Source organism: Octopus sinensis, unplaced genomic scaffold, assembly GCF_006345805.1.
Source record: "Octopus sinensis unplaced genomic scaffold, ASM634580v1 Contig02465, whole genome shotgun sequence".
Lineage (NCBI taxonomy): Eukaryota > Metazoa > Mollusca > Cephalopoda > Octopoda > Octopodidae > Octopus > Octopus sinensis.
The window spans coordinates 200,912-332,500 of record NW_021825710.1 but is presented as its reverse complement, the minus strand read 5'-3'; the positions used below and the strand labels follow the sequence as shown (position 1 = coordinate 332,500).

General features: G+C 34.8%; 1 protein-coding gene across 1 annotated transcript; it reads left to right on the top strand.

Annotated features, from left to right (window-relative positions):
- The first annotated feature begins 18,193 nt into the window (after window positions 1-18,193).
- LOC118760951 (heparan sulfate 2-O-sulfotransferase 1-like) lies at window positions 18,194-77,858 on the top strand. Its single transcript, XM_036498581.1, has 8 exons — window positions 18,194-18,215; window positions 20,482-20,613; window positions 21,665-21,735; window positions 23,631-23,650; window positions 29,198-29,336; window positions 66,053-66,150; window positions 74,935-75,092; window positions 76,320-77,858. The coding sequence occupies exons 1-8, from the start codon at window positions 18,194-18,196 to the stop codon at window positions 76,538-76,540; spliced, it is 861 nt and encodes a 286-aa protein (XP_036354474.1). The 3' UTR covers window positions 76,541-77,858.
- The last annotated feature ends 53,731 nt before the right edge of the window (window positions 77,859-131,589 follow it).

The window sequence follows — 131,589 nt, the reverse complement described above, 5'->3', positions numbered from 1 at the left end:
CTCTTTCTTCTGTTGGCCTGCTCACTTAGCCATTCGAAGGCTAAAACAATGCGAACGCATCGTGACCAGCGATGTGTAACAACATCTGATGTCTGGTCGGTCACGTGATCACGTGATATACATATATATATATATATATATATATATATATATATATATAGATATATACACACACATATATATATATATATATATTTATATACATATATATTTATATACATGTATATATATACACATATATGTATATATATATATACATGTATGTATACATATATACGTATATTTATACATATATGTATATATATGTTCATATGTAAATATATATATATATATATATATATATATATACATATATATATATATATGTATGTATGTATGTATATACACGTGTGTGGGTATGCATTTATATATGTGAGATAATAGATTCAGTATTAATAGTGAAAGTATTAGACTGAAACTATTATCTCACAGTACAATAGAGATGTTGTTGTTTCACTTTCGACATGTAGTACTGTCAATTCAGATAGCTGGTCCCTCTGTTGGGTTGGCATTTGGCAGACTCTCTTTCTCCCATTCATTCTCTTTTTTTTGCAACCTTTCATATAACATCAAAAGCAATTTATAGAAAGAGAAGGAGGAGCAAGAAAGAAATTAGCAGAAAATTGCAAGTGGAGAAATATAGTGTGATAAATGAATAGGAATGAAGGTTAAAGGCATGGAAATAGATATATTCAGTGGAAGTGAAATGTAAGAAGACAGTTAAAATTCGAATTTTACAGTGTTAATAAGAGGATTCTCTAAGAACAGGATGAAATAAAGTTCATCGTTACAGAGTGAGCAAAAAGATTTACCTTTATCATACAGAAATGATTTAGATAGAATATTCCATTCTAAATCAAATTGTTTATTATGTTTTTTTAGAAACCAAATTTATTTTCTAAGCCCAGTAGTGTTACATTTATTGATATATCTTTATGTAGAGTAATGATTAGATATTCTTTTGGACAACTGAGATGAAGAACTATCTATATAAAAAGACGTCAGAATCGGAAGTAATTTTACATTGATAAATAGTTTCTTGTTTTAGAATTACTGCTAAGGAAATGAATGCAATTGGAATTTATATCAGAAATACTAATATTGTTGCTATTATTATTTAAAGAATGGTTAATGTTAATAACATCATTGTTATTATTTTCATTAGGTTGATTTGTATTTAACAACTTATTATACAAAGAGATGCTTTGTGAAAGGTTTTTGGTGTTAGAAAACGCTATCCTGATTTGCTGTAAATTAATAATCAAATAGTATCTTTAATTTTGGAGGGAAATTCTTATCTATAGCTTCACAAAACTGGTAAGGGAGGTCAGATTTGATCTGCTCACCATATGGAATTATCAACCAAACAGTTTTGCTATGACATACCTCATTATTAGGGTAATTATCTTTAAAAGTCCTTGACGTACCTTTATAATGAAGAAAGGGTCTTAAAGAACGGTTATCTCCCTAATGCTGCAGGATTACATTACTCGATTTAGTGTTGTTATTCGAACTAAAATTAATTTTTTAATATCGTTATGACTTGATTTCATGTCCTGATTAATAGTGGTAGAATTAATGTCAATAGGGCTAATATAGGTAATTTTTTCTTTATAGCCTGCTTTAAGTTAGGCAGAGTTATAAAATTCAGCTTTATCATTGAAGATATCAACATTAGCAGATAATCTAGAAAGTCTAAGTAAAATATTCCTAACTAAATTCCTTGTAATAGCCTTACAGTGATTACTGAAAGAGCTAATATATTTTAAATTAGTTGAGGGTTTATGGTATGGGAAATATGAATCATTATGTAAGTTAAGGGTAGTATCCAAAAAGTTCACTTTAGCTATATCATCATCGAAAACAATGCTTAAGCCCATGCTTCAAAAGAATTTAACCAACCTATTTTTAACCCTTTGTAATTTTTGGTTAGAGGTATTTTGAAGGTAGAGTAGACAGTCATTACGATATAGACCTCCATTGTTGTTTGGGAATTGGTCAGCCATCTCATAAAGGATATATATACCAAATCAGCAATTTGTGCTGAATCAGAACTTCGCATTGTGACATCAAAACTGTTGGGTATATCTTTACGGATCCACAGCTTATTATCAAATTTAATAATAGATTTTCTGGCAGCTAACACGACATCAATTTCATCCCTGGTGAGACCTGCTTTGTTGTGTGAAAACCAAAATGTCTTATTGAGTACAATTGAGTTGATAGAAGAATAGAAACTAGAAATGTCAAACTGGATAAACTTAGTGCACTTCTTGTTATTAATAGAATTAAACCAGTTGACCACTTGGAACGAATTAGAGCATATTATTAGGCTTTAATTTTTTAACTAAAGTAGAAATATATTTATCTGGAATATTTTTGATAAGTGCACCGATATTAACACTAACCATTCTTTAAATAATAATAGCAACAATATTAGTATTTCTGATATAAATTCCACTCGATTCGTTTCCTTAGCAGTAATTCTAAAACAAGAAACTATTTATCAATGTAAAATTACTTACGGTTCTGACGTCTTTTTTTTTTATATAGGTAGTTCTTCATCTCAGTTGTCCAAAAGAATATCTAATCATTACTCTACATTTAGATATAACAATACTGGGCTTAGTAAATTCATTTGGTCTCTAAAAGAACATAATAAACAATTTGATTTGAAATGGAATATTCTATCTAAATCATTTCCGTATGATAAAGGTAAATCTTTTTTGCTCACTCTGTAACAATGGTTTGTGCTCGGTCAGTGCCATGTCTTATGACACCTGATCAAAATGTATCAGGCTGGAAAGTCTGACATTGTCTGAGGCAGATCCAGCTGGTTTCCTTGAATGTTTCCAAAACCAGAATGAGTGTTGGCTTCATCACTTTGAGCCAGAGATAAAGATCAATCCATGCAGTGGAAATACCCTCCTCACCTGCTCCAAAGAAGGCCAAGGACATTTCATTTGTTTGACTGTGTGGTAAGGAGCTTGCTTCCCAGCCATATAGTTCCAGGTTCGGTCCCACTGCATAGCACTTTGGGCAAGTGTCTTCTTCTGTAGCCCTGGCCCAACCAAAGTCTTGTGAGGGGATTTGGTAGATGGAACCTGAAAGAAGCCTGTTATACGTCTGTGTGTATTTATGTGTGTCTTTGTGTCTGTGTTTGCTGCCCCCACCTCATCAGTTGACAACCAATGTTGGTGTATTTAGGTCCCCATAAGTTAGCAGTTCTTAAAAAGAATAAGTCCTGGGGTCAATTTCTTTGACTAAAACCTTTTGAGGTGGTGCTCCAGTGTGGCTACAGTGAAATAACAGAAACCTGTTAAAGAGATGGCCTCAGTTTTATTGGGATGCAAAAGAGATTGTGCATATTAACTATTTTCAAAAGGGCCAAACCATCAATTGAAAGTTCTATGTCAAAAAGCTATGAAGACCAAACACCCAGAAAAACTGATGAAAGGTGTCTTGTTTCACCAGGACAATGCTCCAGCATACAAGTCGTTGGTTTCAATCACTGCTGTGCATGACTGTAGCTTTGAACTGGTTGATCATCCTCCTTATTCTCCTGATTTGGCCCCATCTAACTATCATCTATTCACTAACATGATAGAACACTTGACTAGGGACCAGTATTGCAGTGATGATGACATCATATCAGCTACTGATGACTTGTTTGACCAACCGGATGAAAGCTTGTTCACCAATGGGATCCAAGTACTGCAACACTGATGGAAGAAGTATGTGAACTGCAAGGGGGATGAAAAAAAAACCTCATTTGGTCATATTCCATGAGAATGTCAGCCTGTGAACTTTTCAGCTGACCCTCACACACATTAAAAGAAATAAGTGGGCAAGAAATACACATATATAAATATATCCTCATGTAAACACACACACACACACACACACACACATACATACATATACCTATATTTACACAGGTAACAGAGAATTGAAGGAAACTGGCATTGGCAAGAATTGTAATGTTTTAATGTTAAAAGTATATATATATTTTTTACTTATCATTATTGGCACTTTCATTTGTTCTCTTATTTTTATCATTATTGGCACTTTCATTTGTTCTCTTATTTTTAGTTTCTTTTATGAAAAATTCATACAGCAGCCTACAATACATGTATTTATCGACCTTCTCTTCTTCACTGCTGATTGTCTATGTAACATGAAATTTTGATAATGTCGAAATCTGCTAATTAGAAATCTCCAAAAATATATATCTTCAACCAACTGTCAAAACCCTTGAAACACAGGGCTGCAAAATATATAATGTTTGTATGCTATGAAATATTGTGTAACAAATCACAATACCTACACAGAATAAACGCAGTGGAAAGTTCAATGCATACACTAACACAAGTTCAGTTGCTGAGTGCAGAAATACAATCTAAATGTATGTTTAAAAATTATAGTGGTTGTAAAAAGAGTTTACTTTGGTCAGGATAAGCAGATGGAGGAAGATTCATAGGTATTTAGTTCTTAATCAATAATCTTGTTGCTGATAATATCGAGCAGAAGCAGAAAAATAATCATGTCAAAAACATCAGAGTATGATTAAACCAATGGTATCTAACATCTCTTTCTCTCTCTCTCTCTCTCTCTCTCGTTCTCTCTCTCTCTCTCTCTCTCTCTCTCTCTCTCTCTCTCTCTCTCTCTCTCTCTATCTATCTATCTGAAATATTTCTTAATATTAAGGAGAGAGAGAGAGAATACTGATAAAAGTGTTTTGATGCTAAAACAGATTATAAATCTATCTAACAGATATTCTAGGAGATAAATATTAAGAGATTTTTTTTTTTACAGGCAGCCAGTGAGATATTCTGTATTTACTATGCATATGCCATGCAATCATGTATAGAATGTGACCCAAATTTTAATGCTAGAAAACAGAGTTAAAATGCTACCCTCATGCTTAACATGATTTTAACAGTAGCCCTCGAAGAAGCCTTTCTTTTACTTGCATTATAGATAATCCCTTACATTAAAATTGGTCCAGAATGGTTTTGCTATATTAATTGAACATACAGAACAAATAAATAATTTACATTGTCATGCCAAGTCTATTGTGCAAAATATTCTCAGCTCTCTCATGGGATATGCTAATAGCATTGGCTATTTGATTTATAATCCATCACCATGTGGTGAACATGGTCGATGTTTTCTTTGGTGGTGGCAGTTGCAAGATGTCCAGACCTTGGGTCATCATCAAAACTCTTCCTTCCAATTCAGCTGCCCACTTTTGCATTGTTGATAAAGCTGGAGTACCATCTCCTAATGTAGCAACCATACCAGCATGAATGTTCTTAGGGTCTAAACCATTTTTCTGCAGTTATTTGATAACATCATGGTGCCAAATTTTGTCAGTTTTCAAGAGAAGTCACTATTAGTTAGTTTTGAAGTCTTCTTTGAACAGTTAGATGCCAGTTTACCTGAAAGAAACAGTGTAGTTATTAATAAGAGTTGAAATTAATGCATGCAGGATTTCTCAGCTCTAGAACCATTCTTTCATAATCAGCCTATGGACTTTTCAGCCCATCCTTGTATTTAAATACACACACACACACACACACGTGTGCGTACCTTTATTTATACCTATTTCTGTGTGTGTGTGTGTGAGAGAGAGGGAGAGAGAGAGAGAGATTCTCCAGCATAAAAAGCATGCTGTTGAGAATTCAGTTCAAATAGACAGAACATGTTCGAATGCAAGATGGTCATATTCCAAAACGTTTTTTGTATGGCCAACAAGTAACGGAAGACTCCTGCCAATGTATAAGCATATGTTGAGGCAATCGCTAAAATCCCTACAACTTAATATAGTATCTGTGGTAAGTTTATTGCCTAGATTGATTTATAGTGTAAAATATGTCATGATGCATCTAAACAATTTGAGGTGAAGAAACAGAACAATAAAATAACTTTATCCTGCAGTCTACAGACACATATGTCCAATCCCTAGTAAAATGAAAATCATCATTGTTCCCATGGTGACTTAATAGGTACATTAAAATTATATCTGTCTGCTACCAGTATCTTAGTATCTATAACCAGTATATATATAATATATATATATATATATATATATTATATATATATAATATATATATATATATATCAGGACTATTTCTGCATGAATATATTTTATTCAATGCCACTGTGTTTTTTTGGTATTTGTATGAATATGTGTGTCTGAGACATTCTCACACATGTGTATTTCGATGTATAAATCACAGTTTTTTTTTTTCTGTACATAGTTTCAGGTAATTCTATCTTTATCACATCCAGTTGCTACTATAATAACTGCTAAACCATGTGAGTCCACATTACATATGGGTGCACCATCTTGAATATTTTATAATACATTTCCATTTATGAAAACTTAACTATAAATGTTGTTCTTGGTTTTGATATTTTGAGCCATTAACTGGTTGTTACAGAAGATTGTTGGGAGTGGATAGTGATGAGTTAAACAGATAATTGACAGAAGCCATAGTGAGTAATGATGCTAGCAAAATTTAAAAGAAATGGATTTGGAGAAATAAGAAAACACAAGAGCAAAGGTCAAGAGAGAACTGGAAAATGTTTTATTTGGGTTGTCTATTAGGCTGTAAATGTGTTAAAGAGATTTGTGTAAACAGGTAAATTTTTACCACATGTTAAATATTGTCACAATGGCTACTACTAGTGTAATCTAAAAAACATTTATTTGTCATGCATTGGTTACTCTTTTCTAAGAGTAGCTTATGACAGGAGACATTTGCAACGCTTCCTGGCCCTTGTAGTCATATCTTTCATGTAACATTTCATTATAAAAGTTTTGTAATAACCATTCCATGTAAGAGATGGAGTACAGCGTAAACAAAGTAAATATGGCATTATGTGTGTACCTGTGTGTATATATACACCTGATCATCATCATCATTTAACTTCCATCTTCCATGCATATCTAGGTAGGATGGTTGACAGGAGCCGGCCAGATAGAAAATCTACCATAGGCTACTGCATCAGTTTTGGCAGGCATTTTACAGTTGGATGCCCTTCCTAACACCAACCACTCCACAGAGTGTACTCAGTGCTTTTTACATGGCACTAGTACAGGTGAGGTTAGTTTTGGCATGATTTTTACAGCTGGATGCCCTTCCAAATGCCAACTATGTTACAGTGTGAACTGGATGCTTTTAATGTGGCACCAGCACTGGCAGGGTAACCAAGTAACTCACAAGACAAGGAATTATGAGAGGGCAGGGCATTTGAGGAGGGGAACTTATGTTAGAGATGAAAGGTTAGAGTGTGACAAAGAGACAGAAGCAGGTGTCTTACCACAATAGAGTGGGCATTAGAGGAGGTGATGCAGTATCAAATGATAAAAAGTTAGAATGTAACAGGGAAATAGAGAGGCAGAAATAGGTGTCTTGCTATAGACGAGGTACATGGTTACCCAGTGAGAGAGAGAGAGAAATAGAATGAGAGGCCAGTAACAAGTGTGCTGATGTAAAGGAGATACTTGGATACCTAGTCAGAGGGAAAACATGAGGAGAGAGAGAGAGTGACCAAAAGGAAATAGAGAGAGTAGAAAACATCAAAAGTGTAAGAGTGAGTAAAAGAGAGATGGTGTAGTGCTAGGATATACTCACAAGTAACAAGGATATGAACATGGAACCTGGTTAGAAAAATAGGGTAGGGGTGTGGGGAGCAGTGATACAGTGAGCAGCACAGTGAGGGCAAGAAAGGAGACTGGAAAACAATCATAATTTATGAAAAGGAAATATGAGGAAGAGACAGATGCAGTTAGAAGAGAAGTTGTTCAATTTCTTAGGGTAGAGAGGGTGGGACACAACTCTTCTAGCACTCAGTTTTATCCTTTACTTGTTTCAGTCATTGGACTGTGGTCATGCTTGGGCACTACCTTGCAGGGTTTAGTTGAACAAATTGAATCCTGTACATCTCTTTTGCCAAAATGTTAAGTTATGGGAGAAAACTAAACCATCACTGGTTGTCAAGCAGTGGTGGACAACAAACACATACATACATATGTATATACATACCTCAATACATATATATATAGAAAGAGTTTTAGTGGTGAACCTAAATGAGCACTTATAGTACATGCCTATTGTTTTGTCATCAGATGTAAACTCTTGATATATATATATATATATATATATCAGTCATATATATATATGACTGATTTCTTTCACTTTCTATCAACTAAATCCACTCAGAAATCTTTGGTCAGCCTGGGCCTATAGTAAAAGACCAAGGTGCATTGATTGGAGGGGTCATTGTGGTCTGAGTTAGTTCCTTTTCTGAGTTAATGCTCCATGTGACTGTTTGGAAGACCATGTCTTCCTTATTAATTTCATTTTTGGCTTGATTTTTGCAGTTGGATGCTCCCCCTGAGACTAACCACTTCACAGAATGGCGTCAGTAGTAATGAGATTGTCATGTTCTCAACAAGTCATTTTGACACTTTAGTTTCTCTGTTCATTCCACAATCACTTTATAAAATGAACTAGGTACATTTTATCATGGCACCAGCAACAGTAAGATTGCTTTGTACTTGCTAGATAAAATAGTTCTTGCTGCTCAGTGGTGTTATGATTTATTCCAGGCACCATGGCTAATAGAGTTGATAGAAATTAAAGTGATTACAGAAGATTAATTAGGGTGAAATGAGGAAATGAGTGACAATGTGGGAAAGGAGGGAGAAAAGGGACAAGACTTTAATGACAGAGGGTAATGAGAAAGAGGCAGTATTAAAAACTACATGTTTGCTGGCAAGAGAGTTACTTGGTAGATGATCATGGAAATGGTGAGAGGTAAGAGATTGTCATGTTTATCAGCAATGAGTGACTAGATTGAGAAGGGGGTGGGTAGTGTTGGCAAGATGTAGAGGAGGATGTTTGCTAAGAAAAGAGGGCACAAGTGGTAAATATAGTAGTATTAGTAAGAGAGATAATAAAGGCTGGACATGAATAATAACTAGTTGTAAGAAGTGGAGAATAGCAGAGCATAGTAGACCCAATAAATGTCACTTGCTTTGTTGCAATCCAAGGCAAAAGCATGTCTAGGCTTCTTGAAATATTTTGACATATTGCAAATGTTATAAAGATAATATGCAAATTTATGTGTGTAAATACATATACTGGTACATGATCCATTGTTTTCTAGAATGTAAGGTGTATAACTAAATGTAAACACTTTTTTTATTACATGTATGAATATAAACAAACTGACATTTGTTTTTACAAGCATTGGAATGTGTATTGGCCGATACAAATTAGATGATATTTTTTCAAACACAGAATTGCCATTAGAACATCAGAATGGCAAAAATACTGTGTAAATGAACCCTTACAAAGTGGAAAAATTTGTCAACAACCAGCCATGGAACTATTTTTTAAATAATCTTAACGTCACTCAGTCCAAGTCAACCTTGGTCCAACAAGTCTATAGTCAAAGGCATTTCAGTCATGACTATCTTGTCATTTTGTATATCTAGGACTACATTGTTCAATTGTTCTTTTTTCAAACATGCTTGAGTGTGATTTGGAGGATATTTAGCTGCTGTTTCTAGAAGATCAAATAACTATGTAAACATTTTTTTATGCCAATTCGGCTTAATTGCAGTCTATGACTATTTCACTTCACAACTTATTGAATATTTCTTTGATATTAGCTTAGGCTACTTCTTTAAGCATTTAAAGCAGCCAAAATATTCTTCTTGTTTTCTGTTCAAACCAATCAAATCTAGCTCTCATGCCTACCCCACTATGTCATTCTAAAAATAATCACATCATTGAAACGTTGAAATTATGAGATAATGCATGATTAATTCAAAATGTTTTCAATAAATAAGCGATACACTTCACAGAGTAATCTAAATGCTGAAGGGTTAATTGTGCCTAATCCCAGTAAGTCTAATTTTCTACTTACCTCTGCATTTCAGATCAATATTACTCTTTACTCTTTTATTTGTTTCACTCATTTGACTGTAGCCATGCTGGAGCACCGCCTTTAGTTGAGCAAATCGACCCCAGGACTTAATCTTTGTAAGCCTAGTACTTATTCTATCGGTCTCTTTTGCCGAGCTGCTAAGTTACGGGGATGTTAACAAACCAGCATTGGTTGTCAAGCGATGTTGGGGGGACAAACACAGACACACATACATATATATATATACATATACACAGCGGGCTTGTTTCAGTTTCCATCTACCAAATCCACTCACAAGGCTTTGGTCGGCCCGAGGCTATAGCAGAAGACACTTGCTCAAGGTGCCACGCAGTGGGACTGAACCTGGAACCATGTGGTTGGTAAGCAAGCTACTTACCACACAGCCACTCCTACGCCTATGTTTATAATTATTTATAATTATGTTGATGTTTATAATTATTATTTATAATTATAAAATTTAATCTGTCTGCAGCTACTAGCAATTTGTTTTACTATTTTTCTTAACTTCTTAGTAAACAGCCATTCTTTATATATGCATAAAATCTAATTTTAGTGACCAAGAAATGAAAATTTGTGCTGTTGAAGCATTCCTTGAGGGTGTCAGTGATAGATAAATTATTTTTTAATGATTTAATCAAACCAGGAAGAGCCATGTACATGACCTTTTTCAAGGCCTCTGAGACTTGTAGGAGAACATGCTATTTTTGAACCAGAGAACTCCTCTAAAGGTCAAATGGTGATGTTAAATCAGGTGGCAGATAAATTCAGTGAATGAAGTGGGTGCAGCAGGAATCAGATCTGTATTGTGAACTCAGTTTGGTAAGAATTTATCATGACATTAACCCTTTCCTTACCATATTTATTTTGAGATGCTCTCTATTTCTTTCAATTAATTTAAAATATAACAAAGAATTTAGTAAAATAACTTAGTTATTATTAAGCTAGTGTTAGGAACATAAATTGTGACTAAGGTTTGGTAGAGGATTTTAATTCGAAACTTATGAAAGCAAGACATTTGTACTACAGAGCCAGAGGTGGTTTCAGCTGGGTTAAAGTGAATTCCATTTAATAGATATGGATTTCTTATGTATACACAAGGAAATTATGGAAGAGTTATAGTAATCTGAATAAGCTTTAGAGAGACAAATGGCTAAATTATACCATGGAAATCAGAATAATAAATATTGTAAGACAAGTTGTAAAGCAATCTACTTTTTTTTTTCTATCAACTCAATACCCCCTCCTTCTCCTCTCTGTCCTCCTCCCCCTCTCTGTCCTCCTCCTCCTCTCTGTCCTCCTCCTCCTCTCTGTCCTCCTCCTCCTCTCTGTCCTCCTCCTCCTCTCTGTCCTCCCCCTCCTCATCATCCTACAACTGTTTTTTCATGTTTATAAGGATTGAATGGGTCTCTCCAAAACAGTGTCTTGCTACTTGTAGCCTGCTGTCTCCTTTTTAAAGTTCGACTTTCTGAGATCTGCCTTCACAATTACTTCCTTTGTCTTCCTTGGACCGTCATAATAAATGTTAATACCAGATCATTTATTATATATTTTTCCATTAAATAATCTTATTTAGGTTTCTTTCTGTCTCCAAATATACATACTTCCCTATGATTTAAATTTCTGAGAGAAATAATTTGCATAAAGAGTAATTATTGTCCCTCAATGAACTAAGTATTTAGATAGACAGAGAGAGAGAGAGAGAGGAAGGTTTTTTTTTTTACTTCATTTTCTTTCTATTTATTTTTATAAGATTAATTCCCACTAGATATCTTCTTTTTCATAATATTTTCTTGGAAAGGTTTCTCTTTTTCTCTTTCAAGAACATAGTTTAACCAAATTAGATGTCACTTAATTTGAATACCTATCTTATTCCCTCAGTGTTATTCTACATAATCCTGCATCATTAATTACCAGCTTTTAGGAAAATCTTTCATGCATCAGCACACCTATTCATCTTTGTCTTTCAAAAAATTTTCTTGTATCTGATAAAGGGTCTGTACTTAACTGCTTCATAATGAAGTGCCAGTAGAAAAGCAAAACCATTTCACTTTCTTAAACTACTTATCCTGACCAGGACCCCTCTTATATCTAATATTAACTTAAATGGCTGTATTCACATTCCTGCTTTGTTTTCTATAACTGTAACATTCACATTTATTGCTCTAAATATATATATATATATATATATATATAATATATATATATATATATATATATATATATATATATACACTGAGATTGGCTGCATTGGTGTGTTTTGCAAAGCTATAGCTTCCCTCCCTGGAGAAATTTTACACACACACATGCATGCATGTGTGTGAAGTTTAAAAGTGTTATTACTAGAACTAAAACCTTTTGCAAATTTAATATATATAGTTTTATTGATGAATTATTTATTGTATGAGCCATTCCAACCCATTATGTTCAAACGATCATAATCATTACTAACATTAAGAGTACCATCTTGTTAGGTGCTAGCTAGATAATTAATTGTGTTAATGACTTTATAGCTCTTTAACAGTTTAGCAACTATTGCTATATATTATGGATTATTTATAGAAGCCAGATAATGGTAATATACTTGAATTCTTTCAGACAAAGCACTATGGCTTGAATAAGTAAAAGTATTTTTCAAGTATATTATAAAAAAAGTCTTAGAGCCAAAATAATTAATAACTGATTTTCATTGGATATTCTTACATAACTTGGTGTATTGAAACAGTTTATTATCAGGTATGGTTGGCAAATGCTAGCCTATTTGTCCATGAGTTCACACTGTACAGAATTTTGATAGAGAAACTTTCTTGAGGTAACCAAGAAAATATAAACTAGGGTTTATCCCTTAGTAGGGTGACTTGTGGTAGTTATGGTGAATTGGAAGTTTCAGACAAAAAAGAAAAAGAACAATCCTTTCAATTCCTTGGGTGACGCAAAAGTGTCACCCAAGGAATTGAAATTTTTACCATTAAGACTATTCTGCAGAGACCTGAATAAATGGAAATCCGAAGGAGCAATATCTGGTGAATATGGAGGATGGGGTAACACATTCCAGCTGAGCTGCAGCAATTTTTGTCTGGTTCCCAAAGAAATGTGCAGTCTTGCATTATCATGTTGGAAAACAACACCCTTCCTGTTGGCCAATTCTGGACATTTCTCTTGAATTGCTGCTTTTAACTCATCCAGTTGTGTGCAATATTTCTCAGAATTAATTGTCAGGTAACTTGGGAGAAGCTTATAGTACAGAATTCCTTTCCAATCCCACCAGACACAAAGCAAGACATTTTTAGGGTGAAGACCTGCTTTTGGGGTGGCTAAGGGTGGCTCATGTCGCTTACTCCAGGATCGCTTTCTCTGAACATTTCGGTAGATAATCCATTTCTCATCACCTGTCACAATTTGCATTAAAAAATGCGCATTTTCATTCCGTTTATAAAGTGAATCACAAATGCAAATGTGATCCAAAAGATTCTTCTCACTCAACTCATGTGGTACCCAAACATCGTAGTGATTTGTGTACCCAAGCTTTACCAGGTACTCATGAATGATGAAATTTGATAGGTTGAGGCTTTCTGCGAATTCTCGAGTTGTGCAATGTGGGCTATTCTCAATTAATGACTTGATTTGGTCATCATCTGTAGTGGATGGTCTGCCTGATTGCTCTTTATCAATAAGGCTACAATCTCCAGCTCAGAACCTTGCGAACCACTTCCGTACAGTTCTTTTGGATAAAAAAACATCACCATAAACTGCGCATATTTCTTTTGTTGCTTGTGAAGCATTTTCCCTTTACGGTAAAAGAAAAGCATCAAGTGCCAAAAATGAACTTTCTTATCTTCCATTTTAAAGGGTTACAGAATTAACACAGCTTAAACTGTGCTCTAAATGGAGGTGTAGTCAAATCCAATTTTATGGATTCAACCATGTTCTAAAATAAGTCAAAAGGTAAGCTACTATAAATGGGCACGAACTTTCTGGACAACCCAATAATATAATTTTTCTGAATCTTCAGATTTTTAAATATGCACTGGTTTAAATTGATATTAATCAAATTAATATTCAATTTTTTTACCCTTATTATTTAAATTTTCATACACGCATACACACACATTCTTGTTTGCTCATGAGTACAAGGCTTATAGTTACAAAATAAAGCTCTCAGAACTTCAAGAAGTATAGTCTGTTTTTCTGTACTTAGTGACTAGTTAGCAATGAATTATGACTATTTTATGCCCATTTATTCTCTGTTTGCTCTTTCCCATCATAGCAGCTCACCACTTGTTGCATGTCATTCATGTTCATGAGGTTCAGCTGCCTGAGATCATTTTTCACTACTACTTCCTCTTCCATGATTTCCTTTCACTTGAATCATTTAGCACTTCTTTATCTAGTTGTTGTCCTCTCTTCTGATCCTTTCATACTCACTGTTTTCCTTAATCCATTTGTGCTCCATCATTCATGCACACTAACTTTATACATCCAGTGCTGTATGCTCACCACATTTCTTTCCAGCATTCACACATTCTCTCCTTAATGCCCATGTTTTACTACCATGCAACATTACTTTCTACATTATGTACACTATGTGGGATCCCTACTTAATCCTTTTGTTGCACATCAAGCAGGACTTCTTTCCAGATGGCAGTACAGTTCTTTCTTTTAGACTGCTATACGTCCAACTTCTTTAAGTTGTTTTGTACAACAATGTTAGGTATAATTAATACCTAATAATTTGTGAAATATTATATATATCTCAAAACTGATGATCTGATAAAGCAATTAAATAATCATGATTGCCAGAGTATTTGATTGAAGACTACTAGCTACAAATGACAGAACCTCCGTGAAAGTTGTCAAATTTTCACCAAATTTTTGCACAATGCATTGTATTCCATGGGTGAAAAACAGTTTTATTACATTTAATAATGATAGCTGGAAACAATATGTTGACCTTGCAAAGAGAGTTAAATTGTCACTAAGATTGCAAAACAATATCATAACCTTGGTATATATGTCATTCTGATCACTGCTGTACTCACTTGCCAGTGAATCAGTGTTGCAATGACAACTTTTAGCCACTTTAAATTGAGCTTGAACTGTGAAATTAGCTATCACTATAGTTGTTATCAGTGCTTCTGTGATTTCAACAAAATAAGAGGAAAAGACAGAAAAATTTCCGCTGGATCTGCAATTGAGCTTGAGCTGTGAAGTAGAAGAATTTTTTTTAAATGAACATATAATTACATAGTGATGTATAAAGAAGACCATCATCAAAATAACTAAACAAAAAAATATAATTTCAGTGTTTTGTGATTTGTTAGGAAAACAAGCCCAAGGTTTGATGCAATAAAAAATTTTATACAATATCCCAAGTATTACTTTATTTTAAATCTAGTTAATTTAAATTACTGATATGTAGGATTACATGTTCTAACCTCTCCTCCTTCCTGACAGAAATATTGTTTTCCTCATGATGTAGTGCTTTTTTGTAATATTTCTTTACAGTGATGCATTCTGTTGTTATTGTGCAGATGATAGGACAGGTAGCCAACTAGATGATAAATTAGTTATGACCCAGGATGTAGGGGAAAACCACCAAGAAAATGTGGGTTGCAACACGATATCAAGAATAAATGAAGAGAGTGATGGGAACATCAGATGTTCTCGGATGAATATATCTTCTGTCATCTATAATATATGACAGAAGATGTGTGTGTGTATATATGTGATTGACCATTAGGTTGATTCCACATAAAATCAATATTCTTCGTCTGATTTCATTCACACTTGTTAAATTCATCACTTACGTTTGACAGATGGTTCTACACTCTTTAAATGTTTCGCTTATGGAGTAATGGGGCTTCTAGAGAAAGGGTCAGAAAAGCCTCCATTTTTGGTGTATGGTGACTATTGTGTACAAGGGAGGTAACTATTTGCGAAGTAACATTCAAAAATTGATTGTATCTCCCCTCCCCCCGCTACACTTTTTTGGTTGACAGTCGGTGGTCGTACCCCACTACAAGATGCTCTACAAAACATTTCATGCACACATAAATGCAGAATTCTATAGTTCTGTCAAATCCATACATTATGTATGCAAGCACATTACCAAAAGACAGAGCCCTTTTTCAAATAAAATCTACATGAGCAGCAGATTTTTCAAATGATAAAGTGACTCTTTTCAAAATTGGACACTACATATCCAGCAATGTAGTCATATGCAGAACCTTAGGATCCCCAATTCAAGAACTATACCCTCTTATGAGTCATCTTAGCGTTCATTTGGAAAATAGGCAGCAAATTTACTTCACAGAAGACAGCCTCATTCAAGAAGCAGCTGCCCTGCCAAAGACCACTCTTATGGCCTTCTTTCACAGATGCAGAGTCGACCTCTTCGCAAAGTCTATTTTGTATGCTGAAGTGCGACACTATTATACATGGAATCAATTATCTTCCCAGTGGTAACGCCAGCCTACGCACTTGGAATACAGCCATGTAAAAAGGCAACACAATCAGACATGGCTACACAGTTCACCCCTTGAACATCTGCAGCTCATGTCATCAAGAGACCAACTTCTTTTGACAATCTTCACCACTTATGTGGCACTTTCAAAGATGCTTGCTCCAAATAGGGACTTTGGGATACAGATGATCAATACGATAATGCACTCAAAGAGGCCTCATTTTGTTGTTCTCTGCACAAGCCCCGACACCTTTTTGCAATAATACTGGTTTTCTGCAACCTGACAGATGCACATTCACTTTGGAATAAATAAAAGACTCAATGTGCCATGACATTTTGCTGCAGACTCGCCAAATCACAGGTAGTGTTGACACTCCCACTACCCCTGTCATTTACAACAGAGAGCTTCTTCTCTTGGAAGACTTGGTTATGGCAATTGGAGGTCAATGATTGGATGCTTATTCTTACAACACTCCAGACAGAAATGAAGATGCCAGCCCCAATCGCCTTATTCTCAGAGAAACATCCATAAACTCAAACAGTACATTGCTGGCAACAAGCCCCTTCTGAATTCTGATTAAGCTGACGTATATAATTTTGTCCTCGCAAACATCTACACACACACACTGGTGGAATCATCTTCTCAGATGCACCCAGTGGAACTGGAAAAACATTCCTCCTGAATCTTCTTCTTGTGAAGTTGTGGCATAATGGTGACCTTGCTATTGCTGTTGCCTCCTCAGGAATAGCCTTGACTCTTCTCGATGGCAGATGAACAGCACACTATACCTTCAAATTGCCTTTCAGTGTAGCACATCAAGAAAACCCAACATGCCACATAATGCATTCCTCGGATGAATCAATAATTTTGAAAAAGTGAAAGATTATTGTTTAGTATGAAGCAACTATGTCCCATAAATGTTCCCTACAAAGACTTGATACCACAATGAGAGACCTTAGCTCGAACAACAACATCTTTGGAGGTGGAACTCTACTTCTTGCAGGAGATTTTTGACAAACTCTGCCTATTATACCCAAAGGAACACCCACTGATGAACTTAATACCTGCCTTAAAAAATCCCTCTTTTGGTTACATGTCCAATCAAAACAACTCACCAGCAACGAGATCACTCATATAAACTGGTCAATCTACAACCCAGTTTTCAGAAATGCTCCTTAAAATTGGCAATAGACAAATTATGTCTGACAACTATGGATACATTGACACTACCACCATTGGCCACACTGTCTCCAGCCCTAATGACTTATGTTCTGCTGTTTACCTAAATCTTACAACAGAATACATAAAACCAGATTGGCTTCATGACAGGGCTGTTCTTGCACCTTCAAATGCAGCTGTGAACACTTAACTATGACTTACTCAGTCAGCTACCTTCTCAAGAACATTGTTACAGATCAGTTGACACTGTTACTGATCTCGATTGGTTACACAATATCCAACAGAATTTCTCAACTCTTAAGATTCTCCATGGACTTCACTTAAAAGTTGGTTGCCCTGTCATCCTCCTACACAGTCTAAATGCACCTACACTATGCAATGGAACTCACCTTGTAGTCAAACAAATGATGGACCATGTCATTGAAGCCTAAATTATCATGAGACACAGCAAAAACATTAACGTTCTGATTCCTAAAATTTCATTAAACCTAACAGACTGCTTCTACTCTGTGCAGAGACTTCAGTTCCCTCTCAATCTCAGCTTCGCCATGACAATTAGCAAAGCACAAGGTCAGTCACTGAAAGTTGTTGGATTGGACCTTCAAATGTTGTGCTTTTCACATGGACAGTTCTACGTCGGTTGTTCCAGAGTTGACCATTCAGACAACTTATTCATCTGTGCTCCTGAAGGGAAAAGATGTTGTCTACAAAGCAGCCCTACAGTAGTTATTCCTCTACTGCAATCTTCACACCTACACCAAACTGTAGCCGTTAACAATCAGACTTCCTGCAAGCATTTCATTGATATTTTGCTTCATTTCCCTGATTGTTGTTAACAGTACATTACCTTCAACGCACGCTGTTCACTCATAAGCATACTCTGGCATTTATTTTTGTACATGCCATTATTCTATTTGTGTGTTTGCTATAAATGTTTGCTTTTCTTTATCATACATGACTTTCATTGATAAAAAAGCTTCAATGCGGTTGTGTCAGGTATTACGAGAAGAATAAATACACGATACAAAACGTTTCAAGTAAGATATAGGATCCCTGATGCCTACTGCAATTGCAATCCCATTTCATGGACTTTCCTTTATTACTAACAGCCAAATTTGTACTCAAAAAAATTTATTCATTACCTAAGATTCTAAAAACCATATCATAGGCTGTTATCGAAAATGGTAATTATACATTTTACACCTATTGAGTTGAAACAACTTCTAACAACTTAAACCATCCACAGGAGTGCACCATAATAATAAATTACACTATCCAAGGACGGATGCATTTGCTAATTTAAATATAAGTAGAACAAATAATAACAGAAATTAGAGGATAAAGAAATACCAAGAAAATACAGAGTAAGTCTGGCTATCTAACTTGTGAATCTCCTATCGAAACTTCCTGTCTGTAGGCTCCATCCATCTTTCATCACTTGGATTAGTAGTTTCCTCGCAAATCATGCCATTGTAGCGCATATAAATGGAGCTCTTCCTGTCACATTCTCAATCAACTATGGTGTACTCCAAATTCAGTTGTATCCTTCACATCCCTTTCTACATCAATGACCTACTTGCCACCACATCTAACAACACACACTGTTATGCAAATGAAGCTACCCTTTCTTCTTCCATAATTTCTCAATCAGGCTTCATCCACATGCAACTTATATAATCTATACACCAAATTTGCATTGATTTCATAAAGAGACCATCAGAGCACCCCGCATTGGAGCCATGCCCATCTTGTCTCTTTTAATAGCAAAAACACTCAAGGATTACTCATATTAGAAAAGTACTTTCACACCACAATCCTCTAAACATGAGTGGCACTCAGTTAGAGCCCTCACAGATGCTGCAAATGTTGTGCTTCTCTATTAAGGTTCTCCTGTTGAAACACATCTTTAACACAGCTAGGACTCCATCCCAATGACTGGCCCTTCTTTTCAGGACTAGAAAATTAATTCCTCAACAATTGCTGACACACTCAACAAAGCTCAAGTGAAGCCCACAATGTTGTACTGCTTCTACGTCTAGAGTGGTGCTACTGATATGCACTCAGACATCCATGCTACATTCAAAGAAGTGCTACATGATTGGCATCAAATCACTCAAAGACTTCTTCCATCATCTCCTGCACAGGTGTGCTTCTCTCTCCATGTTCAGTCTTTTTAATCACTATTATAATGGTTTCTTATTCTTTGTAACTGGCTGTTTTGCACTCCTCCATTTAATCACACATGGCATACTCACCTCTCTACTCTTTGTTGCCCTTTTTGTGTTTAATCCTTTCCAGACACTACAGTCCTTCCTCACCTGAACATCATTCCTCTGGCATCTGCTCCCTACTCATTACTTCCCTGCAGCTGTTAACTTGCAACAGTTTAAACAGAGCATTAATGTCATTACTGTCATTAAGTCTTGTATGGTTTGAGTATTGCCTCTTCCTTCAGATTTTCAAGAGGGAGATGTAGTTACAAAGTATATGGATGCTGATGTCTACTAGCATGAAATGTGCACAGAAGTTTACAGCACTTCTCTTCTGTTGGTCTTCTATTCTACTGATGATAAAAGTCTGCATTCGATATCAAGTCCATTTGTAGTCAGCAGAGCTTTTATGTTGTATCAGCCTTGGTCTAATTCCATCATTTCAGTAAATAGATTCTTTGGGAAGAGAAAGAATAAACCCTTCCAGTTAACTATCATATATGAGCACTATATACATAACATTCAAGAGTTTGGTACATCTTTGTATGTCATATGTATGATCTAAGTGAAAGCATCAGATGTGAATGTTACTCTGTATTGTCTATTCTGATTTGATATATCTACAGAAGAGTTACATCCTTTAAATAAAGACTCTCTTATGAAACACATGATGCGTGCTAATTACCTGGCTGGTGTATTTCATCACTATTTGGAGCAAATACCAGAAATTTCTCCAAATGGAATGGAACTTAAAGAAAGTTAATGGTCCTATGGAACTTCATATTGATTCATGTGACCTCCCTCTAATTCTAACTCATCAGTTGCAGCTGCAAGAAAGATAATTGGAGGCATGTTCCAAATTTGTAAGTGAATACATCTTTACAAACATCATGCTGTAGTAAAATTGGTTTAAGGTGTACACAGTTGTGTAAATGCTCAGGAATCTGCTGTATCTGATGATGAGGATATGGGCTCTGAAGATGAAAGTTGAAAGCAATTTATTTTTTAAAGATTTTCACAGTATTTAAATGCAAGGACTAAAATAAACACATCTGGAAACAAAATGCATTTAAAAAGATACTATTTGTCCATGTTGATCATTTCAAATTATTGCCCATACAATAAAAAAACAGAGATATGTACTCTGACCAGTCATTAGAGTTGTCAACAGCTTGAGATTCTATATCCAATTAAGGATATAAAAACAGGGAGAGCTCCTGGAGCATCAAGAATCACTACTGAGGTACTTAAAATATCTGGTGGAGTAGGATATGCCCTAGTCACTTATAGTTTATCAGGTTATCCAGGAAGGTGTCACCCCAAGTGACTGGTGTAGTAGCATTATAATTAGCTGCTACAAGGGTAAATGTGATGCCTTAGATAGAAACTACTACAGAGGTATCAAACTGCCAGAATGAGTCAGGAAAGTTACAGAGAGAGGGTTATAACTCAATTGATTAGAAATAGAATTAAACTAGATATGATGCAATTTTGGAAGAGTACCACAGGAAGAGAGGTGCTTGGGAAGAGTACCACCATCTTCCTAGTGAGACAACTGCAGAAAAGGTATTTGGTCAATAGTAAGCCATTGTACTTGGCTTTTATCAACCTGGAGAAAGTTTTTGACTGAGTCCTTCACTCTATTATCTGGTAGTCTCTAAGGAAGTTAGGAATTGATGAGTGGTTTTTTATAACTGTACAAGCCATGTACAGCAGTGCTGTCAGTAGGGTGAGAGTCAACAGTGATGAATTTAGTGTACAAGTAGGGATTCACTAGAACTCAGTTCTCTTCATTCCTATTCATCATAGTCCTCCAGGCCTATGCTGATGACATTGCTCTTATTGCAGAACCTATAGTAGAATTGGAGAAGAAATTCCAGGTATGGAAATGGAAGCAAAACCTGGAATCAAAGGATCTTAACCTAGCAAAGATCAAAATTGTTAGCAACAAAGCAGATAAGACTCTCTTTCTGTCAGGTTAATGGCCCTGCTCAATATGTAGGAAAGAAGTTAGAAGAAATTCCATTTGTTGCACCCAGTGCAAGCTATGGGCAAATAAGAGGTACTGGAACAACAAGCACTAAGAATGCACGGGAATTAAACTCTTTCAAATGCCCTGAGGGCTCTCTTGAGGTTGTAGATTGTGTAACTTAAAATAGATTTCTGTAAATCATGAGGTTTATTTATCTATATCTTTATTATATGTATTTTGGGAGGTTAGGGTCAATGCCTTGGTGCACACTGCATCTAAGTTTCACTCTCACAAAGTTCAACTTTGTTTTTCATATTTCTCTATACCACTGGTAGTCAATTGCAAGTGAACACAGAATCCTAAAATATTGTGTCTACCTTTAATACATTCTTGTTGTCTTTTGAGTTGTAATGCTAGAGGGATATTGAGCTATATTTAATAACCAGTTGATCTAACAAGCAGGGCCTCATATCAGTGAGTGTGTATGGTGGGGCGGGGACACAGTAATGCCATTGAGAGGTAGGCTCCAAAATGGCCTACCTCTTAGGTATGTGTTTGGGGCCCTGAAATGGCGTGACCCTATACACTTGCTGACTTCCGATATGCGGAGTTCTTGACTGGTAGCACTTGCAGGTGCAAATTGTTTGCAAAACAATGGAAAATAAAGGAGAGTATTTTGGATGTAGCTAAACTTTTCGTTAGTCTTATATGTATATTTCATTGAAATATTTTTGGTTTATTTTATAAGATTATTTTTAACTGTTGAGTTAGAGGTTTCATTAGGATAGGGGAATATATTAGAAATGGGAAAAAGAAGTATACCATAATTATGCTGGCTGAAGAATATATGAAATTCAGAAATGCTCATTAATAACATAGATAACCTTGCCTGTCAAGCATGTTAATCATAGCTTCCTGTTTCCTGAGAAACTAGTAGCAATTAAAACATTTAATAAAGTTATTTGTTTGGTGAATTGAAATATTTAGTCTCCTACATAAAATAATTATTTTTAATCTACTTAAAGAGAAATATTAGATTAATTACTGAATATTCAGCTTTCCTACATCACTCATTCCACTGCACTTTCTATATTACTTATACTTTATTACTATAGTACTTAGGATCTTCATTTAATTTTGATTCTTACCGTTATTGCATAGTTATTATGTAATGTATTGGCAATGTTTTGCTCTTCATTATTTTAAAAATTTAATCTTGATTTCTTTGTTAAAAAATTTCTTTTAAATAATTTTGCTTGATTATATTTTATACAACCCAAATGTGGTAGGTTTAAGACATTTATTTACTGGATAAACTTGTACTAAGTCTAGTAACCTGTGTCTAGAATAATTGAAGTTGGGAATGTAATCTAGAGCAGCATTTGAAATAAAATTTTAATTGTGAGAGCTATTCGTAAATATTGTCCACGATATTTCATGGCATTTTTCGTAGCAATATATATTTTTTTCACACTTTTTATGGCTAAATTATTAATAATAATATACTGTATTTACTGGTTTATGGAAGTTCCCTCTGATTAGAATAGCTATGCATCACGTTGCTTGATTTTTTTTTAGATACAAGTACACTGTATCTTATTCCTGCTTTCAATTGAATCCTAGCGGCATCTATCTATATTTCACACATACACACACTCTTTCCCTCTCATGCTCTATTTGTCTCTCAACACCACCCTCTCATTGCAGTGAAAGTATATATGTGTGTGTGTATATATATATATACACACACACACAATGTATTGCACCTAGGCCTCGAAACCAGTTTTATATTATGATCAGTAAAACCGAAACGGATTTGCCAAGTCCGATTTTAATGCTTGCTGTTTCTATTTCTTTTATTTTCGCAAAACATTTCTCCATTTTTTTTTCTTTTGAAGAAATATCGTTGAAACTGAACTAACTGAACTGTTGTCGGTTGCCTTTAGTTGAGAGTGCTGTCTGTTTCATTGAAACATATCACAACATATCAATTCTCACCTTCTCTCCCCTTGAACCTGAGATCATCACCTTGTCATTTCCTTAGCTAATCCCTGGCTTACTCTTTGAATTTGGAGGTAACAGGGTTTATTTATAGCAAGTCAAGGGGATGCTGTTAGTTTTCAGTCAGGTGATCTTTCCCCATTGAGCATATGTAATAACCAGTTCCAGATTCATTTCAAGGAAGTAACACTAACTAAATTTTTTCTTAATTATTTTCATTAGCCCTAGCATGATAAAAAGAAAATCAACTGTTTGGAAATTTTTCGATAGGAAAAAACAAAGATGAAGCTCAATGCAATAAGTCTGATAAGATCATGAAGTCTTCTGGAGGATCTACTACGTCTCTGATCTTGCACTTGAAGAAAATTCATCAAATCGGCATAAATCAAGATGCAAACCAGCCTCCTGTGAAAATGACAAGAACAATGGAACACTTTTTGACAAAGAAATCAATGGAAGAAGAAGTTTCAAAGTTAGCTGCTATGGATGGATTCTCTTTCAATTCAATCACCAAAAGTGACTTTATACAGAGAAATCTTCATAGTCAGAGAGGCAAATATGATAAATTACAACCAACATCTGCAAACGGAGTCAGGAGTATGGTAATGAATTATTAGATAATCAAGAAAGAAGAACTTATTCATTATTTCGAAAATTAGTAGTGCTGGGGATTCGCTACTCATTGACATTGGATGAATACACATAAATTCAAAATAAACGATATATGAACATAAATGTTCATGGGAAAGACAATCATTGGTTGTTGGGTCTTATTGAGATCCATGGCTCCCTTAATAGCAGGAGAACAGAGCAATTTGAGAGAGGACATCTTCGTGAATTTGGATTGGATTTGGATATACACATTGTTGGCTGTACGATGGATGGTGCTTCTATGATGGTGAAATTCAGAAAAGAAATAAGACCTGATCACCAACAATGTCTCACACATTGCATACATCTGTCTGTGATTGACATTCTCTATCAAAAAAATATTGAAAATATTGCCTCAACCGATGAGACTGATAAAAAAAAAGTGAAGAGATCGCTATAACAGACGATAGTGATGATGAAGCTGATATAAGCAAACAAGACATACTTTTTCAAACAGATTTGGCTCACGAAAATGCTTGTTTTCTCCAGCTAAAACCTGAATTTAACAAAGTTTTAAATAAGGTAAGAAAAATTTCAAAACTTTTCCGTAAATCTCCTACAAAAAATGAAATTTTGCAAGATTTTGTACGAGCGAACTTTGATAACAGAGAATATAAACTTATACTGGATTGCAGAACTAGGTGGAATAGCACATTCCATATGATTGAGAGATTTTTAAAATTGAAAAACTGCATTCCAAATGCTCTATGAGCAGTACTTTCCACAGATGCCATAGCTGACGAAGAATGGAAATCTCTCGATTTACTACATGAAATTCTGCATCCAGTAGAAATTATTTTGAAGGCTATTTGCGCTGATGATACAGATTTACTGAAAGCGGAATATTCTATAAAATTTTTATTGAATAAACTTAATATCGTCGGCAACCCTTTGGCTCTAAATCTTCATGAAAGACTTATGCATAGATATAATAAGAGAAGAAATGTCGAAACCTTGACTCTCTTGAGGTATTTTCATAACCCAAGGAAGTTTAAAGGTGAATCAATATCTGGACCTTTCCTTTTTTTAACGAAACAACATTTAAGGAAGTATGCTGAACAAACATATAGAAGATTATTTCCTGAACATGACGCTGAGAACACAACAGAAAATGAAATAGGAGGGAACTTAAAAACAAGTGTTACTGTTGTTCCATCTACTTACGAAGTTAATGAACTAATGAATTCAAATATTTTGAAGCAACTTTGAACAGAAGTGAAAAGCTCAAGAAACCTTGTAGAGCATTGCTTAGAACTAAAGCAACTAGTGTCCAGTCGGAATTACTGGACATTTCAACACAAAATTTAGGACAAGTTTGTCAGGTAAAACACTGAATGCATTTTATTTTTAAAAGATTATTTTCGAAGGAAAGTGAATCATCAAGCAAGTCAAGAAACTTGATTGATTCTCAAAAATACAACTTGGAAGAACGTTGCATTCCTGATTAAATAAATATAATACCATTATTTTTTGTTATTGTTTGTACATAGATACAGATACAGGCACCATCAACATATTTGTGGATATCAGTCAACCTGTTACTTTCTCTCTTTCTCTGTGTAAGTATATAAACAAAATACAATATACGACAAACTTCTTCGTTATGGGGAAAACCGGCTCTAAATCCGCGAAAACCGGTTTTTAACTGGTTTTGAGAATTATACTTAAACTTGGTTTTGGGCATTGTCGGTTTTTTGCAAGCCCCAATTGCACTGGTATTACTTGATCTAGTGATGACAGATCAAAGATGTATACAACACGAGACTGAACGTTAATTTTATACCAGTGCTTTTTTTTTTAAGTCATCACTGCATTTGATCATACACGTTGTTTATTTCAACAGGATAATTTTTAAGGTCGTGAGCCAATATCCTCATTGAAATTAGGTTACTTGCTGGTCCCCCCCCCTCTCTCTCTCTCTCTCTCTCTCTCTTATTATTATAGAATAGATTACTGTATCTAGTGGTAATACAAACTAAATTTTTCAAAACCTTGATTATTTCTAATCTCTGCTCGATCTCCCATTGGTGGTATGCACATATTAGACACAATGAAAATTTTTTTGTAGGTTTTTCGTAAAACTGCATCCAGTAGCTATCTCCAGTATTTGGTTGAGTGCTGTGTTTTTCACATGTTATGAAGCCCTAAGATGCTGCCCAAATGCCCTATATCTTCTTAGGCTTCTGGCAGTGAGCCTAAGCGCCACAAAAAGGTTATGACACTCCATGACAAGGCACAACTGTTGGATATGTTCCGGGAAGGTAAAAGTTATGCTGCAGTTGGTCGCCATTATGTTGTCAATGAAAGCACCATATGCTACTTAAAGAAGAAAGAGGTGGCGATCAGGACTACCATAGCAGAAAGTTTCTGTGAAAGTGCCAAAAAGATAACGATAGTGAGAAATAAGCACTTTGTCAAGATGGAATCTGCCTTGGCATTGTGGATCAAAGACTGCAAGAAGAAAAACATCCTCTTGAGCAGTAACATCATCCATGAGAAAGCACAGAAATTATACCAGCAGTTTGACAAAGGAGATGAAGCAGAAAGCACTGAAGAACCACAACCAGCACCATTGACAGCACCGGAGCCTGAAGATTTTCAAACCAGCAAGGGATGGTTTGACCATTTCCAGAAACGGTTTAAAACAAAGTGTGTTTCCCTACATAGAGAGACAGAATCAGCCAACAAAGAAGCCACTGAGAAGTACCTCAAGACCTTCAGGTAGATCATCAAGGACAAGGGATACAAGCTGGAACAGGTTTTCAGTATTGATGAGACTGGCTTGTTCTGAAAGAGGATGCCTTTCAGAATGTATATCATGAAGGATGAATCCAGAGCCACAGGATTTAAGGTACAGAAGGACAGAGTGATGCTCATTATGTGTGGCTATGCTGCTGGCTTCATGATGAAACCAGGATTTGTCTACAAGTCCACGAACCTGAAGGCCTTCAAAAATAAGAATAAAACCTGCATTCTGGCATTGTTGTGTCTTAAAGTTATGCTCCACTTACTGCCTAAATATGCAGGATACAAGTTAAATGATAGTTTTCTTTACCTAGAAACCCTGGATATTTTGTGTTATTACTTAAACACTTAGTAAAATAAATAATGATAATGGATAAAGGTATAAATTTATAATCACATAAAAATATCTAAACCTTAAAGTAATTGAGTGTCAGTACTTTTTCTTCTCACTAATTTTAAATGACTGTTTATATCTACCAATCATCGGACTGCTCTATATCAGTATATAGTTTTTATTTTCTAAAACAACTATATTAGGCATGTTGTGTTTGCATTAAGTCGCAGTTTGATGAGAATATTCCATCAATATTCCTCATACTGGGATGTATATCTATTTCCATATTTCTCCTACAGCAGTCTCCTGTGGATACTATTGTGAATTGTTTAAGCAACAGTCATGACACATAGAAAAGCAATATCTTGACATTTTGGAGCAGCTACTGACCACATACATAGACTTCCACACTTATGATATGATTATCCTTTTTGGTTGATTTGGGGGATTTAAGGACTTCATTGTTTTCTCTTGTTCAATAGCTATTACACCTTACAAAGATGGCTATTCTTTTCTTTGGCTGATCTCAGTATCAATGGCCAACACATTTGTTATTAAATTGTAATAAACTGTGGAAGCAGGTTTGTGATTTTTCGGTATCAACTTCAAAATGATCTAACTCCTGCTTAACTGCATTCAAAACATTACTTTATCTTTAGTTTTTTGTTAGTTTTATTGACATTTGTTGGTTACAATATTTTATACATACATTTGCTATCAACTAATCCTTTAAACTGATTCTATTTAGATATTTGGAAGAAATACAGCATACTGCATTACTAGTGGTTTTGTTCTGCTTAATACTATTCTATATGTCAAGAATATTTTTCTTTATAAAAGAAAAGGCTTTCTTTTCAAAACTGAGACCTTCGGGTTATGTAGATATTTTCAATTATTTTAACTAGTCACATAAGTATTTCATTTTAGTAATATAGTGAAATGCAATATGTAACATATAATCTATTTCTATAGTTTAATGAAATTAGATTTATCTTTCCTGTGCACTTACATTTGTATGAACTAACATATTCAGTGAATTGTCTTTATATTTTACTCAAATAGCTTTGATTTCTTTTGCTAAATTTGTTTTCCAAATATTTACAGATCTATTCAGAATGTTATGCTATTTTTCTATAAACTAGCAACATTAAAATATGACCACTCTTGCAGTATTCTTTAACATTTGTCTTTCTTGTGACTTCTTTTCTTTATTCATAATTGTATAATTTATTCAACTTGCAATTGTCTTTTTGTATGTTAAAAGCTTTCCATTTACAACTTGATTGAACATTTTTATTCATTCATAAGAAGACTATTTCAGTATATTTGCATGGAAATTACTTATATGTAATTACCATAGAGAATATTCATAACATATTGCCTGGCGATTATCAGTTTTCATTTCCTCTTTGTTTTGGGCAATATCCAATCATTAAAAAATGTAAATCTATTCAATTATACAGAAAATTTTGTATCAGTTTTAGTGTCTTATATATATATTGAAAGCGTGAGAGATACACATACATGTATATTTGATGAGTGAATTTTAAATTACTTCAAAATTTCTTAAGTTATGAAGCATAATGAATTTCAGTATTTCATGACAACGCTTTCAACAGATATGCTTTTTTATTGTCAGATTTGGGGTCCTGAAAAAACCAATTTTTATCAATGTCATCAGAAAACCATTAGACCGATTGATATCTTACTATTATTTTGTGAGGAACGGCGATGACTTCCGGCCATACCTTAAACGGAAAAAAGCAGGAAATAAACAAGTAAGGGAGATTTTTTTTTTTTGAAGGGTTGAATTTTTAAATTTTAGCTTTCATTTTTTTTTTAATAATTATTCTTCAGGTAAATTATTTAAATCTTCAATTTTTAGTGTTATCTGTTAGGTTAAGAGGTTCTCTTTGTTACCATGAAGGTTTCCTACCTCTTCATGGCATCTTGGTCAGCTGGGTTTTTTTAACATAGAAATTTGGCTCATGGATATTGTATAAACATTCTTCAGAGCAACTACTTCTGTTCTTAGGTGATAAGTTTAATCTTTCACCTAGTTTCAAAACCTGCTATTTTCATGTTTTTATCCACTTTCAAAAATGTATGCAAAGTTAACTTCCACCAAAGTCAAATGTCCCGAGAAGAGTCGTAGACGCTATTCTTCCTCCTGATTAAAATAAATAAATTTTATAAGACTGACTATCATAGAACTTTTACTGATGCAATAACATTATTTGTGTGTATATTATATGTGTGCATGTGTTGATACATGTGTCTGTACTTTGATGATTTATTCTACCATTACTACTGCATGTAACTAATATACTGTTATTTATGGTGTACTATAAAAATTTAAAATATAAAATGCCATGGGCTGATCTTGCCTTAATATATGTCAGTGACAAATATTTGTATACAAACTTTTTGTTTTGCACAAGGTCTATATAATCTTACATCTTAAAATGTTGGTGAAATGTATGTTAAAAATTAATTGGACAGTTACGTTGAAATCAGCACTATATTTAGGATAGTGAGTGTTTTGTATCCTGTATTCAAATATAGTTTAAGTTATTTCTTTCATCATTTTAATCAATAAAAATAACATACTCCTGAAAGATATATATATATATATATATATATATATATATATATATATATATTATATATATATATATATATATTTTAATCATTTTAATTAATGTATATATATACAGACATGACAGAAGTAAATAGACACCCTTGTGATTCTTCAAATTTATCTAAGTCTGGAATTATACATTCAAATTATTTATTAATTATTATAATGTGAATATCTAATATTTAGTAGATATGCCCTTTGCATTTTTCAGCCCTTTGCATTTTTTAGGCATGCTACTGATCAGATGAATATTCTCGAGGAATTTCTTGCCAAGTTTCATGTAGTAATCTCAAAAGATCTGGCTTTGAAGATGCTTTCTAGTTCTTTTAATGAAGTGTCCTGTCCATTATGCTCCAGAGATGTTCAATAGGGTTCATATCTGATGACTGACATGATCATGGAAGCTTTTTAATGCCATTCTCTTCTAACCAATCTTGGGTCTTTTTTAGCTGTGTGGCAAGAATCTCATCTTCCAGAAATAAAAAGCCTTCTTTAATCGTTTCACCACTGAAGAAGATTGGAAGGAGTTCTTTCTGCAATATGGACACACATTTATCTGGGTTTATGTTTTCATCACTCTCCATCAGTTCTGATCAACCAGTGCTCCAAATTGCTCCCCAGACCATCACAGAATAGCTGCTGTATTTCATTGTTGGCTGCAACCTTTTCTCATCAAATTCTTGATCACAGAGTCTACAGAGTTGACCACTGTCAGAAAATACAGCGAATCTGTATTCCTCGGAGAATATGACAGTGTCCCAAAATGTTAGCCTTTCCACCATCTCACTGGCCCAATCTTTTCCTCTTTTGATATTGGCTGGTCGAAGATGTGATTTCTTTTTGCTGCTCTACCATAGTAGCTAAGTTTGTGGAGATACCTAACAGTTGTTCTGGGACTGACATCAACTTGTTCGGCTATGTCAGATACCTTGCAACAAAACGAAGGGTCCTGTCAGAGGGCCCTGGTCAACATGGGAGAGGTGATGTGGATTCCTTTCCTTCACTGGTGAATTGCACAATCACTCTATTAACTGTAGAAAGCAGGATTCCAAGGTTTTCTGCAGTTTTTTACACTGACTAAGTCCACCTTCAGATTGATGCACATGATCAAATAGCCACATATAGAACCTGAAACGTAAATATGTCAATTAATAAAAAATATTAACCTTTCAAGTTAAGATAAGCATAGAACAATATTTTATGGGGTGTCTATTTACCTCTGTCATGTCTCTGTATATATCCCTTTAATGATAAGGTCTACACAAGCTAAATATGTGATCTAGTTTTAATGACCATTTTCAGTAGCCATGACTGCTACAAAATTTTCCTTTCCTATAAATTCAAAGCGTATGACATAGGAGAAAGGATAAATAGCAGAAAACTTTACCTGGATTGCTAGAGAGAGAGCAGATCTTTTCAATCTCAGTCACAGATTTTAAAATTGATTTTTGTTAACTAAACAGTTTGAAACTTCGGACACTGGTTGAATGTGTCACATAGAACATGGTTTACCCTTAATGTTTTTGACAAAATTTTGTATTTTAGAAGTTATTTCATGTTAAAATTTGGGTAATTTTAACCAATCAGTGACATGTATTCAGCTGAAGAAAGTTATTGCTGTTATCCCCAGTTCTTCTATACAATAACAAACTGTAGTCAGTTCCTTGACCCAAGACTACAAAAAAATTACTACAGTCTGGAGAGTAAGTGCACTACCGTCCAGCCATATACCTTTTCTGACAGACACAGTCTCATTGCAACCTTTGCGACTGCACTGCCAGTAAAGATTCTCTCGGACCACTTTCTTTTTCATCAAGTGCCCATTTCTACACTTTTTAACTAAAGGTATTATAGCCTTCTCTGCGAAGTATGCTGCCGCATCCTCCTCAGTTTTAAATGTATCCATCAAATTGCAGAGGCTATATGATTTGGCTGCAGCCATACTTCCAAATACAAAAAATAAAATACAACAGGCAAGTAAACAAAAGTTGTTGAAAATTAAGCAAAAATAAAATAAAACAGTCATGAAAATAATTTTATGCAAAAATAAAACAGAGTGGTGAAAATAATTATAGGCAAAAATAAAACAGAGTGGTGAAAAATATCCAAAGACTTAGCAGCCAAGGTGAACAACATGGAATAAACCACACGCGATTGAAAAATGAATTTACTACAGATGACCCGGAAGTTTTTGCTTGATTACTTTCGCAAACAGCAATAACTTTCTTCAACTGAATACATGTCACTGATTGGTTAAAATTACCCAAACTTTAACATGAAATAACTTCTAAAATACAAAATTTTGTCAAAAACATTAAGGGTAAACCATGTTCTATGTGACACATTCAACCAGTATCCGAAGTTTCAAACTGTTTAGTTAAAAAAATTGATTAAAAAATCTGTGACTGAGATTGAAACTATCCAAGAGAGCCAGACATAACATAATTTAGCTACGAAGAATGAAAGGTGTCAACTATTCTGTTCCGTAAAGTTCTTGGAATTGCAAGATTTATCCAAACCCTCCAGAGATATCTCCTTTTTCTAACATTACACTAACATGCTGCATTTTGTACTTTTATTGCCGATTATATTTCCAATTCTAGTGATTATGTTTAATTCTAACACAAACATGCTGGACATATCTAGGTACATATTTTTAATCTTGAATATAGTTTTGTGGACAATTCACATCTTTCTTTCTGAAATACATTAAACCTTTTGCTTTCTACTTTTCTTTCTCTCTTCAGTTGTTAATAGCTTATTGCCTATAAAAATAAAAATTTCATGTAAAAAAAAGTATTGAAATTTCTCCTGCAAATTATCAGCCATTTCTATATTTGATGGAACATTGCACTGTTTAGCTACTGATTTTATTGTATACGCATGCATGTGTGAAAGTGGGAGAAGAGATTAGGCTATATAAAACTGAATTAATGAAAATAATTATGATAGAAAGTTATAATTTTCTTTAGTAAAGATCTTCATTTCTAATTGCTATATGCTGTTATATATTTTAATGCAATAGTGAGTTGTTCTCATTAAAATATCTTCCATGTTTATTTTCTCATGCTATCAATTAAATTTGTTTTATTATATTTTTTTTATGTTCTGTATTGGTGTTTTACCAATGTTCTGCTTCTAAGTAATGGTTAATAAACTTTTCAAAATAGAGATGTGAGAAAGGAAGGGAAGTATATCTTTATGCATATATCCAACTGTGACTATGTAGAGGTGTACTTAAAAGACTATTGTGCCAAAAAGCATGTAATATACTTTGAAAGTTATAACTCTGTAAACTCTTAAGATGTGAAGCTAACCAGAGCTTCTTAATGCTATTCACATAACTGTTATACTTCCATTTTTGTTCAATAGTCTAGGTGTTGTCATGTAAGGCTTTACTTCCACTACAATGATAGGTTGGCATAGCTGTCAAATTGCTTGTGTGTATTGTGTGTGTGTGTTTGAGAGAGAGAGGGAGAGCAAATAGATATATATTGTTTAGGTTCTGCTTTCTGATTGTTTTTTTCTTCATTCTTTGTCACTGGTTAAGATTACTACCATTAAACTTTAAATAATCTGAATAAATCATTTTTTATTTGACATAGTGGATAGCCACTGCTAAGAATATTATAGAAATGTACAATTCTGCATCTCATTGCATAAAACAAGTTTTTACTAAAGATTCTCCTTGGGTGGGATTGTGACCATTGCTTTTAAAAAAGTATGTCTATTTGTATAGGTGTCTACATATATTCACCTAATAAACTATAAGCACTTCATACACTTAACGGCATTTTTAGGGTTGAAATGTTAACTGAGTGTCTGAAGTACTTGACTCACAAAAGGATTAACATGAAATCAACAAAAAGAGAGAATAGGCAAATGAAATCAACTTTGCATTTGTCATCTGTTTGTCCTTTAGAGTTTCGCTTGAAAAAAGATAAAATAGCTGAATTTGGTTAATGGTTGTAAGGCTTACTTTCTTTCTTGTTCTACTTGTTGTGTGTGTTTTTATTAATAGAAAAAGGTATTGAAAAAAAGTAATAGCAAAATCTGGTCTGTCTAACTCCACTCTTTTCAGTTTTTATAAGCTCCAAAGAATGCATCAATTAACTTCACAACAATATTTTAACTGATTAGTATAGTAACTCTAATTAGCTAGTTTGAATTGTAATTATAAGCAAATTAATCACCAGAAGTATGCTTATTCTTGTCTTATCACCTTTAGATAATGAGACAGGTTTTTGTTGGTCAATATGGTAACACTGTTTTTTAATCTTTCCTTTTATGGTTGAGACAGTTTTCCTATAATAGTAAACAAAGTTAGCCGAATTTTTTTAAAATTATTTAAGTGGGCTTATTCATAGTGCTTTTGGTGTTGGATGTGTATATATTAGGAAAATAACATCATCCCCTTTCAACATAGAAAACTGTTATTGGCCTCCCTCACTTTCTGGCATTGTATATGCTTGTTTTTGTGTTTGTAATTATATTCTAAATATGGTCTCAGAAATTGGATATAAAAAGTAGGCTAAATAAACATGATAGCTAGTTGATAGGGGAAGCCATGTGTCCACTACAGGAGAATTTGGATATGTTTGAATCATAATTTACATGTTCATTATATATCCAGATGGATAAACATGTTTCTAGAAATTTGCAAATAAAAAATTAATTGAAGACATTGCATTTAGGACATCACTTTTACTTTTGTCCCTCTGAATTTAGTATCTTTTTCTTAGTTAGCTAGTGAGAAGTTTTTCATTTCTTTCTGGACTCATGTCTATTAGCATATTGGTTAAGCATCAGACTTTTATGATTAACCTTAATGATCTGATAGTTATGAGTTCAAGACCTTCTGCAGATGCATTATTAGGTAAAGGCAATTCCCCAGCATGACTGCAGTCCAAGACTGAAGCAAGTCAATGAAAAACATAGAAGACATACAAACATTTCCTGCCTGGTCTTTCTCTGAAAACATTTGATGATACCTAATATAAATTATATGTATTTATACTAGTTGTGAAAATGTGCAAGTTTTCCATTAACAAAGTATAAAAGACCTAATCAATGGATATTAAATGGAAAGATATATAATAGATATTTATGTTTATATAAGTGTAAAACTTAATTGAAAAGCATACAAAGATTAAATGAAAGCTTGATTAAATGAAAGAGTAAGAGTATATAAAGTAACCGAGAAAGAAATGGCAAAACACAGAGATTATATGATTATCCTTCTTATAATAGTAATTGGACATATGATATCACATTTTAGTGGTTTGGTACTGCACTATCACATACATATTTACACATGCACACACACACACATACTTGCATATGTGTATATTTGTGTGTACATATGTGTATGTTTATACAGAGAAAAAGAGAGAGATTTGTTCATACATATATATAGTCTTTATAGATACATACACATACATTTAAGCACAGGTGTAGCTGTGTGGTATGAAGTTTGTTTCCCAATCACATGGTTTCAGGTCCAGTCCCACTGCATGGCACTTTTGGCAAGCATCTTCAAATATAGCCCTGGGCCTACCAAAACCTTGTGAATGGATTTGGTTGACAGAAACTAAAAGAAGTTTGTGTGTATGTGTTTATCCTCCACCACTGCTTGTTGATTTTTTGTTGTTATCACTTAAAGCATGTGGAACCCATGCTCCATACTTCTGAACCTTTCCCATCGAGTGAAGATGCTTCTCTATAGCAGTGTGGGAGCATTCCATTTTCTCTGCCGGTTCCCTTGATGTTTGATGAGAATTTTCGTGCAAAAGTTGGTTTAATCGCTCTTCATCGAATTCAACTGGACGACCAGAATGAGGTGCATCTTTGAGGTCAAAATTTCCATTTTTAAACTTGGCATACCAATCACGAGCAGTTCTTTCAGCTATGGCACCCTCTCCATACACAGCACAAATGCTGTGAGCACCTTTTGCGGCCTTAGAACCTTGATTAAAATCAAAAAGGCGGTGTCGAAAATGCTTGTTTTTAGTAACTTGACATTCCATTTTAATGATTTGAAAATAAACAAAAATTAACTAAAATTAACTAGAAAAAAAAAATAAATAAATTCCAAATGATTCAAAAATAGAATTCTTGAAAAAAATAGATTGCAATATTTAAAAACACAATAAATTCCAAAATTTAAAAAACGTGGGAACTTAGTTACCAACCCAATAGTTGCCAAGATCACATGTAATTTCATTTCAATATCAGCCAGACCCCTCATATTGCTTATGCAATAAATTTAACAATTAAAATATACATGTATATTAATTTAGTATTAATATTTTAATGATAAGAATAATAATTATTATTAAACCCCATGGCATTTCTTCCGAACCAGACTAGCTATGTGGTGTGTAACACTTAGTTTGGCAAAAGGGCTGTGCTCTGAATGTCCATTTTGCACACCCAGCCATCAGAGTTGATAGCAGCATAATAGATAAAGCAATTAAGGACATGAAGACTGGGAAATCCCCTGGGCCATCAGGAATCCCTGCTGAGATGATTAAAACTTCCGGTGGCATAGGATATGGCTTAGTCATCCATATAGTTAATCAGTTTATTCAGGAAGGTACCATCCCCAACGATTGCTGTAGTAGCATTATAATTAGCTGCTACCAGGGTAAAGGTGATGCCTTAGATAGAAACAACTACAGAGGTATTAAACTGCTAGACCAAGTCATGAAAATTACCGAGAGGGTTATAGCTCAATTGATTAGGAATAGATTTAAACTAGATGAAATGCAGTTCAGTTTTGTACCTAGGAAGAGTACCACAGATGCCATCTTCCTAGTGACACAGCTGCAGGAAAAATACTTGGCCAAAAGTAAGCCATTGTACTTAGCCTTCATTGACCTGGAGAAAGCTTTCAACAAAGTTTCTCGCTCTGTTATATGGTGCTCTCTAAGGAAGTTAGGAGTAGAGGAGTGGCTTGTTAGAGCTGTCCAAGCCATGTACAGTGGTGTGGTCAGTAAAGTGCAAGTCGGCCATGAATACAGTGATACATGAATACTGTGGCTATGATAAAAATGAGAATTTCATTTTATTTTTCATTACTGAATTTTATTGTTCACTTACCAAAGAGCCAAAAACTAAAAGACAAAAAATGGATGTATTCATCAAAGTCAGGAAGCCAGATAAAATGTGACCTCGCTGGACTTAGCCAACACTTGACTTTTACAAATAGCTTCATTTGTTTAAAGATTTACCTATGATTGAAAATTTATCTTTCCATTTATTTTATATTTTTAATTTTTCATATTGGTTTTTCCTTTTCAATTTTATGAAGATGCCATCACTGAGAGGTGTATTGACTACTGGTTCATAAGTCACCAGTTTAAAGTTGACTTAGGAATTTGTTTCTTGCTGAAAATAATTATCTCTTCTACCAAATGTTTGAGTGATTTATGTTTAGCAGGGGATCCAGAATAACAAGACAGATTCTCAAGCTGAGATATCTGGTTGGAGACCTTAGGGTAGACTAATAATGAGATGGTTGTATAATATCCATAGTCTCAGTTGGTTATGCATGGGATTCCAGTCAGAGAGTCTAATGACAGTCAATTCTGATTGGACCCTGTGGAGGAGGTGCCTAAGGACTCTGCCCCCACAACCTTCTCAAGAATAGTGGGTAGAGAAGATGAGTGGATGAATAGTCAAAGAAAAACCCAAAGATGTTTATTTTGCATTTCACACTAATATTGAAATTTTTTTTGTAATATATACAGTATAAATAGAAAACAAACATAAATAATTTTGGCAGTTAAAAAAAATAAAGCCACTTAATTCCCAATTCTTTATCAGTTAGGAATTATGTAATCATTATCTTTCTATCTTTTATATTTTGCTTGTTTCACTCATTAGACTGCAGCCATACTAGGGCACTGCCTTGAATGTACTTCTTTTTTATAAGCTTGACACTTGTTCTATTGGTCTGAACTGTTAATTTAAGGGGATATAAACATACTAACACTGGTTGTCAAGCCGTTTCTGTGAACAAGCATAGCACATACTTATCATTAAGGTGGTGAGCTGGTAGAATCATCAGCATGCTGAGCAAAATGCTTAGTGGCATTTTGTCTGTCTTTATGTTCTGAGTTCAAATTCTGTTATGGTTGACTTTGCCTTTTATTCTTTCAGTTGCACACTGGGATTGATGAAATCGACTTAGCCTCTCCTCCAAATTTCAAACTTTGTGCTTATAGAAGAAAGGATTAATATTAGGCAGAGAGCTAGCATAATCATTACCACACCATGCTTAGCAGTATTTCATCTATTTTTATGTTCTGAGTTCAAATTCCACCATGGTTGACTTGGCCTTTCATCCTTTTGGGGTCATAAAATAAGTCTTAGCTGAGCAACGGGATCAACATAATTGGCTAGCCTCTTCTCCCAAAATTGCAGCCCTTGTGCCTATAGTAGAAAGGATTATTTTTATCATTATTAAGGTGGTGAACTGGCAGAATTGTTTGCATGCCAAGCAAACTGCTTGGTGGTATTTTGTCTGTTTTTATATTCTGAGTTCAAATTCTGCTGAGGTTGACTTTGCCTTTCATCCTTTTGAGGTCGATAAATTAACCTTTTCGCTACCAACCTGACTGAAATGGACTCTGGCTCTGAGTACAAATGTCTTGCTTTCATAAGTTTTGAATTAAAATCTTCCACCGAACCTTAGTTACAATTTATGTTCCTAACAACAGCTTAATGATAACTAAGTTATTTTACTAAATTCTTCGTTATATTTAAGGTAATTGAAAGAAACACAGTGCATTTCAAAATAAATACAGTAACGGAAGGGTTAAGTACCAAGGAAACACTGTAGTCGAGGTAATCCACTTGTCCCTTCCCCTAAAATGTGAGGCCTTGTGTCTTTTAGTACAAAGGATTATTATTACTAGGTAGTAAGCTGATTAAATCATTAGTATGCGGGACAAAATGCTCAGCAGCATTTCTTTTGGCTTTACATTCTGCTAAAGTTGACATTGGGTTTCGACCTTTCAGGGCCAGTAAAAATGGACCAGTTGAGCACTGGAGTCGATATAATGGACTAGCTCCTTTCTCCAAAATCTCTGGCCTTGTCCCTTTTGCAGAAAGGATTATTATTATCTTTATTAAAGCTGCAAGCTAGAAAATCATTGGCACAAAGGGGGCAAAATACTTAGTGGCATTTCGTCCATTTTTACATCCTGAGTTCAGATTCCACCATGGTCAGCTTTGCCTTTCATACTTTTGGGGTCAATGAAGTAAGTACCAGTCAAGCACTGGAGTTGATGCAATCAACTACTCCCTTCCCCTGAAGTTTCAGGCCTTGTGCCTATAGTAGATAGGATTATTATTATTAGAAGTAGTATAAGATGACACTCTGGCAGAATTGTTAGTGCATCAGTCAAAATGTTGAGTGGTATTTCCTATAGTTCTTTATGTTCTAATTTCAAAAGTAAACTTTACCTGCTATCCTTTCGGAGTTGATAGAATAAGTACCAGTTGAACACTGGAGTTGATGTAATCTACCTATGCCCACCCCTACAAAGGCGGGCATAAGTAGATTACTGTGCCAAAATTATTAAGTTTTATTATCATTATTATTATTTAAGACGTTGCACGGTATCCAATATTGTAATGTAGTTGATTCAAGATATTGTATCTACCAGAGGTTTTTATTGTCTGTCAAGTCACAACAATGCCCTCAGACTGACAGTACTTTATACAATATGCATGAAGTTCCAAGTAATGCCGATTTATGCAATACACCTAGATTGTAGGGTATTTCTAAAGTTTCCAGATGTTTCTTCAGGTTGGGTGGTATTGAACCCAATGCTTCGATGACAGTAGGGACAACCATTATATTTGACTCTTGTAGCTGCCACATCTTGACAATCTCAATTATCAGGTCTCCATATTTATCAATCTTTTCTCTTTCTTTCATGATATGTTGATCTCCTGGCACTGCCACGTTGATTATTAGGCACTCTTGTTTGTGCCTCCTAAAGGATTTGGTGCTCTAATATCTTGTCTGTCAAAGTCCCAGAGGATTTTTGCCTCTCCATTTTCATCCATTACCTTTTCTGGCATATGTTGGTACCAAGCACCCAATACCTCATATCCATACTTCTGGCATAGTAACCAGTGAAGGTTTGGGGACACCTTGTCATGTCTGCACTTGTACTCTTTCTGTGTAAGACTTTCACAAGTACTAACAATGTGAGTCACGCCTTCAACCCTCTTCTCACACATTCTGCAGTGGTTCATTACACTTATGTGGTATATATCTCTTTTCACAGAGTTGGTATTCAGTGCCTGATCCTGGACAGTGATAATTAGGTTTTCAGTCTTCTTTTTTAGGTCACCTTTGCTGAACCACCTCCATGATGCTTCCTGATGTTTTAAGTGGTTAGTTTCATGGTGGAACTGACCATGTAATTCCATGTGGAGTAAAGTTTCTTCTCTCTCATTGGCTATTTGTGATCGGAATTGATTAGCTCTCTCAAGTCCATATTTGGTAAATCCTTCTGCATTAGCAGCATACTGTAGCTGGTCTTGTTTGAAATTATTATTATTGTTTTTATTATTATTATTATTATTATTATTATTATTTAGTAAATCCTTCTACATTAGCAGCATACTGTGGCAGGTCTTGCTTGCTATTTACCAAATACTCCACCATGTTTTTTCTTTCACTGTTGATGCACTCCTGTATGGAATGTTTGAAGGATCGCTGCTGGAATAGGGAGTGGTTGGAGATCATATGGTCATTAGCCTCAAATCGCCAGGTCTGGTCGGCATTTGTGAGAGATGCAGCATTGAGGATGAATGAAGCCAGCTCAACCCACCCCGGGTGAATGCTGTCTCAAGACAAGAAAAAGAGCACTCCTGTATGCTAATCAGCCCACATTCACCTTTACATCTCTTCATATATCATCATCATTATCATCATTATTATTATTATTAAGGTAGTGAGTTAGCAGTATCATCAGCATGCCGGCAAAAGTGCTTAGTGGTATTTCATACGTTACTACATTCTGAGTTCAAATTCTGCTGAGGTTGACTTTTCATCCTTTAAGGGTTGATAAATTAAATGCCAGTCAAGTACTGGAGTTCACAAATTTCAGGTCTTGTGCTAATAATAGAAAGGATTATTATTATTGTTGTTGTTGTTGTATTCAGCATCTTCCAATTGCTGTGTTTAGAACAGTTGAAAATTTGTTTTGTTTTTGATTATTGGTGATTTTTTTTTACTGATACTTCCATCTTTTTTATAATTTCATTCTCCTTTATAGTTGTGTTTTGTTGGAGAGGTTGCTGAAGCTCTCAATTGAGTAAGAACTTTCATCATATCTAAGAGGATATACTCTAATAAAAAATGTTAACTACAGAACATTTTACAATCTTCCTCATCATTTTAATCTTTCATTTCCTTTTTGAGGTTTCAACAATTTGTCAGCTAATAGCTATCTTAAAGTCTTTTTTATCAAGAGTTTTTATACCATTAAAAATTTCTGTATCATATCCTATTGTTTTGAGCTCTTAAACTATTACTCTGCTTTTTATAAATGAGAATGTATGGTATTTAATGTTGTTATTGGTTAATCATTGTTACTTTTATGTAATTCACTCAAGTGACATTGAAATTTTTGTCTTTGCTAAAAATTAGGATGGTTGCTATGTATAAAACAAATTTGTTAACTCTTTTGAAAGTATCTAATTGTATGATTTTAATATCTTGTTTTCAAGATTGAAGATAAATTTGATATTGTTAATTTTGTGGTTAACAAGGATGTTATTTTAAGGAGTGCCATCCAAACTTTAGTGTTCTATGTATGGTGATGGTGAACTTAGAAATTTAAGTGCACCACTAAAGATAAAGCTAAAAGAACACATTCATCTTGAAAATATACTCATAAGAGTCAATGAAATATTTGTTGAATGATGCTGTGACTGCTGAAGTTTAGGCTGGTACATTGAGCATTTGTTCATTTCTATTACCTTCTTCAGGTACATCATTATAATTTATATTTTATTACTCTAAAATACTATCTAAAGTATTTTAGAATAATAAAATGCTCTGATTAGAATTCTAAAATTCTAATGACATGAAGCAGCTTAACTATTTATTATGTCTTGCTTAGGAATTTTGTGATTTTTTTTTCTTGTGGTGGTAGTGAGGGACCTTTTCAATTATTTTCTTAACTTTCAGTAATGGAAATAGCAAGTTTGAAGCAGATTAAATAAATTTGGTCATAAGTTAGTTTCTAATATTGGCAACAGCTTGGTTCTAAGAAATACTGGCAACATCAAAGTCTATAATCGAATATAAATATGTTATTGGCTACATGACCAGAGAATATCACATACGAAAAGTACTGTTTGGATGATCTCTATAGACAAAAGTGTTTTAATTAATCTTTCTTAGTCATTCACATATGATATCACTGAAGTCTGTTATCTGAAAAGTCTGATATATTCTTGGGAGCAAGCCATAAAACTTATTCAAGAAAAGTGGAAGCAATAAAGAAAATTGAAATATGGATTTACAAAGGTTACTTTAGTTTAAAATTTTCAGTTTAATGTCTGTTCCATGAAGTTTGATACTAAATTTGTTGCAATAAGTAGATACTAGTTGAAAAAGTCATTAGGTGAAGTTCTAGTCAACAAAAATTTTAATTCACTTTGAACAGTATTTTAGAGGAATATTTAAGACATTGTGTGTAAATATTTATAAGTTTAATGTAGACTGTTGAGATTAGATTAGATATATATCTCAAAGGTCTGTATTAAAAACCCACTAATGTTTTTCTAAAGCCGATAAAATTTGTCAAAAATATTATTGTGATAAATCATCAACCTAGTTTCCTGAACTTTGTAAAATATGTGTGATCACATATTGTCCTGTGCTAATTATTGTAGATAATTGGGTATATGTATTTTTTACCTGATCTTTAAGTTTCATTATTGGGAGTGTGCAGTTTTCCATCATTGTTTCCCTGTTAAGTGGGCTGGCATGATCAAGAACAACTTAACTTATATATAATGAAGAGTTAAAATAATGATGCACAACTCACTCATGAGTTCCATGAAACTACTATCATCAATGTGTTGTATAGAAGACCAAAATGTAATGCTTTCATTATCAAAAATATAAATACTTTTCTTATCTGATTATTTGAATGTGAACAGAGAATGAAATGCTTCTGTTTTGCAAGTACATTTTATTAGAATGTAAATACTTTTCACTTTACTTAATGTAGAAGATTAAATTTAATAAATAATCAATAAGGATAATAAATACCATTATGATCAAAATATGAACAACAACTGAAGGAAATAAATACTTCTGTTCCTGAAGTACTGTAATTTTTACAATGAATTGTAACTATTTGCATAAATAATGTAAGAAAGAAAGTATTTCATAATAAAAGTGGTTTAAAAATAAGCATTTGAGAATGAATGTGCTTACATTTTGTTTTAGGTTTTTTGTTTTTTTTTACATTCTTCCATATTGAAGGTTGGCAGCAGTAACTCCTAATTCTGTGTGTTTGTCAGCAAAGTTACAATGTCAATTTTAATCACTAATGTTTAGAGATCACTTTTGAATTTGCTTTTTATTTCATTTAAAATGCATGAATGTTTTCATTTCTAATAAATCTGACAAAGCACTTCCTTTTCTATACATTAAAATACTAAAGAAAATCAGTGTGTATTGTGCGGAAGATATTTCTTTCCAAATTTCATAGCCCTAAATTAGTAGTATGCATTATATACAAATGTATATTATACATGAATAAATGCTGTAAGTGTAGAAAGGAGTTGTTGACATAAATACAGATCTATCAAAATGTATGTTCACTCATAAGCTCCTCAAGGTACTTCAAGAAACTTGCCTCACATAGAAATTACATACCATGTTGCCCCATATTTGCCATTAAAAACTTATAGTTTATTCTTTATCTACATTTTTTCTTCACAAACTATATTTTAGAAGAGTGTTCATATCAAAACACAGAAATTCACTTGAGATGCAACTTTAAATTAATAACTGTACCTTATTATGTTGTGTGTATGTGTGTTTACACATGCATATAAACATATTAAGCATATACTTTATTGTTGTTATTTTACACATTTGCAATATATCTATTATTATAAATTTGTGTAGATTCTAATTGTTGAAGGCATTAGGAAACATACTGAAGAAATCAGGCTCCCTGCATGTCATATAATTAATGTTCTATATAATTTACTGTTAATTTAGTCTTTATTATGCCAGTCCTTATACACACACATATAGGTGCAACCATAGCTATGTGGTTAGAAGTTTGCTTCTCAATCACATAATTTTGGTTTCAGTCTTGGTGCATGGTACTTTGGGCAAATGTCTTCTACTATAGCTTCGAGCTCAATAAAGACTTGTAAGTAGATTTCATAGATGGAAACTGAAAGACACCCATCATATGTGTATATATGTGTGTATGTGTTACTATCTCCTTGCCTTGACTTCACATGATAATTGTAAATGAGTGTCACTGTCATGCAAGTGGAGTATTTGTTTCCAATCTTCTGTGGTCATGGGGGAAATATTACTTTACCTGGGAACAGATGAAGGTTTGTGACAAGAAGGGCATCCAGGTGTAGAAAATCTACCCCAAGAATTCTATCTAACCCTGGCTAGCATGGAAAAGTGACTTTAAAAGAATGATAATTTATATCTATATATATATATAACAAATTATTGATATTTCAGATACTTCATTACACAAAATTCAATAGTCAATAATTAAAATTTATTACCACTTATATCATTGATCACATGCATGCACAAGCATACATATGCACACACACATAAACTTGGCTTAGAACCAGTATTGCAGTGATGATGACGCTATAACTGCTGTTGATGACTTTTTTGATCAACTGGATGAAAGCACTACAACACTGACTGGAGGGATTATGTTGAAAATAAGCCTCATTTGGTCACATTCCAGGAGAGTATTTTGGTTAGCCTATGAACGTTTTAGCTGACCCTTGTATTAGCTATATTTATTGCCTTCTAAATGCATAAAGATGAGAAACTAGTTCAACTTCTTTTCAACAAGAGTCTTTTACAACTCTATTTTACTTTTATCATTTTTCTGTCTTTCAGAATTTTCCTGTTTCAAAATAGATTTTCACTCAGTTTTGAAAAACTAAATAACCTTACAAAATATTTTTTTTTACTTAAGTTCTCATATGAAATAAAGACGGGAATTCTTTTCATAGCCTTTATTATGTTAAGTCAACCAAATTGTTAATTATTGCTACAAATCTTTACTCAATTTGTAAGTTACTTTATTCAATCTGTATTATCATAATTTGTAAGTTACTGAATATTATTTTTCCCATCAACACAGCATCAGAAAATGAACTTAATTTCTTGGCAGTTGATCAGTTATAAACAAAAGTTTCTGTTATATTCCATTATTTTCTTTCACAGTCTGTTGTCACATTTTCAATAAACCTTCCACACAAACGATGACACTCTGTTTCATCTTTAACATCTCTGGCTCTTAATCTGCAGAATAGCCAGGCAGTGGTCAATGACATTGTATCATAAATCTGCTGCAATTATTAAGAAGTTTTCTATTAATGTTATTTTATAATTGCTTCTTGATTTCTCTTTTCTCTATTACTTATCTAACATACCAACACAATCTTGGTACAGTATTGCTTTCAGACCTATTCGTTCTTCACACAGAATTGCCTATAAATATACATATTCTGCACAAATTATTACTTGTTGTTATGTTGGTAATAATTAGTACAGTACTAAATTCATATACTAGTTACCACAGAGTGATTGATTTCAAGAATTGAAAGCTGATGGGTGTGTAGCATTTTTCTCAGGTCACATGATGTTAAATTGCTAAATAAAATATTAAAAACAAGCATTCTTGATGTTGCTAAAGTTTTTCTGTTGAGCGTTATCCATTAATGACATACCAGACACTTTTCTACCTTTTATCACCAATAATTTCAGAAGTTGTTGTTATTTAGGATAGTGGCTTGGCAAAATTGCAAATGCTTTGTGATATTTCTTCCAGCTTTATCTTCTGAGTTTAAATCCAAGAACAACTTTGCTTATCATTTCTTCATGGTTGATAAAATGAAGCACCAGTCAAGTGCTAGGGCCAATTTAATCTCATTTCCAACCAGGGCTTATATTAAAATTAATTATTAAGGCAGTTCATTGGCAGAAATGTTAAAGCATTTGCTCCAACTTTCTTTATCCGACAAATTCCCTTATCAAATTTTCAGGTTATAAGCTTATATTAGAAACAGTTTGTTGTTCTTGTCATAGTTAAAGGAGAGCTGGCAAAATCATTAGCATGCTGGACAAAATGCTTAGTGGTATTTCATCCATCTCTACATTCTGAGTTCAAATTCCACTGCGGTTGACTTTGCCTTACAGGGTCAATGAAATCCTTATGAGTCAATGAAATAAGTACCATCTAAGTACTGGTATTGATGCAGTCAACTTGCCCCTCCCCCAAAATTTCAGGCCTTGTGCCTATAGTAGAAAGAGTTACTATTATTGTTATAATTTATTTTGGTTTGGCTCAGGTTTTTTCACAGCTCTACCAAGCATTCTATTTCAATCTCCTTCAGCCATTTGTCTATATCTTTGCTTACTGTTCCCAACTTGCCAACTATTATAGGCACAACCTTTACTCTTCACATGCTCCAAATTTCAAGTTTTTCTTTCTCTTTCTTTATGCCCCTGGAATCAAATGTGCATGATGGGTCGATAAGTAACGAACTTTGCTTTTCCACATCTATAATTCTTGTGTCTGGTCTATTATTTTCTAACTTCTTGTCTGTTTGGATAGGAAAGTCCCACAAAATCTTACATTTCTCTAGCTCCAGTACTCTTTCAATTCGATGATTATTATTTAAGATGTCACACAGTATTCAATATCGTGATGTTAATTGAAGGTACTGTGTCTACTGGGGTTTTTTACTGTCTGTCAAGTCCTCAGACTGACAGTACTTTACGCAATATGTGTGAAGTTCCAAGTAATGCCGATTTATGCAATACACCTAGATTGTAGGGTATTTCTAAAGTTTCCAGATGTTTCTTCAGGTTGGGTGGTATTGAACCCAATGCTTCGATGACAGTAGGGACAACCATTATATTTGACTCTTGTAGCTGCCACATCTTGACAATCTCAATTATCAGGTCTCCATATTTATCAATCTTTTCTCTTTCTTTCATGATATGTTGATCTCCTGGCACTGCCACGTTGATTATTAGGCACTCTTGTTTGTGCCTCCTAAAGGATTTGGTGCTCTAATATCTTGTCTGTCAAAGTCCCAGAGGATTTTTGCCTCTCCATTTTCATCCATTACCTTTTCTGGCATATGTTGGTACCAAGCACCCAATACCTCATATCCATACTTCTGGCATAGTAACCAGTGAAGGTTTGGGGACACCTTGTCATGTCTGCACTTGTACTCTTTCTGTGTAAGACTTTCACAAGTACTAACAATGTGAGTCACGCCTTCAACCCTCTTCTCACACATTCTGCAGTGGTTCATTACACTTATGTGGTATATATCTCTTTTCACGGAGTTGGTATTCAGTGCCTGATCCTGGACAGTGATAATTAGGTTATCATGATGCTTCATGATGTTTTAAGTTGTTAATTTCATGGTAGAACTGACCGTTTAATTTCATGCGGAGGAAGTTTTCTCATTGGCTATTCAAGATCAGAGTTGATTAGCACTCTCAAGTCCATTTTTGGTAAATTCTTCTGCAGGTCTTTTTTTTTTTTTGCTGCTGCTGCTGCTGCTGCTGTTGTTGTTGTTGTACTCTACCAAACTCAATTTTGCCTCTCTTCTGGGTTGTTAGTAATATAAGTTGAGCACTGGGGTCAGTATAATTGATTTACCCCTCCCCTAAAATTGCTGGCCTTGTACTAAAATCGGAAAATATTAAGGCAACAAGCTGGAAGAATTGTTAGCATACCAGACAAAATGCTTCGTGCATTTTTTCAGCTTTGTTCTGAGTTCAAATTCTGCTGAGATTGACCTTGTCATTCATTCTTTTGGGGGTCAATAAAATAAGTACCAGCCAAGTACCGGAGATGATGTAATTAACTGGCCCCCTCCCCCAAAATATCAGACCTTGTGCCTATAGTAGAAAGAATTATTATTATTGCTGTTTTTATTTGGTGGTGAGCTGGCAGAATCATTATGTTGGACAAAATGCTTGGTAGCAATTCCTCTGGATCTTTATATTCTGAATTTTAATCCCACCAAGGTCTATGTTACTTTTCATCCTTGTGGTATCCATAAAATAAAGTACCAGTTGAGCACTGATGTCAATGTAATTGACTTGCCCCCTTTCTCAAAATTGTTGTTGTTGTTCTTTTTCTTAACTCAAATTTTGTTGGAACTCCTGGGTTCTTGCATGTGTAGCAGGCTTGCTACGTGCTGCCTATGGTACCATGCTATCTCTTCTTTTCAACTTTCTTGATGGTTCTGGTCATGCCAAGGAGGCAAACTTTTTTTGTTGTGGAAGGATTCTGACCACTTCCATGTCACTAAAAGTGGACTGAGACATCAGCTGTTCATGTTGGTAGCTGTTCACTGTGAGCCTTTGATATAGAGTGCTGAGTCTTGTGTATTGTGTGTATACTTTTTTACTCCCTGCTTCATTATATTATATATCCAAATACAAAGATATAAAGCTTTTATAACAGCTTTACTGAGTACTCTATTCCGATTTCCTCTATATTCCTTTTGGCGCCTTCTGACGCTGTCCCCAAGAAACCAACAATAATTGGGTACACTAAATGGAATTCCTTCCCGTGCCTTTCCTATATACTGATCAGGGCCATTTACTTGTTTTCCTGCCTGTTTTCTTACTTACTAGGACCTTGGTCTTTGCTAAGTTAACTTAGCAAAGGCACAGAAAGGAGGTGACGCCAACTTTGCCTTTCATCCCTCCAGAAAAGAAAGCATGAATCTAATTTTGGGATCAATGGTATGGACTAACACCTTCCTCTCAAAATTGTGCTTAAAATCAGAAACCTTTATCATTACTATTATTAGTGAGTTTCATAGTAAATGTGTTATGATATTTTGTTTCAGCCTTTTACATTCCAAATTTGAATCATGTCAAAATTAACTTTACTTTCTGCATTTCTATGGCCAGTAAATTAAGTGCCAGTTCTAAATTCAACTATGCCTCTCTCAAACAAATTTGTGGCTGATATAATATATTATTATTATTATTATTATTATTAGGAGCAGGTATGGCTGTCTTGTTTCACAACCATGTGCTTTTTGATTCAGTCTTACATGGTACTTTGGCAAGTGTCTTATACAATAAATATATCAGGTCATCCCATAAGTTCTGTCCGATTTTACCTTTTTTAAAATTGAGTGAAATTTAAAGTATTTTGGAATGTCTAATGGAATTAAAAATTATTTTTATGTATTTGTATACATTTAAACTAATTAAATATTATTTTACAAAATAATAGAATTAAAATTTCTTTGATTAAAACCATTTCTAACATGGAAACTCTACAGCCGAAGCAACTCGAAACATACACTCAGTTTATGAGAAAGAATGCTTGAATGAAAAAACTTGCAGAAGATGGTTTGCATAATTCAGCAGTGGAGATTCGAACAGAACATCCAGTTGAATTTGATGATAAACTCCTTGGGACATTACTTGAAGAAAATCCTGCATTGTCAGTTGAAGAATTGACAATAAAGCTTATTTCAAACCATACAACTGTTCATCGTCATCTTCAACAACTCGGAAAAGTTCCTAAACTTGGAAAATAGGTGCCTCATGAATTGTCCGAAAGCCACCGCAAATGCCGAGTTGACGTCTGCTCTTCTCTCCATTCTCGTGAAGAAAAATGGATCTTCTATCGAAATGTTAAACGTTGTAAACAGTGGCTCACCCACAACTGAGAAGGGAACTTCATGGGAAAAAGATTCTTCTTTCTATCTGGTGGAATTGCAAAGGAGTAATTCACTTTGAATTGTTACCACCTAATGCAACAATCAATGCTCAAGTCTGCTGTTAGCAATTAGAGCGCTTGAATCAAGCTTTGAAGAGAAAAAGATCCGCTTTAATGAATCAAAAAGGAGTGATGTTTCATCAGGACAATGTGTGACTCCATACTGCAATGTTCACATCACAGAAGATCGAAGAGCTTGGCTGGGAAAAAATTCTTCATCCACCTTATTCTCCTGACCTTGCTCCTTCAACCTACCATTTGTTTCGTAGTGTAAGAATCTTTTGGAGAACATAACTTTCACCAGCCAGGAGGCTTGACATTTCAGAGCTGTTCACTTTGAAACCAAAAGAGTTTTACATTGATGGGATTAAAAAGCTTGTAAATAGATGGAAGCAAGTTATAGATAATCAAGGAAAGTGCATTGATGATTAAATTTCAATTAAATATCACATTTGTTCACTTGCTTTCTTTATTCAAAATTCAGACAGAACTTATGGGATGACCTGATAACTAACTAACTCCTCAGATTAATCAGTGCTTTCTGAGTGAAGTTTGGAAAAACTGAAATTGTACAGAAACCTACTGTATGTGTACATATATGCCTGTCTCCATGTGTCTACACATTAATACCAGCAGCAGTGGTGATGTTTATGTCACACATAAACAAAAATTCAGCAACTTGGCAGTCTATGCTGAAATGTGGAATAAAGCAGCTTACTTGAAAGCAAGTAAAAGCTATCATGCTAGTTTGCAGAGTTGAATTTTTTTTTAAATTGTATTTGTGGTAGTGATGGTCATAGTGGCATTATCATCATTGTCATTTTGTCCTAAATTTTAACAGTTGTTTGTTACACTAATAATAGATAGAAAATGATATTTACAAGTTATGTAAAGCCATACAAGAACAATATATAATGTCTTCATAGAAGACAGTGATTTGTTAAGAGTTTATGTTGAACTGAACAAGATGAATAATGTACTAAGGAAATTCATTTAAACAACAGCTGTAAGAAAAGAAAATACAATATAGTGGTAGGTAAGGATATACAATGTAGTGTCATTCACTTTTTTCTCTGACTCTCCACTTAGTCATTTCTTTTTGTCTTCTTTTGTCATCTTCAAATTCAATGTCTTTCTCAACATTTTTCTTACATGGTAGCAGATGTTCTGCCTTGGATAATATCTTAATGCACAAAGAAACCAATGTTTAATAGACACTTTTCTTTATTCCTGTTTAATTGATATAATATTTCTGATACTTTTTTGGTTTGATATTTATATCAATGTAAGTTATAAGAATTGTCCTGTATCATGACTAATAGTTTAACTACATTTGCCAATTTTTAGAATTTAATCAACCTAAACAGATATTGACAATTTACTCCACCTAAGGCTACAGTCTAATTACTTAGTTAAATATTTACTTTTCTCTCTCTCTCTTTCTTTTATGTGACCACTAGGTCAACTTTAATTAAGCAGACCTATGATTAAAGACATTCTCACCAAGACCATCCCATTTTTAGGTAGTGGGTATCTAGAACTGTGTCTTACCATTTCTTATGATGTAAGGTGTAATTTGAGAGAGATGTGACATGCAATGTGATATGTTTAGTATCTTCCCACTGCTTGTGTTTATGTATGTCTTGACACAAATACACAAACACATGAACTAAAGTGGTAAGCTCTGCATGGTTACTCAACCATCTTTCTTTGAAGCCATACCCTCTCTATATCATTTTATTTCTTTACTACCCACAAGGGGCCAAACACAGAGAGAACGAACAAGGACAGACAAACGGATTAAGTCGATCATATCGACCCCAGTGCTTGACTGGTACTTATTTAATCGACCCCGAAAGGATGAAAGGCAAAGTCGACCTCGGCGGAATTTGAACTCAGAACTTAACGGCAGACGAAATACCGCTAAGCATTTCGCCCGGCGCGCTAACGTTTCTGCCAGCTCATATCATCTAAGGAAGGATACATTAGCCAATATAATCTTAGATCCACAATGTCTGCATAAAACTTTGATAAGAGAGTAATAATAATGATGTACTAAAAAAAAGTAGATGTGACTGACTGGATTTCTTCATAGTTCTGCTCCATAAGGGCTGAACTCCAGCTAAACAACAGTTACAAAGATTTCCAGTCAACTAGTAAATAACATGGAATACAGCAGGCAACATATAACTTGGTCATTTGTTGTGTGTGTGTGTGTTATGGTATTTGTCTTACACCAATTTTATTTTATTTTGAGCAGACTGATTATGATAAGTATTCCATTCATGAACATCCACTTATATTTGAAATAAGGGAATGTGGCACTACATTAATTTTTGTGTGCTTCCCTTTTTTTAAGGTATTGGAGCTGGATTTTAGGAAGGTGTAGTTATAGTGTGTTGAATGGCTTCATAGGGCTTCTTTGTTAGCTCTGAATATCATCAGTATTTTTTTTTTTTTTTTCAAATTACATGGGTTAGATAAATATATTTGTGGTAGTATTCTACTCATGGATACCCTTCTTGATAGCAGCTCATTATATATTTTCAAGCAAGGTACTTCTTTGTGGTTTTTGTGTGCTGAATCACTGAGCTACATTACATATTTCTGCAGAACATAAATAAACATCTCCACTACCGAACTAGAGGGAGTGTATACTCGTGCGCACTCACACACACGCACTCATGTATGTATACACACACACACACACATGATAATTTCTTGATTTATTGAAATAATGCCATTACTTCAATAAATCAATTCCAGAGAATTGTTGATTCTTGAGATTATGTTATTTGGAGTTGTTTGTGGTTCCCACAGGTGTTTGTTTACCTTCTCTCAAGGTGGAAATAATTTCACTATATCAAAATAAGGATAGAGGAACATCTCAAAGCTGTGACACGAGGAGATATTGGTAAATCGGGTATAGCTGATCATGTATGGAAAAACGGACACCACCTCCCCCTGTGGGATGAAGTTAAAATAATAGAATGAGAACACCGCTAGAAAATATGAAAACTAAAAGAGGCAGTACATATGCTAGAACATAATAACCTCCTAAGCAGACCTAGTACAGATATGAGTAGCATATGGGAACCAGTATTAAGGAAGGATAGAAAAATATTAGATTTATAAGCCCTAAAATTAACTCCATAATTGCCCATGGGCATATGGCATAGTGGTTAAGAGCGCAGGAACCACAAGATTCCAAGTTTGATTCCAGGCAATGGCCAGAATACTAATAATAATAATAATAATAACAACAACAACATCGAAAATACCTTAGGAATGAGAACCCTGGTTCAAAATTTCCCCAAGACACCTGATGAAGGCTGGAGAGTATATCAGCCGAAATGTTGTTAACAACAAACAAAATGAGGACAACAAACAAAATATCCGTCAAATGTAAATAATGTACATAATTCCTCATATAGAACTGCATTATCTAATTGGTACGGAGCTGACATTAGACTTCAGTGGAGACATACAGAGAAACTCTATCAAAAACTAGCTTGACTTTCAAACCATCCAACTTTCCTGTATAGACGTAGAGACTCAAAGCTAATACCACCTGGCTTGAATGTAATGACACCAGTGGATTCATATAAAGCTCGAAGATTAGCGGAAAGGGCAGGACATGCCTTCATCCATGAGAGGATCCATTATAACCATTGGAAAAAACATCAACTAAATAACAAAATCAGAGAGAGGTTATATTCATTACTTAGGAAAATAACCAGAGATGATGATAGAAAGAGAATCTACACAAGAAAAAATTTGAAAAGGTGAAGACACGCCAGATTAAGAAGTTTATGAATCTCAAAGGTCAGAGAATGAAGACTGAAGTCTGTCACCCACCTGTGAAAACAGTAATTAATGTAAATAGCTGACATTTAGAAAGCTCTGAAGGAGCAGTACTAAACAAATGTCTCAACTTTTGTGACAACCACCAAGTGCATTCTATACTTGGACATAACAGCCCCTATTGAAGAGATAGCCATAAAGATATCAAAAGCTCAGGGAGATGAACTTAGGTGGAAAATGTGACAGGTACTAGAAAAAGTGAAACTTTCCAAACCAAGCATCACTAAGGAAGAAAAGTTCGCTATCGAAAGACTACAGAGTGACATTTCCATCATAATATTTCCAGCGGACAAGGGAAATGCTACAGTGGTGATGAACAAGTCTGACTACTTTGAAAAATTGGCAAGTCTCATAAGTGATGGTAGCTACAGCAAAGTAAAGAAAGACCCAACTCTGAAAATAAAGAGGAAGTGTCACAGATCTTGATCAAGAACAAGGATCCCTTTATACCAATGAAGTACAGACAACTGGCTCAACACTATAGTAAACTACCATACATGTACAGTCTCCTTAAGATTCACAAGGATGGCATTCCATAAAGACCTATAGTGAGCATGTCATCCACTGAGCTGCTTCCTAGTGGATATAATCAGTTCATTAGCAGGAAAGTCAACATCGTACGTGAAGAATTTCATCCACTTCACAGAATTGATCCCCATTGGATCCAACCAGATGGTGAGTCTTGATATGATAAGTTTGTTCAACAAACTCCCAACTGATGAAGCACTCTTGGTGATTCAAGAAAAATACTAGTGACAAACACTCTTCTAAAAGAAGTAGTATGCCAATAGGAAACTTAATGGAAATGTTTCTGTGTAGAAACTACCTACTTCAGATTGGACACTGATATATATCAATAGAAAGAGGGTTTAGCTATGTGTTCACCATTATCACCGATAATAGCCAATATATATATGGATTACTTTGAGAATTTGGCTTTAGGATCAACATCACTAAAACCAACCCTATGGCTGTGATATGTTGATGACACCTTTATACTCTGGCCCCACCAGGAAGATGTCCAAGTACTGTTAGATCATGTGAACTCATTAAAGCCATCCATACAGTTCACAATGGAAAAGGAAAATGACAATCAGCTAGCATTCCTGGCTGTATTAATAACATGCACCAAGTATGGATCCAGGACATCCATACACCACAAGCCAAGCGTCACTGGATGATACCTCAACTTCAATTCCCACCATCCATACAGTGTAAAGAGAGGGATTGCTCAGTACTTAAAACATCAAGCAAAGAATATAAGTAGTGATCCTGATACACAGCATGAAGAATTGATCAAGCTAAGTAACACTCTATTAAGCAACAACTACCCCAAAACCATACTATCCACTCCAGTTATGAAGAAAAGGAGATGAAACCCATAAACTGACCACAATCTGTCTACTCTATGTGAAAGGCTTCTCTGAAAAGATATGCAGCCCATATGACATCAGGACAATATTCAAGAGTAATACAACACTTTGTAAATATCTCCTGTGAGTAAAACCACCAATAGAAGAGAATATAACCAAAGACTGCAAGCACTCCATCCCATGCAGCTGTGGTAGGTTATACAAAAGCAAAACATGTCGCCTTCTCAGTAGGATGAAGTTAAAATAATAGACAGAGAACACCACTAGAAATTTTGGAAACTAAAAGAAGCAGCACATATGCTAGGACATAACACCCTCCTAAGCAGACCAAGTGCAGATATGAGTAGTATATGGGAACCAGTATTAAGGAAGGATAGGAAAATATTAGATGTATAAGCCCTAAAATCCACTCCATAATTGCCCACAGGTATATGGTGTAGTGGTTAAGAGTGCAGGCTACTAACCACAAGATTTCGAGTTCAATTCGAGGCAATGACCTGAATAATAATAATAATAACAACATCGAAAATACCTTAGGAATGAGAACCCAAGTTCGAAATTTCCTCAAGACACCTGATGAAGAGTATATTAGCCAAAACATTGTGTTAACAACAAACAAGATGAGGACTAATATCTGTCAAATGTAAATAATCTCATATGGTATATTCCTTTTTTTTTTTTTTTTTTTACCAAATAAATGCCACTGGCTACTCTGACTTTTCTTTGAGCTCATTTTTGTGCAACATGCACACATTCACCTGCACAGGCATGAAAAGCAAGGTGGAGAAAATAGTGCTTGAATACCAAAGATCTGTATTGTATATATATATATAGATAGATAGTGAGAGAGAGAGAGAGAAGGCCCATCTTTTCTCTGAGGACGCTTACACTCTGTCCTACTTGCAAACTGACTTTACACATCCAGTGAAGCATACTAGCTTCATTTCTTACAAGCCTACACATGTCCTCAGCAGTCACAGCCATGTTTCACTGCCAGGTAGCATAACTGTTCACACACACAGGCATCATACAGTCTGCCTTTCACTCTAAGAGAGAGGCCCTTTGTTATCAGCAGAAGTAGGAGCTCTCTGAACTTTACCCAGCCCGTTATTTTTGTAGCAGCTACGCTCTTGGAACATCAATCCCCACTACTGACTTGGTCACCTAGCTAACAGAAGCTATTGACTACTTCTAGTTTTCTCCCTTGACATGTGATGGAATCTATTTTCTGTATATGAATAGCTTTAACACCATGATGTCAGTGGAAATTCACACAGGAAACCTGCTATTTCTTTAATGTAGAGATTGATTTATAGACTTATGTTACTGGCAAATAGTAAAACAGATTTTCAAGCTATTGTTTTCATTTTAAATCAAGTTCAGTGAGACAGAGAAAGAGAAGATAGTTTTACTTAGTTTATGGATGGAGAAAGTAAAAGACAGATAAGAATCTGTTTCCTTTTTCATATAAGAGAAGCAAGTGAAGAACTGATTTCTTTTCCTCAAGTGAATTGAAATGTGTTTAAACAATCAATTATATTTATTTAATATTTTTATATTTCTTCTATGTCTATAAACAGGCTGTTGTGCATATCTGTTCTTCATCAGTACATTGTAATATGTAGTCAGTCTTCTAAGTTAGGTAGAAAGAGATAGTGAAAGGAGAAAACAAAGGGGTAGAGTGGAGAGATAAGCTGGGTGTAAGGGAAATTAGATATAACATGCAAAAGTGGTGACTGTGATGATATGGGCATGTGATGCAGATGGAGGCTGACAGCTACATAAGCAAGCACCAAGCACTTACAATGAATAGTGCTTATGGAAGAGGGAAACTGAGAAAGACTTGGGATAAGGTTGTAAGGAATAATCTCAAGATGATATAACTGATGCAGGGAGTGAAAGAGGACTGTAGTGACTGGTAATATGCAGTGCTGCAGAAAACCTAATTTCCCATATAAGCTTGGTGCACTACTTGTTAAAATTAGTGGCAGAGGGCATGTATCCTTGCCCATTGCTTAGTGCATGCTTCCTCCACCCCTTTGCTGTTGCCTATTCTATACTCTCACATCCCTCCTATTTTCCTACTCTCTGTATCTTCTATTTCCTCTAATCTCTTCTACTCACTGTTCTATGCTCCCCAGTTCTGATTGAAAGGAAAGCATCTGATTTGTGCATACTGAATACCTCCATCTTCCTTTACAACCTATATCCTGCTACTCTTCTTCCTCTATCCTACATCATGAAGCATGAGTGGGGTCAGGTTACACTCTGACAACCTTTACCCAACTGTCCTCCCTGATTCACTCTGATTTCTCATTATCATCTTATCTTTCCCTCAGGTACCCTCATGTTCCACCCAACTACCCACCCCCATAACATTCTCTTACTCAACCCACCCTACAGAACCTTTCACTCTCTAACTCATTCTCACTAATCCCCTGACACAACTTTTCTCTCTTCATTCCTAATACCTTCTTCACTCTTACCTTTCTTTTACACACCCACCTATATGGAGTGGCACTGTATCTTCTCTTTCTCAATTCCCTCCTCCATCTTTTCACTCTATAATTCTCTCTTATTAACTCCACTAACACTTTTTTTTCATTTTTCCCTCCTGTTAACCCCTTACCTAATACTGTTTTTTTTTTCACAGCCATAAATCTGTTCCTTCCATCAATGGAGCTTTTTTTCACTTTGCAAGCTTCAAGGCAATGCTACTAGTGTTAGTGCTACGAAAAAAGCATCATGTATGCTCTGTAAGCAGTTACTAAACAAATTGAACAGCAACAATGCAAGGTTTGGAAGGGCTCTAGTTTTGCCAACAGTTAAGCAACATCTATAGTGCTAGTGCCATAAAAACATGCACCCAGTACACTCTGCAGTGTTTGGTATTAAGGAGGACATCTAACTATAGAAGTCATACTAAAACTGTGATACTGAAGCAGTTGTTCTCTGGCTCTTTGTGATTAATAGAGAAAAGGGAAAATAAAGGAGTAAGTCATGGTGACTTTGGCAACATCTGCTGAGATAGTCGTAAAGAGGTAGAGTCACTTAGACAACTTCTATTGATGTGTCCTTATCTGTCACCTGTTTTAAACTACTATGAAAAAAAAAGGATTGATCTATGTTGAACCACCTAACACGAAGTCTTTACCAATGGACCAGTTACCTTGTTTAATACCACAACCTGGGCTTTTGGGATCTTTAGCAAAGGCATCACTGTTGCAAACATTTAGATTTGGTCTCTATTCTAATGAAAGACCACTGCTTTGTACTGTAACAAGCCATGAATGAATCATAGTTTCTTCTAACCTTTCCTGACAAGATTCTTATCATGCAGCCATGCCAGTATCCCAACAAGGCTTTGCAAAGGTGTAACCTTTTCTCCTTTGACTTCATTCAATGAACATAGGAAAATAAAATATTGTTTTACTGGAATATGAAGGAAATTATTGATTATATTAGTAATTATAAGGCTTCCAGTAGGACTTATAACAGTGTATTTAAGTGCAGTGAAATGCTAAGCATATATAGGTACAGGCATGACTCTATGGTTAAGAAGTTTACTTTGCAACCACATGGTTCAGGTTCAGTCCTACCCCTACTGTACATTACCTTAACCCTTTCGTTACTATATTTCTGACCAAATTACACCCCTTATTTGTTTCAATTAATTTCTAACGTAATCATAAATTTAGTCTGGTTTCATTAAACAACTATAACTTTTTTATTTATCGATATATTAATCTGATTTTTGGAAGATAATTTAATGAAATATTCTCAACCAATTCTATACTATAATTTTTGTCACAAAGTGACTAATTGCAAGTAGATACTGGTAAATTCAACAAAATATAAAATTATTCAAATTTTGTTCGAACATCGCTATAGAAAATGGGTTATTAGCTAATATTCAATTGGGTATACAACAAAATTTTACGATAGAATTTGTTATTCTGGGTAACTTTCTGATACCCATAATAATATTTATGGCAAAATAGTCTTAATTTCATTTAAGGTTATGGGAAACCACAAAGTATCGTTTTGTTTACATTTAGCATAACGGTTTGTTTTCGCCATAATGATTTCAAATAGGCTCATTCGAAAAAGTAAAAAGAAATAGTTTAAGGCTTTACTCTTCTGGGAAAGTCTGTGGCTTGGTCCAGTTTCTTCAGGAAAATCACCGAAAGAAACAGTTTTTAAATTTTCACTCCATTCAGGTGCCAAATCATTTTCTTTATCGCTGTCGAAGATCTCGGATTCACAGTTTTCACTTTCGGAAAATGAAACATCAGATTCATTATCAAATACCACATGCTTTTTTTTTTCAGTCATAGAGTTAGATTTATGAAGGTCTTCAGTAGAAAATCCTTCGAATTCTGACTCGCTGCTTGATATAATGAAATTCGTATCCATTTTTTGTCAGAATTACAAATTTTGAAAACACAATAGGAACAAATTTCCGAAAAAAAATCTCCCAAAATTCACGGAATTAAAATTACACTTCGATTTTTGTACAAAACTGTAGTTGAACTGTTTACGAAGTATAATACGTGTTTTCACGAATGTACTAAAGAGGTTTGCTCTGATATTCTCATTTAAATATGAATAGGTAAATTCGGGCGGCTTTGGGCGGTTTTGTCTCATTAACCAAAATTTTTTTCAGGCGGTTTTGGGCGGTTTGGTAACGAAAGGGTTAATTGAGTGGTTTTTTACCTTAGTGTAGGACTGACCATAGACTTTAGTAGGTGGAAACAGTAAAAACTGACCGTGATTGTATGTGTATATGCACATATATATACTTCACCAATTTACCTCAGTTAAAGAAAATATCATCGGCAAAGGAAAAAGCTGAAAAGCCAATGTGTTCTGTATAAGGTGCCTTCCAATATTTGCTCTGCATTGAGGTAACAGATACTCTCTCTTCACTATCAATATGATTGGTGTTTGGAAATCTGTAACCAGTTGAGTGGCCAAAAATAAACCTCTGTATCTGGCTTTTGTTGACATGGAAAAATCCTTTCACAAGGTCCCCTACTCCCTTTTCTGTAGGGCAATATGGAAGCTAGGGATAGATGACTGGTTGGTGAGAGCTGTACAAGCCGTGTACAGGGATACTGTCAGGAAGGTGAGAGTCACCAATGAGTATAGCAAGGAGTTTAGTATACATGTAAAAGACCATCAGGGATTGAGTCTTAGCCACTTCTTGTTTATCATAGTTCTCAAAGCTATAGTTAAAGAATTTAAGAGTAGCTGCCCTTGGGAGCTTCTCTATGTTGATGACCTTGTTCTTATAGTTGAATCACTACCAGAACTAGAGAAGAAATTTCAGGTATGGAACCTCAGACTGGAATCAAAGGGCCTTACAGTTAATTTAGTAAAAAACCAAAGTCTTGATAAGTAGAAAAACAGACAAATTACAGATCCCTTCAGGGAGATGGCACTGCATGATATGTAGAAAAGGTGTCAGGAGAAACTCCATGTGGTGTATTTAGTGCAAACTATGAACACATGAGAGGTGCAGTGGTATCATGGTATCACATGAGAGGTGCAGTGGTATCAGAGAATGTACAAAAAATAGACTTCCTCAAATGTCAGGGAGATCTTTAGAAGTAGTAGACAGTTTCTGTTACTTAGGTGACCGAGTTAGTAGTGTGGGTAGGTTGTTCCGAAAGCATAGCTATAAGAATAGGCTGGGAGAAGTTCAGGGAGCTACTACCTCTTTTAGCAACAAAGGGTCTCTCCCTCAGAGTGACAGGCAGATTGTATGATGCCTGTGTAATGAACTGCTATGCTACATGGCAGTGAGATGTGGGCTGTGACTACTGAGGATATGTGAAGGCTTGAAAGAAATGAAGCCAGTATGCTCAGCTTAATGAGTAATATTAGTGTGCATATACAACAAAGTGTGAGTAATTTGAGAGAAAAACTGGGTATACAAGGCATCAGATGTAGTGTGCAAGAGAGAAAACTGAAATGGTACAGCCATGTAATAAGTAAGAATGATGACAGTTACATCAGGAGGTGCCAATCTCTAATTGCAAAGGAAGCATGTGGAATGGGTAGACCCAGGAAGATGTGGGACAAAGTGGTGAGAAAGGATCTACAGATGTTGGGACTCACAGAGGGGATGACAGGGGACTGAGAGTCCTGGCAGTCTGCTGTACTTGAGAAGACATGCCAAGCTAAGTAAAAGTGTGGTTGTCCTTGCATACTGGCTTGTTCTCTGCATCCTTCACCAGCTGAGCATTCCTAATCTTATGGGCTTGTAGGTGCTGGTGCCATATAAAAAACACCTATACCGGTGCTATGTAAATGCACCTGTGCCAGTGCTGCATGAGAGCACCCATTACACTCTGTAGAGTAGTTGGTGTTAGGAAGGGCATCCAGCCATAGAAACCAAGCCAAAACAGATATGGAACCTGGTCAGCTCCTGTCAAAATTCCCAACCCATGCCAGCATGGAAAACAGATGCTAAATGATGATGATGATGATGTAGGTGGATTTTTTTATTCATTAGGAAAGAAATAGTGAATTTAAAAGTATTTTGAATCTTCCAAGTAACTAAGTGCTTGTAAGCAGTTTTCAGGAAAATAAACTTTTACCTTAAAATTATAATCGTGGTGGCCTTATCAATGACAAACAGTAGTTTAATATAAAATTCTGAAGAGCCTCTATTTTTATTTCCAATCAATTTCCATTAAAAATATAATATATTCCACTACTGGGTGGATGGAAGAACATGTTGAGTACTGGACAAAATGCCTTGTCAATTTATATTAATTACTGTTGTCAATTTCTATCATTCACTTCCATCAGGGTTAACTTTGTCTTTCATCCTTCAAGGATCAATAAAATAACTCCTAAGTAATCAGGTCCATATGATTGACTACACTTGTCCTATAAATTTGGTGGCATTATACTTATGTTAAAGATATTTAATTTGATTGGAACTATAAACTTAGTAAAATATTCATAACATTCATATTGCTTTAATCCAAGACAGAGATCGACCAAATCATTTTCACTTTACAAATAAATTTTTTAATGAAATAGTTCAGCAAAATTCTCTGTTATTTCAAACACCTAAACATTATAGTAAAAGGAAATTTTCTTTATAACAGTTAATTATTTAAAGAACCTAAACATTTTGATATTCATACATTGTAACATCAGCATTTAATAATAAACAACGATTATCAAATCATCATCATCATTTAGCATCCATTTTCCATACTGGCATGCGTTAGATGATTTGACTGTTCTCCAGTAAACCGGAGAGCTGTACTTGGCCCCAGTTTTGTTTGGCTTGGTTTCTACAGCCGGAAGCCCTTTCTAACACCAACCACTCCAAGAGTATAGTGGGTGCCTTTTTTGTATCACTGGTATAGGTGCCTTTTACGTGTCACTGGTACTGACCACAACTACATATTCACTTGGCTTGACTTGTCTTCTTAAGGGTTCTTAAGCACAGCAAATTGCCAAAGGTCTCAATCACTTGTTATAGACTCCATGAGACTCAACATCTGAAGTTCATGTTTCACCACTTCATCCTTTGTCTTACTGAGTCTACCTCTTCCATAGGTTCTCGCCTCAGTTGGAGATCATGTGATATTTCCTTTATAGCAATTTCATGAATTCAGAAAACTTGTTTAGGCATTTAGGAAAAAGATTTTGTAAATTTTTGTGATCAGTGAGAAATAATATCTATTGAAGATTTAGATTGAATCTATCAGTTATTCATACTAAAAATACTGAAAATTTTCCAAGTTGAATGCCTAGCTTTTAAGAACATAGTTTTCATTTTCTATATCTATATTTCTAATATAACTTTTTATACAAGTTTCATCTGTAGCATAATGTAACTTGAAAGTACTTGATTAACAAATTAAACAAATTAATTTTTAATTTTCAACCATTTATAATTCTTTTACTGGTAAAATTCCAACAAATTCTTTTGTAGCCAAATCTTACTTAAGTAGTATATTGTTAATACTAAAGTCAACAAATTTTGAGAACTCTAATGAAACTTGGTTGGCATTTCCTCACAAACAAAAGAGAAATTACAAGATATCCTTATTATATTGGTTAACCTAACCTCTAGTTAAATTGGTATAAATGATGTGATTAGCTGAACTTGTGTCTGATTTATCTCTCTCTCCCTGTCCCCCCTTGTTTTTAAGTGTTACAATATGTAATGGTAGTTTAAAACTGGTTATTTTGAAATATGCAAATAAAATTTATTAGTAAACTCACTTTGCAATTATGTGTGTGTTAATGTTCTACTCATTCCCTCCTTTTGCTGTGTATGTTGTGTATCTAGACAGTTTAGTAAACACACAGGCACATGCATGTGCTTGCACAAACACACAATATATAAACTGATCATAGTCTCTTCAAAGACATAAATTAAATATTTTACTCTATCTAAAGTGTCAAGTTCCATTATTTTTAATTTTGTAATTGCACTTACACAGTACACAAAACCTGGTCTCTCTCTCTCTCACACACACACACACTAATTGAATTGTCATGTTAATTAACAGGTCAGCAAGATCGTTTGCTGGCCTGTGAATGTTATAAGGAAAGCAACTTTACATTGTTTTTTTATATGAATACATCTGGCCTGTGAGGTGTCTATTTTAAGAATTTCTTTCAAACTGTTTCAACTTTTCCCAAGCTGAAATGAATTTCTCTTGTTTTGGTGGTATTGTGTCTGTTGAAATAATCAGAAGCAACTTTTGTTTGTTAAGACAAATTTAGACTGCTTGCTGTTAAATAAATGTTATAGCTACATGACAACTGTGATTTAAATTAGATGTCAAACTTTGTTATATTCTACTTAGATTTCATGCATACTAAGATATGTAATAATTCACTTTTGATTTTAGTTTATACATTTCAAGCCATTTAATGTTTATACAAATATTCCTAAATAAACAGATTTTTTAATAATTTTGTTATTGCTTTATTTATAAATATTATTTTTCCTTGTATGATATTCTTTGTAAAAGAATATTTATTTTTATTTATTAATTTTTAAAAATTCTGTTGTTTGATTTGGATACTTAAAATTCTTGAGATTTATAATTGCTTAGTCAGCAATCTTAGTAAACTTCCTTTGTATAACATAACAGTGAGGTCAGTAGAATGCAGAGCTGATGCTATTGTTGTAAAGTAGTGCATCTGTAAATGGAATAAAAAAAAAATCCAAATGTAAATACCTAAAACCTTCATAAATGTTCATATAATTCAGATTGTTCTGTGAGGAAATAAGAATAATATTTAACCTAGCAGGTTTTTTTATGGCAGCCCACACTTTTTCAGAGTAATAGCAACCCAGTTTATTTTTGTATTCAATAACATTCAATCTTTATGTAACCCCTTAATTCTTTAGTATACCTAAGTTTAGCATATTAAAGAGCTGATGTTGTATTGTCATGAACATAACAGCTATGACAGCAAAATCTGAAGCATAAATATCTGTTGGGGTATACAATATAAATTGTTTAGAATATATACATATACATTCACATATCTTTTATTTTTTACTTGTTTCAGTCAGTAGACTGTAGCCATGCTGGGGCACTGCCTTCAAGAAATTTTAGTTAAATGAATCACAAATCAATCCCAGTATTTTCCTTTCTTTTTTTTTTAAAACCTGGTGTTTATTCTATCAGTCAATTTTTACCAAGCTACTAAATGATAGGGATGTAAACACACCAACACCAGTTATCAAGTGGTGGTGAAGGACAAACACAGACACAAATGCATGTGCACACACACACACACACACCACACACACACACACACACACACACACACACACAACTGACTTCTTCCAGTTTCTGTTTACCAAATCCACTCACAAAGTTTTGGTCATCCAGGGGCCATAGTAAAAGACACTTGCCCAAGGTCTTTTACTATGGGACTGAACCTGGAGCCATGTGGTTGGAAAGCAAGATTCTTATCATGCAACCATGCCAGTATCCCAACAGTATTTCAAATAAATAATTATGTTGGTTATTTTTAGTTATTTCATTTATAAAAAAAAAGCTCTTTCATCTGTGTTAGTGGTGTACATGCACATGTATAAATACTTTCTCATTATTTATGTTAATAAGATTGGCTAGTAATAAAATAAACCCTCAAAAGTTGACTGTGTGAAATCATTTGAAGATTGATAAAATAAGTCAAATACAGGGATTGGTTTAATTAACTATGCTTCTTCACTTGAGACTGTCATTTACTTCCATGTGACATTTAAAATGTTTGTTTTATATTTGTAATGTTACACTTGATTTCCCAGTGTTTATAGTATTTCCTAAACTATTTCTGAATATTTTAGACATCACACGTGTTACAAATTTCATTATGTGCGCATTATCTACTATCTGCTGCAGTGAATTTTACCACTTTGTTTTCCTGTCTTGACTCTATTTCTTATCTCCATTTTATACTGTTTTCTATTAATTCCTGTGTAGTCTACATTTCTGTACTTCTCTCTCCATAAAGTACTAACATCACTGCAATGTCAGTATCATCTTTACTTTGATATGGTCATTTCTTCTTTCTTGCAGACATTTGATGAATGTGTAGAAGAAAATGGTGAGGACTGTGATCCTAACAACCTCTGGATGCAGATACCTTTCTTCTGTGGTCATGCTGCTGAGTGTTGGTAAGTGTTGTTTTTATTTTCACCAGTATACATTCTAATCAGTTTATTTCCTATTTAGACATTAATCTCTTCTAAGTCGTCATATGTGGCTTTGCTTTGCTTCTCAGTATTTCATTAGCAATTCCTACTTTATAAGTATGCTTAACTAGAATTACAATGGGCTGACCAAGACAACAATCTGGCTACATATGGATGTATTGGCACAACTGTCCCTGGAATGCCAAATAACCAAGATTTATTATGTAGTAACTTAGCCAATTTTGACTGTTATTGTTGTTTAGACACATACAACCTTGATCAGATAGACCTATGATCAAATGCATTCCAACAATAACCACCCTACTTTTTCTCCAAAGGTCCAGTGACTGCAATCCAATGTGTAGAACTTAATGTAAGATGTAAGAGAGATTTAATTGCTATTTCTAGCAGTTGGAGTGACAATGCATAGATCTCTGCATTAGCATATTTCAACTATTTGTATGATAAGGTGTGATTGTTTGAATAAAAGAAATCACAATGAGAAAAAAATTCATTATGTACTAATAACATTGAGCAGCTTAATATATCTTTGAGGGCTTCATTTTGTAATTTTTTCTCAGCAGTTATATAGACAAAAAATAAATTAACATGAAAACATTGTGTATATGTTTTAAAGAATCCATGAAAGTTATTCTGAAAAGTATTTGTTTGATTGTTATAAGCTATTAATTACTTAATAAATTCCTTTCTTAACATAGTTAAAGTATCAGAGTGTTGCAAGAGATGCACTCCGAGTGAAATCAGAATTGTAGGTAGAATACTATACTCTAAAAACTTATTACCAATATATATATTTATATATATATACATACACACACACACACACTATCTTTATTAATTCTGATTGTTTGAGCTGTTTGGTGAGTCAGTATTGTAAAGCAGCGAATCATGCTATTGGTGTGGTTTTTCTGATTGCTTGAGGCTTGTAGAAACTCATGCTGATAAACCAAGGAGCAAATTGTTTGGTTGTGTGTGAAGTGTTACTGTCAGTGTGGCTTTTCGCTTAGTTGCAACATTTGGTGAATCATGATCCTAAAATGGAAAGCAAATTGTTTGGCATGTATGGGATACAATCAAATTATAAAATAAAGTGAAGTGAAATAGAATACATTAAAAAAATATAAGTTGTAAAGTAGAAAATGAAGTAAAATGTCATAAGATGAAAATCATAAAAAATAGAATTAAATTGAAAATCGTATTCTTTCTTTATTCATTCATGATATAAAACAGTTGCAACCTGTTTACCTTGAGATGGTGGCTACATTGCTACACCTAGAGACGGTGGCTATATTACTTCACATGTGCATGAATATGTGTTGATGTACATGTAACTATCATTATCATCATAATCATCATACATTTTTCACATCTGTTTTCTATGTTGGCATGGGTTGAACAGTTCAAGAAAATCCAATGAGTTGGAGGTCCACATTGTGCTCCAATGTTTTAATTTTGGCATGGTTTCTACGGCTGTTTCCTTTCTTAATGTTAACTATTTTACAAAGTGTAGTGGGTGGGGTTATGGTACAGAACACTGAAAAGAGAAAAGAGTAGAATGATTAGTTAGGCAAGATGATGAGAGAAGATAAAGTATGATGAGAGGAACAAATTTATAGTTGTGAGAGGGCAGTAGTGGAGAGAGTAACAGAGTTGATACTGTTGGGAGAGGTAAGTATGGAAGGGGCAGGATAGAGCAGAAGGGATTAGTGTCAGGTGTTAATGAGAAAGAGTGGGACAGAGTAGCAATGGTGATGAGGTGGATCCTGTGTTTTCAGAGCAAATATGAGTGAAATCTGGAGAGGTTCATTGAAGGTAAAAAAGAGGCATTGGGCCACAGAGGGAGAAATGAGAGGGTGATGAGGTGTCTTGCATACATAAAAATGTGTTATGCATAAAACTTTCCTTATGTAATTCTTTGTCCTAATTTTGCTTTATTTACACCTTTCCAACCATTTTGCTTCACTTAACATTATATTCATTTAAAGTATATAATATTTGCCCTGTGCTTTATGGTCACAACTCACCACATGCTTCAACCAATCACATTACAACAGCACTATATCTCTCTTGGTGCCTGACTTATGGGTGTCACTCACTATATAATCCACACTATTTTATGATCATGACTCACCTCAACTCATTGGAACACACCCTTTAACAACATCCTGTATATACACAATTCATACAAATACAATCTTGAGTACATTGTTTCAGTTTTCTATATTTTCCATTTTTACCCATTTTTTTATGTTTTTATTAATTAGTATTTTAGAGTAGACATTTAGTGGCAACCTGTAAGACTTAAAACTTTTATGTGCGTGCATGCATGTTTTTTCAAGAGATTGACATGGTTGTAATTTAACTTGATCAATAACTTTTAATTTCGTTTTTGTATTTGGTTTGCAAGATACTCTATGTGAATTCGTATGTTGAAGCATATTTTATTGTGTCTGGGGAGAGACATTCTCTTTTAGTGCTTTATTATTTAACACGCTCACCACTTCAATTTCCACTTATTTACTTATTTATTTTTTCTAAAATGACTAAGTAAATGAGTGGAAATTGAACTGGTGAGTGTGTGAAGTAATAAGGCACTAAAAGAGAATGACTCTCCCCAGACACAACAAAGTTCTGCAATAAGTCAGTTACAATGTAAAATCAAGTGGAAAATTCTATTTTGCCCACATAAAACAGGTGCCTTTGAAAAGTTTCATAAAGAATACTATAATGTTCTTTCATTAATCTGTCATAATAACACACTAACATTGCTTGACAATTTAAAATAATTCTTCATGCCTCAATCATACATTAAATCCATTCACAAAGTTGGTAACAGATATTCTTCTAACAGGTAATACATCCAATAGGCAGGAATTCATTATTAAATGTATTCTTTGAAATATTACACAATGGAAATTTATCATTACTTGTGACTATAAAAGTGTGGAAATACAATTTCATCTACCAGAAGAATGAGGGGAAAAAAATAAAAACAGGCCTAAATTAAAATATAGACATTGATAGAATTCATTATATCAGTGTATACTGATTTCTGTTAAAAAGCAAAAAGCAGGAACTTGAAAGTTCAGCAAATTTCTTAACTTCAGTAATAAAATACCAATCAGAGGAAAGGAAAGCATCTTTCTTCATTGACAAAACATATACTCTTTTTCTCTTTTACTTGTTTCAGGCATTTGACTGCGGCCATGCTGGAGCACTACCTAGAAGGGTTTTAGTCAAACAAATCAACCCCATGACTTATTTTTTTAAGCCTAATACTTATTCTATCATTCTCTTTTGCTGAATTACAGAGTTATGGAGATGTAAACACACCATCACCAGTTGTCAAGCAGTGAGTGGGGGACAAACACAGGCACAAAGACACACACACACACATATATACGAGGGGGTTCTTTCAGTTTCCATCTACCAAATTCACTCAAGGCTTTGGTCATTCCATGACTATAGTGGAAGACATTTGTCCAAGGTACCATGCAGTGGGACTGAACCTGAAACCATGTGGTTTGGAAGCAAGCTTCTTACCACACTCTTTCATTATCTCATTTTATTGAGTTAATTTTTTTAAGAATTGCAAATACATCCTTTACACCATCAGAAGTCTAAATTATCTAGTGATCAAGCCTATCATCATAAAGAAGATCAATCTCTCCAGTCATTGTCAGTAACATCTTACAGTAACTGGCCGTCAGAGTGGTGAGATTACAAGAACAGGCATCATTATGAGATTGCTAGCTGTTGAACTGGATCCTTTTTGAGGATTTGTACATCTGCAACATGTCATCCACAGCTTATTCTTTATATATAAAATCATACTCAAATGGTCATAGATAATTGAGACTAATGCTGTTAGGCTTAGTGTGCCATGATTTTCATTACTAGAACCTGTCCTTTTCAAAGTATCATCATCATCGTTTAACGTCCGCTTTCCATGCTAGCATGGGTTGGAATACATTTATAATTTCGAAATCTGTTTCAACTGCATTGATGTCAATGCATGTGGAACAGATTACCAAACTCCCAAATCAATCCACATTTCTCTCCACTGTAAGATACTATAGCAATAAATGGCAGGATGATCACTACCTGAAACTAAGCACTACTAAATCAAAAACCCAAAGTTTTCCATTATAAACTAACTGGTCAAGTAATCCTATTAAAGGCCCCATAATTGACTATTTTGTTATACTTTGTGATTATCATCATCATCATCATCATCATCTGATGAAGTAGGCATGTTTTTTTACAAACCTTTCTTCAAAGCAAAGATTTTACTAGATGAAATAGAGTTTTGACCAAAATTACTTGCATACAGATAACTTTATATAGTTAAGAACTTCCTTTTACAGAGGCTGACAAAGTAGAAAATATAATTTGAGTTTCATTTAGACAAAATTATATTTTTCTTTTGACACCGACAAAAAGAATGGCCATAATCATTTCATGTCAGACACCCAAGAAAAAAAAAAAACAAAAAAAAACACTAATTTAGTTATAACACAAACTATATAACACAAGCAGAGAGAAAATACAATCCTTTTAACTCAGTCAAGAGAAATCTTATCATCAATGGTATGCACTCACATAGTTTCAGGTGTAAACACAAATAACAATAAATTTACTTTTGGTAATGTTTTGTCCAGCAGGGAAACTCTTAATATGAAACACTTTCCAGGGAGATCTAAGGCTTGGAAACATTTTGTACACCAAACTGGAACCATTCTTCCACAAGTAACTATAAAGGCCATGAGAAGAGAAAAATAATGTACCACTGCCTCAAGAAAGACAATAAAATTTCTAATCTATAAGCGTAGAAGTGGCTATGTGGTAAGTAGCTTGATTAGAAACCACAAGGCTCCGGATTCAGTCCCATTGCGTGGCACTTTGGGCAAGTGTCTTCTACTATAGCCTTGGGCTAATAAAAGCCTTGTGAGTGGATTTGGTAGACAGAAACTGAAAGACGCCCATCTTATGTATGTATGTGTGTGTGTGTGTGTGTGTGTGTGTGTTTGTCCCCCCCCAACATCACTTGACAACCGATGCTGGTGTGTTTACGTCCCCATAACTTAGTGGTTTGGCAAAAGAACTGATAGAATAAGTACTAGGCTTACAAAGAATAAGTCCTTGGGTTGATTTCCTTGACTAAAAGCAGTGCTCTGGCATGGCCACAGTCAAATGACTGAAACAAGTAAAAGAGTAAACATGAACAGGAGACAGTTCTGGACAATATTTTAAATGAAATATCCTACATTGAGAGAGGGAGGTCATATGACTCTATATGTACTATTCTTTAAAGCAGGATGCAGTGAAAATTAAACCCAAATAATGTACAAGACATCTACCCATGAGCTGAATCCACAGGTTTTGCAAGGAGAAATACAGGGATCACTGACAAGTACATCAGTGATGATTTTGAGTCCTGATTAAAGCCTTTTTGGTTAATAAAGAAAAGATTATTATTATTATTAATCAGAAACCATTATTGTTGTTATTAAAGCAGAAAGCTGGCAGAATTGTTATTATACTAGACAACAGGCTTAGTGTCATTTTTTCTGACTTTTTACATTCCAAGTTCAAATGTCACTTGAAATTGACTTTGGCTTTCATCTTTTTGGGGTCAGTGAAATAAGCGCCACTTGAGTACTGGAGTTGATACACTTGTACCTATTGTAGAAAGTATTATTATTATTATTATTATTATTGAGAGAGTAGCACATGCCATCAAAGTGACACTGGGGTACAAATATAAAAAGCCCAATATACCCATCATGACTACCTATCTGATAAGGGTACACCAGGTACATGCATCACAACCATATGTGCTTGACATAATGATCTCATATCAAGATAAACTGTACATGACCTTGTAGGTGAGGCCCAGTTAGAATTTTCTTCTGGTCAAGGAACCCATCCTGCCCCCAAAAGACCCTGAATAAGGGTTGTTTAAGGATGTTGAATGAAACATTCATGTTTCCAGAGGTAAGTTATTCAAAATGCAAAGAGTTTCTCTCAACACATAACTATGATGCTCCCCCACTACTGCTCGCGATCAGAGATGCACATATCATCAGCCACTAAGGGACATGCTCAACTGGTAATGGTCAAGCAGCTGACAAGCAAATCCGTGGTACTGAACAGAATATTTGCTGTAGCCCATCTTTTATACCAAGACAAAACAATGTACATGATAACACTTCCAATCAGTTAAAATCAGAAGCTATGAGAGCCAGTGCCTGGTATTGCATTTGGGCATTGTCATTGTCATCATTATTATTATTATTATTATTATTATCATTATTATTATCATTATTATTATTATTATTATTATTATTATCATTATCATTATCATTATTATTATTATTATTATTATTATTATTATTATTATAAAGAAGACAGTGAGCTGGCAGAATCATTAGAGTGTCAGACAAAATGCCTTGTGGTATTTTTTCCCATTTTTTTAATATTCTGTGTTCAATTTCTGCCAAGATCTAAAAATGTACTTTGAGTTTTCGCAAATCTAATGTATTTGTAGCATCTGGCTCTGAAACTGTTGTTGCTCTGTTTACCAAGAATAAGAAATGGTGCTAGTGCTACACAATATAAATGTTTCATCTCCATGATCATTTGACCAATTTGCATCCATTTCTTTTCTTGAAATGGCAGCTGAAAATTATCCAAGCTTAATGTTAAACTTTATACTACTCAATCAAACTTCTCTTTATTATTTCTTTGTTAATTGATTAAATGAGAAATTCTCAAAAGCAATGCTTTTATTTTTGTTATTTTACTAGTGTTTAGTGTCTGAATCATCCAAATGGGATAAAAATAGAATTGAATATTTTCCTTTATTTTTATAGTTTGTTTTTGAAAGGCATGCAGCTGCAACAAGTTTAAAGCTGTTTTTTTTAAATATGTTGTTGCTTTATAACACTTCTTTATTAATGTACCTAAACATCCACAAACTTTTTATATGGTATCAGTTGCTCTTTTTGACTTTCTGTTGCTTAATGTTTACTATATTAGTTGCTTAAATATAGCTTCTGCTCGGTGTAACTTCATTCTTTCTTTAAACTGGGATGATGTGTTTGATATACCATTAATTTTTGGTTAGTATACACCAATTAACGGTTGTATGCCACACCTAGAATGTTGATCGAATTATGAAATTTGCCCTGAACTGACTTAATAGTAATCTCATATACACATATCTGGAGTTTCTGAATTTTTATGCTTTTGTTATGCTACTGCTGTACTGTAAATCAACTTACACAACCACTCAATAGCAGCAACAACTTGTTCATTGTAAATAATCTTGCCGAAACTAAATAAATCTTGCATGGATTTGTGAACCTGTTGGTTCTTCACTATTTTTACTACATTGGTAAAAGCAAGTCCTGCTATGGTAAAACCTCCTGATGCTTTCAAATCCAATATTATCTCGATCTTACTTTGGTAAGGGCTCTTAGTGCTACAGTGCCCCTTTTCACTACTCAGTTCCACTTAAATCTAAAAATCACTCAGACCTTAGATAATCTAAGGTCTGTTTAGTACTATGAAATAATTTACTGATACCTCTTTCAGTTGGAGTGCTCATTTAATTCAAACTTCCATTGTACAATATTTTACTATTCTCTGTATTTTATTACTTATATTTTTATGTATACATTTCTTTCAATGTTCTTGAAAACGCCATGAAAATCATGTAATATTGTTTTTCATCCATATAAATATGAGTTTTGGGCAGTTATATTTATAAATCAAGTTTTACATGTAAAGGTATGACTGTTAGGCATTAATAGAAAAGAAATTAACAGAATTATCTTTAATGTACTTTTAATGGTATCTGTCTTAATTTTGTTCTTTTTATTTTATTTTGCATTATTCTTTCAGAATAATTTGTCCAAAAATACTTTTCAACATAGGATATACTCACCCTCTATTTCTGTTATGTATGTGTATCAAAGGTTTTATGTTTACATAAAAATCAATATTATTATGCCTTAAGAAATGAATAGTAGTACTGTGATTAGTATACATATCGAGTTCATATTGGAAGTAGTACATTCATTGATATAGGAAACATTCTAAGTACTAATTTCCCTTGTGTAGTTAAAAGTTCATATTTTGTGTTAGTTTCACAAGTAATCCATCAACCATTATTTGATACATTGCATGACATGTTGAATTGGGTTACACATCCTGTCTGTGGAGTTGTATCCAAGTAAGATTTGTTAGATTTCCTTTCCTTTTCTTTTCTTGCCATAGATATTGAATGTCTCTCCTATTTAACAGGGTTTTCCAGAAACTAAAATACTTTAAGTATTGCTGCTTGGCAAAACTCGTTAAATTACTTCATAAGCTAAGGAGGATTAGTTTTAATTATGAGACCAGACTAAAAACCATAATGGGTTTAAATCTTTTTTTTTTTTTTTACATTTCTTTGCAATTGTTCTGTTCCTTTCTTAGTTTAAGTACTTTGTTATACTTACCTAGGTCAATGTCAATGTAAATAATATGCTAATCCTACTTAGTGCTAATTATTGTTTGTAAAAAGCAGTCACCAAATCATGCAAATTATTCCTATGAGCAATGTTTGCAAAAGAACAAACGCCAAAATTCAAAAATATTGTTTCTAAAAAATCATTTGTGTTGAGATATTTTCTCTTAAAAATTTCTTTTCAATTGATTGATTTTTAGTTAATTTTATGTCCATTCTTAATCGAACAGGGTACCAGGTTACCGCTGGGCTCTTGAACAAGCTAAATACAACCTTGTAAATAACTATCTTGTGGTTGGCGTCACTGAAGAATTAGGGGACTTTGTTGCCATACTTGAGGCTACACTACCTCGGTTTTTCAAAGGAGCTGTAGATCTCTATAACTCAGGTAAGAATAATTAAGTTCTTAAAATTATTGCTTTTTATTGATTAAATATCTGTTAACACATTTTATTTATTTGAAACAACAATAGTATTCTATTTTATCAAGTCATGAATATGGGCCAACTTGTTGGATCTGATTCTTTAAGTATGCAGTTTCCTTAACTTTTGTATATAGAACATGCACATTTTTGTAAGATATTTGCATATGAATTAGTATAATGCTTGCATTTATAGATGTTTGAAGATGGGAAACTTTTGCAAAACTCAACCTGCTGATGAACTGTTTATGATGATGTTTGTGATCTTTCTACAAAAGCATTTTGCAACTTCTAATTAACTGGATCACATTCCTCAACTTTCTATAAAGATGACATTGCTTAGAGTCTCCCAAGCAATAGATGCCTTTCTTCAAACTGTATCTACAAGTGCTTAACGTTACCAGCTAATTGAAGGCTCTTGGTTTTCTTTCTTGAATCATCATCATTATTATTAATATTAATGGTACTAATTTCATTCAGTTGGAATCAATAAAAATGTACCCACCAAGTACTGGTGTTGATTAAATCAGTTACACTTCTTCCCCAGATATGTGACCTTGTGTGTTTATGTTAGGAAGCATTACTATTAATGTTAAAGGAGTGGAACTGCTGAAACAGTAGAGGGTTACACTAAATACATTACAGTATTTAGTTACATTTATCTGATTTGAGTTTAAATCCCTCTGGGGTAAACTGTCTTTCATCTTTCTGAAGTCAATAAGTACTACTCAAGTCAAAGAGTTGATTCAATTGATTATATAGCCCAACCATCAAATATCTGGCATACTGCCATTGCTAGAAATCATTATTACTAATGCAAAAGGCAATGAAATGCAGAAACTGTGGAGTTTCTGATTAAATACACTGCTATATTTGGTTGTGTCCCTTTTCAGATCAAATCCTGTCTGAGTTGATTATGATGTTCATATGCCTTTGTATGAAAGTTAGAAATTATTATTTATAGTTATTACGTATCAAGTTTGGCGCTGTTCTGCCCAAACAACCAAAAAAAATGAAGGATTTTTAACTGGTTTTAGAGATGGCATGGTTGATGTTGAAAGGTGTTTCTTTCTTAATTTTTTTAAAGAACATAAAATGATAAAAATATATTAAAATCATGTTTATTGTCATATAATTCTTTATTTACTATTAGATAGTTTAAAGTACTAATATCTTAAAATGCTTGTTTTCAGGTCACAAATCGCATTTACGGAAAACTTCCAACAAAATTCCTCCAAAAGAATCATCTTTATTGAAAATACAGCAATCAAAAGTTTGGAAAATGGAACAAGAATTTTATGATTTTGCAGTTGAGCAATTCCATTTTATCAAACAGCTTACTTTTGATTTGGTTGATGGTGAATATATAGAGAAAGGTTATCAATTTATATATGAGAAAATCCGGCCAAGGTGAAGCTGATGTCGGACAGAGAATAGGTGTCATTCCAGGTTAGAATGAATTGAGAAGTGAAATTCCAACTCTTCCCCATTCATCCCCACCCATTTCCTCTACAGAATAGGCAGACATACATGCATACACATATATAGTGGCCATTATTTGAATCTTGGTAGCAACTATTGCCAGCCATTAGGATAGATCCTTCTCTCTCAAATAACCTACACATTTGAAGTAGCCATTTCCTGTGAAGTTTGCAACACTTAACTTGCTATCATTACATCAGTTATGTATGCATTAGAAGCAACCTTTATTTTTTAAGATAGCAACAACTCTCTCTCTCTCTCTCACTCACACACACACACACACACACACACACACACACATACACACTACAAAGCACTTTCTGAACCTATGCCTTCTAAATGCTGTTGCCAAAATCACTGTTGCATCAACACTTACCTTGATTTATTTCTACCACTACAACCTACATCTCCAATATAACAGTACAGGTCTTGATTATTTTACTTTAGCTTGCATTTTTCTGCTACCATTGTCACCAACACATGATACTATGAAAATACTATTCCAATCCCTCACATACTTGCTGGTCTTATTATAAGCATTAATGCTTTCACTGTTAGAAACATCAACCCTAATCTTGCTGCTGCTACTATTACTGTTGCTACTATCATTCTCACCCAAATGATAAACATAACACAGTTTATCCTTACATTAACAATCACTTGATAGAAATATGTAGTTATCAATTTTGATCCATATCACCACCTTATAAAAACCACTAGATAAATAAAGGATCTAAAGAAATAAATTTGAAATAACACCCTTTAACGATGGCACCTACCCTTATTCCTTACACCACCTCCACAACTTTCTTTCCTTGTTAGGAAAAAAAAAACATTGTTTTCCTGTGTGAAATTCAAGAAATCAGAACTATGGTAATGAAATGTTCTCCTATGGAGACAAGCTTTTATTATTATTATTATTATTATTATTATTATTATTATTATTATTATTATTATTGTTGTTTCTTTTTTTCTTTTCCTTCTGCAAAAATATATATATAAATAAATCAAAATGAAAGAAAAATAGGGAGAAAAAAGACTTATAAGGAAAAGAAAAGAATAAGAAAAACTTATGGGAGTATTTTATTAACATGTTTTAATAAAAGATATGAACCAAAACCGTTGTATGTTTAATGGGTGAAATGGGCAAGGTAAGAAAGAGAAAATAAACTTTATTTCCCTTGAAGACATAAATAAATGTCTTTTATTAAGAAAGGTTAAAAATTAAAGTGGTTTCATTTTTATTGTTACCATAATAGTTACTGATATTTTTATTTCTTATTAAAAAAAATCAAAATTTTATCTTTTGCTATTATTACTGTTCTTTCATTATTTCAGTTTTGATTTTTATTACTTATTCTATGTCTTAATTTTTTTTAAAGAAAAATAAGAAGTAATTTAAAGAAGCAGGGAGCATTTTTTTTTTATCAACAAAATTCAGGAAAAGGATTTCTAAATTCTTTCCTCCTGTATGCTGTACAATCAAGAGTATATATTATGGAACAGTGAGAATCCATTAAGTTATCATTACCACCTCCTCTCTCTCTCTGTCTGTGATAATGGTAATCTGTCTTTGTAAATACTGTTGGAGTTTCAGAAACTTCATTAATTGTATTATTAAGATGTTTTTGGTAGTTACACAAAATATTTTTCCTTTACTAAATTATACTTTTCACTATATCTAAGCAGTAACCCTGAGTTTTCTGTTTGCAACATTCTACTTGAAGAAATTAAACTCTATCCCCTATCATGTTCATACAGTTTAATATGTATCAAATCTTAGATGGTTGAGGTATTTCAAACTCAACCATCTAAGATTTGATGCCTTCTATAAGATTTATTAGAAGCACCTTTTCAATCACATAATATAAATATTATATTTATATTATGCTATCATATTAAAACACACCCAGTCACCACAGTAAGACATACAACTTCAAAGATGATTGGTTTTTCCTGTTTCTGTTCATGCAGGTTTACATGGACCATGACAGGCCATCCACCTCATGCTCGCACTGAAAAAAAAAGACATAAAATATTGGCAGATGGGATTATGTTGATATAAATATATGAATTAACAACTAAGTTATAATATAAACCATATTGCACATACATTTCCTTGCAAACACTGAAAGAACCACTGAGAAAAATATTTTTAGAAGTGTGTGTGTAGGGGTCTCTCTCTCTCTCTCTCTCTCAACTGTGACCATGAGGTAGGGGACTGCCTTTGAGAGTTAAGTCAATCATATTACCTCCAAGCCATATACTTATGTTGTCCTGGCAAAAAAAGAAGTCACAGGCTTAGAAGTCATAATTTTGATTAATTTAATGTTCTTTTCAAAATATTGAATAAAATGTGACTTTTGTCACACATATGTTTTATGCCATTATATAAACTATGTTGTCACTGTGTACAAGGCATAATTTGTCAGTTAATAAGCAACTTAATATATTATTTTTTTAATTACTCTATTATTTATAGTAATTGAATTAAATGTTTTTCCTGTAACTATTTTTCCTAGCCAAAATTATAACTTTTGTTCTGTGACTTGACTTTTTCCTTTGTATGTCTGTTCAACTTTATTTTATGAATTTCTGTTTATTAAATAGCTACTTTACAGCACATAAAGTGAGACAACATAAACAACATCGAATTTTAGATCATTAGAAATGAAGGCACACACATGCATGCGTATATATTTGTGTGTCTTCTTATATATAGTGAAGGCACCTGGTTTAGTGGTTAGAGCATCGGGCTCACAATCATGAGGTAGTGAGTTTAATTCCTGGACCAGGCTGTGTGTTGTGTTTTTGAGCAAGACACTTTATTTCATGTTGCTTCAGTTCACTCAGCTGTAGAAATTAGTTGTGATGTCACTGGTGCTTTTCTTTTGGATAACATCACTGGTATGGAGAGTGAAGGCTGGTATGCATGGGCGACTGCTGGTCTTCCATAAAAACAACCTTGCCCAGACTTGTGCCTCAGAGGGAAATTTTTAGGTGCAATCCCATGGTCATTTAATACTGAAATGGGGTCTTAGCTTTTACTCTTTAGTTATATAAATTTTTATGTATGCATGTGCATGTAATTATGTATATATGTGATCTAAGAAAAACAAATTGGATATAAGAGTAGAAGAATCAAATGCCATGTGGAAGAGAAGTAACTTTGTTGATATAGATTTTTTATCCAAATGAAAGATGATACCGGAATAAAGAAATGTCAAGCAGCCTGCAGGAGAAAAGATATGAGAAGAAATAATGAAGATTGATCTCAGAATGCTGAACCTCACAAAGATGCAAAGGAACCAAAGCAAATGGTGAATTATTATACTGGAGAAAACCCATCCAACTTATGCAAGCTTGGAAAATAATAATAAAAGCAACATAGTATGCATTTGAAAACAGTAAAATTGAAAGAGATGTTCATTGCTTTTCTTACTTTGGAAAGTGTTGTTTAGAATATCTTACATACCTACATATTGAATACTTTATTAGCCTAATGTATATATATAATTCCTCACACCGCTTTATTCCCACGTGTTCCTCGACCACCTCTCTCCACCCCTCTCTAACTAACCCTATCTCTCTCCCTATGTTTCTCTATGCCCCCCCCCCTTCTATAACCATCATCGCCATATATAAAAGAGCGATCGCATTATCGTTAACCCCACTTGCTTCCAAATATCTAAAGAAGAAATATGCACAGATCATGAACGGTTAAAGTTAAGAAATCCTTCTTTCAGCCTCACTTCCCCTACCTTCTATCTTTGCACGTATCATCATTATTCTTTCGCTATTCTTCGATTACTCTCTCATGATATTGTTCCTCTTTCTTTCAGTATTCTCTCATTACCCTGTCTAGCTCAAACATTTTTTTCGTTTAGTCTTGTCTCCCAGTTCATAGCCACTTATCTTTCCCCTAAAAATTCTCATTTTCTCAGATTTTTCAAACCTACTTTCTTGCTCAGACGATTAACAGAACCTCTTCCTAGTTTATGGTGCACCCGCCCTCCAACCCCCTCCACACATGCCGGAAGTTCCTATTCTTTGCCATCCCGGGGTTGCTTCCCATGAAGACTGCAAATGCTCTTTCACCATCCCTACCCCTAGTCTTGACCTATGTAAGGTAATGTTCATACAGTGCAAAATATGAAAGGCTAGTGTTATGCAGGTTGTACTGAAGGCTACTTTATTACTTGCACATGAATTCTGCCAAATGCAAGCTTTCTTTTCAGGTACATGAAGCTACTGTCCACCGTCCCAGGGTCTCTAGGGCTCATGCCTCCCACACCCTCAGGGTTGGCACCCTCAACGTTGGCACACTGAAAGGTAGGTCTGGTGAGATAGTCGAGATGCTTGAACGGAGATGTGTGGATATATGTTGCATGCAAGAAATAAGGTGGAGAGGAGGATCTGCTAGGTTCCTCACAGGCAAGGAACGCAGGTACAAGATTTTCTGGGCAGGGAACACTGTCGGGGTTGGTGGCGTGGGTATACTTATTGCTGAGAAATGGGTAGATAAAGTAATTGAGGTAATCAGAGTATGTGACAGAATACTTTAGATTAGATTAGTGCTTCATCATAGTTTAGCAACCATTATATCAGCCTATGCTCCTCAGTCGGGGCTACCCGATGGACAGAAAGACCGATTCTATGACACTCTACTGCAGACTACCTCGTTGACGAACGACAGAGACCTTCTCTTTGTGCTGGTGACTTCAATGGTCACGTTGGACGACATGCTGGGGGCTTCCATGGCGTACATGGAGGCTATGGCTATGGTTCCCGCAACGAGGAGGGAACCAGGCTGCTGGAGTTCTGCGATGCAAATAATCTTATGATTTGCAACGCTAACTTCAGGAAACCTACCAGCCACCTAGTCACCTACTGATCGGGCCAACATACCAGCCAAATTGACTACATCCTTGCCAGGCAAAGGGAGAGATGGCTGCTTATAAATGCCAAAACCTTCCCAGGCGAAGAATGTACCCCACAACATAGACTGGTAGTTAGTGACTTTCGGATCAGGACTAGGAGGACAACCAGAAGACGACCAACATGGAGAAGAAGGATCTGGAAGCTTAAAGATCCTGAAAATGGACAGAGACTTAGGGACATATTACTTGAAGCCTTTGACGAAGTAGAAGGGGATAGAGCTTCACAGGGGGTTGAAGACAACTGGAGGTTTCTAAGGGACAACCTGCTGAGAGCCACTGACCAGATCTGTGGCTGGTGCAAGGTCCCCTCTCGACCTAGAATAACGTGGTGGTGGAACAATGTTGTAGACAGGGCTATTAGAGAAAAGAGACAGGCTTGGAAGGACTGGAAGAATGGGGGTAGCAGGGAATTGTATCAGACTGCCAAAAGAGAAGCTAGGAGACAGGTTTATTTAGCCAGAGGGGAAGCAGATAAGAAAAAATTTGCCAATGTTCTGCGCCGTGAGGACCAAAGACTGGAGGTGTTTCGCGTTGCAAGACAGTGTGTGAGAGAGAATCGTGATGTGGTAGGAGAGAAGTGTGTTCACATGGAAGATGGTTCACTTGCACTAAATGAGGATGCAAAGAGAGAGGTTTGGAGACGCCACTATGAAAGGTTGCTGAATAAAGAAAATGAATGGGATAAAGAGTCTGCCGAATGTTGACCCAACAGAGGGACCAGCTATCCGAGTTGATAGTTCCTTGGTAGTTAAGGCAATTAGAAGCATGAAGACAGGGAAAGCCCCAGGCCCATCAGGAATCACCGCAGAGATGCTCAAAATGTCTGGTAGTGTCGGCTATAGCCTAGTCACCCGTATAGTTAATCAGGTGATACACAAAGGAGTAATACCCGATGACTGGTGTAGCAGCATAATAGCCAACTGCTACAAAGGTAAAGGTGACACCCTAGATACAAATAATTACAGAAGTATCAAGCTGTTGGATCGGGTGATGAAGGTTACGGAGAGGGCCATAGCCCAACTAATTACAGAGAGAGAGTTAGTTTAGATGAGATGCAGTTTGGGTTTGTGCCAGGGAAAAGTACCACTGATGCTATATTCCTGGTAAGGCAGCTGCAGGAGAAAGCCTTCGACAGGGTCCCCTGATCCCTTATCTGATGGTCAATGAGGAAACTAGGGATAGATGAATGGATAGTGAGAGCTGTGCGAGCCATGTACAGGGATGCTGCTAGTAAGGTGAGGGTTGGCAACGAGTACAGTGAAGAATTCCGGGTAGAGGTAGGGGTCCACCAAGGCTCAGTCCTCAGCCCCCTCCTATTTATCATAGTCCTCCAGGCAATAATGGAGGAATTCAAGACAGGATGCCCTTGGGAGCTCCTCTATGCTGATGACCTTGCTCTAATTGCTGAGTCACTATCAGAACTGGAGGAGAAGTTTCAGGTGTGGAAACAAGGATTAGAATCGAAGAGCCTTAGAGTCAATCTAGCTAAAACCAAAGTCCTAATATGTAGGAAGGTAGACAAATCACAAACGCCTTCAGGTAGATGGCCCTGCTTGATCTGTAGAAAAGGTGTAGGTAGAAACTCTATAAGATGCACCAAGTGTAAGCTATGGACATATAAGAGGTGCAGCAATGTCAAAGGAAGGCTAACTAGGAAGATGGTTTTTGTATGTGACAGATGCTCAGGAACAATAAACACTGAAAATGCTCTGAGACCAACTTCCGTCACTTTCCAGGGAGAAAAACTAGAAATAGTTGATAGCTTCCGTTACATAAGTGACCAAGTCAGTAGCGGGAGCGGATGTGTTGAAAGTGTAACTGCTAGAGTAAGAATAGCCTGGGCAAAGTTCAGAGAGCTCTTACCTCTGCTGGTGACAAAAGGCCTCTCACACAGAGTAAAAGGCAAACTGTATGATGCGTGTGTACTAACAGCCATGCTACATGGCAGTGAAACATGGGCCGTGACTGCTGAGGATATGCATAAGCTCGCAAGAAATGAAGCCAGTATGCTCCGATGGATGTGTAATGTCAGTACTCATACTCGACAGAGTGTAAGTACCTCTGTGTAAGTGAGAGAAAAGCTGGACCTAAGAAGCATCAGCTGTGGTGTGCAAGAGAGACGTTTGCGCTGGTATTGGCATGTGGCGAGAATGGATGAAGATAGTTGTGTGAAAAAGTGTCACACCTTAGCGGTTGAGGGAACCTGTGGAAGAGGCAGACCCAGGAAAACCTGGGACGAGGTGGTGAAGCATGAACTTCGAACTTTAGGTCTCACTGAGGAAATGACTAGAGACCGAGACCTCTGGAAGTATGCTGTGCGCGAGAAGACCCGGCAGGACAAGTGAGACCATCACCCGTGGCCTTCTACATGGGATGGAGCCAGCCTACATATGCATACCTTTCCTTCTTGGGACACAAAACTCTACTTGTGAAGACCTGTTGAGGCAAGTGAGGATCAGAATCGAAATCGATCAATGGAAATTGCTGCTGAGTTACCAGTGCTGGTGGCACGTAAGAGAACCATCCGTTCGTGACCGTTGCCAGCCTCGCCTGGCCCCCGTGCGGGTGGCACGTAAAAAAGCATCCACTATACTCACGGAGTGGTTGGCGTTAGGAAGGGCATCCAGCCGTAGAAACACTGCCAGATCAGACTGGGCCTGATGCAGCCTTCCGGCTTCACAGACCCCAGTTGAACCATCCAACCCATGCTAGCATGGAAAGCGGATGCTAAATGATGATGTTGATATTGCTTAAAAATGTATTAGACATTTGTGAAATACTGTTTTAGCCTAATTAAATATTTCTGTACACATAGAAGCATCATCATCATTTAACATCTGTTTTCCATACTTGCATGGGTTGGACAGTTTGACAGTGAGCTAGAGGTTAGTTTTCAGCTCCTGTGTCTGTTAGATATGGTTTCTGTGACTGGATATCCTTCCTCATGCCAAGCACTTTACAGAGTGTAGCAGGTGCTTTATTTCATAACACCAATACTAGTGAGATCACCGAGTAACTCACAAGACATAGGAAAAGACTATACAACTGAATGGAGGTATAGTAAAAAGGGAGGTGGCTCTATGCCAAATGTCTAGAGTATTATAGAGGGTAGAAACAAGCGATTTGCTATATAGGAGATACGTGGCTTTCTTGCATTATATAAGGGTGAGTATTAGTAGCTGAAAAGAAGACAATGATAATTGTAATGAGTTATCGAAGCTTAGTCTCAAGATACAAGAAGGTGAGTATAGTAGAATTGGGGCAAAAACTCTGGAAGGGTGGATGGATAATTTCATTAGAGTGTGAGAGGAGAGGAGAGTGGCAGACAGTGACAGGTGTAGAGGTGAATATAGAGAATGGAATAAGGGTTGAAATATGATTGATGGTAAATATCAGTATGGTGGGGAGAAGGTGATAAGTGGTAGTACAGGAAGCATAATAAACCTGTAGACAGAGTAGAGAATAGGGAGATGATGAGTAAACTGGGAGAGAGGTGTAGGAGGAGAGAGATGTTTATCAGACATACATATGAGTTACTATAGTGAGAGGGGGACAAAGGTAATGAGGAAGGCTTTTGATGACAGATATGTGAGGATGATGAGAATGATAGCAGATAAGAAAGTGTATTAGAGATTAGGTATAAGATATAATTAAGAGGAAAGGGAGAAATAACTAGAAACATAGAAAGAGGGGATTGGTGGAAAGAGATGATATTGAGTTTGAGGGATGGATATTAAAGATTCCAGGGAGAGCTGGGATTACTGGCAACACAAAAGAGGATGAAATATGTGCAGATTTTGTTCTTATAGGGTTCCAGCAACTGAATAGTGTCCTAGTTAGTGGAGTGGAGGGATGGGTGTTAGGAAGATGAGATTTCGGGAAGGCTTCATGAAGACAGATTGAGTGTAGGGACAGGGCCCAATGAGTGTGTAGAAGTAAGCATAATGCTTTCAGGACCTCACATCAAGCCACAGGTCATTTTGGGTCACCAATCATCTCAGTCCTTTATCATTTTCCCTGTGAGGTCAAGCATGAAAGCAACCTTCATTAGTTCATCCCATTGTCATCCTAGGTCCCTCTCTTCCACAAATTCCATCCACATTTAGAGATCATCACTCTTTATATATATAACTGTTCTCAAACACGTGCATCACATAATTATATTAGTACAGTCTTCTCTCTTGCACAATGTATCTGATTTTTCTTATGCTCAATGTATTTGCTCTACTACACTACATAGATATAGATACACACTCACTCATGCACACATGTACACTCCACATAATTTTGAGTAGTTTGTTTTTCAAGTTCTATACTATATATATATAGAGAGAGAGAGATTACATTTATAATTATATTTTTTAAATTCAAAATGATGCAGTTTATGAAGATAAAACAGGTTGATAGTTTTACCTGGTATTTCAGAGTTAGGACCCCACTCTCAGGAAATCTTTGGAGAAAAGTTGGTATTCACTGACTGCCTGAGGATAAAGATCCTAACACTGAAATATTGAAATACCAGGTAAATCTACCAACATGTTTTATTTTTATAGATAGCATTGTTTAAAAAATATAACCATAACCATTTATATATATATATATATATATTTATATATATATGATCTTATGGTTTGCAACACTAACTTCAGGAAACCTACCAGCCACCTAGTCACTTACCGATCGGGCCGACACACCAGCCAAATTGACTACATCCTTGCCAGAAAAAGGGAAAGATGGCTGCTTATAAATGCCAAAACCTTCCCAGGCGAAGAATGTACCCCACAATATAAACTGGTAGTTAGTGACTTTAGGATCAGGACTAAGAAGACAACCAGAAGACGACCAACATAGAGAAGGATCTGGAGGCTTAAAGATCTTGCGAATGGACAGAGACTTAGGGACATATTACTTGAAGCCTTTGACAAAGTAGAAGGGGATAGAGCTTCACATGGGGTAGAAGACAACTGGAGGTTTCTAAGGGACAACCTGCTGAGAGCCACTGACCAGATCTGTGGCTGGTGCAAAGTCCCCTCTCGACCTAGAATAACGTGGTGGTGGAATAATGTTGTAGACAGGGCTATTAGAGAAAAGAGACAGGCTTGGAAGGACTGGAAGAATGGGGGTAGCAGGGAATTGTATCAGACTACCAAAAGAGAAGCTAGGAGACAGGTTTATTTAGCCAGAAGGGAAGCAGATAAGAAAAAATTTGCCAATGTTCTGCGCCATGAGGACCAAAGACTTGAGGTATTCCATGTTGCAAGACAGTGTGTGAGAGAGAATCGTGATGTGGTCGGAGGAAATGTGTTCGCATGGATGATGGCTCACTTGTATTGAATGAGGATGCAAAGAGAGAGGTTTGGAGACACCATTATGAGAGGCTGCTAAATAAGGAAAATGAATGGGATAAAGAGAGTCTGCCGAATGTTGACCCAACAGAGGGACCAGCTATCCGAGTTGATAGTTCCTTAGTAGTTAAGGCAATTAGAAGCATGAAGACAGGGAAAGCCCCAGGCCCATCAGGAATTACTGCAGAGATGCTCAAAATATCTGGTAATGTCGGCTATAGCCTAGTCACCCATATAGTTAACCAGGTTATACACGAAGGAGTCATACCCAATGACTGGTGTAGCAGCATAATAGTCAACTGCTACAAATGTAAAGGTGATGCTTTAGATACAAATAATTACAGAGGTATCAAGCTGTTGAATCAGGTAATGAAGGTTACGGAGAGGGTCATATCCCAACTGATTAGGGAGAGAGTCAGCTTGGATGAGCTGCAGTTTGGTTTCATGCCAGGGAAAAGCACCACTGATGCCATATTTCTGGTAAGACAGCTGCAGGAGAAATACCTAGCCAAAGATAAGCCCCTGTACCTGGCTTTCGTTGACATGGAGAAAGCCTTTGACAGGGTCCCCCGATCCCTTATCTGGTGGTCAATGAGGAAACTAGGGATAGATGAATGGTTAGTGAGAGCTGTGCAAGCCATGTACAGAGACGCTGTAAGTAAGGTGAGGGTTGGCAACGAGTACACTAAAGAATTCAGGGTAGAGGTAGGGATCCACCAAGGTTCAGTCCTCAGCACCCTCCTACTTATCATAGTCCTCCAGGCAATAACAGAGGAATTCAAGACAGGATGCCCCTGGGAGCTCTTCTATGCTGATGACCTTGCTCTAATTGCTGAGTCACTATCAGAACTAGAGGCAAAGTTTCAAGTATGGAGACAAGGATTAGAATCGAAGGGCCTTAGAGTCAATCTAGCTAAAACCAAAGTCCTAATATGTAGGAAGGCAGGAAAATCACAAACGCCTTCAGGTAGATGGCTCTGCTCGATCTGTAGAAAAGGCGTAGGTAGAAACTCTATAAGATGCACCAAGTGTAAGCTATGGACACATAAGAGGTGCAGCAATGTCAAAGGAAGGCTAACTGGGAAGATAGTTTTTGTATGTGGCAGATGCTCAGGAGCAATAAGCACTGAAAATGCTCAGAGACCAACTTCTGCCACATTCCAGGGAGAAAAACTAGAAGTAGTTGATAGCTTCCGTTACCTAGGTGACCAAGTCAGTAGCGGGGGCAGGTGTGCTGAAAGTGTAACTGCTAGAGTAAGAATAGCCTGGGCAAAGTTCAGAGAGCTCTTACCTCTGCTGGTGACAAAAGGACTCTCGCTCAGAATAAAAGGCAGACTGTATGATGCAAGTGTACGAACAGCCATGCTACATGGCAGTGAAACTTGGGCCGTGACTGCTGAGGATATGTGTAAGCTCACAAGAAATGAAGCCAGTATGCTCCGATGGATGTGTAATGTTAGTGTTCATACTTGACAGTGTGAGTACCTAGAGAGAAAAGTTGGACCTAAGAAGCATCAGCTGTGGTGTGCAAGAGAGACGTTTGTGCTAGTATGGTCATGTAGCGAGAATGGATGAAGATAGTTGTGTGTAAAAGTGTCACACCCTGGCGGTTGAGGGAACCTGTGGAAGATGTAGACCCAGGAAAACCTGGGACGAGGTGGTGAAGAACGACCTCCAAACTTTAAGTCTCACCGAGGAAATGACCAGAGACCGAGACCTTTGGAAGTATGCTGTGCGTGGGAGGACCTGGCAGGACAAGTGAGACCATCACCTGTGGCCTCTACCTGGAACGTAGCCTGCCCACTTATGCATACCTTTCCTTCTTGTGACACAAACCCTACTTGTGAAGACCCGTTGAGGCAAGCGAAAATTGAAATCGAAATCGTTCAACATTAATGGAAATTGTAGCTGAGATACTAGTGCCGGTGGCACGTAAGAGAACCATCCGAATGTGGCCGTTGCCAGCGCTGCCCCGACTGACCTCTGTGCCGGTGGCACCTAAAAAGCACCATCCGATTGTGGCCATTGCCAGCCTCATCTGGTCCCCATGCCGGTGGCATGTAAAAAGCACCATCCGATCGTGGCCGTTTGCCAGCCTCGTCTGGCACCTGTGCAGGTGGCACATAAAAAGCACCCACTACACTCTCGGAGTGGTTGGCGTTAGGAAGGGCATCCAGCTGTAGAAACACTGCCAGATCAGACTGGGCCTGGTGCAGCCTTCTGGCTTCCCATACCCCAGTTGAAATGTCCAACCCATGCTAGCATGGAAAACGGACGTTAAACGATGATGATGATATACTAGCATTATGACCCATCATTCCCAGGTCATAGTGCTAGTGCATGTATATATGCGTACATATTACATGTACATCTATATATATATACATCTGCACATAAAATACAAAATACAAAGTTATATCTTGATATCGCTAGTGATAACAATATTCAAAATATATAAGAGACTGGAATTGTAGGCCCTTCTCTTGCAATTTCGATCAATTGTATCTTGTCCTCCCTCTTGTATAGAAGTGTGGCTACAATCCAGCCTACCTCTACTTCTGGGGGTGCATTTTTAATTTTTATACGGGACGTCCTACATCCCAGATATAAAGGTAAAAATAAAATATTTTCACTTTGCAAGGTTTGAGTCAAGTACTCCCTTGCACGCTCCGTTAACTCGAACCTTGCTTCTATTGTGGCGAATTTCATAGTCGCACCAAGACACTTTTCGATGGTGCTTTCCTCCAGGTGTTCAAATCTTTTTTTTTCTCTACATTGTATACTTTATAGACAATAGTCTTTTCTTTAATTTTATTTTTTATTTCATATGGTGGTGTTATCCTAGATTCACTGTCTTTGTCGGTGATCAATCCGAAATAGGTTTGTATTTCTTCCATTTTAATTTTAATGAGTTCACGCCCGCCGACGGCTGCAGCGAAATTCATTTTTGGACTTTCTTCTATCGAAGGTATTTTAACAAAAATGCTTCCGTACAAACGGTGAAAATATTGTCAATTTCCTCAAACAGGGACACAATTCAATTTTTAAACAATAACCAAAGCTCCTTCTCCCAAAGGGGGAGGGTTACGTTTTACAATTATTTAACAAATGCAACACAACGTTTCCCTTATGAGGAACCAACAAACATGATAACAATAGTTAAAGAGTAATAATAATAACAACAAACCTTACGGTGAATCAAAAAGCAATACGCAGTTGAAGCTATAGTACTTTATGTATAAGAAATAAACCAACAGCTGTACTCAGTAGAAGTGGCTGTTCGAGAAAACAGACATTACATACAGCCAAACTTCATATAGATACTTAATGCTAGCTAATTAGCAGATAATCTAATGTAAAAGCCATGGTAAAGGGTATGTGCACAGCTCCATCTAGACTATTCCATTTCTGCACACTATTTTTATTTTTAATTTATTCCCATTCATGTGAAACCACTTATTCAAGTTCGAGTCATTGATGCAATTTTATACCAATTGCTATTTTTACTTTTAATTGTTATGTTACGATTTAATTTAGTTTGATTTTAATTATTACTTACCACATATAATTCAATTGTTATTATTATCTCTAATTTTTATTGTTAAAGTGAAAGTATCTGACAAAATAGAGAAATGTTTTTGTTTCACTTTTAACATGTAATACTGAAATAGTGGAGAAGATATGATATTGCTATGGTCTCGCCCTAGGCAAGAAGTTGAACATTTTTTTTGCCCATGAAACTACATGGACCCTCAGTAAGGCATGTGTAAAATTTGAATGAAATTGGTTGTGTAGTTCTCAAGTTTTAAGGAAACACACAGACAGACAGACACACATTCTTAGTTTTATATATATAGATATATATATACAGAGAGAGAGAGAGAGAGAGAGAGAGCAATATGAAAATGGAGGGGATCAATAGGTGGTTCATCAACTTTTAGACATTATATTATGTCAACTTATTTATTTATTTTATATAAATAAGTTGACATAATATAATGTCTAAAAGTTGATTAACCACCTATTGATCCCCTCCATTTTCTTATTTATTTATTTTATATAAATAAGTTGACATAATATAATGTCTAAAAGTTGATGAACCACCTATTGATCCCCTCCATTTTCTTATTGCTCTATAAATTAATAGTAGAATATCTCTTTACCTTCACCCATTTAGTACACTCGGTAATGTAATTTCAATGCAATAAAAAACACTTGTGTATTAATAATTGGGTATTCTACCAGCAGTATATTGGATAGATATTATCCCTTAGTTGATTAGATTCACAACCTCTAACTTTCTTGGAATATATATATATATAATCAAAATAAGCAACAAGAATGACTCCAGTAATTTGGTACGATCGTTTCGTACTACATCATTTTATTAAACGTTGTAAGTATTACAACAGATTTAAGATGCTGAGTACTCATCAGCCAATTATAGAGGTTTTCCATTAATACAAAAATTTTCAAATCAAGTGGCAAATTTTTGTATTAAGAACATACCTCATATGTTCTTAAAATTTAAATCCACATCTTTGTCTGTATATCTACCTTCTCTATAATGTTGCCACTTGATTTGAAAATTTTTGTATTAATGAAAACCTCTATAATTGGCTGATGAGTACTCAGCATCTTAAATCTGTTGTAATACTTACAACATTTAATAAAAGAATGTAGTATGAAACGATCGTACCAAATTACCAGAGTCATTCTTGTTGCTTATTTTGATTATAATCACCTCACGGATTTTTATGGATAACACCATACAAAATTCTGGTGCATCTAAATTAAGTACCATATTCATTTGAATCTAAATTTTTGCTATATATATATATATATATATATATATATATATACATACATGAGACAATGTTTCATGAAAACTATACTACTGTTATATATATATTTGGTTAATGATTGATGGAAGACACGGGAATTTTTATTAATCACTATAATTGTTTTGACACATCTAGCATCGATCCTTCATGGGTGGGGTACTTAACTGGTTCAGGAGCATCCAACAATGCAAATGTGTCTCTTCAGGTGATAAATAGATATAACTCGTTAAAATAATAGTTCCACAATGTATCTTAGCTTGTGTAAAGAAATGCAGCAAATTAAAGGATATAGCTTCATTTATATAGAAGATCAATAATAAAATAACAGAAGCAAAAAGAAACAAACATGCAATACAATGCAAAAAGTATTAAATATAACTTAATAGATATGGATACATAAATGCCCGTGCATAGGTTGTATGGCCCATGTACACTCACTCATACAAACATCCACAAAGATGTAAGCATATATACATGTGGTTTGGTGTACATACATGCACATAACAAGTTCAATAGCTACTTGGTGTTTATAAGAATGGAGAGGTAACAGCTAAATTTAATTCATCCATACCTTAAAATAAGTTATGTTAACAGTTACTCAAATTCATTCCCACTGCATTGTGTGGAAGTACATTTATATACATGTAAACATCTTGATAGTCTTTCAGAAATTCTATTAATGATCTTCTCATTGGTCCACAGAATAGACAAGGATTCCTCAGAACAGAGTCGGCATCTCCTGGAAATGATATTATGGTTTTGCATGCCTTACTATGAACCAAATGTTAAACTTAATTTTATTTTCCTTAAGTCACCAAATTGTGATAGTAGAAATGATTGATATAGCTAACATGGTAATAACATCTCTCATTGACCAAATACATAACAAACACTGTGGAAATGATCATGCTTTACCAGTAAGCTACCAGGTATGTGGAAGCACTCCATCGGTTACAACGACGAGGGTTCCGGCTGATTCGATCAACGGAACAGCCTGCTCATGAAATTAACGTGTAAGTGACTGAGCACTCCACAGACACGTGTACCCTTAACGTAGTTCTCGGGGATATTCAGCGTGACACAGAGAGTGACAAGGCCGGCCCTTTGAAATACAGGTACAACAGAAACAGGAAGTAAGAGTGAGAGAAAGTTGTGGTGAAAGAGTACAGCAGGGATCACCACCATCCCTGCCGGAGCCTTGTGGAGCTTTAGGTGTATTCGCTCAATAAACACTCACAACGCCCGGTCTGGGAATCGAAACCGCGATCCTACGACCGTGAGTCCACTACCCTAACCACTGGGTCATTGCGCCTCCACTGCTACCAGGTATAGACCATTCATTAGGACTAGGTGGGATTAGTAGGGAAGATGATAGAGATGTTAGTGACAAGATGTCAGAGCATACTGTCAAGGTGAAAGGTGGGTATAAGAATAGGACCTGAAGGTGAAAGGTGTGGGTTCACAGAAGAGTAACAGGAGGTTAATGTTAGTGGATGATGTACAAAGGTGGAGGGTGTTGTCAATGGTAAATAGGGGAGAAGGCAAAAGAAAGAGTTCAGGAAAGAGGTGATGAGTGGCAATACAGGAAATGAGTAGAGAGCAGCAATATGACAAACCTATAAATAGATGAGAAAATAGGTGGGGTGAGAGAGAGGGATGAAAGGTCAGAGGCACATAGTGAGTGGGGACAAAGGTAGGGGGAGCATTAACAGCTAGCATCTGGGTGCATTGAGAATGATAGCAGATGTGAGAATGTGTCAGAGATGAGATATGACAGTTCTAAGATGTAGCTCAGAGGAGAGATAACTGTGGATGTGAAAAATAAAGTGGAAAGGGATGATATTGAAGATGAGAAGTAACTAGTACCACCAATTGGAAGAAATATGTACAGATTCTGCTTTCATATGATTATAGCAGCTGAATAGTGCTGTAGTTAGAAGAGTGAAAGAGGGATGTGTGTCAGAAAGATGAAATAAGTTGGAATGAGATATGGAGGCAAATGTATGAAGAATTAAGGAAATAGCAGTGTTAATTATTCTGAGAAAATATTTATGTGAACATGTATATATATGTATATCAGATAAGTTACAAATACAATTCTCATGTTTCATCGTTCCTACATATGCAGTTATCTATATTTTGCATGTGTATATAATCAGATGGTTGCATATGTGAGAAACTAGATATGGGTTATAAGTTAGAGTGTAAATTTATTGGTTAATGGGATTACCTAAGAATTAGTGCACCATATAGTTATTCTGGCATTTGGATTTGTGATAGAATTTAAATGTGTGATAAAAGCAGTGGTTGCGTGTGCTTAATGCTTTGTTATGTTTATTAAGCAGTGTTGGAGAGTTGTGCTTCAATATTTGGAGTGCCTCCTTCAGGCAAAGCTTGGAGATTGAGTGTTGACCTCGGTAGGGAAGTCCCTGAGTCTAGTAGGGAATATTTGTATTTTTGAGATGATGTATGTGGTTGGCGAGTGTTGTAGATTTACTATGTTTATCGTATCTAAAAGAGTGGAATTGAGTGGCATATCGTTGCTTAAAGTTTTTTGTTGATCCTATATATATGGCTGTAGAGTTGTGTAATTGGTTAAGGACCGTGCATTTGTAGATTACATTATATCTTCTGCAATGGGTTTGTAGCAGGCAGGTTGTTCCAGGACGGCAATTACAATTAGGTGAATTTTGAGGATCGTGTCCGGTAACTGAGGAGGTAGTATCATCAGAAGAGAGGTTATAGAAGGATGTGAAAATTTCTATATTATTATTATTATTATTATTATTATTATTAATGTTATTATTATTATTATTATTATTATTATTATTAACGTTATCATTACTACCACCGCCATTACTACTATTGTTACTGTTACTTCTGCTATTTGTCAGGGCATTAGAGATTGTGGTGGTATTCTGGACATTGTCGGTAGAATAGGTTGGGTTGCGATTATTACCAGGTGTGATAGTATCTATGCTATATATGTATGAGTGTTGATTATTAGTATTAGTAGAGTTGTTGTTATGTGAGTTTTGATAGTAAAGAGAGAGCTTTTGCTTATTGGAGGCTGCTACAATAGATTCAAAGTTAGGTGAGTTTGAATAAGATAGTTTCAGGGTGGATCTATTAAAGATAGAGTGATATTTATGTTGTCAAGGGAAGTTAGAGTCAAGTAGAGAGAAAGGAATATCAATGATAGAGAAGAATGGGATGGGGGAACATAGGTCATTGGTTTAAGTTTAGGCACAGCAGGTGCTTTCTTAATGAATTCAGATGCTGCAGGGCAAAGGGGCTAATTTTATTTTGATGTTACTGGTTTGAAGTATTTGCTAATCACAGATCAGGAATTGCCTGATATTTGCTAGTCACAAATCAGGAATTGCCTGATATCCTTAAGTTTGAGTTGAGAAGAGTTGTTCCCTGAAAGGGTAATGTTAATTACTTCTGGTGGTACAATTAGTTCTTCGATGTTGCTCATGCTTGCATTAATCCAGTAGGTTCAGCAACTGTTGATTACCAAGTATGCTCAGTTTTGTAATATCAAGCACTTACCGTATTTTCTATATTGTTTTCATTGTTCACAGGGATGGATGTGCACCATTGTTTAGCTCATTTACAAGGTCCTTCTATTGTTCAGATAGATGCTAATAATGGTTAGTGTTTCCCTGTTTCATTATGTTCTGGTCAAATCCTGGGAAGGATGCTATGATCTTATGTTTGCATGATACAATTATTTCGGAACACCTATTAATTATGTGGTTTGTGAATGTAACGATCTCCAGAGTTTTCCTCTTGGCATAAGTTACATACCTGCGATATTTTATCATATAGTCTTGTGCTTTTTATTATAGACCAGTTAGTTGTCTGTTCCACTCCATTCTGTTTGAGCCTCCAGATGAGGTTAGATAATGATGTGCAGTGACTTATGTTTTCATTGGAAAATGACATAGGCGATTTTTCATGGTGTCTCTGGTTGCGCCAGTGTACACATATTTTTGTACACTCATCTTCTCTTCACATTTGTAAATTATGTACTTTACCATACAGTTGTTATTAAATTTGTATTCATTTTTCCTTTGGCAGTTGCTACAGTGTCTTTTCTAGTTCAGTTGTTTTCCTGTTCCTCATCTGCATTTATGTTGTGCACATTGGTGTTCTAGCTGTTAACAGAGTTATTATTAGAGCTCACACTCCTTCTTTCTCCTGCAAGTGTGTTCTTATTTTCCTTTGGTATGGGTTACATTATTAATGGTGTGGTGCTGTTTGGACCTGTGCCTGTTATGGAGGAGATTTTATCATTCATCATCACAACAATTCATCACACACTGTTTATTTTGTTTCGATCTATGGTTTTTCTGTTACCCACTTCTAGTTTTATATATATATATATATATATATATATATATATATATATATATATATATATATATGAAGCTAGCATGATCTGCTGGATGTGTAATGTCAGTGTGCATACACGACAGAGTGTAAGTGCCCTGAGAGAAATGCTGGACATAAGAAGCATTGGATGTGGAGTGCAAGAGAGACGTCTGCACTGGTATGGTCATGTACTACGGATGGATGAGAGATGTGTGAAGAAGTGCCACTCTCAAATAGTTGAAGGAATCCGGGTAGAGGTAGACCCAGGAAGACATGGGATGAGGTGGTCAAGCAGGACCATTGAACATTGAGTCTCACAGAGGCAATGACGAAAGACTGAGACCTCTGGAGATATGCTGTGACTGAGAAGACCCAACAAATAATGTGAGTTCATAGCTGTTTCCTGCACCAGCTTCACATAGAAGCCCTAGCCCATCCAAAGTGCCTTGGACCACAGGACGGCCTGCTGTACTTACCTTGGATTGTAGGGCGACCTGCTGTGCTTAAGGAGACCTATTGAGTCAAGTACATCAACATCAAAAAATCAAATGGAAATTGTAGTTGTGATACCAGTGCCGGTGGCACGTAAAAGGCACCATCCAAACGTGGCCGATGCCACTGGATGTATATAAGGAGAAAGTAGACTTTGTGACAAATGTACTGGAGTAATAAACATTAAATATATACAAGAAACAGATTCTCTCAAATGCTCAGGAGGTTCCTTAAAGGTAGTAGATAATTTGTTACCTAGACAACTCAATTATTAGTGAAGGAGGGTGTTCTGAAAGTATAGTTGCTAGAAATAGAATAGGATAGAAGTTCAGTGGGTTGTTACCTCTATTGGTAACAAAAGGTTTCTCCCTCAGAGTGAATGGTAGAGCGTATAATTTTTATGTACAAACAACAAAGCTATATGATAGTGAGATGTGGGCCCTGGATGCAGAAGACATGCAAAGATTAGAAAGGAATGAAGCTGGTAAGCTCCAATGGATATGCAGCATCAGTGTGCATTTACGACAAAGTGCAAATGTGTAGAGAGAAAACTTGGGTATAAGAGGGAATCAGATATCATGTGCGAAACAGAAGGCTAAACTGATACAGTCATAGGATGTGTATGGATGACAGCTGTATAAAGAAGTGCTACTTGCTTCAAGTGGATAGAACTTGTAGAAGAGGGAGACTCAGAAAAACATGAGACAAAGTTGTAAAGGTGGATCTCAAAATGCTCAAATGACTGAAATTATTGGCATTTCCTTGTGCTTGATAAGACCAAACCAACATGCTGAAAGTGAGGTCTTACAAGCATAAGGTTTGGGTCTATCCACTCACCAAACCCAGCCCTGCACCCAGTCTATTCCAATAAGTTTTCTCTACCTCTTAGATGTTTTGCAAACAACTTGCACATGCAAGTGTTACCAGGTGAAAGTTCCATGTACCAGAAGCCAGCAAGTGTATGGGGTCATAAGGAGAGAATGCGTGCTGTTTCAGGACCGACCTCTCAATGGCACTATTGTACATCAGCCCCACCTCACTGACCCCACTTGCAAGATAAAACTGGTTATCAATAAAGCTCAATATTCTTCTAGCCATTGCTCATCATCTCTTTTTTACCAAATCCAGTAGCTAGCCTTTTCCATTGTAGTTTGGATATTGGTCACGATGGAATCTACTACACTCTACATGAGTTAGGCCGATTTTCAGCCTGCATTTTCACATTCCTCAAGGAGGTTTACATAATGGTCAATCTTTCAAGCCTGAGTGGTTCTTCATGAGGAACCATTAACTCAACTGGTTTCAAACTTTCTTTCTTTCACACAACACACAACATTAAGATGTCCTGTTTTTTTGTAACTGGGATGGGAAAGAGTCCCTGGTACCTGGTAAATTTGCAGCCACCCCCCAGTAGCCATCTCACTTTCCATTGCTCACAGGAAGTTTCTTCTTCTTCTTCTTGAAATGTATATGAAATCTCTTTTTTTCAGCACTGTTGTTGAAATCAATTTGGTTCTTTATAGCATTGAAGATAACCTTTAGGACCAGGTTGTGTCTCCATGTATACCTATTCAATGCTAGTGAACAGCTGGAAAGAATATGTTTCAGTGTTCTGACCTTTCTGCATTTGCACATATCATTCTCTGAGCCTTCCATCTTACTAGATTTGCAGGTGAATGAATCAGAAAACTTAGCCAAAATGTGACCCACTTAGTACTACACTTAGTACCTCCTCTACCTCTTAACCCCCCATTCCTCTATCATTTATACATTAATACCTTTCTCTCTCTATCCCCACTCCTACTTTCAAACTACCTCCACTGACCACTGACCAACCTATATCTTAATTTTTCTTTTTTCTTTTCCTTATTCTCTTTATTCACACCTTCAGGAGTTTTATTCTTTATTTTTACTAATCTTCTTTCTTCCTTCTCTTTAATTCTTTCTTTCTCTCCTCCTTTTATCTCTCTTTTTTTCTTCTTTGTCATTCCTCTCTTCCTGTTTTCAATTTCACCAAACTAATACACTCCCTATTTCTAGGTCGAATCTACTACACTCTACATAAATTCCCTACTGGGAATGACCAACTTTAAGAGAATCTTACATTGCTTATAAACTTTATATCTGGATGGACTCATATTAAACTCTATTGGACTTTTGGATTTTACTCAAAGGATTTTGGAATATTACACATATATACCATTATGCCTATAAAACGGATTTATGAACTCAATAACCATACATATCTTACATCTATTTTCTTTCCCCAACCTCACTCTCTATTTGTATCACATCAAAACTAACTACATAAGTCACATCGAAACTAACTATGACTTAATTTTTCCTCTCACACCGTTTACGATGAAGGGATATTATTATTAATTAATATTCTAGAAACAGCTGTAAGACTACATATATATAAATTTTTTGCGTAATGAGATAAAAAAAAAACAAGGCTGTATAGATATTAGAGCATTTATAGATAAAAGGTCTTACAGCTGTTTCTAGGATATTAATTAATAATAATATCCCTTCATCGTAAACGGTGTGAGAGGAAAAATTAAGTCATAGTTAGTTTTGATGTGATACAAATATATATATATATATATATATATATATATATATATATATATATTATATATATATATATATATATATATATATATATATATTTGTATATATATATATATATAAATTAATAATAAAATATTAGGGAATAAATCCAAACTTACAGAGAAAAATCAGATTTAGGATTGAATCCAATTTTATAGTAAAATATATTATATTAAATTAGAGATAAAACCACTATTAGGCAAATCATACAATGAAAAACTTAAGCCAATACATAAGATTAATTAATTTATATTATTTTAAATATATATCAAAATTATTAAAAAAAGATAATTAGTATAACACTACGATTGTTTCATGGCTGTCCAATTCTTAAAATTTCGAGTTACAGTCATTCTTCAGGTGATTTAAATATCTAAAATATAATCAGAAATATTTAAACAATATTTTTAAGATATAAATAATATATATAATATAATAATTTTACTTATAATAAACTCTATTATCAAACTAGAGACATTAGTTTGATAATAGAGTTTATTATAAGTAAAATTATTGTATTATATATATTATTTATATCTGAAAAATATTGTTTAAATATTTTTGATTATATTTTAGATATTTAAATCACCTGAAGAATGACTGTAACTCGAAATTTTAAGAAGTGGACAGCCATGAAACGATCGTAGTGTTATACTAATTATCTTTTTTTAATACACACATACACATATGCACACTCATACATACATGTACATACATACAATACTCAATATATACACTTACACCTATATATACACACCCACACACATACACATAAATAAATGTATATACATATACATATATATACACACACATCATCATATACACATATATACATACACACACATGCACATATATTATAAAATAAATAGATATATAAATGTCTATAATCATACTACAATACAAAATAGAGGACCTTTGATGTGTGTGTATATATATGTATATGTATATACATTTATTTATGTGTGTGGGTGTGTATATATAGGTGTAAGTGTATATATTGAGTATTGTATGTATGAGTGTGCATATGTGTATGTGTGTGTATATATGTGTGTATGTATGTGTATATGTGTATGTATATGTATGTGTATATATATATATATGTATATATATATGTATATATAAATGTATATGTATGTATATTTTCTTATATATTTATGTATACATATGTATAGTTATACTACAAATTTTGATAAGTATTTATAGATTTTCTTATGATCACTAATTTTAGCTTATAATTATAAGGGCATGGGAAAGAATTTATAGTATGTAGAGGGGTTACTATATAAATTAATTTTTTTATATATTTATTAATCTTATAAGATTTTTAGAATATATTTAATAATTAGTGCTTTTTAATCATTTAAATCATTTAATTTATTTTGTATTAAGTTTCATTTATCATTTTTATTAATAAATATTATAGTATTGAGAGATTTTATTCTTTATTTGTGACTTCATACTTTTTACAATGATAAACAAATAATTTTCCCATTCACAATCTTTAATAAAACGTAGGTTCCTCATGCGTAATGAATTCTTCAACAATTTATTCTTTTTTTTGCTAATAACGTAATTCCACGAGTATTCTTATAAACGCTGTAAAAGACGTTTTCTGATTCAAAATTTTAGTTCATTGATTAAACCTCGCTAAGTTAAGTATGTATTTATTTAAGATCTTCAAATTGTAAATTTTAATATTGTATAAGCCTTTGGAGTAATAATATTCTCCTTATGTAAATATCGTTGTTTATGTAATGATCTAATTATCGTAACTTTCTATATTATTAGATATTAAATTTAAGTTTATTCGTAAAATACTTCTTAGCGATAGATTTATTATTTGATAGCGAAGGCTTTGTATATACATGTTTTAATAGTATTAATTGTAGTTTTAAATTTATAATTAAATTAGATAAACTTTGATAAACTTAGATATGTTTCAACTAAAGATTGGTCCAGACCATGTCTAATTTAATAGCATAACATAGTTATTTCTTTAAATTTATATTCGATAATTATTCCCATTCATAATTATATTTATAGTACTTATAGTATTTATTCGATACTATATTACTACGAATTGATTATTTCTAAAAGTATTTTACATAAGATTTCTGAAAGTTCGTTTAAGTTAGTTTATTTGTATTTTGAAATTAGCTATTTCATCTTTAAATATGAAAAATTAAATTTATTAGGTTTTTATTATATGTGCATATACAATTATTTATAGAGATTATTTTAGATTTTAATTATAATATTTATATACATTTATATATTTTCATTGATAATTTATATATATTAGTCATTTTAAATATTTATGTAATTAGATATAGACTAATATTGATATTAGATTATGGGCGGGTTTCCTACCTTATAAATTAAAATTAATATTTAACATTATAGTCGATTTGGATATAATCATAATTGTTAAGTTCTATGTCTCTAGTTGATAATAGAGTTTATTATAAGTAAAATTATTATATTATATATATTATTATATCTTTAAAATATTGTTTAAATATTTCTGATTATATTTTAGATATTTAAATCACCTGAAGAATGACTGTAACTTGAAATTTTAAGAATTGGACAGCCATGAAACGATCGTAGTGTTATACTAATTATCTTTTTTTAATAATTTTGATATATATTTAAAATAATATAAATTAATTAATCTTATGTATTGGCTTAAGTTTTTCATTGTATGATTTGCCTAATAGTTGTTTTATCTCTAATTTAATATAATATATATATATATAAATTTATTTTAAGGGCACAATACATGTATTAAAGTGCTACTAATAGTTTCATATGTTGAGGAACTATTAGTAGCATTTTAATATATGTATTGTGCCCTTTAAATGAATAATATTTATCTCTCACCAGATGGAGTAGTCTTTTTGTTGAATTTTCTATCACGGAACAGTACATTATATATATATTGGGTCATCCCATAAATAATGCAGTTTTTTTATACTTCTATTATTTTTCAAAATTAAGATAAACAAAGTTCTTTTTTAATCTAAAATATACTCTCCTTCATTTCCTACAATGATCTTCCATCTATCTCGTAGACTTGCAAGGCCCTTCTTCCAAAATTCACTTGTCCGTGATGAAAATTACCCCTCCATTACTGTTCTGACCTTGTCTACAGAATTCATATTTTTTCCATCCAAATCATTTTGAAGACTGCAGAAAAAATTATAATCAGATGGGACAATGTCCGGCAAATATGGTGGGTGGAGCATCGTTTCCCATTCAAACTGCTCCAGCCTTTGGACTGTCATCCTTGCTGTATGTAGCCAAGCATTATCCTGATGGAAGAACACCTTTCATCTGAAACCAAAAATGGTCATTTTCCTTCTAGCACTGACTTAAGCAGCTCAACCTGCTTGCAGTAGATCTCCTTTATTATCATTTGGTTTGGGTTTAAAAACTTAAAACAGATAACAACACTTTACACGGGTGAATACGTTTAGCCTGAGGTTCGTGTGTTTCTCCTTTCCTTACCCACTGTCTTCGGCACTTGCCAATTTTATAGAGAACCTATTTTTCATCAACAGTCACTATTCAGTCCAAAAAAGATTCATTTCTGAGACATGACAGCAAAAAAAAAAAAAGCACACATTCACTCTCTGCACACGATTAGACTTGGAAAGGTTGTGAAGAACCTATTGACCCAACTTGCTGACTTTTTTTAAATGACCAAATCCAAGCTAATCTGCTACTTCCTCAACAGTTACGATGGGATTTTGTTCCACCAGGGTTTGCAGGACATTGTCATCGAGCTCTTCAGATCTTCCAGATGAGGGTCATCTTCTAGGCTGTAGTTTCTGGCTCGGAATTTCTTGAACTACCATTTACACTGGCTTATGCTTATTGTTTGATCCTCATATATTGCATTAATATTCCTTACACTTTCTGTTGCGTTGTCTCCTATATTGAATGAAATCTTTATTTCTTAAATTCTGGCTCTCAAAGAAACAGATTATTACTTAATGTCTAAGTTCTACACTAACTCAAAGAGTATTTGACAGATTTTAAATCTAAGAGCATGCATCTGTCTGTTTACTTTTTGCAGTGAATGAATCTAGAAGTATTTTATGTTTCCAAGAGCACCTGTGCATACTTGTGTATTTGTATGTGTGTATGTGTGTGTGTGTGTGTGTATTTATAAATATATTTTGTTATACTTGGAGATGGTCATATTTTGCCAATTAAACGCATGCACTATGTATTTTGTCTTCACTTCAACTTTATTGTTATAATTTTAGTTTCTTGTCACAGTTGTTTTATCACACATTCTGCATCCTCTTTGGTGTGTCTCTATCCCATATGTCTCCTTGTTCTGCTTATTCCATTTTGTCATTCTTATAGAGGATTGACAACTTCAGTGGCTGAGCCCTGTGAACCATCGAGAACATCAGATGGTACCATCACATTTCCAACAAAGAACTACTATCTGTTGCATGTGCTGCAACAGATATGTCCTCCACCTCCCACTAGACAGGGCTTTATTCTCATATACCAGGGTTTTATTCTCATTCAATGCAGCAGTTATGAGCTGGAAGGGGGCTTCATGGCAGGCCCACACCAGATGGCTGGATGTAATTAAGGAAGATCTCCAGAGGCTCAATATCACCTAGGAGGATGCTGTGGGACTGGTACAGGACTGTCGGCGATGTGTTTTGATGGGGATGGCTTCAATACCTGATATGTTGCATTTTGTTAGTACCTCACTGTTACAAATATATTCACTTGGTTTTATACTGGAGATAGTATGCAAGCATTGCATATGAAAAGTGTCAAGCTGGTTGATATGCTTTTAGTACAGAGTCCAAGATTCAGCATCTTAAAGCAATGATGTCAAAATTATCAACTTTCACCTTCAACAATACATTGTGGCTGTTCCAAAGCCTGTGATAAAGCTTACCAAAAGTGGAACTAGCGTTCCTGATTCTGAACTCAATTTCTTTATCCATCTTAGCATCATTGGACACAATGGAACAAAGATAAGTGAAGGAGGGAAACAGTTTCTAATGCTTTCCCATCAACATGTATAGTAGGGGCAACAACAGGAGCATGGTCATGAATGGGCTGATGGACAAGCTCAGTTTTCTTAATGCTGATGGTCAGACCAAAAGCCTTTGGTGTACATGAGAAATTGTTAAGAATCCATTGCATGTCCTCAAGAGTGTGTGTTACAAGTGCATAATCACCTGCGAAGAACAGATCTTGAACAGTTTGCACCAGAGTCTTAGTTTTTACTTTGAAACACAGTTGGTTGAACATGCCACCACCAGTTCTGTACTCAAACTTTACTCCTTCTTTAACACCATCAAACACTGTTTCCAACATGACAGAGAAATTTAAAGCAAATAAGAGTGGTGCAAGAACACAACCTTGTCCCATCTGAGACTGTGAATGAATCGGACACTTCCTTGCTAGATCTGACAGAAGCCATCATCCCTTGATGGAAAGAAATTATGACATTGAGTATCTTTTCAGGAACACCTAGCTTTCTAATGACAACCCAAAGAGCATCGCTAGATATGGTACTGAAAGCTTTAGTTAGATCTACAAAAGTGATAATATGGTCTTGGTTATGTTCATGAGCCTTTTCATGTAGATGCCTCAGGCCAAAAATCATATCCACTGTGCCTCCACCAGCCCAAAATCCACACTGGAATTCAGGTAACACAAAGCTGGTAAAGGTATCATTTAGTTTGTTTAAGATAACCTTTCCAAAGATCTTCCTGACAACAGACAAAAGGGAGATACTGCTATGGTTACATTCTCATTTGTTGCCTTTGTGTTTATAAAGATGGACAATAAAAGCAATAAAGCTACTGTAGGACTGATCTTGATTCCCAGATTAAGGAGAAGAGTTCATGTAATTTGTTCAGCAGGAGGTTGCTACCACATTTGAAAAATGCTCTGTCCAGTACTTCGTGATTTCGTCTTTGTCAAAAGATTACCCTCAGTTAAAAATATGATGTACATCCTTTTACTTATTTACATTTATATACACACACATACCTATATATGAAGTACAAGTTGTCTTCACAAAAAGGAGGATTTTATAAATATCTCAAAGGAAGTAAGTACATTCCTGTATCTTCTTTTCTATTCAAAACTGATCTAATTTTGGGTGATAATAGTTGATAACTTCATAGCAAAGCTTTTATTTTTTTTAATACAGAATATCATTTGAAACTTCAGATTAAACATAATTATATATAATTAATGCTTTGAAAATATGGAATTATTAAAATAAACACAATGAATTTACAATTTATTTCTTCTTTCTATTGTATTTTCTAAAATACTAAGATTCTCCATGTTGGTTTTTCTATTAACTTAAGAAAGATGACTCATTATTTTTGATAATTAAAATCTAAACTTGCTGTTAATACTTCATTTTCTGGTGTGTGCATAATTGTACAAGTATACATATGTGTGTGTGTGTGTATGTATGCATATTATATATATGTATGTATGTGTGCATATATATATATGTCTCTCTCTCTCTCTCTATATATATATATATATATATATATATAATATATACATACACACATATATATGTGTATACATTTATATATATATATCTACATGTATGCATATATAAACATATACAGATATATATATATATATATATATATATATATATATATAATATACTAAGCAATAAAGGGTTAGCAACGAATTGCCTTACCACATACCGAATTTAGAAATAGCAGTCAAAGAGTTATAGCTATTTCTTCTACTAAAAAGGGAGATCTCAGTAAAAACAGCAATTGGAAGGCAGACACAAACAGGTAAGAGAGAATGAATTGACGGCAATCTATCATACAATTTTAAGTTATCTACGGACGCACGTTTCAAAATCAAGTTTTTAGGAAAGCATAAGAATTAAATATTAAATAATTCTACCTTACCAAAACTTCTTTTCTCTTCAGCGTAGAATACTATAATCATAAATGATTATATATTGAATTTTGAGATACTAGAAGGCACCAACTCAACTCAGTATCAGAGCGAGCTAGAATCCGCAACTAGTATCACCAAATTCAATGTGTGAATGAAAAGATTGTGTCACCAGCCCCTTCCCACCCGCGTGTAGCCAAAACAGATGCTGTGGTCATCTACTGAGATAAAATATGGTTATCCGTAATAATGAAGGGTGAAATTAATTAATTTGGAATAATTATCAATTACACCAAGTAGTCTTTGGCATGTAAAAGCCTCATTCGAGGAAAATTTAAGTAATACTAAGCAATAAAGGGTTTAGCAACGAATTGCCTTACCACATACCGAATTTAGAAATAGCAGTCAAAGAGTTATAGCTATTTCTTCTACTAAAAAGGGAGATCTCAGTAAAAACAGCAATTGGAAGGCAGACACAAACAGGTAAGAGAGAATGAATTGACGGCAATCTATCATACAATTTTAAGTTATCTACGGACGCACGTTTCGAAATCAAGTTTTTAGGAAAGCATAAGAATTAAATATTAAATAATTCTACCTTACCAAAACTTCTTTTCTCTTCAGCGTAGAATACTATAATCATAAATGATTATATATTGAATTTTGAGATACTAGAAGGCACCAACTCAACTCAGTATCAGAGCGAGCTAGAATCCGCAACTAGTATCACCAAATTCAATGTGTGAATGAAAAGATTGTGTCACCAGATAATCAAAACATATATGTAGGTTTTTGGCATCTGCCATTTCTTTTAGAGCTTTATAATGTATAATGTATATATATATATATATATATATGCATACATGTAGATATATATATATATATATAAATGTATACACATATATATGTGTGTATGTATATATTATATATATATACTGGATCCCCAAAGTACCCCGATCCCCAAAGTACCCCGATCCCCAAAGTACCCCGGACCTCGTTGCCCCCGTGCCGCTGACACGTTAAAAGCTCGAACCGATCGTGACCGATGCCGGACCCTCCGGCCCCTGTGCAGGTGGCACGTAAAAAGCACCCAATCCACTCACGGAGTGGTTGGCGTTAGGAAGGGCATCCAGCCGTAGAAACTCTGCCAGATTCAGACTGGAGCCTGGAGCGGCCCCTGGCTTCCCAGACCCGGTCGAACCGTCCAACCCGTGCTAGCGCGGAAAGCGGACGTTAAACGATGATGATGATGATGATGATGATATTATATATATATATAATATATATATATAATATATACATACACACATATATATGTGTATACATTTATATATATATATCTACATGTATGCATATATATATATATATATATATATATATATCTGTATATGTATGCATATATATGAATGTGTGTGTGTGTGTGTATAGTCAATTCGAAGATGTCAAGTCCTCATTAGGGATTAAATAGTCCCAAAATTTCACTGGTTAATCAGTATCATATAAGGATAAAGTCTTGACAATATGTTAGGGATTATAATTGTAATACATATTGTTGATAATAAAAGAAAGAAAATGGAGAATTATGATTGTATAGATAATTTATTTGCATGATATAATGAGGTTGACAGTTTTTTTTAAAAAAACAATACAAATGAATTATATATTATAAAGTTTAAAAGAAATGGCAGATGCTAAAAACCTACACATATGTTTCAATTCATAAGCATTTAGGCAGAGTAATTCATCAGCATCCTTTCAAGAAATATGTTAACCTTTGTAGTATAAGCTCATAAAGCCCTGAGATTCTTCCCTATATAGTCAAAAATGGTGCCCAATTCTTAGTATATGACCCTACCCAAATGCATAGAATTACAGATCATCTAGGGGCATGAATCAAAACATATATGTAGGTTTTTGGCATCTGCCATTTCTTTTAGAGCTTTATAATGTATAATTTATTTGTATCATACAAATATATTATTAATACATCCATAATTCTCCCTTTTCTTCCTTTCATCATTATTTACGATATATATATATATATATATATATATATATATATATATATATATATATATGTATGTATGTATGTATATATATTCATGTGTGAACATATATATGTGTGAGTGTATGGTTGTGTGTGTGTGTATATATATATATATACATACACACACATAAAAAATACATATGTATACACACAAGTATATGTGTTCCTTTTGCCAAACTGCTAAGTTATGTGGATGTAAGCACACCAACATCAGTTGTTAAGCGATGGTGGGGGGACAAAGACACACACACACACAATGGGTGTCTTCCAGTTGGCATTTACCAAATCCACTCACAAGGCTTTGGTTGGCCCGAGGCTATATTAGAAGACACTTGGCCAAGGTGCTACACAGTGGGACTAAATCCGAAAACATGTAGTTGGTAAGCAAGCTACTTTCCACACAGCCACTCCTGTGCCTATATTTATATGACACTCACACAAACCATATATATATATATATATATATATACATGCTCATTTTTTCCGATGGCTGGATAACTGGCATGGATTTCCATCTCGGCATCCAAAACTCGGAGTTTTATAATGGCTATCGAATAATTGTCACATATTACATTTACAAATAAATTCCTCTATTTACATAATATCAAGGTCTCTTTCATTCTTTTGTTGTCTTACCATTTTTATCAATATATATACACACACACACACACATATATATATATATATATATATATATATATATATATATATATATACACATATAGTTTATGAGTGTTATTCTACCTATTATCTTGTTCCCCTGGTTGTGTTTATTTTCTAATTATATCTCATTTGTAATAAAATTATTTCGTCATTCATATTTAAAAGAAAGAAGTGGTGTCCACTAAAAGGAAAAATCAATTCCTGATCACATACTTGAAGTCTGAATCTGCAACATTTCAAAGCTCATTAAAGGATATGGATAATTCAAATTATTGGTTTATTCCAATTTATACCCATGTCAGTTATAGGGCATGTACTAAATATATGCTTATTTGCAGGTTTCCATGTGACAACACTGGGAGGAACTTAATTCATACCTGATAATTCATAAAATATTATAAATCTCTCCAAACTGATTCTTCCATCAATAGAAGTTGCACATAGATGTGTAAAAACAAAAAAAAAAAGATTATCTGCTATTTCTTGATTCCTACATTTTCATAGAAGTCATTTGTTCTGCTAATCAGCAGCAGCAACATAATGACACTGATAAATCAATTGACCAATCATGATTGCTATATTATTGGCTGGAGATCAAGATGTCTGCAGATAAAACACCACAGAGCAAGCTGTCCAATTTTCATCAAATTCTAATGTAATGCATGTCCTTACTTCAGCAGAAAAAAACTATTTTATGGCCTTTGATAATGACAGTTGTAAACGCTTTTTCGATTTCACAAAAAAAAAGGTTGAAATTAGATTGCAATGTGAGTGAAATTATCACTGAGACTGTCATGAGTCCGAGAATTAGTTTCCGTGGTGTAGAATTGTATTGCTGCTGTACATCTGTCTGATGAATCATCACCTACCTAACAGGGAATATAATTTGTATTGCATAAATCTATTCCTTTGTGTTACACATGACTATGATGAAGGTTTAAGCAAAAAATAAGAATAATATGCACTATGTTCCAAAATTAACTGAAGCTGAAATAATCATATTGGTTATATTGCAAAATATTATGTGTGCATTACATGAGTTTTTATTTAACCCAAGGTCAACCAGACTTATGATCAAAGGAGTTCCTATCATAACTGTCTTTTTCTTCTCCATATAAGGGCCTACATACCAATACATACCCAAGAGGGTGGGGTGTGATCTGGGGAAAATTTGATTTATAGTAGGTTGATTGACTGAGTTGAGATTTCCTTTGATTGGTAGTGGTTTTACCATGATTGAGTTGTGGTAGTGATGGAGCTTGTTGTGGTGATGGTGGTGGTGGTGGTTATTGTAGTGATAGTAATGGAGGTAGTGTTGTGGTCATAGTGACAATAATTGTAATGGTGATGGTTTGGAGCTTGTTGTTGTAAGTGGTGGTGATGGTGGTTGTATGTCAGTGAAATGTGTCAATTTCCTGACCTCAACCTGACCACCTCCCTACCTGCAAAATTATTAGCCCAGAAGATCCTTCACCCTCCTGAAAAATGTCAAACTTGCACTACCATCATTATCTCAAACACAGCTGACCTGGGGCTAAACAACAACGATGACAATAATGACAACAACAACATGTATCATATTCTTTTATTTCTTATTCTTTTACTTGTGTCAGTTATTTGACTGCGGCCATGCTGGAGCACTACCTTAAAGTGTTTTGGTCAAAGAAATCGACCCCAGGACTCATTCTTTGTAAGCCTAGTATTTATTTTATTGGTCTCTTTTACTGAGCTGCTAAGTTATAGGGATGTAAACACACCAACATCAGTTGTCGAGTGATGGTGGGAGAACAAACACAGACACAAAGACACACACATAAATAAATAAATATATATATATATATATAATGATTGAAAAGTAACTCTCTATTTTAAAATACTTATAAATTATTTATTAATTGTAATTTTTACAAAAAAATGGATTTGAGAGGAAAGCTTTTAGTATGAGATTTTATTTAAAATTCAATATGGGCTTCAGATGTCACCACCAGCTTCTTGAGTTGCCCAAGAATTATGTCAACTGATTTCATTAGGAACTCTTGTGGGATGGACGACTTCTTGTATTTACTCTTCAAGTTCTTCCAAAGTCTTTAGTTTGGTTTGGTTTGGTTTGGTCCAGTAGACTTGTTCCTTTATCAAACCCCAAAATAGAAGTCACAGGGTGTTAACTCAGGACTCCTGGCTGCCCACTCATGTGAACTATACAAACCATCCATCTCCCAGGGAAGTGGGCATTCAGCCATTCATAAGCAACAAGAGCAATATGATTGCAGAATAAATTCTCATACTTCAAAAAATTTGAGAAAAATTTGTAATTAACAAATAGTTTATAAGTATTTTAAAATAATGAGTTACTTTTCAATCACCTTGCATCATTCCATAAATAATGCAGTTTTTATACTTCTTTTATTTTTCAAAATTAAGATAAACAAAGTTCTTTTTTAATCTAAAATATACTTTCCTTCATTTTCTACAATGATCTTCCATCTATCTGGCAGACTTGCAAGACCTTTCTTCCAAAATTCACTTGTCCATGATGAAAAATACTCCTCTGGTACTGTTCTGACCTTGTCTATAGAATTCATATTTTTTCCGTCCAAATGATTTTGAAGACTGCAGAATAAATGATAATCAGATGGAGCAATGTCCAGCGAATAGGGTGGGTGGGGCATCATTTTCCATTCAAACTGCTCCAGCCTTTGGAATGTGATCCTTGCTGTATGTAGCCAAGCATTATCCTAATGGAAGAACACCTTTTGTCTTGAAACCAAAGATGGTTGTTTTTCTAGCACTGACTTAAGCTGCTTGATCTTCTTTGTTATCATTTAGTTTGGGTTTAAAGATTCAAAGTGGACTAAACCTTTCATATCCCATCAAATAGATAACAACACCTTATGTGTGTGAAGACCTTCTTTAGCCTGGGGTGCTGGTGTTTCTCCTTTCCTTACCCACGGTCTTTGGCATTTGACATTTTTATAGAGAACCCATTTTTCATCATCAGTCCCAATTTGGTCCAAAAAAGATTCATTCCTGAGATATGGCAGCGAAGAAGAGCACACATTCGCTTTCTGTGTGTGTGTGATTAGACTCAGAAAGTTTGTGAGGAACCCATAGACCCAATTTGCTGACTTTTCCAATGGCACACAAGTGTCGATGAATGGTTGAATGACCAAATCCAAGCTTCTCTGCTAGTTCCTACACCTGTTACAATGGGATTTTGTTCCACCAGGGTTTGCAGGACATTGTCATTGAGTACTACAAATCTTCCAGAATGAGGCTTGGCTTCTAGACTGTAGTTTCCGGGTTGGAATTTCTTGAACCACCGTTGGCACTGACTTATGCTTATTGTCTGATTGCCATATATTGCATTTATACTCCTTGCACATTCCGCTGCATTGTTGCCTTTTTTGAAGTCTTAAAGCAAAATATGCCAAATATGCTCCTTTGTCACTTCCATTATAGCTTGGAAAAAATAACTGTTAAAATCGTACTGCACTCTTCAAAACTTGCACTAAGAATAAGTACAAAGTAAAATTACTACCTGCTTTTATAGCAAGCTGGTGCAGGTAATTTATCCCACCCCACTCTGACTTTTAATTCATGCAATTGAAAAACTGCATTATTTAGGGAATGACCCAAATTGTTGGCTATTTTGGTTTTTTAATGATTTTTTTATGTTAACTTATATTATATTCATAGTATATTATCTTATAATATAAATAACTTACTGGATTGTCAATTGTATCTCTCTATTCAGTTTATTGTTTGTAATTTGCATTATACCCATATTTATGTGGTATTCAACTAATGTACCAGTGAATTGGATGTTTTACACACCCCTTTGAAGGAATTCCTTTCCTTAGTTTGTTACTTTATATATATATATATATATATAAAACTGAGAATGTGTGTGTGTCTGTCTGTGAATCCCTAAAACTTGAGATCTACTCAATCAATTTCATTCGAATTTTACACATGCCTTACTTAGGGTCCATGTAGTGTCATGGGCATAAAAATCTTTAACTTCTTGCCTAGGGCGAGCCTACAGTAATGTCATATCTTCTCCACTATTTCAGTATTATGTGTTAAAAGTGAAACAAAAACATCTCTCTATTGTAATGTCACATGCTTTCACTTTAATACTGAAACTATTAAAGTGAAAGTATTATATAACAGGGATGAACCATTAACTGGTTTTCAATTCATATCAATCAAATTAATATTCAATTCTTCACACTTATTATTTTAAATTTAAATTTATATGTATATATATATATATATATATATATATATATATATATATATATATATATATATATATATATATATATATATAATATATATATATATATATATATATATTATATATATATATATATATATATATATATATACATATATATATATACATATATATATACTTAATAATTAGGGTTCAGCAAAGATTTGCTTTACCACATACTGAAGTTTAGAAATAGCAGCCAAAATACCTTAGCTATTTCTTCTACTTTAAAAAGGGACTCCCAGAAAAACCAAAATACTTGAAAACAATCCACACAGGCAGAGAGGAAAAGTAACGAAAATCAATCAATATCTGGTCACCCATGTACGCACGTTTTGGAATTAGATCAGTATAAAGAATATAGAATTATACTTTACCAACCATTTTCTTCATCAGCATGGGACTCCAACAATAATTTAATATTTCAATATTAAATTCGAAGGTACTGGAATAATTGAACATATCTCTCCACCTAATTTTTTCATTACAAAACCTCGCTAAGATAAGTATATATTTATATTTAAGATCTTTAAATTTTAATATTTATAAGTCTTATGGTATAATATTATTGTTTTTTTTTATGTATATATCGTTGTTTATCCAATTATCGTAATTTTCTATTTAATTATTAGATATTAACTTTAAGTTTATTCGTAAGAATTTACTTAGCGATAGATAAGTTGTTTGATAGCAAGTATATGAGTTTGTATAAGTTAGATTCATGTATATACATGTATTAATAGCATTAATTGTAGTTTTAAATTTCTTATAATTATTATTTTAACTTATATATTGTCTTTTTAAATTGTTATTTGCTAGTTACATTATTCCCATTGATAAATATATCTATAGTATTTATTTGTTACTATATAACTACGAATTGATTATTTCTTTAAGTACTTTAAAGATAAGATTTTTGAAAGTTATTATTTAGCCAAAGAGATAAAGATAGTTAATTTACTATAGCGTTCGTTTAAGATGGTTTGTTTGTATTTTTGAAATTAGCTATTTCATCTTTAAATATGAAAAATTAATTTATTAGGTCTTTATTATATGTGCATATATATTTATTTATAGAGATTATTTAGATCTTAATTATATATTTATATGCATTTATATATTTTCATTGATAATTTATATATTATTTAAATTTTATATTTTAATAATATGAATAATCATTTTTTTTGTAAAATATTTATGTAATTAGATATTGACTATTACTGATATTAGATTATTGGTGGGTTTCTTACCTTAAAAATTAATACTTAAAACTTAAAATTAATATTTAACATTATAATCGTTGTTTTGACATAATCATAATCGTTAAGTTTCTAGTTTGATAATAGAGGTTTTATAAGAAAATTTATTATATTATTTATTTCTTAAAAAGTGTTGTTTAAATATTTTTGATTATTTATAAAAATATTACAATTAACCAGAAGATTGACTGTAACCATAACTCGAATTATTAATTGAATTTAAATTATTGTTATTCGAATTGGTTACCGGCATGAAACAATCGTAGTGTTTTTACTCTTTATCTTATTAAACTTTTAATACTTTTTGATAGTTCATAAAAAAATAAATAAATATAAAATATAAAAATATAAAATATATAAAAATATTTTTAAAAAATAAGAAGAAAAATAAAAAAAATATAAATAAAAAAAAATAATTAAATAAAATAATAATAAAAATATATATATTTATAATTTATAAGTTTAAATTATTAATTTAAATAATTAAAAAAATTTTTAACTTTAATTTAAATATTTTAATTGGATTTTTATATTTTATATTTTATATTTTTTATATATTTTTTAATTAATTTTATTTCTATGTATTGGCTTATGGTTTTCACTGTTTGATTTGCTTAGTAGTGGTTTTATCTCTAATTTAATATTATATATATATATATATATATATATATATATACATACACAGAGTGTGATGGGTAAATTGTCACAATTCTATATTTTTACCTTTGTGCATGTGAATTGCTTGTCTTTGATTTTGTCAACTACACAGTATAGTAGGGTCAGTTGGGCACCATCTATGAGAAAAAACAGCATTGTGATGCAATTCACTCTGCCAGAAATTTGGAAATGACATGCTGTACTGCTTGGAATTCATGTTGGAAGTGCCAGTACGAATATCTCAGAGTGTTTGGGTGTCAATCTGAGGACAGTGCAATCTGAAGACATATACCAAGAGTGATAGAAATCAAATATTCAGTCAACATCATGGTGTTTGGAGTGATCACAAGTGATGGCAACGTTAGGCTTCCATTCATCTTCCTACATGGAAGAAATACTATTGAACCTTGGGAGTGCCTGGAGGAGGTAGTGTGGCCCTAGGTCAAGAGGGTGGCTGTTGGAAGATCCTGTGTCTGGCAACAGGACTCTGCATCACGCCACACAAGCAAGAACACCCAGTCATGGCTGTCAGACAATTTCTGCAATCACATCACCTCTAACATCTGGCCTCTTAATTCTCCAGACTGCAACCCCCTTGATTATTGTGTTGGGCGCAGTTGAATGAGAGACCAACAAAACTCTTTGTAACACCAAAGATGAACTGAAAGCAAGGATTATGGTAGTATTCACCAGCTTAAACAAGGAGACAGTTCAGAAGAGTTGCAAGAGATTCCGAAGTCATCTGGAGGCCATGGTTGAAGCCAATAGCGATTTATAGAATAAATTTACTCCTTAGTATTTCAAGATATTTTTATGTAATTTTGGTAAATATATCTGTTAAAATGAGATGTCAGTGTTATTTTCATTTTTGTGTAATTTACACGACAGTTTATTTCCCACACTCTGTATATATATCGATATGTGTATTTGTGTTTGTCTCTACTGCCACTCAACAACTGGTGCCAGTGTGTTTATGTCCAGCAGAAGAGACCAAGAGAACAAGTACAAGGCTTAAAAATAAAAGTGCTTGAGTTAATTCTTGAAGCTGCTGCCTCAGCATGGCCACACTCTAATGACTGAAACAAGTAAAAGATAAAGATAGAATATATATGTATAGGAACAGGTATGTCTCTGCTGTAAAGAGTTTGCTTCCCAACCACATGGCTCTAGGTTCAGTCTCACTGTGTGGAACCTTGAGCAAGTGTTTTGTACTATATAGCCTTGGGCCAACCAAAGCCTTGTGAATGTATTTGTCAGACAGAAACAGAAAGTAGCCCGTTGTATACACTGATTAAAAAAAATTTGAAAAAGAAACATGTTGCTTATGTCGCTGTTGTTTTGCTTCTGACTGGTGTTTGAAGCTTGCCCAATTTTTATAGGGAGTTCATGGTTCAAATTAGTATATGTTATGAATAGGGTTTCACTGGTAGAGGATAGTCACATGACTGGTCTTAGAAAATTTTGTAGGTCCCGGACAATGTTAATGTCCTAGGTTAAGGCTGATACGGTCGACTGAACAAATCTGGTGGTAGAACTAAATAATCAATGCTCTGAATGTTTTGTGTCAAGTGTTTGTAGAGAATGAACACATGATTAAGTTTAGAACCTTCTGTACGTCTCCCGCTACATCCGTGTATTAGTGTCACGTGGTAGTACATCTTGCACCTAAAATGAAGGCTGACACAGTTGAATGAACATGTTTAGTTGCAATCAAGGCTCTCCAAATTTAATCTGTCTGAGGTAAGAGTAGACAGGAGTCATTTGTATGTAGTCAAGTGGCTAAAGTTTAGGTTGTTAGCTATGTAGGTTCCTCGTGTGAATAGTTATTTGTGTATGTACTTTGTTAAAGTTTAAGTCTGGGTTTGCACTTTTAAATGAAAGTATTCTCTTTATTTATCCGTGCTTTATCTGTGGTATTCACTGAACATAGGTAGAGTGGGAAGACCTGGAATTTGGGGGGGACTTATTTTTGCACATATATCTATGTGTCCACTCAGTAGAATCTGTCTAGTACTGGGATCTCGTATTTGTTGTCGGTGAATGGTCAGTCTTTCTTAAAGTAAGCTTCGATTGACTTATGTCATCTTCATTATATCCTTGACATTTGATAGCATATATTAAATTCCTTGAAGAACATGTAAAGTGATTTGTTACCGTAAAAATCTGTCCTGATTTGAATTTATGTGTTGTGTCTTCAATATGATCGATGCAAATCCCACAATTGGGGCGGCCACACTTTTTGACAGTTGATGTGGGACTTACATCAATCTTATTGAAGACAACATACAACTGAAAGAACCCCGTCATATATATATATGTGTGTGTGTGTGTGTGTGTGTGTGTGTGTGTGTGTGTGTGTGTGTGTGTCAGTGATTGTCCCCCACCATCGTTTGACAATTAATGTTACGGCAGAAGAGACCAATAGAATAAGCACCAGGGTTACAAAGAATAAGTCCAAGGGTCGATTTCTCCGACTAAAAGACGGTGCTCCAGCATGGTCACCGTCAAATGACTGAAACAAGTAAAGGAGTAAAAGAATGAATGGGACGAATGTTACTATTGTTTAACTCCAGGAAACGTCGTTTCCAGTTGGCTATATGACACAATATCTGTGTCTTTATATTTTCGAACCAGAATATCTAAGTCCTTATATTTTCGAACAGGAATTCAGTAGCGTCATCTAACCAAGCAGCTACTCTGTGCTGAGAAAGAGCAATAACCCAGAAACCGGTCCACAGATGTTGCTTTGTGCTGGATGGGGTCGCTGATTATCTCTGTTCGAAAATATAAGGACTCAGATATTGTGTCGTATAGCCAGCTGGAAACGATGTTTTCTGGGGCTAAACAACAGTAACATTCGTCCCATTCAGGACTGCTACATTATGTTGGCAAATAGCCTTTACTTTACAGTACTGTTACTGAATAGCTCTCTTTGAGAGATTTAGAAATAATAATGTTTCTATTTACACACACACTTATACACACTAGCAGAATATCCCGTCGTTGCTGGACAATTTATACAATAGAATATCATGTAAATTTTTGTTTATTCCATGTCAGACCATTCCTTCCCCGATAGATAAGCCTCTTGATCAGGACAGATTTGTGCAAAAATCTTCGTTGAGGATTTTTTCCTTTTTTAATTATTTACATGTCTCTTCGGCCGTCTCACATGACTTTATTCATTAAAACTTATTAAAAAATTCAGTTCTTACAACTTTGGCTGTCGTAATACAAAAATAATTATATTAAAATTTCCTCCTCGTAATGATTTTGCTTTCATTTTGTGATAGACAGCTATCATGTAGAAAATGCCAGCTTCCAAATCCTGTTTTCTGATTTCCTTAACTTTTAAAACTCAGTAACATTTTCTTCAATTTTTCTGGATGAAATAAATAACAAAATCGGATTTAACGTGAAAAATCATTTCAATATAACAAATTTGAAAATTTTGACGTAATTTTAAAATTTCACAATATGTGACAGCAACAGGAAAGACTCTACAAAAGTAGAGAGAGACTGACAGTTATAGGGCATCACACACACACACACACACACACACACACACACACACACACACACACACACACACTTACAAACGTACACACAGGTAATCACGAATTTAAAATGGTGTATAGTAGACGTATGTATGTATGTATGTATGTATGTATGTATGTATGTACGTATGTATATATATGTATGTGTGTGTGTCTGTGTATGAGTGTTTCTTTGCGATGCACCCTCTCTCCTTAAAGCTACGTATTCCTCACACCCACCTTTCTTTCTTTCTTTCTTTCTTTCTCGGCGCTTTAAATATTACTTACGTGCATGTGAGTGTGTATGTGTGTGTATGTATGTGCAGTGTGTGTGTGTGTATCTCACAGAAGTATGTGCACGCCATTACTCTGATAATCGAAGGAAATCAAACGAAATTTATACTGAATAAAATACATGCAAACACAAAGCAATAAACATTTTTAAAGATATGAACGAAACAAAAACTTTCAAACAATACAAAAATATGTACACTCTAGGATTATTGGTTATATTCAATTTTACATTATTTACATTTGACGGATATTTGTCTTCATCTTGTTTGTTCTTAACACAACGTTTCGGCTGATATACTCTCCAGCCTTCATCAGGTGTCTTGGGGAAATTTCGAACCTGGGTTCTCATTCCTAAGGTATTTTTCGATGTTGATGTTGTTGTTATCATCATCATCATCATCATCATCATCATCATCATCATCATCATTATTATTATTATTATTATTATTATTATTATTATTATTATTATTATTATTATTATTATCATCATCATCATCATCATCATCATCATCATCATCATCATCATTATTATTATTATTATTATTATTATTATTATTATTATTATTATTCAGGTCACTGCTTGGAATCGAACTCGGAATCTTGGGGCTAGTAGTCCGCGCTCTTAACCACAATGCCATATGTCACGGGCCGTGGGTTCGGAATTTCCCCAAGACACCTGATGAAGGCTGGAGGGTATATCAGCCGAAACGTTGTGTTAAGAACAAACAAGATGAGGACAAATATCTGTCAAATGTAAATACTGTACATAATTCCTCATCTCTTAAATATAGAACTGTGTTATATTCAATATTTGGTGCGACCGCCTTTGCTTTCATTGACTGCATTAAGTCTTCTGGGCATAGTCAACTAAATTTTCTCATATAACCGATGAAATCGACCTCCATTCATCCTGATGTCTTTCAACTGTGTTACATTGCGGGGATTTTTTCTCCTCACCTTGCCTTTTCAAAACAAGCTACAGATATTCTATTGGATTTAAATCAGATGAAATGGTAGGCCAAGGCAATACCTTTACCTTTTTATCTGATAAAAACTTAGTCGTCATCTTTGAAGTGTGTTTAAGGTCCCTAGTTCCTTGATGCTTTTTAACAATGTTTTCTGCAATATGCCTTGAATCAATTGTTCTCTCAATAAATGTGAGTCCTCTCACACCAGCCGCACTCATGCATCCCCAAAGCATAATACTTCCGCCGCCGTGTTTCACGGTAGACACAGTGCATTTGTCGCTATTATCTTCACCTTGCCGTCGCCATACTCGTTTAATACCATGTGACCCAAACAAGTTGATTTTAGTCTCGTCAGAAAAAAGAATTTCATTCCAAAACTTCCCCTTACTCACATAGGTTTCAGCAAAAGAATGAAGAATCGATATATTATGCCTAGTAGTGAGGAGAGGCTTCCTACGAGGAATGCGTCCATGAAGACCACACTGGTTCAAACTTCGGCGAACTGTTTGAGAAGACACTTCTTGGGCTAAAGATGAAGCGGTACGACGCATGTCATCCATCACGCGACGTTGGATGTGGCGAATATTACGAGCAGTTAAAATAGGACAACCTGGACGATGTTTGTTGGTTAGCCATCCAGTAGCTTCGTACTTCTGAATTACTTCGGCAACTGTATTTACGCAAATATGTATTCGTTTGCTAATTAACATGTATCCTAAACCATTCTTGTGCAAATTAAAAATGATTTTCTTCAAATCTTCAAACAATTCTTTTCCTTTTGGTGCCATTTTAATTACAATGAAGATTTTCACCACGGTACACAAATCAGAATTCCTGAAAATGCAATAACAATGACCAGTGCAAAAATGCCAGGAGAAATAATTTCTTAGGATTGAAATTATCAGCAATATCTGAATTTAGTAAAAAAAAAAGTGGATAAAATCTCTCTATATATAAACGGCAGTTTGTCTGTGTGTGTTTCTGTGTGTCTGTTAGGTTGTACCCTCACCCTGACCACGGCTTTCAACCGATTCTGATGAAACTTGACACACACATAGCCCAATGTCATAATTCAAAACTAACGCAGCGAAAATTTTGAAAAGTTCCCCCAAGTTCTCAAAAAAATCGATAAATTCGACATGGGGTCGAGAATCAGAAACACAAACCACAGACTGTCTAGGGGACGCAACTCGACCTTTTTTACTCTCAAAAAAATTTACCATAATTTTTTTTTCTATTTTTTTGCTATTTTTTGGCTATAACTCTCTAAAAATGCTTTATAGTTATTTCCCTTACAAACCCGAGCAACGCCGGGCGATACTACTAGTATTGAATATAGCAAATAATACTTTAGAGTGTACATATTTTTGTAACGTTTAAAAATTAATATTTCGTTCATATCTTTGAAAATGTTTATTGTTTGGTGTTCCAAGTTAGTATGATGTTTGCATGTATAATATATTTTTCAGTATAAATTTCGTTTGATTTCCTTCGATATTATCAGAGTAATGGCAATTCTACTGAAATTTTTTAGGGGTGTACATACTTCCGTGAAATACTGTATGTATTTACGAAGGTATGTATGCAGCGTCGCGTGTATATCCCTGAATGACAGCTATATTAACGCTACTATCCCACTGCTACTCTATATTTGTCACTTACACGGCGCTATTCTCTCCTTCCCTGATATCAACCACAATTACTATGCCATCACATTCCCCTCACACTAACACTCTTGCACTCTTCTCATTTTAGGAGGCCGATTATAGAATTTTATTGAAATCCAAATAGCCTACTATTGAACTGGATGTTAGTTTAATATGTACGCAAAGTTTCTTCAAGATTGGTTCACTGGTGGAGGCAGCAAAATAGTAACAGACAGATCGACAGACAGAAATTGCTAGAAACCAGAGAAACCAACCCCACCTAAAGTGTACTAAAACGGACAGCAGGTGGACATCCGGGAGTCATGACTCGGATGATCCTCCCACCTAGAGTATCAGAAGTTAAGGTCCGAAACACTTGCCTAAAGAGGTTTTCTCCTCTGAGGACCACCTTCTGTTACGCTCTCCCCTAGTTTCTTTCCACTATGATATATATATATATATATATATATATATATATATATATATATTTGCATACATGCACATATATATATATATATATATATATATATATATATATATATATATATATATATATATTTGCATACATGCACATATACATAGATATAGACAATATTATAAATTAATAATAATATCCTCGAAAATATATGTTAATACAACATTATCAAGGTAATCCAATTTGGTGAAATTCTAACTGAACATCTGAAAAATTTTAGCAGTTAATAAACGCTAGCATAAAGAAACGCTTAAATCAAATTCAACTTACGACATTCATTTGTTCAACCATTAAACACGTCATCGAATAACTAATTTGCTTTATAAAAATAAAACCAAAAACATATAAATACACACACACACACACACACACACACACACACACACACACACACACACACACACACACACACACACACACACACACACACACACATCTCTACATATTCTGTCGTTTTTTCTTACTAATACATATCCTGCCAATGCAGACCACCCGCAATCTCTTTGGATTCTGTTATATACATATATATAGGACAAAACTGAGCCGAAAGAGACTGGAGTTGGTATGTATTGACAATATATGTATTATTTAGGAAAACTGGCAGAAAGAGTACAGTGAAATTGTCATGGGAAGTGAAAAATCCAATGTTTCAGAGTTCTTCCTAGGGAAAAGTTGATAGGAGTTTAATTAAAGAAAGGCAGCAGAGGTTTATTTCATCTAATTGCAAGTGATGAGGAACACAAGACTGCGTGAGTTTCATACGATGACAAGAAGTCGTAGGAGAGAGAAACTTGGTGAAAGAAGTAGAAGGAAAAAGAAATGAAACAAAGACGTAAAGCGAGTGAAGGTGCGGGAGGAGTGGAAAGAAAAGCCGAAGTGAGGGGGGATAAGAAAGGAAATTCTGAACTAAAAGCCAGTGTAGGAGTAGAAGGGAAAATGTTCATTTAAACCTGCTGGTGACATGGTACCACGTTTAAATATAGAACGTTGTTCCTTTCATTTCTTTGAGCATATGAACCCACAGTGTGCGGAGATGCCGCATATTGATAGGTGAGTCATGGAATGGCCTGCTGAACTGAAGTGGTCGTTGCTTTGAATGTGCTCCCAAAAGCTATCAACTAGACACCAGCCCTTTTCTCCAATGTAAAAAGTACTGCAAGTATGCAGATGATGTAGTATATGAGGGTACCCTTTGCCACAAATTCATTGTAATCACAACCCAAAACTACGCCATCTACTTTGTCCCTAAAATTCACAAACCTGTCGATCTCGGCCATCGTATCATCTCTGCCTATAACCTGCCTGCCCTTCCACTGAAAGGTCAAACTCATCCACATAATGTGCATATTGTGAAGGCACGTGGCCTAGTGTTTATGCTGCTGCATTCACAATCGCTAAATCGTGGGTTCGATTCCCTGACTTGATGGTGCATTGTGTTCTTGAGCAAAACACTTAATTTCACGTTGCTCCAGGCCTTTCGATCAGGGGTGAATGTCGGCCTGTTCACCTAGCCAGCGGAATAGCGTCATTTGAAGGCTAAAACAATGCAAAACGTATTGTGACCAGCGATGTGTAACAGCATTTGATAGCCTAGTCGATCACGTGATCACATGATAAAAATGTGTATAAAATATGTCTTCGTCTTTTGGTTTTTTTTCGTGAATTCTCCCTATATATATATAGGGAGAATTCTCGAAAAAAAACCCCAACAAAAGACGAAGTCAGGTGGTGTAGAAACAAACAGATATATTAGTATAACGCTCAGGAATTGAAAAAGTCTTTTACGTTTCAAGCCTACGCTCTTCTGCAGAAAGGAACACAGAAAGAAACAAGGAGAGAAAAATGTGTATAAAAATGTGTATAGTGGCTACCGATCTATCATGGTGACTGCCGGACAGAAGGGTCACACAGGAGAGCGAAGAAGTAGAGGAGATAACAAAGTAAAGATGATCCCCAAAACGAAGGTGCGTGTGTGTGTAAGAGAGTACGTATGTGCGTGTGAAAGAGGGCTGGTGGTCTTGACGTGTGCGTGTGTGTATGTGTAGGTGTGAAGATGTGGGGATGGGAATTGGTCAGTGCTTGTGTGTGGATGGTGTGTTGTGATGTGATGTGTAGTGTGGTATGGTGCAGAGTGGTGTGATATGGTGTGGTGTGATGTTGGGAGGTGGAGGAGGCGAGAGTGGGGAAAGCACGGGTGGGTTAGGCCGAGGGTTGAGGTATGTGGGGGTAGAGGTGGGGCATGTGGGAGAGGGTGTAAGGAATGGGATGGGAAGGATAGGGAAGGTAGAGTAGGAATGTGTAGGGTGGGTGGGCTTATGGGGGAGGGTGGAGGATGAAGGGGGAAGGGGAAGATGGGTATGAGAGAAGAGAGTAAGAGAGAAGAGAGAAAGCGAGTAAGAGAGAAGAGAGAAAGAGAGTAGGGGTGAAGAGAAGTAGGAATGAAGAGATGTAGGAGTCGGAGCAAGAGAGGAGAGGTGGGTGGGAGGAAGTAGGAGGGAGGGGAGAGAGGCAAGGGGAGGAGGTTAGATGAAGAGGGAAGGAGAGTTGAGCCTATATGGCATAAAGGAGCGAAGAGAGAAGATTAATCCTTGTTCACGGCGCAAACGGGAGTCATATATATCGTTTTGTTAAGCAGTGTCGATTTTTAAAATTCTGTAAATAATAATAATATTTTATAAACCCAAAGCTTTTAGCAATCACCACGCAATAATGGGGCATATCAGCCCTCGACAGAAAAAGAAGCAGGTTTTCCCGCACGACTCGAACCCACAGCTCTTTGTTTACGCGACTAAGTGTGCTACCGATTACACCAGTGAACTAACATGCTTTTTTTCTGTCAGGTTTAAGAACTATAATTAGTTCGTAGTTGTCTTTGTAAACAAACTTTCATGTACTTTTACTGTCGATTTTATATGTATATTGGAGGGGTGAACTTGAAGTAGATAAAACTATAAATGATAGCAAATACATCTATCCATATATATGGTGCAAAAATGATAAATAACACGAAGCGTGTCTGTATGTATGTATGTATGCGTGTGTATTATTATGTATGTATACGAGTGCACGTGTGTTTGTAAGCGTATTCGCATGTGTGCGTGTGTGTGTTTCTGCCTATGTGTGTATGCGTGAGGCTATCTTACATATGTAAGCGTATATATACGCCGCTTGGTGTGGTGTTGGGTAGTGTGTTCAACAGTGTAGTGTAGGTGTGGGGGAGGGTAGAAGTTGACGGACCAGTGGAAATGTTAGAGAGGAGTGGTATGTGTACAAGAGGCCTTCATTGGTAGTTCAATGATTCATGAAAGGGTTACGGAACTTTTTTATTTACACACACACACGCATTCCTACATGTACACATTCGCATACAAACATACCGTTATTTGTGTGTTCAGAATATCTATTCACACACACACACACACACAAGACAGTATTTATCTTTGTATGTGTAGTGTAATACGTTGACCTTCTATGCTCTTTTTGTCTTACTTTCGGTTTCATCAATTCTATTTATCTTTCTCTAGGGAAACATAAAACACACTTTCTGTTTCTGTTCCCCTCTTTCACTTTAGCAGCTGCGCATTAGGTACCTTTGCGGAGTTTCCAAACAGACAAGTTATAAATGATTGATTCAAGGCCAGGGGTTATTCAAATGCCTACAATTTATGTATGATATTAAAACGGGATCACATGTGGTCGTTTCATATAGATAATACAATCGCACGCGATCCCATTCTTACTGAGTTAGTCAAACCATTTATACATGCAGCACAATAGAACATAAGGGATTGAGAACAAGTCACTGTTTGAGAGGCAAGATAAGATTTTATTTACAATGAAGTTAAGGTTGGAAGTGTATGGGAGCATGCAACACGTGTTTGTGTCTGTGTGTTAGTGCGTGACAGAACAATGAATGTGGTTGACATTGAAAAGTACCTGATGGTGGAAGATAGCAGTCTTTGGTTGTTGAGCGTACATTGGCATAGTGGTTAAGGAACCATTGTATCATTTTGTTGTTTAGCGCTGTCTCTGAAGCTAGTTCTTACAAGAACTAAAGACAGGTAATTGATTTACTGTTTATGAGGTACACGAGGTGTAAGAGTTTCATATCAAGATGTTGTGTCTCAGAGCTGACATCTGTTGAATCGCTTGTTGCGTTTATCTTCCTGATATGAATTCCTTTCAGATATATTCACTGTAGCCGTTTTTCTCGTGGTGAGATTTTCACCTAACCGCTTGAGTTGAATCTGTGATAGTCTTGTGTACTATTTAAAACTTCGTAGCTAGGGACGATGTTTGCTTGGTTTTTGTTCCTCTTGATATAGATTACTGCAGCTGTTTTTCCGTGGTGTGGTTTTCACACAAACAGTATGAGTTGGTTTTGTAGCCATCTTATGTACGAGCTAAATCTTCGTAGGTAGCGACGGAGTTGGTGATGCCGTTATGTCTGGTTATATGGTCTCCGACCAAGACCTTAGAAGGTCTTAAGCCGACAGACGAAAAGTGTCTGAAAGCTCTCCTTTTTATATTGTTTGGCTGGTCTCAAACGAACCTCAGAAATGGGATCTTAATCCAAGGCTGTGATTGGCTGTTTAGCGACAGTGGCGCGAAAATAAGTTGAGACAATTCGTGTCACGTGGCGCGGACTATGTAGAGACCACGTGTCAACTGCCAACCAATCAGCTTAGTGTCTACCACAGCGTTAAACCAGCCAAAGATGTTTGTTATCTCAAACGAGATCATTCTTTTTGCTTTCCTCCAACAGTGAAGATAGCAATGGAGAAGCGATATTGCTACAATATCTCAACTCCTCGTTTAAAAAATGAGCCAAATGTCTGATACACAGAATTATGAAAAATTCGAAATTGGTCATTGCTGTAGCATAAACTACGATGATTATTTGCAAATAGGAATACGTTCGCATGCTGTGGCGCCCGCAACTTAGAATTCACGTTTATATCATGACATACAAACTTATTCATATGAATAAACAAAGAAATTTCTACACCATAACTTGATGTCAGAAATAGCATTCTCATCATATTCACATCACTGGTTTTCAAGTGAAACTGTTATTGCATTTGCATTCCATGTTCACCACTACACCTTCTAACTCAGCTTGGTAGTTGTTATCTGCATAAAAATGTGAAGAGTGCGGTAAAATATTTCGCTAGCTTGGTCCAATGTCGATCAGTTCTTGCTGTTACAGAAAGAAAAAGTGAACTCTTAGTAGAGTTGAAGAGTTTGTTTTCAGCATGCTGATACATGGGATCTGTCAGTATACATCATGTTATGCTGTGCATTGTACGTTGTAATTTATTTTGGACAGATTTCAGTCATGATTACCAAGTTGATTCTATCATATTTTTCTGCAAAAGTTTGTTTTCCACGTCATCTGTGGACATATATTGCTACGAAACGAACTTTTGATAAATAAGTTGTTGTCTTCTTTACTGGATATAAATGTTAAAAGCAATTGATATCCCCTTTCATTGAGCTTTGGAAGAATCTAAAACGATGAGGAAAATTGCTACAGCATTTGGAAGTTTCAATGGTTTGTGAAGTAGTTGGAAACCAGCCAAGTAGCGAAGAGTCCTTACACCAACTTTCACCGTAAGACTTCATTCGTTTTTCGGGTAAGATTTACTCTGAACTTCAAAATCGCTTTTCAACACAAAGCTGTATTATCATAAACAACCTTCCTCGTCTTAACCTGCAAAGAAGCCAGTTTTTCAACTTTGATGGTTTCAAACTCGTGGCAAACATGTCGGCTGAATTTTAACTACTTGAAGAGAGAGTGCCACAGTGCAAAATATTTCAACGAGCAGAAGTTATGCATTTTAACTTATTGACCGAGTTATTTTAGTTTTTGCATTTCTATAGGGATACTTTCTTTGAACTGCTCAGACTAGTTCAAATCTCTGTAACACTGCTTGTAAAATGTGCAGGATTGAATGCAAGCTGCGGATGATTGAAATTTATTTGTGGAGTTCGATGATGCACAACAGACCGGACAAATTAGGCAAAATTACCATGAATAGGTATGTACCAAAAAACCCGAACCATGTTATCATTCTTCGTTTCGTGGTAAAATACCGATTACACGAGAATTACTGTCGTATACTTTGTGTTCCTAATTTGTAATAGATATTGCCATCTTTCGTATTTCATTCTATTTTGTGATTTTACAATTAAATTACATAAAATTTAACATTATTGCTCTCCCCCATAGTTTTCTGGCCCCAATCCATGCCTGGGTTGCTATAAAACATTGGTGCCTCCACCGTATGTGTATGTGTTGCATGTGTGTGTCTCTGTGTATCCGTATGAATATACATGTATAATGTATTAATGTTGAGTTCCGTTGTCCTGTAAATTAGCATCCGAGGAGTAGAGACAATAAAATAAGTGTCAGGCTGAAAAATGAAATGGTGTGGATGTGATGGGCTAGATCAGTGGTTCTCAACTTTTTCCCGGCCATCGCCCCCTAAAAGCTATTTTTGACGTAAGCTAATTGATAATTGTCCACCAAAAAATGATAACAAATATTAAATATAATGTAATTACGACTAATCAAAACTAAAAAAAAATTGTGCATGTAAATGCAAAAGAAAAACGAATTAAAATCAAACTTTATTCTAAATTCTAAATTTATCTAGTGTGAGTCCTGAGATTGGCCTTGTTCCGCTAAAAATTGCATGTCAGGCTTAATGCTACTCAAACAGATACGAATATCTCCACGTGAAATAATGTCAAATCTGTTTCTTTCCTGCCGCAAAATGTGATTGACAGAGCTAAATCCAATTTCGACAAGATATGATGTCAGGAAACACAAAAGGATTTTCGACATTTGTGACCACAAATTTGGATATACTGATTTTTGCAGTGTCTGATTGCCAAAATTCAGACAATCTTTCTTTTTTGAACTTAATTTGAAATTCATCATTACATTTATCTCGATGGATATTTTCTGGATATCCTCCTGGATATTTTCGTGTGCACTGTGAAGATCACAATGCATTTTCAGTGTCTTAAGCTCGGTCATAACAGGAGAAAAAAAAGATTAATTTGGCACTTTGATATTAATTTATCATTGACGAATAAAGCATCAAGTTGGCATTGGAAAATCTTGTATGAAATAAGTGTTACTGCTTTAAAGTTCATATATCTGGTGATTATCTCTAAAGATAATTGCCTGGATCGCTTCCTTGAACTTTGGGACAGTGTTGTAATGTCTTGAATGGTAAACAGCTGGGAGAATAAATCCTAGCCTCAGACGTGACATATTCTACCTTCAGGCAAATTTGAGAAGCTAAATTTGGCAAACAAACAGCTGTAAGGCAAAAATACAAATTTTATAAAAAAAAGCTAATTGTGTTTTTCTTTTTTTTTTTTTTGAAAAATTAATCTATTCGAGATAGATATTGGGCGTGAAGAGTTGATGCATTTTCCAATCCTTCCCACTATTGAAGAGCAGCTGCAAGAAGACATTTTAGAGTACATTAAGCATTTGAAGAAACTGCATTATGATATGGAAATTAGGCTCAAAGATTTCCTGGAGATGAAGGTTCTAATCTGGGTGGTAGACCCATTTGGGTTGATATCAGACTACAAGCAAACCTTTGTTATTCATTAGGAAGAGTTGCAGAGTAATCAAACTGCTCAAGCTAAATTTAATCATGGGCTTACGGAAAAGTAGTGAAATTGCAATGAAATTCCCATTGTTTTGGCAGGAAGTAAATTTATTGCAAAGACAGCATCTGCTTTCTCTTTGAGATCAGGAACTATTTTAGCCCAGATCAGCTGTTGACCCTTGAAGTAATGCCCATATATATAGGTATGTGTCCATGTATATAGGTAACTCTGCTCTGAACTAACCAGCTGCATCGCTTTCCATCCTTACACACACGACTCTCATCCTCACATCATTCTTGTCGTACTTTACCTCTTACATCCTATTTTAAACATTTCGTTCAATCCTTCATTCTCAGAATGGATGCTACTAGAATTCTCTTTTCTGCTTATGTTTTTCTTGTAGATATCAGCCTACCAAAACACTCTGAACATGTTTTATCAGTCTGAATCCCTACAATGAGCGTTATCACAAAAAAAAGTGTTGTTAATTGAATTGGCCACATTGCATTGATGAGATTTTATCAAACCAAGAAAGATGATAATTAATGGCCAGACAAACGGCCCGACTAATTTGAACTCCAACATTCAAAATAGATACTGTAAAGCGATTGGTTCAGTACCATACTGATTGCACTTAGAAGCAGACTGTTTATAATAATGGTTTCTTGTTTTCTTCTATTGTTTCTCTTTTCCCCACCTGTTCTATATATTGGTGCAAATATTTCCTGCCTCTCCTAATCCAGAGTCTTAATAATGTGAATGACTTAAAAATACCGTACATCGTTCACCACAATAAAATCATTTCTGTAAGAAATACAAAACCCACAAATATATGAGGAAAAAGGAACATGCGACGTTTAGTACACTACAAGTACTTATTTATATTGACTTTCAACGGATGGAAATTAATGATAAAGTCTCTTCTTGGGAGAACGAGGGAGGTGCATATGTAGAATACTAAGGCGTTTAGTGCCGGTACTGTAACATTTCTATCACTCTTCCGTCATCAGTTCGCTAGAATAGATTTTTAAATTAGCCACAAGTGTAAATATTTTTTGGGAAAAACTAAATTAATTTAATTAACTCCTGTGTTATTCGGCTTCGGTGCGATCAGGAATCATCAAAAATGACAAGTGGTGCCATTTTACATCCTTCACCAAAATGCACGTACACCGACACACACGCGCGCATACGGACGCACACTCACATTCTGATATCCTTGGTTCCAGACCCGTTCTGGATTAATCATTTTGTCGGATCAAAAGAGGTTACCTCAGTGTAATTCTGACTAAATTCCTAGAGGACAGTATCCACGTTATTCATAACTTTTTAATTGCTAAATCTTCACGATAAATCTTTGTTATTCACTTGCAACATATAATAGAGTTGGAAACATTATTACAGCCTTCAACTGCGATAATATGAAGGTACAAATACTCAAAACTAAATCTTGTTCCTCGGTAACATTCCAAATAAATTGGACCTCCACCAGCCTTCTCTTGTAACATAACTGTGAAAGGTATATATTTATCCTTTTGCCTTCATGCCGAAACACAGTATTCTCTGAAGTGAAGGTGAGTCGTTTATTAATATGTTCTTCATTAAGAAAGGATTCTTAGTGAGTTAGTAAGTTACATTAGTTTCAGTTTTAAACATTTTCATCTATATTGCAATATTTGGGGAGAGTGTTTCCGCCTTCATGATACATTACTGATGAATAAATAAATATGTGTCGTTAAGGCTTGGCAGCGAAAAAATATCAAATACAGTAAATTTAAGTGTCTTCACATAATTATATCCCGATTAAGGAGGTACCGAATCATCAGTTTCCAGAAAATCGGTAGAATATATGTATATACCGTATGCTTTGTGTGTGCGTGTATAATCCACGCATGCACACACGCACACACACACACACACACACACACACACACACCACACACACACACACACACACACATACACAATATGTATATAT

Bases quoted from the DNA above. Each gene is read 5' to 3' on its own strand.
- LOC118760951 (XM_036498581.1), top strand. From the start codon at position 18,194: ATGACAATTAGCAAAGCACAAG. The intron at 20,614-21,664 runs GTTAATGGTCCT...TATTCATCATAG, and splicing joins TGGAATGGAACTTAAAGAAA to TCCTCCAGGCCTATGCTGAT. The intron at 21,736-23,630 runs GTATGGAAATGG...TATGATCAGTAA, and splicing joins AATTGGAGAAGAAATTCCAG to AACCGAAACGGATTTGCCAA.